This window comes from Gymnodraco acuticeps, unplaced genomic scaffold (assembly GCF_902827175.1).
Source record: "Gymnodraco acuticeps unplaced genomic scaffold, fGymAcu1.1, whole genome shotgun sequence".
Taxonomy (NCBI): Eukaryota; Metazoa; Chordata; class Actinopteri; order Perciformes; family Bathydraconidae; genus Gymnodraco; species Gymnodraco acuticeps.
In genome coordinates, this window is record NW_022990981.1 from 379,150 (window position 1) to 501,045 (window position 121,896).

The 121,896-nt window shown below is 41.1% G+C and overlaps 1 protein-coding gene across 6 annotated transcripts; it reads right to left on the reverse strand.

Moving 5' to 3' along the window:
- Nucleotides 1-10,515: 10,515 nt before the first annotated feature.
- ect2 (epithelial cell transforming 2) lies at nucleotides 10,516-115,158 on the reverse strand. Of its 6 annotated transcripts, none has more exons than XM_034235563.1 (27): nucleotides 114,816-115,158; nucleotides 113,911-114,077; nucleotides 112,547-112,626; nucleotides 110,094-110,186; nucleotides 108,364-108,546; nucleotides 97,402-97,491; nucleotides 95,924-96,031; nucleotides 93,462-93,535; nucleotides 90,647-90,777; nucleotides 90,398-90,513; nucleotides 90,089-90,151; nucleotides 88,725-88,950; nucleotides 88,386-88,556; nucleotides 85,956-86,080; nucleotides 83,643-83,762; nucleotides 83,470-83,538; nucleotides 79,150-79,260; nucleotides 77,609-77,705; nucleotides 77,233-77,314; nucleotides 76,461-76,539; nucleotides 72,933-73,052; nucleotides 66,032-66,170; nucleotides 64,781-64,935; nucleotides 61,634-61,741; nucleotides 46,167-46,295; nucleotides 24,404-24,929; nucleotides 10,516-12,142 (listed from the first exon to the last, which is right to left on the reverse strand). In XM_034235563.1, the coding sequence occupies exons 2-26, from the start codon at nucleotides 114,041-114,043 to the stop codon at nucleotides 24,435-24,437; spliced, it is 3,297 nt and encodes a 1,098-aa protein (XP_034091454.1). In that variant the 5' UTR covers nucleotides 114,044-114,077; nucleotides 114,816-115,158; the 3' UTR covers nucleotides 10,516-12,142; nucleotides 24,404-24,434. The 6 variants fall into 6 exon arrangements, with proteins under 6 accessions (XP_034091454.1, XP_034091453.1, XP_034091455.1 ...); XM_034235562.1 differs by having other exon boundaries at nucleotides 114,812-115,157; XM_034235564.1 differs by lacking the exon at nucleotides 110,094-110,186 and having other exon boundaries at nucleotides 114,812-115,157.
- Nucleotides 115,159-121,896: the final 6,738 nt, after the last annotated feature.

Sequence of the window (121,896 nt, forward strand, 5' to 3'; positions counted from 1 at the left end):
ACAGCCGCAGCGGCGACACACACACACACCAAACATTTTCTGCTCTCTTCCGTTCGTCAATAAATAAGGTTAAATCATCACTAAAACGTCCACCTTTTCCCCTTCCTTTCTGTAGCGCGACCACAAGTGCACGCTTGTGAGTCTACAATTATTTAAACATACATTTAACTATATTACACCATACTTACGTGGGGAGCGGCGGGCGGAGTTTCGCCGCCATTTCCCCAGCAAAGGGAAGGTTGAAAAGACGGAGGCGCATCACTTCCGTGATTTAAATAGGATGCTATTTATTATTTATTTTGCGTTTATTAATTATGGGGAATGACTGTGTTAAGAGGTAGTTAACCTGTGTATGTTTGGGTCAGATAGTTTCCTCATGTTTGAGGAAATTACATTTATGTTGACAATGTGGTTTGGAGATAATTGTGTAACCGGTTGACGGTAAGCCTGTGGGGAGGGGCTATGGGTACAAAAGGGATGGTGTTGGCCCTGGAAGAGTCATTCGGCAGGGTGTTGCAGTGAAGGCAACAGCTAGGATGTGGTTAGAGGGACAGACAACCTAATTTGGTAAACTGTGATTTTGTTTATTTACATTATACTGTTTACCTTTTTGTCGAACAGTATATATTTTTTTTGTGGCTGATGATAAATAAAGTTTTTTGGAGCTTAAACAACAGACTAAGCCTATGTATCGAATGGACCAATAGAACCCCGTCACAGAAGCACTCAATGAACTACAACTCTGGTCTTGCATACGTCACCAACACCAAGATGGCCGTCACGTTAGCACATTTCACCTCTTTCTTTCAGAAAGAAGTGAAAAGTATTAAAATAGGTGAAAATCACTACAAGTTACATTACATTGTATTTAGCTGACGCTTTTATCCAAAGCGATTTACAATAAGTGCGTTCGACCAACAAAATACAAACTTGAAGAAAATAGAATCATATAAGTACATCAGGTTTCATAGAGCTAAAACATTTCAAGTGCTACTCAACTGGCTTTAGATAAGCCAGTCCTTTATTAGTATATAAGTGCTTTGTTAATAGTTCTATCGCTCGAAGTGGAGTCGAAAGAGATGAGTTTTCAGTCTGCGCCGGAAGGTGTGTAAGCTTTCTGCTGTCCTGATGTCAATGGGGAGCTCATTCCACCATTTTGGAGCCAGGATAGCAAACCCACGTGTTTCTGCTGAGGGTCCCCCTCGCAGTGTGGGTGCAGCGAGCCATTTGGCTGATGCAGAGCAGAGTGCACGTGCTGGGGTGTAAAGTTTAACCATGTCCTGGATGTAGGAAGGGCCAGATCCATTCGCAGCATGGTACGCAAGTACCATTGTCTTGAAGTGGATTATAGCAGTTACCGGAAGCCAGTGAAGGGAGCGGAGGAGCGGCGTGGTGTGGGAGAATTTAGGAAGGTTGAAGACCAGACGAGCCGCTCCATTCTGGATGAGCTGCAGAGGTCGGATGGCACATGCAGGTAGACCAGCCAGGAGGGAGTTGCAGTATTCTAGGCGTGAGATGACAAGAGTCTTGACCAGAACCTGCGTCGCTTTCTGGGTCAGCTGGGGACGTATCCTCCTGATGTTGTAAAGCGTGTATCTGCAGCAGCGGGTTGTAGCAACTATGTTTGCAGTGAAGGACAGGTTGTTATCTAGGGTCACACCCAGATTCCTTGCAGTCTGAGTCGGGGAAACAATAGAGGTGCCGATGTTGATTGTTAGGTCAAGAGTGGGACAATCTTTTCCCGGAAGGAAAAGCCGTTCAGTCTTGTCAAGGTTGAGCTTGAGGTGGTGAGCAGACATCCACTGAGAGATGTCAGCTGGACAAGCAGAGATGCGTGCGACGACTTGGGTCTCTGAGCGGGGAAAGGACAGAATGAATTGGGTGTCGTCAGCGTAGCAGTAGTATGAAAAACCATGCGGGCTAATGACTGATCCGAGCGAGTTTGTGTACAAGGAGAAGAGGAGGGGACCAAGAACAGAGCCCTGAGGGACCCCTGTAGTTAATTGACAAGGGTTGGACTCGGACCCTCTCCAAGTTACCCTGTAGGTACGGTCTTTGAGGTATGAGGTGATGAGGGAAAGTGTAGAGCCTGAAACTCCAAGTTCTTGGAGAGTGCGAAGGAGGATCTGATGATTCACCGTGCCGAATGCAGCAGACAGGTCCAAAAGGATGATGACAGAGGAGAGGGATGTTGCTTTAGCCGTGTGCAGTTCCTCAGTGACAGCAAGGAGGGCAGTTTCTGTGGAGTGACCTGCCTTGAAACCAGACTGGTGCAGATCCAGAAGGTTGTTCTGATGGAGATAACAGGAGAGTTGTTTAAAGACAGCGCGTTCAAGTGTTTTAGACAGGAACGGGAGGAGAGAGACAGACCTGTAGTTTATAACATCAGACGGGCTGAGAGTGGGTTTCTTTAGGAGAGGGTTTACTCTTGCCTCCTTGAGACTGTTTGGAAAGTGACCAGAAGTTAGAGAAGTGTTGATGAAATGGGTGAGAAACGGTAGAATATCAGGAGCGATAGTCTGAAGGAGGTTTGAAGGGATAGGGTCCAGAGGACAGGTGGTAGGACGGGCAGAGGTAATGAGGGTAAGAACCTCACTTGGAGAGAGAGGGGAAAAGGAGGTTAGTGTGTTGGTGGAAGGAGGGTCTGGTGACCCAGCGGTGAGTAAAGGTGAGTCAGAAAAAGAAGAGCGAATATCATCAACCTTTTTTTCAAAGTGGTTAACAAAGTCGCTTGACAGAAGGGAGGAGGGGGAAGGGGCTTTGGGAGGGTCCAAGAGGGTGGAGAAGATGGAAAATAGTTTTTTGGGGATGGAGACAGTGAGAAAGCAAAGGCGGTTAACAGAGATGTTAGTTTGTCTATCTTCCCTGTCTGGAGGTTGAAGTCTCCGAGAAGTACAGCGGGAGGGCCAGTTTCAGGGATGTGTGAGAGGAGATTATCTAATTCCTCCAAGAAGTCCCCCAAGGCGCCTGGTGGACGGTAGAGAACAACAATGGTTAATTGTATACGATGGGTTACTGTGACGGCATGGAATTCAAAGGTGGAAGGAGTGAAGTTAGGTAGCTTGAAGAGGGAAAAGCTCCAGTTGGGAGAGAGCAGGAGACCAGTGCCACCTCCTCTGCCAGTGGGTCTGGGTGTATGGGATAAGGATTATGCTGTGGAGAGAGCTGCTGGGGTGGATGTGATGGTTAGAGTAATCCAGGTCTCAGTGAGAGCAAGGAAATCCAGGGACTGCAGGGAAGCGTAGCCAGAGATGAAGTCGGCCTTAGGAACAGCTGACTGGCAGTTCCACAGGCCCCCTGAAACTAGATGTTGGATCTCAGTGGAGCATGTGGGATAGACGAGAGCAGGCCGGTTATATCGATTACGAGATACACAGGGCCAGTGATAATTGCGAGAAGACACATAAACAGGAATGGAGAAAATACACATGATTATAACCTGAGGGGCTAAAAAATTATAATAATAATAATAATAAAACACCAGCGATACTTAGCTCAATCAAAGTAGGATTTGCCTCCTCTTTGCCTCCCTCGTAACTCCCGCAGGACTCTAATGTCTTTGTCAGTCTGACGCTGAAGCTGACGCTCCAGGAAAGTGCTACCTTAAATGGACACCTGATTGCTGAGTTCTCACAGCTGTGGGTCCACGTCCCTTTAATTAGTTATCTCTCTGCAGCTGGTGGCCCTCAAAAGGAAATCGAGACTGGCTCCCTCCTGAGTTGTTATTGTATATTTTCAGTGGCCCAATGGTTTTACAATTACATTAAACCCTAAGTTATAAAGTTATGAGTGTAACCCTTAATACAGTTACACCTACTCAATAAAGCTCTTAGTATTCTACAAATGTTTAAATCAAAGTTAACCCTAGCAGTCAGTTAGTTCAGTTTTAAGGTTTCAGTCAAATTACTTGTCCCAAGTTTCTGCCTGACAGATACTGTAGCGGTTTTGAGATTTAAAATCACAAATTCAGTCAGATCAACTACAGAGCATTTATACAGAGTACACACACTGAAACAGTGAAGTCTAAAAACAGAATGTTACTCACACAATTCTAGAAGTCACCAGTTGTTATCCTGTCAAAATCGAGTTGCAGACTACTAGTCTGGCCATGTTGAGAACTGTACATACAAAAAGAAAAGAAAAAGGGGAGTTAGTCGGTTCCGTAAGAGCCAGCATGTGGGACCGGCTTTACAAGGTTGTGGTGAGTAACACGAGTGTAATGTGTAACGTTAATGTACGCGACTCTGGGATTTGTAGTCTTTCTAGTTGCGTATTTTTCATAGTCTTTTATTTCAACAGTTTTAAGACAAACTGTGACTTTTTTGACATGGAAATTATTTTTTAAGATTGACAAACATCATATGTGTAATTCATGGCACAATTCAAACGGGATCGAAAGATAAGTTTTCTCTCTCCATTGACTTCAATACATAATTTTTCAGAAATAAGGTCCCATGGGGCGGAAGTAGATGGGCGTGACTTCGCCACTCTATTCAATAAACTCTTAATCCACCTGTCTGGAAAACCCCCATATTAGCGATTTAATAGGATAAACCTTCATCAAATGTTTTAGAATTTCTCTCAAAATAGAGAAACTGTCTTTTACATATGTCAAAATGTTCCACACCTTCTCTTTCTAGGGATGGATTTCAACGTCAAATTGCTCTCTTTCTAGTCGTTTTTTCCTCTGTGTAACCCGCTTGTAGAGGGGAAAAGTATTTCTTTCATTTTCATGCACAGAGCAGAATTTTTACCTGAAGAAATATTTCTCATTGCAGCATTTGCTGGGACTTGAAGTCAGCAGACCCCTACCACTGCAGCTCCAGCCCCCCTGCCTCTGCCTTTTAGCTCGACTCCCTTTTCGTTTCGCCCCTAAACAGCCAGTCAGAGGCACTTTGAAGTGAAGGCAAAGGCAAACATCAAAAGAGTGAGCGTCCTCCGTGAAGAGGTGCCTTTTTATTGTGGCTATTCCCCAGTCTCGACTTGCCTCGGGCCTGCATGGCACCAGCCGGGCACATCCCGCGCTTTATCCAGGAGACACAGATTATCTCCTAATGCTTTGAAGGGGTTGCATGTGAAGAGGACAAAACAGGAGCACCTCTGTTGCCTGCTGCCGTGACATAAATACTGATGTGGACCTCCTTTTAAAACACACCTTGACTGTGGGGTAGCTAATGTGATTATCACTAAGCTAAGGGCCAGAGGACACACAGCCAAGGTCTGACTGTGCAGAAGGTGTGTGAACTCAATGTTGCACTTCTTTAAAATATTTTAAGTTGTGTAGAGGTCAGAAAACGACTATGTGTAATTTGAATTCCCCATGTGACAGTTTCTTCAGTTGACGGAAGTAAAGACTCAAGGTCGGTACTCGGGTAAGATTTTTGAGTGTTTGAAAATATTTTCTACATTTATCTACATTTATCTGAACACTAGAGTCATTTATAGAAGAACATCTCTGACGTTAAAGGTTGAAAGTCCTTTTTTGAGTTATTATGTATGTTTGACATTGTGGGCGTCGCGATCTTGATATTTTTGAAAAACCAGAAGTCTCACAATAAGGCGGAGCTAAGTACAACCGATCAAACATATATGGTTGACCAAATTGTTACAATTAAATGTAATTACCTAAAACCACACTCTGAAATGGTTTGATGTCCAAAACCCCCCAGAGAAAATCCAAATTGGACAAAGCCGTAGTAGAACAGAGAACATAAACTTGTTAGGGAAATGTTAACTATAATAAATCAAGTGAGACATTTTCTCATAGACTTCTCTACAATCGGACTTCTTTTTAAAGCCAGTGGAGATAAAGTATGCTAGTTTAAAGGGATAGTCTGGGTCTTTTGAAGTGGGGTTGTATAAGACTATAGCCGGGTTTTACCGAGAGTACATGTTGGTAGGCAGAGCCGGCCCGACCCATTAAGCGACCGCTTAGGGCCCCGCAGCCACTAAGGGGCCCCCTAGAAGAAAAAAAAAAAGAGAAAAAAAAAAAGATCTTAGTACACCGTCGCCGTGATAAGTATGTTTAATTAATTGTGTTAATATGCCTAGATTGCCTACTCTCAAAGTCATGTATTATATTATTGAGTCAATAATATAATACATTAACCGTGCTTTACCTGAACCTCATCATGACACTAGAGAGGACGGCAGAATTGTAATTTCCCGTGTTCAGTGAATGCAACAGAGGCAAGACACCAGACCAACCAGAGAGTTGAATGGAAATAAACATCTGTCTTATTGGCTGACAGGTACCTATCCTGTGAGCTGTGACAATGTTTAAAATAAACTGTCAGTCGGACTCAGAGTTTTTGAAGATGGACATAAGAACATATTTTCTTAAAAATGATGACAATTCTCAAGTGGTGGCTCACACAACAACCCCAGAGCCACCACTTGAGCCAGGTAAACAAGGTATGTAAATGTCAGTAAACCTCCAAGTTATGCGAACATGTAAGCAAAGCATAAATTACAGCTACGTTGATGTTACTTCGCGGGGGTAAGCTAAACCGTTAGCAGCTATAGCTAGCCAGATATATTAAATAAACACTTTGTCATACAATCTAAATGTTATGTTTTTTTAGCGTTACCTGGTGATTTCAAAGAAAGCTCTCTGGGAAATGTTGACTTACTGTTCGACATGAAGCTAGAAGCTACCTTACAGTACACAGTTGATCCGGAGTCCTGCCAGTTAAAGTGTTTCATAGTTAGCTTAGCATCAACCTAGCACTGAAATATATGGATGTTATGTGACAGTATTTTTGAGAAAAAGTCAGCTGAAATGGTGGCATAGTTGCCACTGCTTTACGTATCAACAGCATGTTTGAACGTATTAGCGGCAGTAAATGTGGCTGTTTGGCCACTGACGTTGTCATAACAACACCTGAATTTAAATGTGCAACCTCTTTTTGTGACAGATTTGTGCATGAAATGATAATTCTTCTGGATGATATTCCTATTGACATCTAGTTTATATGTGAACATTATGAGATGGACAGCCAGAGAGAATAAATGAAAAACAGTTATGAAATACTATATGACAAAACAAGAATACAGTTTAAGTGATTTGTAAAAATATCCATAAAGAAAAATCTGTTTACAGTTCTGTTTCATATGGGTGTTGAGAGATGTATCCATAGATCTCTTAATTTTGCTCTCAAAGTGCACCATATTGATGCTTTTAACTTCAATATTTAAACAAAAATCTTCCCGGGGGAGCATGCCCCCGGACCCCCTTAGAGGAGGTGAGGACCCCCCTAGAGGATGTTAGGTCCACGGTGTTTACATGCTTATTTATACAATATGTGTGCTTATGCTAACATCATAAGACAAAAGTTGGTTCCGTGTTGTGTGGAGTGAGAACGCGCTAGAGTGAGGGGGGCCCCCAAGCCAAAGCTCGCTTAGGGCCACCAGAAGTCTAGGGCCGGCCCTGTTGGTAGGCATATGAAGAAGCACACAGGAGCACTGGAAACTATGTGATGTACTGATGTGGGCTAAACATAGTTTTTCTAGCCACCAAAAACAAATGCCCTTCTTAAAATAATATCAGTTAGCTTCTGTCTGATCTAAACAATAGGACAACCACACCCAAACAGCAGATCTGTGGCAAAAAAACAATGGATACGTGGAATAAAGAAGTTTCACAATTGAGAAAAGCTGGTACCAAAGTAAAGGTACTTTAAAGTAAATTTGAAGTGGTGATAATAGTCTGTTCTGCGCACATAAGCTGTTTTTGTAAGGTGGCTTTTCTTTTAAGTGAATAAAAACAAATTCTGCTAACAGCAGTAAAGTGCTTTGCTGTCTGTGTCTTCACACTGAGGGAAAAATACCTAATCTCAATACCTCATTCACACCAACGCAACTCTGGTTCAAGCTCCGTGCTAGAGCTTTTCAGGTTCAGAACCGGTTATTCGGTTTAGCTCTAGCTCTTTTCACACCGCCAGAGTCCGACTGGTGCTGCGTCATTGCGTCATCGTTTGCGTCATGACGTAACCGTTTGCGTGCCTGCTTCATAAAGCCAAATCGCGCGGATGAAATCAGTTGCATTCATTTCTTATGGCTCTATCTGCAGCTTTTCCGGAGTCATTTCTGTGGTTTAGTTATATTCTTATAAAAAAGTGTACTTGTGTCAATAAAGGGTTTTTTAAAACACAACTGCTTCCGAGGTCGGTCTTATTTCTTAAGGTGGACTGAACCATGAGTGTGGAGTAACGTTGTATCTTTCATTTAAATGAACTGTAACCTTCACCCAGGTATGTAACAGATGTTCTCAAATGAACAAGTGAAGTAAAGTTTAATATTTATAGTTTTAGATTTATAATGAGTTATAATCGGAGGTGATCAACGTGAATGCGGGTAAAAGTTATGTGAATATGGGGTGACGTATATGGCCACTTGAGCACCAGCAAGACCCCCACCTCCATAACCTTGTGCACCAGGCGAACCTGAAACACTGTTGGTGTGAATGAGGTGTCAAACTCACAGAAATGTCACCCAACCAGAGAGGGCATATGATTTTCATGGGAGGGCACACAAAACCGTCAAGGGTAGCTTGACGTTTCATAGAGGGTGCTCAAAAATGTAGGGTTTCCCATTAAGGTACCGGGCGCTACAGTGGAATTTTCTACTGCAACACTCCCCACACGCACACAGTACAGCCGCGACTGTTACGAAGGCTCGATAATCAGCTCACGGCAGGGGTAAAGTGCTATTTTTACAAGTGGGGGGTGGACCTAACCTCCTCTAGGGGGGTCCTGGGGCATGCTCCCCCGGGAAGATTTTTTTTGAATATTGAATTAAAAGCATCAATCTGGTGCATTAAGAGATCTATGGATATCTCTCAACACCCATATGAAACAGAACTGTAAACAGATTTACTTTTTCTTTATGGATATTTTACAAATCACTCCCCTTTTAAACTGTATTCTTGTTTTACTGTCATATAGTATTTCATACCTGTTTTTCATATATTACTCTTATATTACTATCTGACATTGCATACATCGTAGCCTTAAAGTTCACTGTTTATTTATAATTAAAAAAATTAAAATACTTTTTTTTCAATGTATAAATAAAATAAAACGTGTTTATTGGGGGAGGGCAGGAATGTCAAATGGGAGGTCCTGGCCCACGGCGCCGGGTCTGCACTCAACTATGCCTTCCCTTTAGCTCGACTTAGTATTTTAACATCTTTCACTTGTTGCTTTGCCTTTTGCCATTTCAAGTTTTAGCAATCTCAACTTATTTTCTAAATTCACCAGGCAGCTGTTGAGAGATTGTTTGATTAAAACATTGTACAACATACCTGCCCAGCACTAAACCTGGAGTAAGTCTAATAAGCTTCACAAAATTACCAGCTGGTAAACATCACAGCACATTTGGCAGTTTTGGAGACAGATATTCACCTCAGGAGGTGGTGGGGACCAAAAACAGACCTAAAAGCTGAGTGAATGTTGGACCTTTGTTTATTTGGTCATTAGTGCTACAGACTTTAAAGAACAACTATTGTGCTAATTTCACAGATCATTCAGGTTCATATTTGTATTCTGTGCCTCTGTGACATGTCTCCATGCTTAAATGTTCAAAAAGCTCTTTATTTTTCTCATATCTCATATACTACCTTGTGATTGGTCAACCGCATAGAAATGTCCTGCCCCTGGCACGTATAAGATGTTGGAGCGCTAGCCAATAGAGCAAGTGTTACAAAGTGAAAGGAAAAAGCCTACAAAGCATAATACAGCCCCTTTAAGCAATGATTGACACATTTTTAAGATAAGTTAAAAGGTTAGACAGGTACTTAAATACATCATCTTTCAACTGCTTGTCCATGTTACAGCATTTTCAGTGGACTGAAACATTTTTTGAACACCAAAAGGACACTGTTGGTTTAAAAGTTAATAAAAAGCAGTCGTTTTTTGAGTGGAAGGGAAACTGGGAAAATGTGCAGTTGGTCTAGGATCCAGAAAGTTCTGAACCAAACGCTACATGAAATGAGCAAGAAGAACAGAGGAGCAACCATTAGCTCGCTTCAAAGTTGTATGCCAATCCCAAACAAGCCTTTAAAGAACCCAAACTCAAGTGAAAGTTTCAAGACTATTTGACATATCAAAAATGTCAAGCTCCGCTGAAGCAGCTTTAGTGGTTTATTATCAATAGCATCAAATATTGTAATATGGGTCATTGTGGCAAGATCAGCTTTTACAAGATGGCTGTCAACAGAATCCCTTGGGTGGGTATTTGTCTAACTTTGCAAGCTAATATATAAACGTGCGTATTAACCTACCATGGGTTAATAATCTACACACAGAATAAATAGACGACTTGAGTTGAATACTCGATTCTGAATCTTCGATTTGGACATGGCAGAGTTTGTAAATTCTTGTTAGCAGACCGTTGCTAAGGAGGATCAAGGGACTATTTGTACTCATATCAATCCGCAGAAAGAAGTCCGGTAAGTTAAATGTAAGCTATGGACAAAAACATTAGTTTTCCCAATCAGAAAACACCATACAATACTTTTTGATACTAATTTTTTTTTTTTTTTTAATGTAGAGAACAAAACTTTGGATTAACGATTGCTAAAATGTCCCCAGAAAAGAAAAGATGTTAAAACCAATGACCATCAGAGAAATCAACAGAAAAAGTCAGACAGGAGGTAATGCTAAAGCGAACAGCAGAAGAAGACAGACAAGGAAACATTGATGGGAACACGATATGGACTCCGTTTAAAGACAGGTTAGCGTAAAAGAAAGCCGTTGGTACACAGTGGAGCGGACAATTCTTTCCTAGCTCACGCAATTTGATCATTCTTAAATCTATATTGTGAAGTCTTCAGATTATTTAGTATGTATCTGTGTAATAACCGTGTAATAAGCGATACATACCTACTTATATCATATTAATGTCTTGGACTTGGTATAATTAAACCGAATCACTTAAACATTTATAGAATTTATATTTCTATATTGGTTTGGTGATAAAAGACACACACACAGAAGTAAAACTAAAATAAGGGATACCTGAATTTACATTTTTAAGTGCATTTAATATAAAGATTACACAAACGGAGACAGCTGTAGCTTGAATACAGCATAAGAGAAAAAACAGACATACAATTATAAAATAAAATAAATAGAAAGTGATAAAATAAACCAAAAAAGAGTCTTCAAAAAATAAATATGTACAGTGACGCAGCACTCCTTAGACATACACACAGATACTTTGTTAAAAGATATTTAAAAAACGTGGATGGCTGTTAAGAGAACTAGCGCTTAAGAACTTGAATTCCTCTCAACTGAATCTCTTAAATGTTAAAATAGAAGCTTTATAAAATCTGGAAACTATCTCAAGATTACATTTTAAAAGGCAGGTTAATTACAATCACGGGTAATAATATAAATCAGGTGAAATCAAGTCTACCCCACTACGATAAAACAACATTAAATGTCAGTTATTATAAAGGACTCTTCCAGAGTAAGGTAATTAAAAAAACAACAACGTCTACGATTAAATGTGAACCAACTTTCCCCAAGCACATGAAACAAGTATAGAGCGACAGACGGGATGTTTACTTGCTCCATAGTTAGTGTTAACACTGCAAAAAAGGTAACTAAACTGGAAGCTGAACAGATGACGTATTAACCGAAGATGTGACAGTTGAAGTATGTAGACAAAAAAAGTAGATGTGTCAAGGTAATCCAATTACAAGCACAGATAAAAAGCAGAGCATCCTTCATATTTAAGAGTAGATTAAGCCTGTAGCATGGCGGCGTACCGTTCCAGTTAGCTGCTAGCGACAGCGTTGTGCATGTTTGGAAAGATGCACCAAACTGCCTTGTAAGGTGCACATTTCTACCAGTTGAATGGTACGTTCCAGGTTGATGAACAATTGGTCTATTGTTCTAACTCTTCTCCGTCCAAGCTATGAAGCACTTTAACAGTAGCTGGATAATTTTTGACCAAGTTAGACTCGCACAGGTCTATTAGTGGCAGTCAAAGGCAAAGGAAGTGAATAAAAAAAAGAGTATGTGGCCCCTTGTTGGTGCTCAGTGTCTCAGATGAGGTGGGTGGTTGATCGGCTGAAGGTGTGGTACTTCCTCTCAAACATGGAATGCAGGTTGACCATGGAGGGGGAATGGCGAGCCTGTAAATATGAAACAGAGGAACACATAAGAGAAATAACAGTGTGTGTGTGAGGCAGCTGAGAAGAACATGTTAATACCCACATGTGTTGTTAGAGGATCACTGATATTGACATGTATTCTGCCTTCCTACACATCAACAAAGTCCAATCAGGGAAAATACATCAGCAGTAAAGGAGCGAGAAACAGGTTAGTTTTTTTGTGTTAAAAACTAAGGTAAACAGTGCCATTAATACCCCATGCTGTACATTGTTAACATCCTACCCACTCCCCCTGATGTACTATGAGTGTGTGCAGTAGGGCTGCACGTTAAAATTGCACTTTGAAAACTAAATTCAGTTTGATGACCTTTACTTATAAAATGGGTTTGGCTGATATGAAGTTAATAAAATACTAGGGACGTAACGATATACCGAATATCGCGGTAAAAAAACGTCCCAATACCGTTGTGAGACTGACAAAATCTACCGCAATTTTGTTTTTAAATATTTTTTTTTTTTTAAACACCTTTTTTTTTTTTTAACCTTTATTTAACCAGGTGGTCCCATTGAGATCATCGATCTCTTTTTCAAGAGAGACCTGTCCAACATGGCAGCAAGTAGGTTACAACATGAAAATAAAACAACAGAACACAAAAGGACATCGTATTTACAGGGCTACATTTACACACCTAGAGACATTGACAAGTACCAACAGTATATTTATATCTCGCCCTGTCAATAAGCCTCACCTTCTTCACCCATGGCCAAAGCATATCTCTCCGCCCCACTGAGGTGGCGTTAGACTTTTTCACTGTCCGTCATTTTGACAGACAGGATCGTAAAATATCCGTCATAATCCCTTATTACCCGTCGGGTCTATATCATTTCGTTTTGGAGGGCATGCATAACACGGCATAACACCAGAGCCTCGCTGCGGGGAAACGTTGGCGCTGTTCTGAGTTTGTTCTAATCTGTCAAAATGACAGACTGCTTTCATATTTTTCCGTCATTGTTAAATAAAATATTCGGTTAACGCGACCACTGCTGTCCCAGCAACATCAGTACCAAGCGAGAGTTTTTTCTAGAGCAGGGGATATTGTACAGTTGCAAGAAAAAGTATGTGAACCCTTTGGATTCTCCACACATAAGAGGTTTCTCAATACTCAAATTTCCCCTCCTCGACTCCTCCGGTAGTGACCCGGAAATGAATTTCAGCGCGCCATGTTGAAGGACATCTAATTTCTCTTATTGCACTTCGAGGACCGAGCATCGAGGAGGCTCTCTGGAGGAGCTCTAACCGAGGAGACACTGATGCATCCTCCACGGCTCCTCCACGGATGCATTTCCGGGATCGGTGGAGGTGTGACGCACGGCCGGATTTATCTCAGCCAATGACAGCTCTGCATGCATCCCTTGGATATTATATTAGTAACTGCTTTCATCGCAACACGATGTTTACAGAGAGAACAGCTGTGTGGTCCGTGCAGAAAGCAGAGCAGTGTGTAAAATATATATCACTCAGTATAACAAGCCTACATTACTTTCTGTATGTGTATGCTGTAGTTTATTAGATATCTACAAACAAAGAGTCGATATTTTTCTAAGACCATTTAGTGCTTCACATAATAAAATACACAACGGTTGTAGCCTGATTATGCTTTAGGAGCAGTAGGTGTGTGTGGTACAGTGTGTAGGTGTGTGTTGTACAGTGCGTAGATACGGCGGACAGACGGGTCTCAGTTGGTTTGGTGTCCTATGCTTACTTTTAATACTTGTACAACTTTTGGCCCGTAATTTCAATTCCCCATTTCAGTGACCAGAGAGAGGGGTGGGGGGAGGGGGATATATCCAGTCTCTGATTGTGTTACGTTATTATGAGAGTGCTCTCATACTTGTTTGATTCTGAAATTGTATATATTTATATAAATATATGTGTGTGTGTATATGTCCGCATCTGTAGCCTGTTATTGTCGCATTATACCGCACTGTGAATGAATTAAAAGTAAATATATAAGTCATCATGAACACATCTGTCCATCAGACAGAGGGCTGCTGTGCCTCCTGTCATCATTAATGGACGTCTCTTTAAAATGACCGCTCAGAGGAGAGGAGTTCTCATTTCTCTAACCGCCTGCTGCTTCCACTCCTCTCTCCTCAGTCCTCCGCTCGCATCTCCTGTGGGCGGCACCAAGTCTCGAGGAGGGGAGTCGAGGATAGGAGTCGAGGAGGGGAAATTTGAGCATTGAGAAACCTCTATAGCGTTGTGTGTTCCTTCCAAACAACTCAACTTTGGTTTCATCTGTCCACAGAATATTTTGCCAGCACTACTGGCAAAATATTCTGTGGAACATCCAGGTGCTCTTTTGCAAACTTCAAACGTGCAGCAATGTTTTTTCTGGACAGCAGTGGCTTCCTACGTGGTGTCCTCCCATGAACTCCATTCTTGTTCAGTGTTTTACGTATCGTAGATTCGTCAACAGAGATGTTGGCATGTGCCAGAGATTTCTTTAAGTCTCTAGCTGACACTCTAGTGCCCCTTTCACACCAACGCGTTTTCAGCTCCGGCTCGGAGCTGGAGCCTGAAAAGTGCCGGTTTTTCCTGTTCACACCGCAGCGGCGCCGCCTCTTAGCTCCGGAATCCGGTTCACTTCCAGCTCCAAAAATTGTCTATCTAGAGCAGGGGTGCCCAACCTTTTTTGAACCGAGAGCTACTTTTAAAGTTGCCAGTCTGCCGCGATCTACCAGTCCAAATAGAGAGGCGTAGCCATTACTGAGCCTACTACTAGTTAAATACACACTTCTACTTGTATAAAACTGACCTTTGTACGATGAATACTTCCTAAAATACTGCAGATCCTTTATCTTACCTCTTTCTAATCTACACACATACAAGTATTTAACTGAAGTTACACAACAGTGTTGTTGATACAGAGTTGGAGTTTATTCACAAGTCACATACTACAGTGGGTAATGTTTTCAAGAAACATTGAACAGTGCTGCCACATATGACACAAAAATAAAAGACTCTGAACCCTTTCTTTGCCATTATATACAAATAGTGTTGCTACAAAAGTATAAATTAGGCTTACTAATAAGACAACTCAGATCTGAAGCTACACAGGAATCTGCTGCCAAAGTGCAATAAAAAAGACAAAATTAATAGAATCAAACCCTTTTTTGTAGCATTTTAGTAGAGTATAAAAAGAAATAGGATGCAAGCAACACTAGTTTCTTAACCTGAATTGATAATAGACTATAATCAATTTAAGTTTGCATTCTTATACCATTTTGTACAATAATTATAATGAATAAATTCAAACAAACTCAAACTTACAGCTGATTAATAACGGTATCTAACTTGAGTTTTTATTATATCAAAAACCTGTTGAAATGCTACTGTTATTTTTACTGTCCCCCAAAAGCGCATCGGCAGCCTCCAGGAATGCTTCTTACACAACTTCGCCGTCTTTGAAAGACTTGATAAGAACGTGACTGACACGATAAGATGCTATGGGAGCAGCCTTGCTCTTGTTGTTGGGCCTGGTGAAAATGGACTGCTGTGCATTTAGCGGTCCTTTCAGGCCCCTCCCCTTTTGGGAGCGTAGGGCAGAATTAGGAGGGAATTCCGTCTCGTAGCGTTTGTGCACTGTTTTGAAATGCCGCTCCTAAATTACCTTTCTTCGATAAAGCCACGCTCGCATTGCAGATGAGACAGATGGACTTTGAATTGGAATAGATACACAAATAATCATCCTCCCGCTCGGAGTGAAATTATATATTTTGGGCTTTTTTGCTTCTGCCATAATTGCGGTCTTGTGTGTGTGTCACTCCTGTTGACGGTTGACACGGTTGACACGGACAACGTCAGCGAAATAGTGCCCACTGCCCACCAGCCACGCCCCGACACATGGGGTCACGCCGGCCAATCACAAAGCTTTGATGCGTTCAAGTGCATTATTCTGGCACAGGAAGATTATGTTATAGGACATTAACGATAAAACAGAATATGGTTGTTCTATTTTTAGACACATCTCGCGATCGACTGGGAATCTCCCCGCGATCGACCGATGGGCACCCCTGGGCTAGAGCAGTGGTTCTCAAACTTTTTCTGTCAGGCCACCCCTTTGGAGAAAAAAAAAAATCAGGCCCCCCCCAACACAAATAGTCCGGCTCAGTGGCGGCGCCAGAGATTTATTTTGGGGGTGCTGTGGGGTAGCTTGACGTTTCATGGAGGGTGCTCAAACATTTAGGGTTCCCCATTAATGTACCGGGCGCTACAGTGGAATTTTCTACTGCAACACTCCCCACACGCATATACACAATGTACCCGCAACTGTTACAATGAAGGCTCGATAATCAGCTCACGGCATAAGCAGGGGTCAAGTGCTATTTTTATAGGTGGTGTGTGGACCTCACATAGGGGGATTTTTAAATATTGAAGTTAAAAGCATCAATCTGGTGCACTTTGAGAGCAAACTGAAGAGATCTATGGATACATTTCTCAACACCCATTTGAAACAGAACTGTTAACAGATTTACTATTTCTTTATGGATATTTAACAAATTACTCCCCTTTTAAACTTTATTCTTTTTTTTAATGTCTTATAGTATTTCATACCTGTTTTTAATGTATTCTCTTATTTTTTTATAACTATAATGATCATATAAATGTGTGCCTCGGAAATAATTGTTTACTTTAATGGTGACCAAAACGTTTGAGACCCACTGAGATAACACTGAGAGAGCCCTTTAGCTCACTGAGTCTCTCAGTCTGACAGGAGAGGACTCTCCTCCACTTTGTTGTTGAAAAAACTCCTTATATCCGTTAGCGTAGCTCGCTAGCACCAGAAGCTAACAACAATGATCTCCGGCACCGGTGCGCTCTCTCTCGCGCTCACGCACGCACACAAAATGGCTCGTTCCACACGCACACAGAGCCAAGCTTTAATGAAACACAGAGACCCAGACCTAATAGTACTGTATCATATTATTTTCGAATCAATAATTTTTCAAAATATGATTTTTTTCTTTTTTTTCTTTTAAAATAAATAAATAATACAAAACATTTTTCCTCCTGGTCTCTCGCGCCCCCCCCTGTCATGCCTCTGCGCCCCCCTGGGGGGGCGCGCCCCCCACTTTGAGAACCACTGGTCTAGAGGCAAGAGCTTCGGAGCAAAGAGGTGGCGTCGCTTACGTTTCTCTTACGTCGAGGCGTGCAGGAAACTAAACCCACCTCCCCTGAACATGGGTCGACTGTCATGCTTGCCTACAAGCAGTAGTGCTTAATAAACACACTTTATAAAGTCAGGCAACACTTACCAGGCTTCGTGTGATTCTGTTTATTTGTACCTTACTTTGACCATCCGTTCACTGTTATTGATCATTGTGGAGAGAGGCAGACATTTTGTTTTGTATTATAGCAGCTATCGGATGGAATCAATACATGGGCTGCACAGGTTGTTGTGTCCGACTATCACAAGTAAAATCATAATAAAAATACACCGGTAAAATGTGCCTGTAGAAAACGGTTTATGCCACAATAGGATAGCAATAGCAAGTAGTCAGTTTAGCTTTGGTTGCTATGCTAACGTCACCCATTTTATACCAGAGAAACTTTCATAACAGCGTTGTGATGCCAAACAGCGTCAATTCAGACTGACACACATTCACTTAGGCTAAGGGGAACTGGGGATATGTATCAGCTGCTTGTGTGAGTCGGACAGTGAATACTTTAGAGCGGCCGCTGCAGTGTGAGCTAACCGGGAGCTAACGGGAGAATAAACTCCCGTGGAAGAGCAGCCAACACTGCAGTGGTCGGTAAATGCCGCAGAAACACATTAATAAACAATGAACCACAGCACTCTGGAGAAAAGCATAAGGTTGGAGAAGTCGTTATTTAATTTAAACTGGCTTTGTGTGATTAAAAGCAACACGATCATCGACCCGACGCAGTTGTTGTTGTTGTGAGCACCGTAACGCCGTTGGGGAGCAAATCAGCGATGTAAACGGTGACGTCATGACGCAGCAGCGGCAGCACCAGTCGGGCTCTGGGCGGTGTGAACAAAACGGGAGCAGAAAAGGGAAACCGGAGCTGAACCAGAAAAGCTCTAGCTCGGAGCTAGAAAGGGAAAAGCGCTGGTGTGAAAGCCGCATAGGATTCTTCTTCACCTCATTGAGCATTCTGCGCTGTGCTCTTGCAGTCATCTTTACAGGACGGCCACTCCTAGGGAGAGTAGCAACAGCGCTGAACTTTCTCCATTCATAGACAATGTGTCTTACCGTGGACTGATGAACATCAAGGCTTTTAGAGATACTTTTGTAACCCTTTCCAGCTTTATGCAAGTCAACAATTCTTAATTGTAGGTCTTCTGAGAGCTCTTTTGTGCGAGGCATGGTTCACATCTGGCAATGCTTCTTAAGAATAGCAAATTCAAAACTGGTGTGTATTTTGTATAGGGCAGGGCAGCTTTAACCAACACCTCCAATCTCGTCTCATTGATTGGACTCCAGGTTGGCTGACTCCTGACTCCAATTAGCTCTTGAAGAAGTCTTTAGCCTAGGGGTTCCACCCTGCACTGTGAATGTTTACATGGTGTGTTCAATAAAAACATATAATTGTTTGTGTGGTATTAGTTTAAGCAGACTGTGTTTGTCTATTGTTGTGACTTAGATGAAGATCAGAACACATTTTACGACCAACTTATGCAGAAATCCAGGTAATTCCAAAGGGTTCACATACTTTTTCTTGCAACTGTAAATGCCCAAACATCCCAGCTTATAAATACCTGGAAATGTGGACATTCTCATATTCCTAAAAACCTGTTTGATGATGCTGAGTGAGTGACTAGTGAGTTTGAGTTGAGTTACTTGAAGAACTAAAGTGAAACTTGATTTTTTTGCAGGGTCTGATTATTAAATGTTTATTTGTGAGATGCAGTGGCACAAAGAAAATGCCTACTTTGTTTGGTAGTACTATAGGTACAAAAACACTGGTTTTCTTGTTTCAGTCTGTTACTGTCACTTTGTTTTTGACACTTTAAAATACTGCTATCCTACTAAAATGCTGTACAAATCAGATTTATTATTTAATAAAGAAACATTTTCCGAGTAAAATATATATATATCTCGATAAATACCGTACCGTGGACTTGTTATCGCGATATTATCGTAACGTGAGTTTTTGGTATCGTTACATCCCTATAAAATACCACAATATTTTTGATCCAATACAATATGGACATTACCCTGATATTGTAGCATCAACTATTGGAGCTTTCCAAAATATTTTTAAAATAAGATAATAATAATAATCATCGTCTTGTGGATGTAATGACTTAGCATGTTGAGACAAAAGACAAGTCGATTCTGACAATAACATCACTTTAAAGTAATGCAGGTATAAAAACCAGGAAAACATACTTGTGATATTAGGTCTCATATTACAATATTGATATATTGCTCATAGGGTTGGGGAGTAATGGATTATATGTCACAGGATTACATTATCATGATACCAAAAACTGTAACTGGAACAGTTGATCAGATGACTGACATTTCTATAAATTGGGGATTACTAGCAGGAATTTGAGAAAAAACTAAAAAGAGCATGTACTGTTCTGTAGGCTAATACTCAAAGAGTGAATCTATACGTCTACTGCCTGAATCTGCTTTATGGTTTTCACTTTCTTTGCTTCATTTGATCTGTTTTTAATTCAGTAGGTGAACCTATACGTTCATAAAATATTTTCTGTCAGTTCAGATTTTATTTCTGCTTTTTTAAACTGTAGTATGTAGTATGTGCTCATGTGTTTCAGTGTTGGTGTGCAGTGCTTCTCAAAGTGTGGTCCGCGGACCACTGGTGGTCCGTGAGCGCCCCCTAGTGGTCCGTGAGTATATTGGTAACATTTCACATTTGAAATAAATAAATACATTTAAGTTTTCCGCACTCTCGCGGGAATATCTCCGCAATGGAACGAGCTTACGTTTCACTTTCTAGTGTATGATAAAGCCCAGGGCAACACCTTCGTCACACACGTTGCCACTTGTTTGTACCATTTTCAGGCGATTTATAATCTGTTCTAGAAAAACGATGTGTTTTGGGATATTTGTGGAGTTAGGTGTTTTATTATTGGTTAAGTGGTCCTTGGTATGAAAAAGTTTGAGAAACACTGGTGTATAGGCTGCTGCCTGAATATGCTGAATGAAAGGCAGCTTTTCTATCAATAAAATCGTTTTTTATCCTAAAATATTTCCTACTCAGATAAGGATACTGATTACACTATTTTACAGGTAAAATTGTGTAGCAGCATACAGAAAATATACCAAAAAACATAGGAGGACCAGCTCTCCCATTTGAAACAGGAAATTACCACCATCCCAACTCCCTTGAAATGCACACAAAAATGCCTTCGCAACAAGATCGGTTGTAATGTGAGCCATCTAGTTCAGAGTGTGTGTGTGTGTGTGTGTGTGTGTGTATGTGATAAGGTTGGTTAATGTGTCAGTCTAATTTGAATTGCTGAGCACACAAAGAAACATGCTGTTACTTCATACTCTCCGCCTTCAAATACAAACTTTGGCTCTGAACTCATCAAGAAAGGCAACTTTTGCCAACACAATTATAGTTTAGTAGCCTCCTACTAGGTGACACACACGGTCCGCTACCAGCATGTAGGCAGAGGCTCTGTTTCTCTTTCCATCTGTGTCAGCAGATGAAAATATCTGGTGAATGGCGGTTCAGATTAAACGCGAGTAAGTGGTACTAGAGCGCTTCAGAAAAACATTGCGGAGTGAGAGAACAAATTACGGCGCTGCTCTCACTAGAGGGGAAGGCAAGGTTGAGGGCAGTCCTGGTCACAATGCAAACATATCTGACCCTCATTACCTGCCTGAACTACGCGTGCATTCTAATGAACTCTTGATTTATGCCAGTGTGCATGAATCATCTCAATTTTGGATTCAGTCAAGGCACACACTCGAACACAGACATCAACAGATTGCCATCGCTTCCAGTGATGTAAGGTCATGACCCGACGATACGTGGTGGTATCACTGGTATACGATATATGCTAGGAATATGGATTGATTGCAGGATGCTAAAGATAATACCTATATTTCACCATGAAAACCACAACCGCTGCACTCTGTGAGGAATAAATCAAATTTCTTACAAATACCTTTCAAGTGTTTGAAAAGATGACCTTTATTAATTCACTTGTTTATTACAGTTCATGCATATTTATTTATTTTTTGGACCTGTTTTTGGTTAGGTGCATGAAATAAGGTCTGTGATTTACAGAAGCTTAAGATACTTTCCTGTTTGCTTTACGACAGGGGTCTCAAACTCAAGGCCCGGGGGCCAAATCCGGCCCGTGACTTCATTTTCTGTGGCCCACAAGAGCTTGCAAAGAATATAATATGTTTATTATACGGTTAAATGCCGATTTACAGAAGCACGTTGCCCATAAACTACATGTCCCACAATGCATCTCAAATTAGAAAAAAAAAATCAGAATTTGACTGTTTTTCCTTCAAAATATGCCTTTTTTTCTCAGAATTTGACTTTTTCTCAAAATGTCACTTTGTTTTCCAGAATTTCGCTTTTCTTTTTAAATCATTTTGTGACATTCTCACCAAAAAGACTTCCAATTATTTGCCATAGACTTCTGCTTTCAGACGTAGTTAATTATGAAGTTATTACCCTATCCGATAATAATCCAATGCAGAGGCAATAATGTAATATCATTTTATATATATTAAATATTTATATACCGTAATTTTCGGACTATAAGCCGCGCCTTTTTTCCCATTTTTCGACCCTGCGGCTTATATAACGGTGCGGCTAATCTATGGATTTTTACAGCTAACGGCCACTAGGGGACCTCCTAAATCTATGGATTTTACAGGTTACAGTCCACCACCTTTAACTCTATGGCCGGTCCGCGCCCCCCACCTTTAAGCGGCGGGCTCCAGCAGGAAAAGCTGGAGGCCGGAAAAGAGTGAGACAGGTAGCGCGCAAAAGTAAAAGTGGAACCGAGAGTGGTACGAGAGACAGAACGAGAGCAAGACAGTTTGTGCAAAGGAAGTTTTCATGCACAAACCCTCATTATGGAAAACAAACGATCACTGCCGGTACGTGCGCTGGGAGCGCACCGTTTAAGTTTAAAAGTTTGTTTGTCTGAAACGCTATGTGATACAGTACAGTTTACACAGCACAGTACATGTTCTGTAGCTACTATTGCACTAAATGGTAACACTTGAATACGTTATGCAAATAAGCAACTTGTTTGTTGAAATGTTAATAAATGGGAGCTTCCTCAAACAGCCATCTCTTTCCCGACAATCCCCTCTGTGCACGAACCCTTACATATGGTAATTAAACATTAAAACACCTGCGGCTTATAGTCCAGTGCGGCTTATATATGTACACATCATTCAATTTAGCTGCTGCGGCTTATATTCAGGTGCGCCTTATAGTCCAAAAATGACGGTAGTCTTAAAGTTACAACCGGCCCTTTGAGTGCAACCATATTTCCAATGTGGCCCGCAATGAAATTGAGTTTGACATCCCTGCTTTACGAGATAAAATGTCAGTAAATACCCCACTGGTGAATGTCCGAAGCTTCAATGTTACATTACATTTCATTTTAATGTGTATAAATTAGATAACTAAACTTCACCACACCAAACATTAGCCACCTTTAGCTTAGCGATGTTGTGACTGTGTAGTTCGTTTATAGCCTAAAGTTGTCTATTTACTTCGGAAGATTGTCCTTTGTTTCAATCATTATTGAGGTAGTGTTAATGTGCGGAGGATAACCTTGCGACCAAAACATGTCATTATTCTAAACGGATGTTAACATCAGAGCTTGGTTCCTTTGATATTCGGAATGTATTGCTTTTTGTCGAGGGAGCCTATAGCCGCTTTCACAACAAGTACTTTGCGGTACTTAGTCCCCCCCGAAGTCTTTAGTCCCTGGAACTGTCCTGTAGATCGCGTTCACACCGGAATAAGTCCCTGGGGGAGGATTATGCAAATGAAGCCGCTGACGTCACTTCTTCTTCTTCTGCTTTGGGTTTACTGGCAGGCCGCAAACAACTTCACTGCGTATACTGCCACCCGAAGTCCCCGGCCGGAAGTCCCCGGAGTTGGGGACTGGCTTCAGTAGAAGCTGCTGGGTAGCGTCTTCCGAGTAAATCGCCAGAAGCGCCGACACCTCCTAATCACTCCACCGCTCCCAGTTAGTCTCTCTACGTTGGTGCGCTGGGCAAATGCTAAGGCGAGCAAATAAAATGGTGGCTTCACAAAACTTTTTGGAGTTTTACGGGGCGTGGTTTGGAATTTGCTCAGTCAATCAGAAATTGATAGTGTGGCCGACACACCCACGAACCATTTCCTCCCCAGGAAAGTACCACCTCTCTAGCAGGGGTGAAAAGGTTCGCACAAACTAGGTTCTAGTTCCAGATCTGCAAAAAGCAGTTAAAGGTGGTACAAATACTGCATGACCTGTCAGCACCAGCTCAGATGAGAGGTCAGCCTGTCTCCCATGAAGACTGACATTTCAATTCAAGCGAGCTGTCTTTGAGTAAACTAGCCAAAGCATCCAAAACCAAAGGCTTGACATTTGGATTCTCACCCTTGATATTTTCTTCAAATGGAAGTTACCGTCGTAGTCCTTGAAGTTCTTACTATAATAAAGACTTATAATTTAACAAAGACCTCTGAATTAAACATTCTTTCATAATGTTCATATCCGCACGTACTAGGACTAGAAACACCTCACAGGAAAATAAATGTTATATATATATATAATGGAATGCTTTCAAAAGGGACCTCCCTCCCCCTGAAGAAAACAGGACTCAACCCGTATGAAATCTCTTTTATGTCCCAGCTCTACACCAACTTGTTTACACCATTCTGAATACATCACAATATTAATAGCAACCACTTAGTGAACATTCCCAGCCACCACCGACCGTTAGTCACCCGTGTGCTTCCAAGGAGCAGCCATATTCCAAATCAACCCTTAAAATCTCTGCCCTGTGAACCTGATCTCAAATGGGGAGAAGCCTTACAACATGTTCTAACCCCCTCTTATCTAGACCATTATTAATCTAATCAATTTTATCATAGGGTCTAAGCTTCTAAGGAGTTGATTTGGGACAGGGTATGCACCCTATGGTGATTGGATGTTAAAAAGGCCAACATACAGAGCAGGTAGAAATGATTAATTTTAAAATGTTTTATTGGTGCACCCCTACACCAGAATTATGTTTGCTCACATCAGAGTCCAGAGTTGGGTTTAGCGCTGGTTTAGAGCAGAGTCTCCCTGCGAGGACTGGTCATGGTAGCCTTGCATGGGTCCAGGGGGGCTTGGGGTTCCCTGCCTTTGACATAAATGGGCTGCTGAGTTGGGAACCTAGGCTGGAACCCTACGGAGGGGAGGTGTCTGTACACAAGCTGGCTAGACTTTGGGCGGGAGTTTGGGACAGCTGGAATGGAAGCGGAGGTTGGGCGTACTGAAGAAGACTGTCGGGAAGGGGAGCGGCCTGACTGAGCTTGTGCTGGTTGGGATAATGGCGCATGGAGAATGGACCTGGATTCTCTGGTACTCGGGTCAAACTTGGGACTTTGGCTGCTATCAGGGGCAGCATTACGGACGGGGCTATGTGCTGGGCTGCAGGGGGTACAGATACAGACGGGGACCCTGGCTCTGACGGGAGGGTGGTCCAGGGAGTTAGAGCGCTGCACCACTGCACTGCTCTTGGCAGAATCGCTCAAACTGAACGTGGAGGTAGAGCGACACATCTAGAGCACATGACAGAAGGGAGAAACATGGAGCAGGCATTTACACATGAGACATGCAGAGAATATACATGCTACAATTAAAAGAGAAAGTATATCCTATAAATAAAAGACAGAAATGACTAAGAATAAGAGGCAAAGGAGAGAAAGATTAATTAAAGCTTTATGTTTGAGCAAAGTAGGGGGGGGGGAATGTAATTATGGAAATACATCTTGATGGGCCAATAATGTATTTCTAAAAGGAAAATGCAAAACCTGCCCTACCCTGTTAAATTGTTAAACACAGACTTTAAAGAAAGTTCTAAAACATAAACCCTTAGGGTTTTTGGTTGAATGCAGTATTTATAGCTGTCACTCAACTACTCAACTACTCTGTTTGTAATGAAGAAGTGCTAGAGGGGAAACATAATAAAGAATGCTTCCCGTTTTACTGAAGCTAAATTCAAAGACCAATTTTGACAAATATCAGTTAATTTAGCAACTTAGCTCAAATAGGCCAGAGATTTTGTTGCACGTTTATTGGACACCTCTGCCTTAATTACGATTATGGCTTGCAACGATTACGAAAACAACGTAATCGAAATATAACGGTCATTTTTTTTAAAATTAATTTTAATTGGTTTTTGAGTTGAGTTATACTTAAAGTTCAGGGTAATCAACTGTTAAAAACATACTGTTAAAAATAAATGATGTTTTCAAAGTAAATGGATAATCATTTTTAATAATCGTGATATCAATTATTGACTCAAATAATCGAGATTATGATTTTTGCTATAATCGAGCAGCCCTAGTTTCTAGCAAAACATTTTTAAGAGATGACATGAGCAGCCCTACCAGCATTTGCCATGGTGACTAAAACATTTTTATTTGGTCTTAAATTGTAGTTCAACATTTATTTCCTGTTACTTCTGGACCATGACGGTGGGCCAGCCTTTAATGTTTAACTGAGTGGAATATGTTGAATATGTTTTACCAAAATGTTGGCTATATGTTAAGGAGTTTTCAGGTTGTGACAGTGCACTGCAACATGTTTGTTGATCTTGTGTATTGGTATTTATTATTTTGATATTATTTATTTAAATGTAGATATCAATAATAAAGCACCACTCATTCAGGACATCATCACTGACAGGAAAACGGACTTTGTTTGCCTAACGGAGACCTGGCAAAATCAACAAGACTTTTTCACCTTAAACCAAGCCACACCCCCAGGCTATATTTACCTACAGAAGCCCCGCTCCCTGGGTCGGGGCGGTGGGCTGGCTGTTAAATCCCGATAAAACAACTAGCTGTGGTAAATACAACCCCTTTTCTCTGGCTGGTTCATCACAGCTACAGGTTGTCCTCATATACCACCCCCCCAAAGCTTCCGCCATCTTCATGTCTGAGTTCGCTGAGCTGCTCACCTGTGTCTGCTCCAGGTCTCCATCCACATTACTGCTTGGTGACTTCAACATCCATGTCGACTCTAGTACATGCACCTTTGCCTCTGAATTTCTCACACTACTCGACTGCTTCAACATCACACAGCACGTCCAAGGTCCCACCCACACCAAAGGTCACACGCTGGACCTAGTGTGCTCTATAGGCACCCCTCCCTCCCATCTCCAGTGCCTGGACCTAGCTGTTGCGGACCATCTTGCCATACTCTTTACTGTTCCTGTCCCCCTGCCCACTCAGCGTGCAAAACGCACCATCACATTCAGAAACACCAAATCACTGAGTGCACCAGCCCTGACCAGCAAGATAGCAGCCCACCTAGCCTCCATTCCCCTTACCACCACTGTGGATGGCCTGGTTGCTCGCTACAACTCAGCTCTATCCCTCAGCCTTGACTCTCTAGCCCCCCTCAAAACCCGGACTGTCTCCTTCACACGTTCGGCCCCTTGGTTCACCACTGAACTCCGCGCCCTGAAGGCTTCTGTTCGTCGGCTAGAGAGACTCAAAACAAGAACTGACCTCGCTGTCCACCGCGAAGCATACCAGGACCGTGTAAATGTCTACAAAGAAGCCCTCTCCCTGGCTAGGTCTTCCTACTACTCCACCCTCATTGGCATCTGTAGTGGACATTTTTATTATATCCTTATATGTTTTAAACCAAATGCTTCTCATTTCCTGAGATGTGCTGTTTTCTTCTATCTACTCTACTGTGGGTTTATTCCCAAGAGCTTCAAGGCCACAGAGCTGTTTTGGCTACTGGGTTGAGACTCACACAAAGTCACACGAGAACTTCTACAGCTCAAGGCCAGGTGTCTAATAACAATATGACCGTGTGAAGACAGATTTCTGCACTTCCCACCCTTTGCTGTATATAAGCTTTGCTTTCCTATTATATCTGCGCACACTCCTGCAGACTATCATATACTCTGTAGAACCTGTGTCTTTATTTTGTATTGTATCTATGTATTTGAAGCTTCAAATAAATAACCAGAAAGACAACTCTGTCTGATTCACCATTTATTTGTTTTTGATCACTCTGACTTGTACTCTCCAGTGTGTTGGGTCTTAGATTTCCATAACAATTGGCGTTGTCGGCAGGATCTCTGCAAGTTCGATTGGGGACACCTACGGACGCTGGTGGTGGCCGGCTCCAGGATCCTCGGATCCTCCTCTACCTCGACAGAAACCGTACGGGATGAGAGGACCAGCGCCGGGGGTGGAACCGATTGACTTCACGAGATCCAACAAACTCAAAAGGCTTTCAATACTTGGTGAGATGTACAGTGTCTAAATTGTTTAAAGTTAAACGTAATTAAACTCCATGACATTTATGAGAGGGACTGCTCGAAAGTAGGATATTTGGGATATCCAATATATCGTAGCCTGGGTTTACGATCAGTGTTTGTGTGATTTGTACTGAGAAACAAATATCACATCACCGATGGGTGAAAAATAGTGTTTTGGTAACACGGGGTGTTTTGGTAACACTTAAAGACCTTGTTTTGGGAACAAAGCAGGTAGGGGGCTTGTATACACCCTCCTGAGGGTCTGATTGTGGATGTCATGCGAGCAGAAATGGCGAAAACAGTCTGTCTAAATTAAATATCTGCACGGAAATGTTCGGATTTCCAAAGGGAGGTTTTTTTTGAGTAAATTAAAAATCAAGAACCTAAAGAATAAATTACAAGAACACGAAGACGGAATGAAGGGTACAAATAAAGTTAAAGTAAAAGACTTAAACTGGACACTCAAAGAAAGTGTTTATAATACTGGGGAGTAAAAAAAAAAGGCAGTTGGCCTTGGGGCATTAAAGAAAATATTAAGGTTGAAGATGAATGTGAAGAAAAGAAGGAAAATAAATTATTTCCAAAACCATGTAAACCCCAGAAATCTCTGTGTCCTTCCATTGCAGGCCTGAATGACCGCTCCTCGACTGGGTATCCTTTCCCTCCCCCGGGGTACAACCCTGGCAATCCGGCTGGCCCACCTCAACCACCTCCACAAGCCCCAGCCATGCAGTCCGTCAACTCCAAGCTCGCCACCCCCATCAGCCCCAAGTAGATGGGGACAACAGCGGGATAAACAAACCCAAGCCCAAGCAGGTGTTTGGGCAACACACCTCAGTAATGCCTTTCTCAACGGACTCACAGACACACAGCGCAAGCTATGCAGAATGCTGGTCGGTCACAATACCGAGGGAGAGGCAGAAGAGGTTTTCCGAGGCAGAAGACGAGAAGCAAGACCTTCATTTGACGAAAGATGTTTCAAGTATAGCAGTGTTGAACATTGGATTATGGGATTGCTCACAGAACACTGGCAGTGAAGGCAGAGGGGGACAGCAAGGACAGGGCCATTCACAATCAGACTGACCTACACCAGATGGGGAGGAAGGGGCCCGATCGAGCGAGACGGAAATTCAGCCAGCAGCATCGAACCAGGGAAGTGACACACACACACACATCATGCTATTGAGTAATTGGAAAATGTAGAAGACATGTCTGTGGTTAAAGAGGGTATATATATTTGAAATATGACAGTGAAACAGCATTTAAGAAATGTCCCACACTAACTTTAGTTATCATGGGTGTTGATGTTCCATTTTTTGGTTGATTCTGGGGCTACACATTCTGTGGTAAAAAGGGCAGATTTGCCTGATTGCAAATTTAGTGGTAGATTTATGCACTCAATAGGAGCGGCTGGGGTGACTGTAAAGGAGAAGTTTTTGTATCACTTCACAGTAGAGATAACGGTGATGATAGTCATCCATTTCCCACATCAGTAAAAAACAGTTTTCTTTTATCATCTGTCTGCCCAATACATTTTCTGGGCAGAGATCTGATTCTCCGGTTCGGCTTAGACCTCATTTTTCCACAAATGAGGGTCTTAAAGTCTGGCAGCCATCTCCTACGATTGTTCAAAAAACTGGCATTTGATGATAAAGAACTGGTGAATGTGTATCAAATGGCTGCTGACATATCCTGATTCTCAGGCGTTGTTGCGTTTGACTGATCAACGTTTTTTTCCACCTGCTGTGTTCATGGAGGCTTCTCATTTGCATTGTACTGCTAACGTTGTTGGTGATCCGTATGATGAGTTTTCTGTTAGAATGTGTGAATGATGAGCTCATGCTTAAAACTATGTATTGGAGTTTGCTGCGCAGCTGGTTCCTGTTGCACTCACACCCACACAACACAAACTGTGTCAAATCCCAGGGGCGGTCCACACATTTCACTAGCCAGGGGCCCCACTGATAGATAGAGGGATTTGGGTTTTGAGTCAGTCACTGATTGGGCACCTACACACACAGAATATGTCATGTATTATATGTCACGTGACGTATATTATGATGAAAATGTGCACGAAAGTAGCCGTTCTGCGCACATTGCTGTTGGTTGAGGATGATGGGGTAATTCTCATATCTCTGAGCTTCCTGCCGCGCTTTCAGGTGTGCCATACTCACTCTGGGCAGCTCACAGATATGACGTAGGGTTAATGTCCACGTTCCGTTCAAATCAACCCCGTACCCATTGAAACGTGAAGCTGTTGATGGCATTCGTCCAGTGTTTACCTCTCTGCTTAAACAAGGGGTCATTATTCCGTGTGAATCTCCTACTGTGTACAACCAGGCATTGTGTGAAAGGTTGGCCTCTCTCCAGAACAGTGTGGAGCTGATACCATTTCCTTGTTAAAATACCTCGCAGCCGAAGGCCAGTTTGTCAAAACTCCAATATGTACAAAGAACAGTTACATTTTTGAGACATGTCATTTCAGGAGAGGGGAAAAGCGCTTTCAGATAAGCGTATTGCATCATTGGCTGCTCTGCCAAAACCTGTCACTAAGCGACAGATGATGTCATTCTTGCGTATGTGTTCATAACACACAGCTGTTGTTATGCTTGCTGTGATGTTACATTAGTCCGTTCTCTGCTTGTAATTATGCCGTTACAAGATTTCAAAGTTGTATTTATCATCTGAATTTGCCGAAACAAGTTTAATATTCTGAAAGCCAATACTTTGTTTATTCGAAAACAGATGAAAACAAACTGTCTTTTATACAAAATTGAAGTATTATACAAGTAAAACTACATGTTGCTTTAATCCCATGTAATTGTAGAATGAACAGTCTTCCTTTGTATAAGTCAGGTGTCTTGAGTAGTCAAAATTACCTACAAATCATTGTGTAGGAGCCAAAACGTTGATTTATTATTTGTATTATTTAATCATTTAATGTATGTAATGGAGTATAATTGATTGGTGTCAAGTGATCATGATCCGCAGCCACGGCTGGGCGGAGCGGCTGATTGGTGCTGCGATTGCCTCAGCTGGTTAAAAGAGTCCTGCTGATGATACTCTGTGTTCTAGTTTGGTTGTGAAGCCACACGGTTTTTTGACCGCTGCATTGCACTGCAGAGAAGGATAACTTGGAAATAAATATACCAAAAGAAAGGTGACTGAGTGATGTGTGAGCGCGTCGGCCAGGCGCTAAAACCAAAGAACAAAAGGAGCTTAAGAAAGGTGGAAAGAAGGCTCTTTTATTCGTCAAAAAACCGTGTGGCTTCACAACCAAACTAGAACACAGAGTATCATCAGCAGGACTCTTTTAACCAGCTGAGGCAATCGCAGCACCAATCAGCCGCTCCGCCCAGCCGTGGCTGCGGATCATGATCACTTGACACCAATCAATTATACTCCATTACATACATTAAATGATTAAATAATACAAATAATAAATCAACGTTTTGGCTCCTACACTCCGGCCCCTAATTGTTATGGAATCACACATGACAATTACTAATAAACATAAAATGGAGAGCCAATACAAAACATTTGTTCAGGGCTTCTGACCCTTTGTAGGGCGAATGTGTATTAACACATGAGTCCGTGTGTGTAAATGTGTTTGTGTGGTGCAAGAGGGGAAGGGGGCTAGAGCTCATTTTGGGACTCGACCAGCAGTAACAGCTTTGTGATGGGTCGACGGAGTGTGCTGGTTTTTGTCTGTACTTCCACTTGTCGTACAAAACCTCTCCTGGTAAGTGGTTTATCCTGAGGAGTAAATTTGAAATGGAATGAGTCCGTTTCCGTGCACCACTGAACTCCGAGAGCTCTTTCAACAGGTAGGGTACTTTTATCCAGATCCAGATCCTTGATTTCCTTTGATCTACTTTCCTCTGGTATTGTTTGTAGTAGAGCTCTGCTGTTGCTTACCCATTTGTTTAACTTGAAACCACCCTTACTGCACAGGGTTTTAAGTTTGTGAGTGATTATCACTGCCTTCCTCTCGTCTTCCATTGATTTTAGGCAATCGTCCACATAAACATTTCTTAGCATCGAAGAGACAGCCTCTGGGCTAAAGTCATCCACATTGTCTCTTGCACACTGTTGTAGGGCAAAGTTGGCACAACTAGGCGAGGATGTTGCTCCAAAGATGTGTACAACCATTTGGTACTCTTCTAGCTCACTACTGAGATCTCCATCGGGCCACCACAAGAATGTGAGAAGATCTGAGTCTTCCTCTGGCACCTTGACCTGATGGAACATGGCTTCAATATCTGCCATGAATGCAATGTTCTTCTGCCGGAATCTTGTAAGGACACCAATAAGACTGTTGGTTAAATCTGGGCCTTGGAGAAGACGTGCATTTAGAGATGTGCCCTGGTAAGTTGCACCGCAATCAAAAACCACCCTCAGTTTACGCTTTTTTGGATGGTACACGCCGTGGTGTGGAATATACCAGCTCCTTTTGCTTTGATTTGCCTTGTCTTTTTGTTCAGGTTTCATTCTGATGGCAAAACCTTTATCAACAACATCCGCCATGAACTCTTTGTACTCCTTGTAGAATTTGTTGTTTTGTTGGAATTTTCTTTTTATTAGTAATTGTCATGTGTGATTCCATAACAATTAAAAAAACCCAGCTTGATGAGCGCTGGTCCGTGGAAACGTATGTTTTGAAAACAAGAACTCATAACAGCGTGTCAAATACTCGCCTTCGTTTTACTACGGATTCTACTTCCTAGAACGACGGTGTTGTGAAACGTGAATGACTGAAGGCAACAATCACTCCTCCCCCAACTACATCTGTAACGCGTCACTGCTGTGGAGCGTTCAAAGACTGTTGGAAACGTCTCAACTCAAGGCAAGACAATGAAAGTCCACAAACAATGAAGTAAAATTCAAAAGGAATAAACGTGTTGTCTTGAACAAAAATGGCAGACTTGGAAAGCTTGGAAAGTGACATTGACTGTGTGTATATGGAAAGGCTCAAACGACTGAAATCATCAAGGAGTGTAAAATTGGGTGCATTGACAAGGAAAATAAATGAAATCAGACAATTAATGGAAAATGTCTGCAATGTGGAACTGGTTAAGTCGAAAAGGGAAAGTGAGTTTACACAACTACACAAAGAAATGGAACAGTTAAATGATTCTGTTCAAGCTTTAATGTCCACTGAGGAGGAGAAAGAAATGGATCAGGATGAATGGTATAACCCCAAAGCAGCTGCCTTGGAAGAGTTTAATCAGGAGGTCTTAAACTGGATCGCTGATGCTCCTGTGTCCAATGTTGTCCAGACAAAAATAAAAGGACATACGAGTGTTGCACCTCGGGACAGTATTTCAAACGTAAAGAGTGTTCATTCACAAAGTTCAAGGAGATCCTCTCGGTCTTCTATCACATCTGCTAAAATAAAGTTGGAAAATAGAAATGCAGAATTGTTAGCACGAGCTGCTAGGCTGACTCAGAAGCAAGCACTGGAAAGGGAGGAAGCCGGTTTGAAGGAAAGAAAGGAACAGCTGGAACTTGAAACAGATATTGCAGCAAACACTGCAAAATTAAAGGTAATCAAAAGAATGGAGGATTGTCATGCAGGCACGTACCAAGCAGGAGACAGAATGAATGAATATTTGGATCACTCACTGTTTGTGAGTACAGCATTAGAGCAAGAAAATGCTCATTTGAATGCTAACAAGCATACACCAAACATCAATAAAACTGCAAATGCCGTTAATAGTGAAACACAATTCATACCACAACGTCCTGAAAGTTCAACTTCATCCAGCACGTCTTCTAGCAAGGGAGAGGGCAATAAGAATAACTTAATAAGCATCATGGAAAAACAGACCATAATAACAGAAACAATGGTAAAGCAGCAGAAACTTTCTTCATTACCCCCGCTCAGCATTCCCACCTTCAACGGAAACCCTTTGGACTATCGGTCCTTCATAAGAGCATTTGAGCATGGTATTGAAGAGAAAACAGAAATCAGTAAGGACAGGCTTTACTTCTTGGAGCAATGCACTATTAGCCAACCAAGAGAGCTTGTGCGCAGTTGCCAATATATGCAATCTGACAAAGGATACACGGAAGCAAAAAGGTTGTTGAAGCATCATTATGGAGATGAATATCTTATCGCGACAGCCTACATCGACAAGGCTCTCAATTGGCCATCTATTAAACCTGAGGATCCACAAGCTTTAAAAACCTTTGCTGTGTTTCTGAATGGATGTCTCAATACAATGGATAGTGTGGAATACATGGAGGAAATGGATCACCCAATCAACATGCGAGCTGTTCTTTCTAAACTCCCATATAAGCTTAGAGAAAACTGGAGAGCTAAAGCTTGTAACATACAAGATGGAAACAACAGAAGAGTTAAGTTTGAAGATCTAGTGAAGTTTGTCGACCATCATGCTAGAATCCTTTCTCATCCAGTGTTCGGAAACTTAAAGGAAATTCCAAATACATCAGCAAAGACAAGCTACACATTCGTTCCTGCTACTCCCAGCGCAAGGTTCAAACCGAGATCTCCAGAGTTATATAAAAGTGGTTTTGCCACTAGTGTATCCCCATTACCTCAGAAAGAAAACTGTAACCGACACAGTGACACATCCCAATCAAACCGATGCATCTACTGTAAAGGAGAACACCATCTTTCTGCTTGCAATCAGATTCTCAAAAACACCCACAAAGAGAAGTTGGAATTCCTCAGAAGCAAAGGACTTTGCTTTGGATGTTTAGAAAAGGGCCACATGAGTAAAGGATGCAAACAAAGACATACCTGCAAAGAGTGCAATCTCACACACCCCACTCTGTTGCATTTCAGTAATATCGAGTCGAGCAAAGGAAAGGTAAAGACTGTTGCAAATGCTTTAGTGGATATGGATAAAGACGATTCACGGGAGGAGGATATTGGGGCCGGTGAGCCTGAAGGCACCCTGGCTATCGTTCCTGTGAAGGTGAAAACAAAACAGGGTAATACCATCATAACAACATACGCCTTTCTGGACCCAGGTAGTACGGCTACCTTTTGCACAGAGTCCATTCTACAGCAGCTTCAAGTGACTGGACGCAACACGAAGATACTCTTACGAACAATGAATAAAGAGGAGTCAGTTAAAACATCTGTTGCATGTGACCTTGAAATATGTGGTCTAGAAAGTAACCAGTATGTAGCACTTCCACCTGTTTATTCACAAAACAAAATACCAGTACGAAAGGCAAATATTCCCTCTCAGGAGGATGTGGGACAATGGGAATACCTGAAAGAGGTCAATATACCACAAATTGATGCAGAGGTTGGCTTGCTAATTGGGTGCAACGTGCCAAAAGCTCTAGAGCCATGCAAAGTCATAAACAGCCAAGGGAATGGCCCGTACGCTGTTAAGACCATTTTAGGTTGGACAATAAATGGACCTCTAGGAAGGTCAGATACGACTCGTTGGATTAAGCCAGTCGTTACAGCAAACAGAATTTCTGTTGTGGAAAAACCGAGGAATTGTTGAAGCAGCAAGTGAAGCTGGACTTTCCAGAACATCAACACAAGGAGCGTCTGGAAATGTCAAGAGAGGATCACAAGTTCATGGAAAGTGTCTCTAATTCTGTCAAGTTAGTAGACGGACACTACAGTATTGGACTGCCATTAAAGGAAAAAGGACTTGATTTTCCCAATAATAGACGTGTTGCTGAACAAAGAGCTTTGAACCTAAAAAGAAAATTCCAACAAAACAACAAATTCTACAAGGAGTACAAAGAGTTCATGGCGGATGTTGTTGATAAAGGTTTTGCCATCAGAATGACACCTGAACAAAAAGACAAGGCAAATCAAAGCAAAAGGAGCTGGTATATTCCACACCACGGCGTGTACCATCCAAAAAAGCGTAAACTGAGGGTGGTTTTTGATTGCGGTGCAACTTACCAGGGCACATCTCTGAATGCACGTCTTCTCCAAGGCCCAGATTTAACCAACAGTCTTATTGGTGTTCTTACAAGATTCCGGCAGAAGAACATTGCATTCATGGCAGATATTGAAGCCATGTTCCATCAGGTCAAGGTGCCAGAGGAAGACTCAGATCTTCTCACATTCTTGTGGTGGCCCGATGGAGATCTCAGTAGTGAGCTAGAAGAGTACCAAATGGTTGTACACATCTTTGGAGCAACATCCTCGCCTAGTTGTGCCAACTTTGCCCTACAACAGTGTGCAAGAGACAATGTGGATGACTTTAGCCCAGAGGCTGTCTCTTCGATGCTAAGAAATTTTTATGTGGACGATTGCCTAAAATCAATGGAAGACGAGAGGAAGGCAGTGATAATCGCTCACGAACTTAAAACCCTGTGCAGTACGGGTGGTTTCAAGTTAAACAAATGGGTAAGCAACAGCAGAGCTCTACTACAAACAATACCAGAGGAAAGTAGATCAAAGGAAATCAAGGATCTGGATCTGGATAAAAGTACCCTACCTGTTGAAAGAGCTCTCGGAGTTCAGTGGTGCACGGAAACGGACTCATTCCATTTCAAATTTACTCCTCAGGATAAACCACTTACCAGGAGAGGTTTTGTACGACAAGTGGAAGTACAGACAAAAAACCAGCACACTCCGTCGACCCATCACAAAGCTGTTACTGCTGGTCGAGTCCCAAAATGAGCTCTAGCCCCCTTCCCCTCTTGCACCACACAAACACATTTACACACACGGACTCATGTGTTAATACACATTCGCCCTACAAAGGGTCAGAAGCCCTGAACAAATGTTTTGTATTGGCTCTCCATTTTATGTTTATTAGTAATTGTCATGTGTGATTCCATAACAATTAGGGGCCGGAGTGTAGGAGCCAAAACGTTGATTTATTATTTGTATTATTTAATCATTTAATGTATGTAATGGAGTATAATTGATTGGTGTCAAGTGATCATGATCCGCAGCCACGGCTGGGCGGAGCGGCTGATTGGTGCTGCGATTGCCTCAGCTGGTTAAAAGAGTCCTGCTGATGATACTCTGTGTTCTAGTTTGGTTGTGAAGCCACACGGTTTTTTGACCGCTGCATTGCACTGCATAGAAGGATAACTTGGAAATAAATATACCAAAAGAAAGGTGACTGAGTGATGTGTGAGCGCGTCGGCCAGGCGCTAAAACCAAAGAACAAAAGGAGCTTAAGAAAGGTGGAAAGAAGGCTCTTTTACATTGTACACATTGGTAAATATTATTTTCCACTTGTTACCATTGTGAGTCTATTTTTATGCAGCGCTGCGTGATTTTGTAGCTACAATTCAGACTAATACACTACCAGAGGTGGAATAAGTACTCAGATCTTTTAGTGAAATTATAGGTGCTCAGATATTGTACTTGAGTAAAAGTAGAAGTACTCAGATCTTGTACTTGAGTCAAAGTAGAAGTACTCAGGTCTTGTACTTGAGTAAAAGTAGAAGTACCAGAGTGTAGGAATACTCTGTTACAGTAAAAGTCCTGCATTCAAAATGTTCCTCAAGAAGAAGTAGAAAAGTATTATCAAAATATAATACAGTAAAAGTATTCGTTGTGCAGATTGGTCCATCTCACAATAATATATATGATATATTTTACAATGATTGATCATGAAAGTGTTCTCAAAACTGGTAAAGGTGCAGCTAGTTTGAATGACTCTGTATACTGCAGGGTAGCTTGTGGATTTACTCCAGGTGGAACTAAAGTCTGATTTAACACTTGATTAGATTTCCCATCATTCATCCACATCTGTGAAGTAACTAAAAGGTATTAAATACATGTAGTGAAGGAAAAGTACACCATGTACCTCTGACTTATGTTCACTGCCAACCTAAAAGTACCTAAAAGAATAGTAATCAATAATGTATTGAAAAGTTATTTGGCTGATTGTTTTTATATCGGCTCAGCCAGGTTATATGGGAGGCCCAGTCTACGTACACTCTAAAAACAAATGCTTGGCTTAACAAAGAAAATCAAGGCAATAGGTTGCATCGATGGTTATTGAGTTAAGACAACTTCTAATGAAATTTTGTTAAAGCAACAAAGTTATTTGAGTTGGGGGAGAAGGCTTTTCCTCTACAATCAGAGGTGTTTTCAATTACCACTTACTTAATAATTGGTAGCATAAACACAAGTTTTTAAGTTGATTACTCCAAAAGTTCCAACTTGTTTTACCGTATGATTTAAATGTAATCTTAAGTTGTGTATACTTAATTACCACATGTTGAACATGGACAGATGTTTTTAAGTTGACAGCCATTTGTAAATTAAGTTGCTCCAAATAATATTGTATTCAATAGGGGTTTTTTTTCTTAGCTTTTCCATGTTTTGCCTTTAAAGAAAGAAATTAATTGATTCCACAACAAAAATATTAGGCAATTCACTTTTTATTTTTGAACTGCAGTTGTTTATTTCAACACATGATGTTTCAATCAGGAGAGTTTGAATTTCAAGTTGTATTTGAATGACAAAAGATGACACTCACCTTAAAATGTCCTTTGTATATTTCTATTTGTCTTAACTGTGAGAACTTGTCCAGGCATCTTAAGTGGGAGTGGACTTGAAATCCTTAACTGAAGGTGTAGAACAATTAAGTTATCAAGCCAATTGCATTACTTACTTCAACTTGAATTTAGTTTGAAGTCAATTAATGCAGAAATCAGAGTTCAAATGACACACAATATTAAGTTGATGTAATTACCAACATTATTACGTCAACACAACTTATAAATTAATGTTGCAATTTAAACTGTTTATCTAAATCAATTAACTCACATTTTTATCTTGCAACCAGTGCATTTAATTAAGTGGAGGTGAAAGGTCGCCTGAATTCAGTTTTGAGATGTACAGATCACTCATTTTGAAATATTAAACTTAGTTTTCTTTTCTTTAATTGTTCATCCTCGTGTAGAATGCTATCACGAAACACACATTTGGTTGTTTATAGCATAAAGAACATCTGAGTTAATGTGAGGTAGGGAAATAATCATTTGAGTATGTGCATATAAATATGTAATTTACAACAGCTGTAAGATGCTTGAAAATGCTTGAAAAGTGCTTGAATTTGACTTTGGAAAAGGTGTAAGAACCCTCTTAAGCCTTTACCTGGAGACGGTGACGAACACGACTGTGTTGCCGAACTTCTCATGGTGTGCACACCTAGACCGGACTTAAAAGACGTTCCTCTGACCAACGCTGACCTCATTTTGTATGTTGATGGGTCTGCCTCTCGCGACCAAGGGGGCACTAATCGGGTGGGTTTTTCTGTTGTTTCAGATTCTGCTGTACTCCGTTCTGGACCGCTTCCATGTCACATCAGCACAAGCAGCAGAGCACTAACTGAAGCCTGAACGTGCACTGCACGTTTGCAGAAGGCAAAACCGTGACTATTTACACTGACTCACGCTATGCTTTTGGGGTAGTACACGATTTTGGGGCTATTTGGAAGTGGAGACACATTTCTGAAATCTGATGGCAAACCAGTACTTAACCATGTACTGGTTGCAGGCTTACTAGACGCCATTCTGCTCCCATCTGAAGTTGCAGTCTGTAAATGTGCCGCACACGCAGCACAGACCCAGTTTCCCTAAGAAATTGGGTCTGCTAATTTACCTGCTGACTCAGCCGCAAAGGCAGCTGCTCTGATTCCTCTCGCACCTCACGCACAATCATTTGTTAAAATCCCTGTCTCCTCCTTCACTGACAAATTGTCGTCACTGACTTCCATGCAGCAGCTAGCTACACCAGTTGAGAAGGCTCAGTGGAAGGCTGCTGGGGCTGCTTTTGACCCAACCTCCAGCATCTGGGTTGGTCCAAATTCCAATCCATGTCTCCCAAGACATTTCTTCCCTCATTTTGCTAAGTTGACACATGGGTTGGACCATGTGTCAAAAGGGGGGATGTTAGAGGCTATAAATCAGGAGTGGTTCACAAGGGGGTTCACAGTAACAGCTCAAAAGCACTGTGAAGCATGCCTAATTTGCATTATGCAAAAATTCTGGTAGACCAGTAAAGGTTACAGGACCCGGAGCACATCCACCTCCCACCAGGCCATTTGATCACCTAATGAGGGTAAGAAGCACTGCTGGTGGTGGTTGACATGTGGTCCAAATGGGTTGAAGCTTTCCCAGTAAAAGCACAGACAGCAAATGCTGTGGCAAAGGCACGACTGAGGGAAATCATTCCTAGAAGGGGACTACCAGACAACATTTCTAGCGACAACGGTTCACATTTTGCTAATGAGGCCATTACGCAGATAGGAGAATACATGGGCATGGACATCAGAAAGCATTGTGCTTATCATCCACAGAGTGGGGGTGGGGTGGAAAGAGAGAACGGCACAATAAAAAAACAAGCTAGCAAAATGCTGTGCAGACACAGGTCTGTCATGGACACAAGCTCTGCCCATTGTGTTGATGTACATGCGGATGCGGAAACGAACACGGAGGCAACTCAGCCCATTTGAAATCCTTTTTGGGGCTCCTCCACAGATTGGACTCAAGGCTCCAGGATGTCCTCTTCCCTCCACAACTTTGTGTGAGGATGCTATGTTGTCCTATTGTGTTAACCTGTCATCCACTTTACCCCTGCCACTGGTCCACTTCATCATCTCCAACCCGGCAACTTCGTGCTGGTCAAGGATTTCCGGAGAAAGAGCTGGAAATCCAATCGTTGGCAAGGTCCCTACCAGGTGCTTCTCGTCACCCAGACAGCGGTCAAGGTCGCCGAGAGAGCTACGTGGGTCCATGCCAGCCACTGCAAGGTCGTAGTCACAGGAAAGGAGAAACGGAAGACGACAACAAGTGACGTGTCCTAGTCACCAACGGAAGACGACAACAAGTGACGTGTCCTATTCACTAACAGAAGACGACAACAAGTGACGTGTCCTAGTCACCACCAGCACCACACTTGCACTACATACACCAAAACACACTACACACAAGGTGTCACGAGCGAGTGCCAGCTGAGCGGTTCCATATGCCCTCTGGTTCCTCGTTTGTGTTACCGGTGTGCGGAGTCTGACTGTCCGTGTCACAAAATTGACCGAGGGAATACACACACACACCCCATGGAGCATTTCCTCCTCGTGATGAGGGCTCGCCTGGAAAGGCGACAACGCAACCGTGAGCAATGTGGATACTACTGGAGAGCCTGGACAATCATAAAATGGTTCCACTCCATACTTGTCATGATAGTTGTGTTAGGACTAGTCCTATATTTTATGTATCCATGGTCAGCACACAGCATGTCAGCCAAAATCGACGGGTTGATACCAACTCGTCAGCCATGTGCACCCCAGCCATGTGCACCCCAGCCATTTGAGAGGGATGAAACACAGCCTCTGCATCCAGAGTGTACCACAAAACGTCTCTTACACCACCTTATTTTTTCCTAGGCACTACTACTGGTTGTACTCGTATCCTACGGAACACGTGCAGTTACGGTGCTTACAATATTTCGTATTGTCGCATAGTCGGTGCGCCTGGAAGAATCCTTTCTAACGTAGCATTCCCTGCTCTATCAAGTTCTGGCTCCCCTCTGGATAGGTACATGCACTCTAGTGGATTTGAATCCAGCAGTCACTGTCCTCACGTCCTTAATGTACACGACACATCATTACCCAGAGTTCCAACACCACGACCACCACAAGGTAAAAAGAGATCTGACGTCCGCTGGAGCTAAATTATTTGGCGGCCTGTTCCCATGGTGGGGTACAGTAAACAATGCCCATAACATAGATACCTTACACGTTCGGCTAGAGAACCTCACTTACGAGACGACGCAGGGCTTCCAGGCATTGCCCCCATTCATAATAGCCTCTAGGAACATGCTCATGCAGCACCAATTTGCTCTTGACCTGTGTCATATGATCGGTGACTCCTGTTGCACTTACATTCCCGACACCACCAAGACCATCACTGACACCGTGCTGCATCTTAACAACCTGTTAGCCGACATGAAAGCGGATGACATATCCAACGCAGGTGGCTGGGACTGGTGGTCCTGACTTACATCGGGCGGGTGGGAAGCATGGCTGGCTAGGATAGTTACAACCCTGACGATCATTTTCGGCCTATTAATCAGTTGTACCCGTTATGATTATCCCAATACTGAAGAAGTGCGTTTCCAGCATAGTATCCTCAGCTTTCGTTCAGTATACTGCTATTCCATTACACGACAATCCTTTGCGCCAATGTGAGATAGACCAGCTAGAATCAGAAGAGTCTGATTCCGACACTACAATATAGTCAATATAATCATGTGAATCGAGTATACTCTCCTCTTATACTTACATTATATTGGAGTCTGTCCTCCACAAAAACAGCCTGTTTTCTATGATATATTTGTGATGTGTTTACTTAAACCAGCGATGGAGTGTATTCATTGATGTGTTATATCAGTCTATCCTGTCATTTGGTTTTTTATTGATCAAGTATGATCAAAAGGGGAGAATGTCGTGGAAATTTTTATTATATCCTTATATGTTTTAAACCAAATGCTTCTCATTTCCTGAGATGTGCTGTTTTCTTCTATCTACTCTACTGTGGGTTTATTCCCAAGAGCTTCAAGGCCACAGAGCTGTTTTGGCTACTGGGTTGAGACTCACACAAAGTCACACGAGAACTTCTACAGCTCAAGGCCAGGTGTCTAATAACAATATGACCGTGTGAAGACAGATTTCTGCACTTCCCACCCTTTGCTGTATATAAGCTTTGCTTTCCTATTATATCTGCGCACACTCCTGCAGACTATCATATACTCTGTAGAACCTGTGTCTTTATTTTGTATTGTATCTATGTATTTGAAGCTTCAAATAAATAACCAGAAAGACAACTCCGTCTGATTCACCATTTATTTGTTTTTGATCACTCTGACTTGTACTCTCCAGTGTGTTGGGTCTTAGATTTCCATAACACATCCAACAATCCCAACCGAGAATGCTGTTCTCAACCATAAACCGGCTTCTCCACCCCCTTGATCCCCCCCATCCCCCAGGTGCTCTTGATCTCTGCTCGAAGTTTCTGGATTTCTTCCAGGCAAAAGTTGATTCCATCCACCAGCAGCTTCTGGTGCCTGGCCCCCCACCTACTTCAACCGCACCCCAGCCACAAGGTATTACTCGTCCACCTAGGTGTTGCCTCTCCACCTTCTCCCCAGTGGATGTCATCCAAATTACCAAGCTGGTTACTAAGGCCAAGACATCGACCTGCTCTCTTGACCCCATGCCCACAGCCTTGGTCAAGGCAGCTCTATCCACCATCTGCCCCATCATTGTTGACATTGTGAACTTGTCCCTGTCTTCTGGCACAGTCCCACCCTGCCTCAAAACTGCCTCAGTCTCTCCAATCCTGAAGAAGCCTGGCTTGGACCCGGAGGACCTCAACAACCACCGGCCGATCTCAAACCTCCCATTCGTGAGCAAGATCCTGGAAAAAGCAGTTGCCGCACAACTGCAACACCACATGTCACTGCATGAGCTCTACGAACCCCTCCAGTCTGGCTTCAGACCATATCACAGTACTGAGACTGCCCTCATCAAAATCACAAACGACCTCCTCATCGCATCTGATTCTGGCCTCATCAGCATTCTCATCCTCCTGGACCTCTCAGCAGCCTTCGATACCATATCCCATTCCATCCTCCTCAGCCACCTGTCTGACTACCTTGGCCTCAGTGACACAGCTCTTGCCTGGTTCGAGTCCTACCTGTCTAACAGGAAAAACTTTGTCACCATCAGTGACTGCAGCTTCCCTCCCGCCCAGTCAACCAAGGTGTACCTCAAGGCTCTGTGCTTGGACCCCTCCTATTCAATATCTACATGCTCCCACTTGGTCAAATCATCCGCGAACATGGTCTCAGCTTTCACTCTTATGCTGATGACACACAGCTCTATCTCTCCACCAAACCGTCCACTCAGCTCCCCCCTCAATCCTTTGTCAACTGCCTACAGGACATAAAAAACTGGATGTCATCAAACCTGCTCAAAATCAACAGCAATAAAACAGAGCTCATGATTGTGGCTCCCAAGACGCAGCTCCAGAAGGTTGGAGACCTGCTTCTCTCCATTGACGGCTGCTCTATCTCCCCGTCCACTGAAGTCCGCAACCTGGGAGTCATCCTGGACACCACCCTCTCTTTCCAGGCGCATGTCAAATCTGTCACCAAATCCGCCTTCTACCACCTAAAAAACATTGCCAGAATCCGGCCTTCTCTCTCTGACTCTGTGGCAGAAACCCTGGTACACGCCTTCATTACATCCCGTCTGGACTATTGCAATGGAGTCTTGTCCGGGGCTCCCAGCAAAACCCTGGATATCCTCCATTATGTCCAGAACTCTGCCGCCAGGCTTCTCACCCACACCAAGCCATGGCACCATATCACCCCCACCCTCATCCACCTACATTGGCTGCCGGTCAAGTCCCGGATTCAATACAAAACACTCATCCTCATGTACAAGTCCCTCCATACCCTCGCCCCCCAGTACTTATCGGACCTGCTTCATCCCTACACCCCTTCTCGGAGTCTGCGGTCCTCAGACACGGGCCTGCTCTCCATCCCCCGCTCTCGCCTCCGAACTGTTGGTGACAGGGCATTCAGTGTTGCGGCCCCCACCCTCTGGAATGCACTTCCTGCCGAGATCCGTAATGCTGCCTCCCTGGACATCTTCAAATTATCACTAAAAACACACCTGTTCACCCTGGCCTTCGGGCCCTAGCCCTTTTCTGGTCCCCTGGCTTCCTTTATTTATTTCTTTGGTTTGCCCGTTGATTGTCTGTTTGTTTTGTTTGTCCACCATGTACAGCGACCTTGGGTCCCTTGAAAGGCGCTATATAAATATCATTTATTATTATTATTATAATTTATTATATATTGGTTTTTCAGTTGATTATCTTGAACGTATTATTCAACAGTTAAAAAGTTCACATTATTATTTGTATTTGTTTTAAAGTACAATAAATGAATGTTTTCAAAGTCAATGAATAATTGCATTTAATAATCGCAATTACAATTATTGACCCAAATAATCGAGATTATGATTTTTGCCATAATCGAGCAGCCCTAGTCTCAGGGCTTCTTAATATTTAACAACCTATTAATGTGTCATACCCACTTAACGGGAAGAAACTCAGCTAACTGACGATATGAACAATTTTTAGTTAAACAAAACACAACTCTAACGCCGAGCCTCTTAATTAGCAATAAGCGAAAAAATGCTAACGCACTTAGCACAGAACTCACGGTAGAAATACTTTATTACAAACAATATACCAGCTAGCAAGCTGAGATTCCACAGATTCTAGGGGTATAAGTATCATCACTGAGCGATCAAAACTCACGGCAGGGGAAGCAAACCCAGACATCACACAACGTAGCTTTACGGGACTTTACGGGAAAATAAGTCTTATCGTTGCTGTTTTCTGATCAAAAGTTGTGTTCAATGGCATTAAAACGCATAGAATGCTGCTGAAGGTTAATCCAATGTCTCTGTGTCACTTTTAAATTATTACTGATATAACATCATTCCATTTTTGTCAAAAACTGAGATTTCATATTAGCTGTTATTAGCACTATTATAGCTACAACCCAGCTTCCGGTTTTGGGCATTCTGGCTACACATCACTCATTCACCAATGGGTAATGTTTAGATGGATTTTAGGAACTTCCCATCGATTCTATTGGCTCTAACGGTTCAAAATTGGTGTCATCAAAATCGACCGAGGGGGGCTAGAGATGTGGAAAATGCACCCAAATGACCCAAGAAGTGGTTTATTTCTTCTAAATCTCTCTAAAAAGGTCAAATGTCACTTGTTTTGCATCAATTTTGATACAGGGTACTTATATGTTATAGTTTGGATTCCTAAAGCTTTTAGTCTACTATCCCATCATTCAAGGGTGGTTTTCACTGAGTAATGTTTTTTTTTTTGGACGGACACTATAATTTAATTTTTTTTTTTTACTATGTTCAATCTGAACTTACTTTAAAATAAAAAAATGTTATATTGATTCTGACTTTTCTACATTCAACTCACAGGTTTATCATTGCTTTGAGAAAAAATATTATTCATTTACCCCTTTTATAAGTGAAGTTATAGTAATTTGTTCTGGGAATGTAATTTTCTAGCCTGAGGCCTGAAAAACAGGCTCAGGGCGTAACAGGTTAACCTACAGTATTTAGAAAAGTATGAAAAAAAGGATGTAAATTGCTAAAATAACAAATAAATAACAGTCCTGAAATGCTTAAGCGCACAAGCCTTTTTCCTTCTTTTTATTAAGCCGGATCAAAACAACCAAGACTCACTAAAAGCTGGTTCATCATCGATTGACCGAGTGATCAATCGCCTGGTTTCTCAGCAAAGATAGAAAGAGTAGAAATTAAGTTAGGAACAGATATACGGAAAGATACTTCGAATAGATTAAAACCTTCTAATAATTGTGTTATGATGTTGATCATAAAAGAAAAAGGAAATTAAAGAAGACTTTCAATCACTATGAACTTGGACATGAGAGAGCATCGTGTCTTATCGTTCATGTAACAGAAATACTTACAGCCAGAGTGGCGCTGCTGCCGATGCGGTTTTCACAACTCAGCCTTTTCTCATCAGGAGTGTTGTTGGCCATGAACGCCCTCTGGATCACACGCTTGGGGGTCTTAGTGAAGGAAAATGCCCTCGTCACCTAGAACACAGATACACACAGAATATTAGCAATGCGTATTGTATTTAAATATTCGACGGGTTAGTTGAATACTGGATTCTGATGGTCAATTTATCCATTTAGATCAATTAACCATCAGTTGTGGCCAAAACTGGGATACTTTTTGAATATTAATTTTTTTATATTTGTGAAGAACACAAAACGTATTTATGCTAGCTAAACCGTCCTAAGCAAGGTAAAGAAAAAGAGAAGAACAAGAATACAGTGAAAGAAAAGTCAACGGGTTACAAAACAAATAGAGCTGGACGCCAGAGAAATCAGCAGAAGACAAACCGGAAGCAAACACTAAATGAAACATCAGAAGACAGACAGGAAGTAAACACCGAAGGGAACAGCAGAGGAAGACAGACAGGAAGTGAAAGCTAAAGGGAACAGCAGAAGACAAACAGGAAGTATACACCAAAGGGAACATGGGCCGTTTCTCAATGTCGAGTATACCTGCTGCAGTGCCACTATTTCAAGTATACTACGTCATCGAGTGGCACCGAATGCTGGGCATTTAACATGCATTCCTTCGGCACCACTCGATGACGTAGTATACTTGAAATAGTGGCTCTGCAGCAGGTTTACTCGACATTGCGAAACGGCCACGGTTTGGGCTAGGGACTGGTAACTAAACCCGGTATTAAGTGGGCCCCGGGGCTACTTCTTTAAAGATCGTGGTGTCTATAAGCTCTCATGTTATCGGTACTGGAGCAATTACAAATAAATATATTTATTATTTCGACATAAACGTTATCTTGCACATTTTGTCCAACCAATTTGCAATGTCATTATTTTTGCCCTCTTCACTCCATAAGAGCGATCTCTCTCTGTGTGTGCGGGGGGGGGAGAAATGACCAGTTTGCGACTGCCATAACTTGAAGCTCTGTACGCCCAATAACGTGTAAGGTGGGAGCAGTACTCAGATCTTGTACTTGAGTGATATAGAAGTACCAGAGTGTAGGAATACTCTGTTAGAATTAAAAGTCCTGCATTCAAAATGTTACTGAAGTAAAAGTACAAAAGTATCAGCATCAAAGTAGTCATTGTGCAGATTGGTCCATTTCAGAATAATATATATGATATTTTTTATAATGATTGAGAAGTGTTATCAAAGCTGGTAAAGGTGCAGCTAGTTTGAATGACTTTGTATACTGCAGGGTAGCTTGTGAATTTACTCCAGGTGGAACTAAAGTCTGATTTAACACTTGATTATATTTCACATCAGTAATCCAAATCTGCAAAGGTATTAAATAAATATAGTACCATAAACGAATACACGTAGCATATTTACCTCTGAATTGTAGTGAAGTTGAAGTTCAAAGTAGCAAAACTTGAAATACTTCAGTAAAGTACAAGTATCCCAAAATGTACTTAAGCACAGTACTTTAGTAGGGATGTTATGTGTGCTAGGAGCCCAGAATCCACTCTATACATAAAATAAGATTGATAAGCAGTATCGGTAAGAGTAGTAGCACCGTTAAAATCGTAACGATACCCATCCATAGTATGGGCTCTGGTCATGTTTGAAGGCTTATTAATGGGAAAGAAAATGTGAACAGACCTGGACAATTAGGAGGCAGAAATGTGCTATGTCAATGTATTGATTTATTTAGTCAGAAGCTGTGTAATAGGCAGGACAATATGGCATGGTTCTTTTCGTTATAAGGACTGGCTCACTGCATATTATCTTTTCTTGGACGTGGAAAATTACTTGGACAGTGCTCTCTGCTTAACTACATTTTTAATAGTGATATTGTTTCTAAAATACCACAAACATATCTTGGCATTTTTTGTTACCAAAAATAAAACAAACTTGTCGATACCACAAAATCTTGATCACACTAAATTGACAATTTATGCAAGCCACTTTATCAGGTGTGCATTAAGACTTTACTGTTCGATTTTTTTGTCCGTTTTTTTAAATCTGGGGTGAAATTTAAATTCTTGTCATTTGAGTTTGAAAAACTGTTGTCATTTTTGTTTTATCACAGAAGTATTTGAAAAGTCAGGAATGCAATAAAAGACCTGACGCCATGTAATGACCGTCAGGGAGAACAAATGTAGCCTTGTAATGTTTCTGTGCCTTTTAAAAACACGTTTTACTGCTATCTTACCTTCTGCTATTAGCTTTTGTGAAATGTACTGAAAATGTTCAGTATCTGTCACGTTTTTCTTATAAGAGGCAAAATATCTTGCCATCTGTAGTGCTTTTATTATTATCTGGGTTGAGCAGTAGTCACGTAGATAATGAATAAATGCAGACCTAATTCTTGAAAAGCTGACAACTGTTGACCTCTACATATGTGGCCGTTAGTAAAACCAAGACTCTGCAAACCATAAATAAAATTACCTTTGTAAAAGTAAGACAAAAAAAATTGGTAGAAGGACTGACAGTCTAAAATGTATTAACATACTATGTTGTTGTTCTCTGTAATTTGTAGTGCTGTCAATTGAATTACAAATGTTATTGCATTAATCACAATAATAATCTGTGATTTGTAATGATCAATCTCAAGTTGAAATACTACTTTAAAACAATAACTCAAACATGTGTGGTGTTGTAATAAAGAAATGCATGACAAATTAGTAAGAGAAATCAGAAGGCTTTTTATTTAATTATAACATGATTCCGGAATTTTTGGCATGAAGTCGACCATTTTCTTACACTTAGCTAAAGCTACAACAAAGCCGTTGACACAGAAAGCCGCTGTGATTTCCCTCTGTCTAACACAGTGGTTCTCAACTGGTCAGGCCTCGGGACCCACTTTTTCCTTTGTCAATAAATCGTGACCCGAAATTTGAACCACTCAAATCCATTCAACAAAAAAATCATGCTGTAATACATACGCTTTTCAGCATACAATATTAATTAAAGTGAAGTACAGTGCATATATCCCTCATATCCCTTCACAGAACTAAAGTATGCTTTTAAAAAAGGTTTAATAAGATGATGGAATCAAAGCTGAACTGTATAACACATGCTGAAAACCCAACCGCAGCAGGGGGGTCTGGGGGGATTCTCAGACTCCCCCAGGAGATTCTTTGATCTCCGGTACTTCCAGTCCAACGCACATTGTTAGAAAATCGTGCCTTTAAAATAAAAGTAAAAAAATACTTTTTTTCTCTTCACTCACACATCTGCGACCCACTCGAAATGGGTCCACGACCCAAAAGTGGGTCGCGACCCACCAGTTGAGAACAACTGGTCTAACACAGACAAGGCATATTATCTCTGCTGCTATCCTATTGCAAGCACTATCTGTTCCTACAGCGACCCTGTCCGCTCTTGCCCACTCCTGTGCAACTTTAATTAAATTAATTTAAAAAAACGCATGGTTCAACAAAATGCCTTTTCTCTGTTTTCACCACACCTGAATAACAAGTGCTGTTTCGTCTTTATACCAAGAAAGTGATATTTTTTACTGATGTCCAATGGTCTGTGATACATGTCTCTTGTGCCGATTCCTCCGCTTTCTTTGCCTTTTAAAAGGTGGAATATGTAATTTATTTCAGAAATCCTTTGTTATATTCCATGGAATCTTAACATAGGGTGACCAGACGTCCCCGTTTTCCGGGGACAGTCCCCGTTTGTATTGCCCTGTCCCCGTTTTTTAATATACGTTAAAAACACATAGCAACGTGAAATAAAACGTTTCATGTCAGGAAACACTGGGTAAACACTACAGACTGTGGTCAAGCCAGCCCCCACTTCGGAAAAAACAGTCAAGCCAGCCCGCACGTTGTATTGCGGTGCGCGAATATCCTATGCATTACGGTAGAGGCCTGTAAAAACTGCCTTCAAAATAAAAGCGTTTACTCTGTCAATAACAAATATACCTAAAAAACACACCAAACATATTCATATATACTGGAGTTTAAATTAAGAAATATGTACTATATAATGTGATCAATAATAATTTAAAACAAACTACGTATAACTACCACATTATAACTGAGTGAATGTAAAATGTAAGGATACAGTTATGTATGAAGGTAGATATGGTGCAAAATGTGAGAGGGTGTAAAACCTGATGTGAGCACTTGCAGAAAAAAAATCTGAGCTTGTGTGCGCATACATTTACACTTGTATAAAATATCCACATAACTGTGAACCAAATGTACACTTGTAAAAAATATCCACGTAACTGTGAACCACATGTACACTTGTAAAAAATATCCACGTAACTGTGAACCAAATTTGAAGTCACAGAAGAAATAAAGTGTTGTAGCTTGTAGAAAAAAAAAGGAACTTAGTGATGAAATGTTCACTTGCAGAAAAATACATATTTAAAAATATATATATTTTCCATTACAACTGCAACTTGGTTATTACAACCTCTCAAATCAGTCATTACAACTTGACGAATCTGCTCTGTGACAGTATAAATCGACGAATCTGCGGCCTTGACTTTTGCTACACTTCTTGCGATAAATGTGTCACAAAAGTAATTTTCACCTGTAGATGTGGGGGGAGGGAGGGGGGTTGGAGGGAGGGGGGTTGGAGCGAAGGGTCGGCGCTATCAGAACGACGAGGGTCGGTCAGTCACACAGTCACAGCCACAGTCAGGTCGAACCGGATGACTGAGGGGCTAACGGTTCGTGTCGCTACCAGTCCGCTGACATGGCGCGTCAATCAACGGTAAGTTTGGCCCATTACTTGCCCAGTATTACTTTGAATATTATTATTGTGATTGAGGATTAAATCCGCTTTGAAGACCACCGTTTTATATCGTGCAGTTTAGCGGCAAAATAACATCAGTTAGCCAGCTAACGCTAGCTTTGTTGAGGTTATGCTAGCTAAACAAGTAGTGGTTGTAGTCTACAGCAGTAATTAATATATTATAGCCTACTGCTTTGGCACTAACGGTTGATAACCGTTTATGAAAATAAAACCAATTGAACTGTGCTGAAATAATGACAAGTTTTATAATTGTCTTGGGCTCCTGCTGTGTTTTTAAAGCCTTTGTAAATTATCCATGCTATTTTCTATTTAGCTAACGTCGAAGTAGTGTATGTGAAATCATCCTCACAATAAGATGTGTGTATATTACAATTATCAACCTGTTAAATCCCGAGCCTGTTTTTCAGGTTTCAGGCTCGAAAATTACATTCCCAGAACAAATTACCATATCTTCCCTTCTAAAAAGGGTTAAATTAATAATCTTTTTTCTCAAAGTAATAATAAACCTGTGAGTTGGATGTAGAAAAGTCAGATTCAATATAGATGTTTTTTTTATTTTAAAGAAAATTCAGATTGAACATGGTAAAAAACTGTAAATTATAGTGTCCGTCCAAAAAATATTTTGTACTTATAGTGAAAACTAACCTTGGATGATGGGTTAGTAGACTAAAAGCTTTAGGAATACAAAGTACAACATATAATAAGTACCCTGTATCAAGATTGATGCAAAACAAGTGATATTTGACCTTTTTAGACAGATTTAGCACAAAAAACCCTCTTCTGGGGCCATTTGGGTGGATTTTCCATATCTCTGGCCCCCCTTGCTGGATTTTGACATGTGACATCTCTTTCTGACCGTCAGAGCCAATGGAATCGAGGGGAACTCCCACATAGACTGAGATTTTTCTCAGAGACTGCCGCATTGCCTAGACCGGAAGCAGCAGCCACTCTGGTGGCTACCATTAGCAGCTAACATTTGCTCTCCGATTTTTACATAAAAATGGAATTATGGATTATAAATGAAATCATTTTTTTTATACAGAGACGTTAAATACCTATGGATTAACCGATTCAGCCGCGTTTTTTCTGGTTTTAATGCCATTGAACACGTCTTTTGATCAGATTGACAGCTACGGTGAGACGATCTCCCTAGAAGCTCCGTAAAGGTACGTGTTGTGATGTCTGTATTTGCTTCCCCTGTAGCGAGTCCGGATCACTCAGTGATGATACTATATACCTAAATAATCTGTTGAACCTCAGCTTTAATCGGATATCTTGTATGTGCAGCTACGATAAGTAATAAGGGTACTTTTATCTTGAGTTCTGTGCCAATGTCCGTTAGCATTTTTCACTAAGGGGTCATTTAGATGCTTCTTATGAGACTTGTGTTTTGTTTTGGTAAAAATGGTTTGTATCGTCAGTTAGCTGAGATTATTCCCGTTAATCTGGTATAACACATTAATAGGGGATCTTAATATTTAAGAACCTATTAATGTGTTATACCAGATTAACGGGACACTGTGTCTTAGGGGATCTTAATATTTAAGAACCTAAGACACAGTGTCGTGAAAAAAAAAAACAGGGTCCCCGCCGAGGGGGACCTTGGGGTTTAACAGGTTAATGTCATATTTCAAGATGATTACTGGGATATTACAATATGGTTGGTTGAGCTGGAGTTCATTATTGAGCTTACACGTTAACGTGAGTCATATCTGAAGAACGAACCCAAACCTTGTTGTTTTTATTAATTGCATTACCAAATTGATATCAAATAAACAGTAAGCATTGGTAACACAACTTCCAAAGTTAGAGTAAAATAAAAAAGGACCCTGACTCGGACAATACACAATCCAACATGTTAAACAGAAGAGAATAAGTTATATTGTTTGTACACATGGTACTTTACATATATATCTGTTTGTTTAAGGTGTCCAGGTGATGCAGACAGGCTGGACCAGAGAGTGAGAGACAGAACTGGACTCCTCACAGCAGTGAACTTCAGCACATACTATTTGTTCATACCAGAGATGGGGACTTGAGTCTGTGACTCAGACTCGAGTCGCACTTAAGTCGCACACACAGAGACTTCATACTTGACTTGGACTCCTGCTCAAAAGACTTCGGACTCGACTTGGACTCGTGTTTTGGGACTCGTGAACAATCATTGTGTTTTCTATTTTTGGCGTATTAAAGGTGGGGTAGGTAAGTTTGAGAAACCGGCTCGAGATCGCTAGAATTTGAAAATACACAACCGGAGAAAATCTGCCACTTCCTCACAGAGCCCCTCCTCCAACACACACGAACGCGCACATGACCAATGAGGGCACGAGATAATTTTGTGCCCCGATGGAAGGCTGAAAGGCAGGTAGGCCATCCAGTTACTTTAGCCGGGCCGGCTATCGGGATGTTAAGAGCATTCCATGGAATATAACAAAAAGTGTATCTCGACCCGGTTTCTCAAATGTACCTACCCCACCTTTAACATTAACATTAACATCATGGTAACACCATGGCGACCGGCGGCACACCTGCAGCTGTACCGCTTGTAATTAGGTTCAACTATAAAAACTTCGAACAAAACGCCGGCGGCACCAACAAAAGGAGCGCACACTGCAAAGTCTGCAATATTAAAATCAAGGATGCTGGTGCAACAACGTCAAATTTCATCAGGCACTTGAAAACTCACCCGGAGAGGTCAGTCACATTAACGCATATGGACGGTTAGCAAACATGTTTAGCTCAGCATCAGCTATGTAATGTTAACTTAGCTTGCTACTAGCTTTGTAACTGAATATTTGAAAAGATGAGTGAATGTTTGCTTGTCACACTTGTTTGCGTTGAGTGGCGTTGACATCCAACTCTTGACATGACATAAAAAAGGTCGGTAACATTAATCATTACGTTCCGCTGCCACCATCTACTGGCTAACGTTAAACGTAGAAAAATACATAGTTACATATATAAATACATCTGTCGGTTTATAGGCAGGTTACAGGTGTATTGTTGACCACGTAACGTTAATGTTACAGGTTTATCAGGTTACCATTACACTGGGTTTGAGTGAGAGGATAGAGGAATATGTTTATTTATAGTAGACTTAAAAGATGTAATTAGAGACCCAGTGTAATTAAACAATACGGTTGCAGAGGTCAAATTTGAACATTTTTGTCCACTGGCCAAATGGCTAGCCTAGTGAATGTTGAAATGTTACCAGCCACTCAATAGATTGCCAGTTATTTTTGGCTGGTACATGCAACATACAGTACCAGCCACTTGCATGATTTACCAGCATTTGGCCGGTAAATGGTGTTAATGGTAGATATCTATTTTGGAACAGGTCATGTTTTAATATCACCAGTTCAGTATATTTCAGATAATATTGCAGCAATAGTTTTTTAGTTGCAAATAGCACAGAACAAATGTTTACTTTTAAGTACTTTTAACACAGTTTCCCTGCGGGGGATTAATAAAGTATTTGTGATACTGATTTCTGATTCTGAAGTGTTTTGCTTATAAGTTGTTTGCATTTAGCTAAAGTGTGATGTTTTTCCTCATATTGCATTGCAATAGCCTGTTTAAAGTGATCATATAACAAACAACTAATCAGTACTGATACTGTATGCTAATAGATATAGGAGTGATAATAATACAGTAAATGCTTTGAATTTCTTAGATATAGCTGTGCAGTATTCTTAACAGACTGGATAGCAGCAGACAATAGAAGGCTTATTACAACCAGAAGAGACATGAGACTTTTATTTTTTAGAGACTTGAGACTTGACTTGGACTTGTGACCAAAGACTTGAGACTTGATCAAGTCTCACCCCACAAAGACTTGACTTGGACCAAAGACTTGAGACTTGACTTGGACTTGCAAAAAAACACTTGTGAACATCTCTGGTTCATACTGTACAAAGAATCAAGAAAGATATTGGTTTAAATAAATGAAGTATTGACTTGAATACACTGATATACATTCCATTAAACAATACTAAATACTAGATCACCTACACATCAGTGAAGTTGAGGGTTTTTTCCATGCAAAAGGTTACATTTAGATGTTAACAAGCAATATGATTTTGTTAGCTTTCTAATTTAATGTATTAAAGGCAAAGATATTTAACACATAGTGAGAACTGCTACTATTTATCTCTCAATATTGTCTGTAAAAATGTGGTAAAAGTTATTCTTTCAGTGAGACAACAGAGCAAGCTTCTACAGTTGCACTACGTTTTGTTAAATATTATTTTGATAATAAAATATATTTCAATGTTGATGAATTTCATACTGTTCATTCATAATCTGATTACAATTAAAAAATAGTTATATCAACAGCCCCTAAACACACCTCTTTCATAAATAACACAGTTGTTCTGCAATAATATGTTTTATGTTTCCTGTCATTTTTGTTAGGAAAGGACATGCCTGAAAGACACGACTCAGCATCTCCTCTTTCTCTGAGGGTAAAGAAGAACATCCAAGAGGAAAATTAAAAGCTGATGTTATGAGATTTTAAGACCAGTACAGGACATTCACTAAGAAACTACTTTTATTGTGAAAACAAAGATCTGCACACCGAATATTTTTGTAGTCTATCAGGACCATCATTTGTTTGTGATGTTGCCTGCAGCTCAGAGAAGGGGTGTTTATAGTCAGGCTTATAAAGTGTGGCGAAAAACATAGTCAGCTGATGAGATGCATCTATTTCCACATCTACACTCCATCAGCAGATTATTTATATTCGCCTCACTTTATGAGCTTCACATCACCTGTGCCTTGTACCGCAGAGTTTGCAACATCACAAATAAATGGGGCCAATCTTCAGTCAGATGTGAATGTGGAATCTAACATTTTCAGTAAGAATAATGGACAAAAGGAGTACAAATACAATTTATTGAAATGTGAACCAAAAGTTAATCAAACATGTTTTAAATAAAAAGCACATATGGACAGAATGTGTAAACCTATTAAATGTATAAGTAAACACATTTAGTCAACAGAGTGACAGACTAGGCCTGTGCAGTTGGTATCAGCTCCTCCATCAGGCCTGGTCCTCCTCCTCGCAGAGGAAAGACCCTCAGTCCTCTCCAAACCAACAGACAGGATGTCCATCACACGGAGGTTTCTCCCTGAAGTCTCTGCAGCTCTCTGGACACCACGCTATCTCAATCCGTCCACACTGAATATGAGAGGGGGAAAATGAAAATAATAAATGCTTTAGACAATAAGAAATATAAAGTTGACAGTTGAGTTGCTCCGTTTTTTTAGATTGTCAATACTATTACTGTATAACTAATATCCCAGATTAAGAGGCACATTCATATAAAGATTGGTCTTTAAATACATTTTGTCTCTTGAATTGTTTGTTTAGCACAATTGCATACAAACGTCAAGGGATTTTAAGATTCTGAAGTCTTCGTTCTAAATAAAAAATAGCATGGATAATTTACAAAGGCTTTAAAAACACAGCAGGAGCCAAAGACAATTATAAAACGTGTCATTATTTCAGTACAGTTCAATTGGTTTTATTTTCATAAACGGTTATCAACCGTTAGTGCCAAAGCAGTAGGCTATAATATATTAATTACTGCTGTAGACTACAACCACTACTTGTTTAGCTAGCATAAACTCAACAAAGCTAGCGTTAGCTGGCTAACTGACGTTATTTTGCCGCTAAACTGCACGATATAAAACGGTGGTCTTCAAAGCGGATTTAATCCTCAATCACAATAATAATATTCAAAGTAATACTGGGCAAGTAATGGGCCAAACTTACCGTTGATTGACACGCCATGTCAGCGGACTGGTAGCGACACGAACCGTTAGCCCCGCAGTAATCCGGTTCGACTTGACTGTGGCTGTGACTGACCCGAGCCTCGTCGTTCTGATAGCTCCGCCCCTTCGCTCCAACCCCCCTCCCTCCCCCCACATCTACAGATGAAAATTACTTTTGCAACACATTTATCGCAAGAAGTGTAGCAAAAGTCGATTTATACTGCCACAGAGCAGATTCGTCAAGTTGTAATGACTGATTTGAGAGGTTGTAATAACCAAGTTGCAGTTGTAATGGAAAATATATTTTAAAAAGATGTATTTTTCTGCAAGTGAATATTTCATCACTAAGTTCTTTTTTTCTTTCTACAAGCTACAAAACTTTTTTTTTTCATCTGTGACTTCAAATTTGGTTCACAGTGACGTGGATATTTTATACAAGTGTAAATTTGGTTCACAGTTATGTGGATATTTTATACAAGTGTAAATTTGGTTCACAGTTACGTGCAGGGATGCAAACTCATCAGATATGAAAAAGGTGACAAGGATGCGAGCCCCCCAACCCCACGGAATATCGGCTTTAAAATGAGGAATAACAGGATGTTAGCAGTCAGAACAACTAAAGCAGCAGTTAGTAATAACAGAAACGCCAAAGAGTCACATCTAATAGAAATATATAAAAGCATTTATTTTTAATTGTGGAGCAGTCAGTTTATATTTTTGGCAGCACTGTTGAGCATTTTGAAAATGTATTTTCATGCCTCTGTGCAAGGCTTAGTCTTTCTATCTGTATAGCCACTGGTGTAAAGTAACTCAATTAATAAACTCAACAAGTACTATACTTGGGTACAATTTTGAGATACTTGTACTTTATTTAAGTATTTCAATGTTTTGCTGCTGTGTTCTTCTTCTCCTCTACAGTTCAGAGGAAATTGTGTACTTTTCCTCCACTACATGTATTTAATACCTTTAGTTACTTCACAGATGTGGGTGAATGATGTGAAATCTAATCAAGTGTTAAATCAGACTTTAGTTCCACCTGGAGTAAATCCACAAGCTACCCTGCAGTAGGGATGCCAGCGATTATTTGATTAATCGTTACAGTGTCCATAATCGAATATTATTTTTAAAAATCGATTTTATTTATATGTTTTTTTATTATTATTTATGTTTTTTTTTTTCTGGCTTAGTTTCAACCAAAATATAGACTAATGCTAATAATAGTAATAGTATTAACAATTGTAAATGGCCATTGGTCACACCACCAGTTCGTTTTACTGTAAACTTGGAGGAAGCCTGCGTGCAGAGCAGACAGAGCACACGCTACACACCGCCCCCACCCTCCCTCACACGTGCGACTAAAGATGAACAAAGCGGCCAGTAAAAAGAGGGGGGGGGGGGGGGGGGGGGGGGGCTGCCGAATAATCGATTTTGATCATGGTCAGTTTCTGGCAACCCTACCCTGCAGTATACAAAGTCATTCAAACTAGCTGCACCTTTACCAGCTTTGAGAACACTTTCATGATCAATCATTATAAAACATATCATATATATTATTCTGAAATGGACCAATCTGCACAACGACTACTTTTACTGTCGCTACTTTCACTATATTTTGATGATAATACTTTTCTACTTTTACTTGAGGAACATTTTGAATGCAGGACTTTTACTGTAACAGAGTATTCATACACTCTGGAACTTCTACTTTTACTCAAGAACAAGATCTGAGTACTTCTACTTTTACTCAAGAACAAGATCTGAGTACTTCTACTTGTAATCAAGTACAAGATCTGAGTACTTCTACTTTTACTCTAGTACAATATCTAAGTGCTTCTACTTTTACTCAAGTACAAGATCTATACTTATACCAACTCTGTTTATAGCCTATGAAAAAAACTATTAGAAAACAAAGGCTAAAGCTAACGTTAGCAGATAGTGAAAATGTATGCTAGTTAGCCAGCTCAACGATAATATTGCGACAGAAACACTTTTCAGTGCACATCACGCTCTGCCGCTCCGACAGGGAGCCCTGCTCTGAACACCTGAACGGCCCGTTCTAACAGCAGTTCACCAGCGGTCCAGTATGTGCCACAGTGACTCCGGACCACAGTTAATATTAACGAACGCACCCGTAGGTAATGTAGCTGAGCACTGAAGCTAGACCATCATCGCGGCCGCAGATTACTCCGGGTCCCAGACCCCCCCATACCCCAAAAATATTTTTATTGCAGATCTACATGAATCACACACACACAACCTATTTTGGATTCAAAATGGCGAATTTCGCCGAAAGGTGACAAGTTTGCATCCCTGTAAGTGTAAATTTGGTTCACAGTTACGTGGATATTTTATACAAGTATGCACACAAGCTCAGATTTTTTTTCTGCAAGTGCTCACATCAGATTTTACACGCTCTCGCATTTTGCACCATATCTACCTTCATATTATGAAGACATATCTGACATTTCCACTGGGTGACTAATTTCAATTGATGTTGACACCATCTCAGTACTTATCGGACCTCCTCCATCCCTATACCCCTTCTCGGAGTATGCGGTCCTCAGACACGGGCCTGCTCTCCATCCCCCGCTCTCGCCTCCGAACTGTTGGTGACAGGGCATTCAGTGTTGCGGCCCCCACCCTCTGGAATGCACTTCCTGCCGAGATCCGTAATGCTGCCTCCCTGGACATCTTCAAATTATCACTAAAAACACACCTGTTCACCCTGGCCTTCGGGCCCTAGCCCTTTTCTGGTCCCCTGGCTTCCTTTATTTATTTCTTTAGTTTGCCCGTTGATTGTCTGTTTTGTTTGTCCACCATGTACAGCGACCTTGGGTCCCTTGAAAGGCGCTAAATAAATATCATTTATTATTATTATTATCTCACAACACTCCTAAAATAACATTACTTTCTGAAGCACAATTTAAAATGTTTGCTGTTTAAAATCTCAAATTAGATCTATTGTCCATCTATATTTTGATTATTATTTAATGGAAACTGTCCATAATCAAAGAGTCATTCGAAGTCAATCAAATACTTATTTCACTTCAGGGTGATAGCAGAACACCCCATCCAGTCAATCAGAGAAAATCAGGACAATCTGATGTAGAGTTTCAAAATAAAATACTTTTGAAATCTCATATCTGGGCTATCGTCCTTCTGTTTTTATACAAGAATAAATAAAAAAACGGTCAAATTATCAAATACTTATTTCACTTCAGGGTGATAGCAGGACACCCCATCTAGTCAATCAGAGAAAATCAGGACCTTTGTAGTCTCATATATGAGCTATCGTCCTTCTGTTTGTATCCAACAGTTAAAATGTTAGAATTACATTGAACCAGAATTGTCCCCCTTTTTTCTTTAACAGTGAAGAAAATTGGATATGTTAATGAGATTTTGACAGCAAAACTAAAAATTAGTCACCTTATCTTAACATCCCGATAGCAATGAATATATTAAATGCTTTGACAATAAATACATAAAAAAAAGACGGGAGCACGTTGATACGACCTTCCAAACCGGAGTTCTGGCCGCATTTTACAATAAACTTCCGTTGGGTCGCTTAAAAACAAATATCGCAATTCGAATCGCAATATTTGTCAGAAAAATCGCAATTAGATTTTTTCCCAAAATCGTGCAGCCCTAGACTACAGTCAAGATAGTCCTGTCAGTCTGAACCAGGGCTGTACCTGATTGGATACACTGGGGTCAGCTAAGAGTCGGCACTTGAGGTCAGTGATTTTCTCTTGTGTGGCTGCTGACAGATCTGTCAGCTGAGGAGTCAATCCCACAGCACGCAGTAGAAGGAGCTGTATGAGCGTCCGGTTATAAACTAGATTGTACCATAATGCATCCCTGTTCTCTGTTTAAAGAAAACACCCATGTCTTTTCACATGGAACGACAAACTGCTGAGGTAGACAAAATAAGGGAAATTATGTTAAAGAAACACTTCCGACCATCACTTAATCCTGTCACTGTACCATTCTGTATGATGAAATGTTGGGTCCTAGAGCGAATTCAGAGCATGAAAATCTCCAGGACCTTGCAAAGTAAATTTAGGGAGGAATCAACTTCAAATGTTATAGATCCAAGAGTAATCTCTGTCTCAAATTGGTAAGGGCTTCATCAGAATTAGTATTTCTGTTGTTGAACATTCTGCGGTCTGTTTTTTTCTACTAGCAAACCGCTGCTAAGGATATCAGACTGTTACTATCAGGACACTCTGATCAAGGGACTATGTGCAGTCATATCAATATGCAGAAAGAAGTCCGGTCAAGTTAACATTAGCTTTGGCCAAAAATAGAACAACCTCCGTAAATCACAGTGGAATACTTACATGCTACAGTGTTATCATTTGACTTTTGTTTTAATTTAACATTTTCACTCATTTAAAATGGGTGACAGCATCACAATTCTTATACTGTACATTAGAAGATACAGTAGGTCTGAAACAAACTACAGTAATGGCTGCACATTCGTTATTTCCTCTACATTGCATCGCCCAATAATAACACTGCATGAGCACTAGAGTTGAGCTGCTAACAGAATTAGATAGTACTTTTTGCGTTGTGCAGCTGTTTCTATCAAAGTTTGTTTTTTAGTTGGCAATTGTGAAACAAGACTTGTTTGTACAAGTAAATGGTCTTATGCGAAGGCATTCTACATAACTGTACAATGGAAAAAGTGCACTGATTCAACTGATAGAATGTGAACCAACCCATGATTCAATATCCATATTAAGGGGGCAGTACTGGTCTGCACAGAGTTGGCAGCTCAACATAAATACGTAATCATGATCTCCCCCTGGAAAAAGTGCAGCTGGGAAGGTTAATGATGAGAAAGTGATTTTTCTACCTTTTTAGAGGTCTTCTTGATGGCCCTGGAGGCTTTGCTCAGGGTGCTGTCCATATCCTTGGTGCTGACCTGGAGCTTGTCAGGGTCTGTGCTCTGAATCAGGTCCTCCTGGTAACCACACAAAACACAGCTTCAAACTCAATGCAATAAATCATGCCCAAAAGTGTAAAACTCATGCAATCAATGCAGATACATTATGATTTAGTTGCAGGAGGGGGTGTGTAGTAGGATTCAAGCAGACACATTGTCTTTCTCTCACACCCCCCACCCTGCAGTGGGCTTGTTAACAAGCAGGGCTCCATCTCGTTGGTATTCACAGTGTAGCGCTGACCCAGTGAAACAGCATTAGGAATGCAGCTGCAACATGGAGCAGACTGGAGGCCAACATCGCCCCCTGCTGCTTCTCTGCTAAATATAGCAGGCAGCCTCCCCTCTATGTCTTCCAGTGGACTCATTAGGCCTAATCAGGCCTTCCATCATTTCCCCAAACCAGGGTAAATCAAGAGATATTCTATGTTTCTCTTATTTAAATAAATAAATAATGTACATCATAAAAAATAACTAGGAATGGGTAAACCTTAAAAAATAAGCATGTATTCTACTTTGCTGCCTTTTGTTCAGTACCTTTTTTTTTTTTTCAAACACAGGGCTCTGTCTCAGGTCAGATCAGGTCCATTTAAATGTGGCAAGAAAAATAGCTTGACAGAAGAAGTTTAGAGTGTCCATAACATCCATACAAATTTGTTCACACCAGGAACAAATGGATAAATGTGATCCTGATCAAGACCGCATCTTTTCAGCCTACTAACGTTTCAACTGTGTGTCTGGACAATGGTTTGGGGATGTTTAAAAAAATGTCCACCAAAGAAGGATTGTGTGAAAGCCTAAGACTGTACCAATAGGCGCGTTCACACCGCAGTACTTTTCCAACTTTAGTTCTGATATAGTTCGGAAATGTTGCATTCACACCAAACTAAAATTAGTTCATGAGAACCTTTTTACCCCCTTTTCCGTCCCTGCTAGAGAGCAGGGACTTTTGTGGGAGAAAAAGGTTCCTATTTCTGATTGGCTGGGGGCCACGCCCCGTAAAACTCCCAAAAGGTTTTGTGATGCTGCCATTTTATTATCCTCGCATTAGCATTATTAGCATTAGCCCAGCGCACCAACGGAGAGAGACTAACTTATGGCAACACAAAAGAAAACATGGGAGTGGTGGAGATGAGGAGGTGTCGGAGTTCTGGCGATTTACTCGGAAGGCTTCAGTAGAAGCTGCTGGGAGTCCCAGCAGCTTCTACTGAAGCCAGTCCCCAACTTCGGGGACTTCCGGCCGGGGACTTTGGGTGGCAGTATACGCCGTGAAGTTGTTTGCGGCCTGCCAGTAAACCCAAAGCAGAAGAAGAAGAAATGACGTCAGCGGCTCCATTTGCCTAATCCACCCCCAGGCAGGGCTCTCGACTAACTTTTTTCACCATCCTCCCGGAACCGTCCCGAAATACAATCTAGCCGTCCCGAAATTAATGTGGACCGTCTCGAATTTAAAATGTTAGTTTTTCTACATTATCATTAGTTAAAATCATTCAAAGTGACCTTTAACATAAATAAAACATCATACAAATCATTAGATGATAATTCATCAACCTTTTTATTTGAGTAAATCATTCAATCACATAAACAAAGGCCAAATATATTTAAACAAACACACAAACAAGAAAATTACTCTAATATTGAATCCAATCAAGTCCCATCCAATTAACAAAAAAATCCAACACTGTGTCCTGAAGACAGAACCCAGAGTAACCACTAACCAGGATGACAGTCTGTAACACAGTCAGGAGACCTTTACAAACGGCCCCGCCCCCTCGCACACAGACGGGAGAGAGAGAGATCTCGTCTGGATTGGATGTTGTAGTCTTATTGCATATTAGAAACGGAGTTGGCGAAACTAAAACTGCGATATAATGTGTATGTAGCAATAATACATATGACAAATATTTTTTAAATGTCTCCAGTACCGATAAAAAGTTAGATAACGTCGGAGCTTAACGTTACCACTGTCTTTAATAATTCCCGTTTAATACCGGGGCTCGGTACCCATCCCTACATGGGGAGAGGCGCAGCATATTGCTAAGGACTAAATACGATGGAGAGTTCTCATCTCAGCCTTATTACCCATAGGGGATGAAGAGGAGTAAGTAAATAAAGAGGCCGGCGCTCCAGGGTCTGGTTCTGCTGTGCGTTTTTGTGATGTAACGATAAAACATTTCAGAATTCCTCCACGGGATGCCATTGTACATCACTCAACCCGCGAAATACACACACTCAGTACATAGCTAGACCCGCAAATTCGCGGGCACAGCTGTAGCTACGTGTGTGTATTTCACGGGTTGCTAAATGTTTTGTACGTGTGTGTTTATGTTGACAAGGAGGTTTAATAACTGTGTGCTATACAAAACGTGCAGTCGGTTTCATTTTCATCGCCGTTTGTAGTAGAGTTAGCAGGGTATTTTTATTTTAACTCTCGTCCCAAAATAATTTGTTATCCTCCCCGACACTATTTTTTTTGGACCCGGGACGACGGGACGTCCTTAAGCTCGAGCCCTGCCCCCAGGGACTTATTCCGGTGTGAACGCGATCTGTACTTAGTTTGTAAACTGTACCCTGTACATTATGTTGTAGGTCATCCTTATTGTTGTTCTGTTGTTTTTATGTTACATGTGTAACTAATGTCCTGCAGGTCACCCTTGAAAAAGAGATCTTTTGATCTCAAGGGGCTTCACCTGGTTAAATAAAGGCTACAAACAAATGAGAACTAAAGAGTTCTCATGAACTAAGTTCTGATGAACCTTTGTGGGAAAAGTACTGCGGTGTGAATGCGCCTAATGTTTTTTGGAGGAAAGAGCGTATTTACTGTAAACTGATGTTGCGAATAACACAGCTATCAGAGCTTCCTTTACTACAGCAGTATGTCAAACTACCTATGTCCTTTACTCTGTGTCTGTGTCTGTGTCTGTGTCTGTGTGTGTGTGTGTGTGTGTGTGTGTGTGTGTGTGTGTGTGTGTGTGTGTGTGTGTGTGTGTGTGTGTGTGTGTGTGTGTGTGTGTGTGTGTGTGTGTGTGTGTGTGTGTGTGTGTGTTTTAGGCTTCTCACCGCATCAGTCTTGCAGATGGTGTTGGCGACGTGGCGGCAAAGTGTTCGCAGCCAGGCAACTTTAACTGTTTCCTCTCCAGCCAGTTGGAAGCTGAACAACAGGTTCTCCTGTTCGGTCGGAGGGTGAACCACCAGGGCAAACGCATTCGCACACTCTGAAGGGAGGGGAAAGAGCGGGAAAAAAGACTGGCAGTTAGAGAGTGAATGAGACAACTTGGTAACCTTACCAGCGATAAAAAAGGGAGAAAACAAATTGTGTCAGTGAGGAGAAAGAAGTTAATAGAATGGAATTGAAAACGGATGAAGAGAATAGAGGCAGGGTATTTGACCGAGATAAAGAAATGAAAGACATAGTGAGGGATAAAATATATATATTTTCTATAATATTTGGGACAGCTGCATTATTCTTTATCCAGGCTTTTTACACGGCTTTGATTAAGACTTGCTGATTGATCAATTTCAAACATTCTTAAGTCTGCTCTTTTTTCCCAATAAAGTGACTAAGTGCAGTCAAATCAACCAGCAGGTTAACCAAGCTCAGATTGTTAGTCTTCATTGGGATTCACGGAGCCCATGTGTAGGCACACTAAAATATAGTTGAGCAGTGAAGATGTAACATGGGAATTAAAAAAGTATAAGCCACTTCCAATTTTGTGGCCATGGCGAATTGCAACACCAAACCAATAATCAGTCACATTTATTTTATTATAACATACATTTAAAATACCTTAAATAGTCATATTAGAATTTCAGACAAATCATTACTGGTTTGGTGTAAATAACATTATCGCTGACAAATTTCCTCACCATTCTGCCATTATATTTTGTTCTGTAATTGCCAATTGATTTAATTTAATTTTAATTAGGAAAAACACTTTTCAGTGACTCGAATATGGCAATGAGAGCTAAATTAACCATGTTAAAGAGTACATAATATGCTCCAATTCAAATTTGTATTTTGGGAGAATGTGTGAGAGAAACTCCCTCTGGAGGGAACACAGGGATTTTTGCCTTTGCAGACCATTTACATGCACTAAAACCTAAAGAACACATTACAGGAAAAATAAAACCTCAGAAAGCATATGAGACAATGGAAAATAAATTCAACTGTGTATTAGTTTGTCATTGTTTCAACCTGGTGCTGTACTATATGGACACTCTTGTGAACAATAGCGTCCAGATAGAGCTGACATGCAGATGAAGCGATAAGCAGTAACCATTAGTTTGACGTGTGTGTTGTTGCTGTGTTACCCTCTGTGTCCTGCAAGTCCAGCACTCTCCGAATCTGAGACAACGGCATCAGTGCGATGTGTTTGAGCGGGGGTGGAGGTCTGGTCTGTCCCAGAGGGCTCTTAAACGTATTGATCACCTTTTTTCGTTTCCTCGCAATCTGCAGAGAGGCACACACAGCCACAAAATGAGACGGCAACTTTGGAGGTAAAAGTGAAGAAGGGCAACTTGTGTGCGTGTGTGTTTGTCTGTGTGTGGGCCGCGGCGACTTAGAATTGAGTGTGGGTCCATTTTTGCTGTGTGTTGCTAAAGCTGCTATCGGCTACTTGGCCGATCAATGAGCCCTTCATAGAGGTAAACGATGCAACTCATTAATGCCAAGGTAATTAGAAGCTGAGAGAGACGAAATAATGGGGGGGAATTAAAATAGGACACTACATCATAGGTCATTGTTGTTTTAGCAGTGCAAGTGAAGAGGGTGAGAGTGGTTATATGAATACAATCAATGCGTAGTAATGATGGAGGGGAGTAGCGAGTCGACCCATTATAAGATCACTCAATAAACACACAAGACGACATGGAAGGTGGCAGAAATCCAACACACACACACAGATCACATTTTCAGTATTGCTGCTTGTGGTGGAAATTGTAATTCCCTAAGATAAATGTATAAATGATTCATAAACAAGTTTGTCTTTTGTTATATTTAGAAATAAAGTCAAAGTCCAAATACAATTGAATTTGATCTCAAAAACAGAAACAGAGCAACTTCATCCTCAGAGGATAAAGAGGTTCTGTACCACGATCACCTATCCCACCATATACAATATAATAAACAGAGTAAAAGGCAATCAGAGTATAAGACATATATATCAGTGATTCCCACAGCATGTTAATACTTTGGGGGGCCCCCAAAGTATAATGGCTCCCCCCAAAGTATAATTTGTGTGTTTTTTGTTTTTTTTTACTCAGTGAGCACTCATTTGCATTTGCATTGGTGGCAATGAGTGCTCAGTGAGTAAAAAAAAACTTAAAAAACCATAAATTATACTTTGGGGGGAGCCACCCATAAATTATACTTTGGGGGGAGCCATTATACTGGTAAACAGCCTCTATGGGCGCGAGTCCAGACCCACTTTTGTTATCAAATGATGACGTCAGTGGGATTATCTCCTTTATCAACTCCTAAGCATCCCCGGGACAACATCACTAGCCCCGCCCCTAAAAAGGTGTGAACTTGAGCCAATCAAGGACTACTACTACTAGGTCGTCCTTAGACGAGTTTGCCAACGGGTTCGCCAATCCTCACGGTCCTCCATACACCCGGCCAGCTCTGTGGAGCTTTCCACCCCCACATCCTTCCTCAGCACCTCCACGTATGTTGGCGTGGGGCGCCCTCTTGGTTGGTGCCCGTGTGTTGGCTCCCAGAGTACTAACTTGCCAGCTGGAAGTTCCTGGTGTCGATGGCAGTGACCTGCAAATTTCAGTTTCCTGGATGCCACCTTGTCACTCAGCCTGGGTAGCCCACCAGGACTAGCCCCGCTCCTAAATTTCACCAGTTTGTATATAGTTAAAATAAAGTTATCCGGTGATTAACGATCAGATACCAGTGTGGAGTTTTCTGTCTTAAATTTGATATAGATCATGTTCTTTGTTGGTTTGTGAGGATGTTCATACACACTTGGGTAAGATGTGTGTGTGAAAGAAGACCACAAAAAACAGCAGTGACTGCTCTCAGCTGTTTAACACTTAAAGACCTAGACACCATCACCAGTTGTAGGTTGTCTGAAGTACAGTGTTACTATGAAAATGCACTAGAATGCAGGAATTGAGAAAAAAAATTTCAACATTTTTCACGGGGGGGGCACGCTCCCCCGCAAATCAACCCCCCCCCCCCCCCCCCCGAGTCGTTCCCCCAAAGTATATTTCATTTATGCGGGAATCACTGTATATATATATATACACATACACATACATCAGTGTTTCCCCTATATACAAATAGCGGCTTATGTGGATTTGTAGTATTTGTGTTACTGTATGTTCAATAAAGGTGTATTTTGCAAAATCTTGAGACATTGCCACCGTATGTACTAGGCCTCAAGAGCCTTTCTTGTGCTGGCAGACATATAGAAACATATTGGTGGGGCGCAGTTCTCACGCATAGAGAACTGCGCACCGCCAATATATATGTATATATATATGTATATATATATATATATATTAGGGCTGTAAAACAATTACAATTTTTAATCAGATTAATCACAGCTTAAAAATTAATTAATCATGAATAATCACCATTCGAACTATGTCCAAATATGCCATTTCTTTATGTATATTGTTGTGGGAATGGAAAGATAAATGAAAGAAGGCGGATATATCCATTTAACATACAGTATCTATGTTTATTATAAAAAAAATGTCTGCATGTCAAAATGAAAGACAGCCCACACACCTATCAATCATCAAACCGTGGGGTCTTAATTCATTACGTGTTGATTTCTAACAACGGGGGAGTACTTCAGGAAAGTCGACAGGGGGGGGGGGGGGGGGGGGGGGCTAGTGGAGTACTTCCACAGAGTGTGAAACGTTGTGATCAGCTGTTTTAGCGCAGTTCTCCAGTGAAGGGGGGGGGAGTCTCCCTCCGCAGCCGGTTGGCCTAGTTTTGGCACAATTCCGTTGTACAGACCGACGTTAACAGCAGCCCTGTCTGTGCACACGGAGACCGACTCTGTCGTCCGGTGATCTAACCGCCTTCTGGAAAAGCTTCACAAGTACGTCGGTACGCAAATGCGCTTTGTGACACAAGTGACGGTACGCATTTCAGATTACGCACATAACCTGCGTGCCAGTTATGTGCAACCATGTACTACAGCAAAAGTATTCTCCGTCGGGACTTCCTGCAACAACACCACGCCGTTATCTTGATTCTGATTGGCCAGAAGACATTATCAAAGATGTTCTATTGAGAAGACGATCACTACGTGACAAAAGTTTTCAAAACCGTTTCTGGTCTTCGGTATTTCCAGACAAGTGGCTACTGAAATCAATCTTACTAACTGCTGTCTGTGCAATTCTCGGCGCGAGTTGGCGGACTTTATTTTGCTTATTTTAACATCATTTTTCATGGTGGTACTAAGCCATTTATTGGTATGGGTGTAGCCTACCCCAGCCATACCCTGTCGCTGCCACTGGTGGGATGTATCCATTCTGCACATGCGTTAAATGCGTTAAATATTTTTAACGCAATTAATTCAAAAAATTAAATACCGCCGTTAACGCGATAATTTTGACAGCATTAATATATATATATATATATACACACTGAACAAAAATATAAATGCAACACTTTTGTTTTTGCTCCCATTTTTCATGAGATGAACTCAAAGATCTAAAACATTTTCTATATGCACAAAATAACCATTTCTCTCAAATATTGTTCACAAATCTGAAAAAATCTGTGACCTATATATATATATATATATATATATATACATACATACATATACATATATATATACGTATATGGTGTAAGCTAAGGGGTTCGGCCCGAATGTTACATTTAAAAATATTGGATGTAGTTGATATCCATTGTATTCTAAATTCAACACTACACATCTAAACTGCATCCCGAAAGCCAAGAAACAGATATAAGTGCTATCTGATTCAATCTTTTGGTAGGTCTTAAGCTGCCTTCACATGACGAGCTGTAAAACGGCTCTGAACTGACATTACATTTTTTTTGAGCTTCACCGCTCAAAATGATTTATACATTATTTCAACTTTGACCTCGATTACCGCTGATCTTTCAACCCACAACCAATCAGACAACAGCTAAATGTAGCGCATAAAAACAAAACTGAACCCCCCATTTTCACTGCAAGGCTCTCTGTCCAACCTAGCAAAAGGTGAAAATCTGTTGACATGATTTAGCATATCTCTGCTTTCTACAATCCCGTCAGATTGCATGGTTTTTGACAGACAGCACTCACTGAATATTAGGGATGCTACTAGGGCTGTGCAATTAATCGTATTTTAATCGCGATTACGATTATGGCTTGCGACGATTAGGAAAACAGCATAATTGACAAAATACGATTATTTTGCTGGGTGCGCTTTCGCCCCTCCCTAAAAGCCCACTCGGCCACGTGGGAGTGACATGTGTTGTGAGTGTTCAGCGCAAGCGAAGATGTCAGAACAAGAGCAGCAACTAGTTAAAAAGAAGGGTCGCGGGGAGATTCCCAGTCGATCGCGAGATGTGTCTAAAAATAGAACAACAATATTCTGTTTTATCGTTAATGTCCTGTAACATAATGTTCCCGTGCCAGAATAATGCACTTGAACGCATCAAAGCTTTGTGATTGGCCGGCCTCACCCCATGTGTCCGGGCGTGGCTGGTGAGCAGTGCACTAGTTCGCTGACGTTGTCCGTGTCAACAGCATGGATGGTCAACAGGAGTGACAGTCCGCACACACACAAGACCGCAATTATGGCAGAAGCAAAAAAGCCCAAAATATATAATTTTCACTCCGAGTGGGAGGATCATTATTTTTGTATCTATTCCAATTCAAAGTCCATCTGTCTCATCTGCAATGCGAGCGTGGCTTTATCGAAGAAGGGTAATTTAGGAGCGGCATTTCAAAACAGTGCACAAACGCTACGAGACGGAATTCCCTCCTAATCTGCCCTACGCTCCAAAAGGGGAGGGGCCTGAAAGGACAGCTAAATGCACAGCAGTCCATTTTCACCAATCAATCAATCAATCAATCAATGTTTATTTATATAGCCCAATATCACAAATGTTACATTTGTCTCAGTGGACTTTACAGTTTGTACAAAATATCAGTATGACAATACGACACCCTCTGTCCTTAGACCCTCACATCGTACAAGGAAAAACTTCCGGAGAAAACCCACAGTTTAAAGGGAAAAATGGGAGAAACCTCAGGGAGAGCAACAGAGGAGGGATCCCTCTCCCAGGACAGACAGACGTGCAATAGATGCCGTGTGGCCAGGTCCAACAAGAGCAAGGCTGCTCCCATAGCATCTTATCGTGTCAGTCACATTCTTGCGAAACACATGAAGTCTTTCAAAGACGGCAAAGTTATGAAATAAGCTTTCCTGGAGGCTGCGACGCGCTTTTTGGGGACAGTAAAAAATAACAGCAGCATTTCAACAAGTTTTTGATATATTAAAAACTCAATTTAGATACCGTTATTAATCTGCTGTAAGTTTTAGTTTGTTTGAATTTATTCATGATAATTATTGTACAAAATGGTATAAGAATGCAAACATTAAGATCTGTTCTGTTTAAATTGATTATAGTCTATCAGTTCAGAAACTAGTGTTGCTTGCATCCTATTTTAAAGGCATTTCTTTTTATACTCTAATAAAATGCAACAAAAATGGGTTTGATTCTATTAATGTTGTCTTTTTTATTGCACTGTTGCTGCAGCAGATTACTGTGTAGCTTCAGATCTGAGTTGTCTTATTAGTAAGCCTAATTTATACTTTTGTAGCAACACTATTTTGATATAATGGCAAAGAAAGGGTTCTTCAGAGTCTTTTCTTTTTTTCCTGTGTCATATGTGGCAGCACTGCCACAAGTTCCTCTTCAGAGAGGGTCTTCAGTACAGGTGGCAATATCGTCACCTGCCTGCGCTCATCTCTGAAACCAGACCATATAAACAGGCTGGTGTTTCTTGCAAAACATCTTTAAGAGATGACATAAGCAGCCCTACCAGCATTTGCCATGGTGGCCTAAACATTTTTATTTGGTCTTAAATTGTAGTTCAACATTTATTTCCTGTTACTTCTGGACCATGACGGTTGGCCAGCCTTCAACGTTTAACTGAGTGGAATATGTTGAATATATTTTACCAAAATGTTGGCTATATGTTAAGGAGTTTTCAGTAGGTTGTGACAGTGCACTGCAACATGTTTGATTTCATTTATTTTGGTCTAATTTATTTTTATTTATCATATTAATAATATATGTTTAGTATGGTTTTGGAAGTGCACTCCAACACATTTATTGATCTTGTTTATTGGTAAAATATTATTTGTTTTAAAGTTCAATAAATGGTTAATGAATAATCGTCAAAATAATCGTGATCTCAATTATTGACCAAATAATCGTGATTATGATTTTTGCCATAATCGCACAGCCCTAGATGCTACGATCGCCAATTTTGGGGCCGATCGCCGGAACTCAGTTAATGGGGCTCATTCACTGGAGCTTTCACAAACAACAACCAACATAATTATTACATTCAAATGAAGTACATTATTCAAGTTTACATTAACTTTGGATAATAACACGGGAGAAATGAGCGGAAGCGCTCTCTTTTCCTCTCTCCCTCTCCTGACAGCCTGTCAGTATCTCGTGCAGCTCACTGATCCAGTAATGAGTGATCCGACAGTGAAGAATACATATATTTATAACTAGTTTAGCTTGTTCCAGAGGTAGATAAAATAGCTAAGTGTGTTAGGTCTAACTCTTGTGTGTGTGTTGCTCCGCTCACCGGTCCGTCACAGGATTTGTGCTTCACACAGGTTGCATACCGCTATTTTATTGTCTTTTTTGGACACCTTAAAATACTGCCAGACTCGTGAAGCCATTTTGGCGAGCTTGTGATCGGCTCTCCCGATAGGCATTTATAGAGCGCACCGATCGATCGGCAGAGAGTGAATATCGGCCGATATCGATCGGCGGCCGATCAATCGGAGCATCCCTACTGAATATATTTAGAAAATAATGCTCAAGTACAAATACAAGTAAGGAATATTAAAAGGAAACACTGGGCCTAATTCAGATACCTGTAATATGTTTGCTGTCTGTAAATTCATAGCATCACCAACCGGGTAAATGATGTGTTCTGTCTTAGATTGTCAAATGTTTATTGGCGTTTGTGTGCATTCTCACCTCGAGGCAGTCATTGAAGAGGAAGAGTGTGACATGTTCCCCGCGATCACAAGGCTGGTCTCCCAGGGCGATGGTTTCTACTCGATAAACCAGGCTGCGGTGGGAGGACAGCAGGTTGGCCTGCAGAGAGCACAAAGAAAGTTAGAGGGAAATGTGGAAAAAGGTGGCTGAAACCAAGAGAGATTAGGGTGGAAAAGGGAAAATAAAACAGGAGCAGTGAGGATGGTGACAGTTGCAGATGCGGCAAGAAGTATCAGCCAAGAAATTAGCCCGATGAAAGAAACACACTGCACAACATCAGAAAAGGATGCAAAATAATTACGATTGCAGCCCACAACGTCTACCTACTACCCAACCAGACCAAAAGTCCCTAATATGTAAGTTACAGCCCGAAGAACAGAGAGAGGAGAGTCAGGATAGTAGGGATGGGTACCGAGCCCCAGTATTAAAGGGGCCCCGGGGCTGAATTATTAAAGACTAGGGATGTAACGATATACCGAATATACATTTTTTTAAAACACTTTTTTTTGTTTTAAACCTTTATTTAACCAGGTGGTCTCATTGAGATCATCGATCTCGTTTTCAAGAGAGACCTGTCCAACATGGCAGCAAGTAGGTTACAACATGAACATAAAACAACCGAACACAAAAGGACATCGTATTTACAGGGCTACATTTACACACCTAGAGACATTGACAAGTACCAACAGTATATTTATATCTCGCCCTGTCAATAAGCCTCACCTTCTTGGCAAAAACTGTATTGTTTTTGAAGTGGTGGAGAGACAATGCACAGTTTAACCCACTGCTGTCACCCATGGCCAAAGTATATCTCTCCGTCCCACTGAGGTGGCATTAGACTTTTTCGATGTCCGTCATTTTGACAGACAGGATCGTAAAATGTCCGTCATAATCCCTTATTACCCGTCGGGTCTGAACAGAGAGAGAGAGCACGCTCGTGAACTGTCAACGGAGTGCATACACCTCGCGCGCACAGCGTAAAGCAAAACCTCCCAGACATGTATTGATCTGTACGGCAAAGTACGGTTTGGAAACTATATCATTTCCTTTTGGAGGGCATGCATAACACGGCATAACACCAGAGCCTCGCTGCGGGGAAACGTTGGCGCTGTTCCGAGTTTGTTCTAATCTGTCAAAATGACAGACTGCTTTCAGATTTTTCCGTCATTGTTAAATAAAATGTTCGGTTAACGCGGCCACTGCTGTCCCAGCAACATCAGTACCAAGCGAGAGAGTTTTTTCCAGAGCAGGGGATATTGTAAATGCCCAAACATCCCAGCTTCTACCTGGAAATGTGGACATTCTCATATTCCTAAAAACCTGTCTGATGATGCTGAGTGAGTGACTAGTGAGTTTGAGTTGAGTTACTTGAAAAACTAAAGTGAAACTTGATTTATTTTATTTTAGGGTCTGATTATTAAATGTCCTTGTTTATTTGTGAGATGCAGTGGCACAAAGAAAATGCCTACTTTGTTTGGTAGTACTAGTAGGTACAAACACACTGGTTTTCTTGTTCCAGTCTGTTAGACATCTAAAAAATATATGTCATATGTATTATATTGCAGATTTAGTGTCGTCAACACCGTTTCTAATACGCAAAAAGACTGCAAAATGCGTCTATGATTATTTTTAGTATTTGCGATCTTTCCAGTCCAGACGAGAGATCTCTCCCCTGCCTGAGGGGGCGGGGCAGTTTACACACAGTGCACCACATTCAGACGGAGAAATGCACCGGGTTCGACTGTCTTTCTAGTAGCTCTGTAGCCCCATCCACGAGTAACGTTTCCACGTCAGGTGTTATGTATGCCAGCAGCAACACACATGTTAACACATTTATATAAACATGGGTTAATGATTAGAGGTAACTGAGTTATTTATTTTGTTAAAGTTTCAGCTATTCTGTTTACAGTTCTGTCATCACATTATTTAATACGATTTGTTAAAACATTGTTGTTTCTTTTGATGTGAAATATTATGTATTTCATTTAAATAAAAAGCAATATTTGTTTAGTTAGTTTACCTTATTTTTTTCTCCAAAAGAACCGATAAGAGTACCGTTAAAAGACCGGACCGATAAGCGGTATCGATAAAAGTAGTAGTACTGTTAAAACCTTAACGATACCCATCCCTACAGGATACTGGATAGCTTAACCAAAACAAACATTGACCCAAGAACAGTGGAGCTACCAGCTGCTCCGGTCTGTCTGGTCAAAGGTCAATTAAATGTCTGAAATACGACTCAAGAGGGTCGGACACATTTAGAGTTGTTCCAGACCAACTAGCGGGGAGTGGGAGTTATTAAACCTCCAACAGAAACTCTGCATTGGTCTTGACTTAACCAGCCATTAAAGCTCAAATTGGAAAAAACCATTTACAAAAAAATAAATTAAACAATACTGAATATTTGTCCAAGAGATGCTGATTCTAAACTGTGGTTACGTAAAGTTACTGCTAGAGAGAGGATTGCCTCGAAGCTTGCTGCTGTATTATCACCCTCCACCTTAGAGAAGGAGCTCTTTTGGCTGAGAGTGTGACTACAGAAGGAGATCACTGTCACTGATGCCCCTTTCACACCAACGCGTTTTCAGGGCCGGCTCAGAGCTAGAGCCTGAAAAGTACCGTTTTTTTCTCTTCACACCGCAGCGGCGCCGCCTCTTAGCTCCGGAATCCGGTTTGTTCCCAGCTCCAAAATTGTCGGTCTAGCAAGCAAGATTCCGGAGCTAAGAGGCGGTGCCGCTTACGTCTCTTACATCGAGGCGGGGGCAGGGACATGGGCGGGATCAACCTCCTGAAGACCGCAAAGAAGTCTTGAATTTCGCATGTGATGTTTGTAAAGTTCCAAGTAAAGTCGTCCCTTGTAAAGTCGTTCCTTGTAAAGCCGTCCCGTGCCTTCCATTTAGTTTCGTAAGAGCATAACCAAAGCAAACAGCGCTTCAATACAATCGGCCATTGTTGTTGCTGTCGATGTGAGGGATTTCCGTGGTTTGGTTTTTATGAAGCAGGCACATAAACGGTGACGTCATGACGCAAACGATGAGGCAATGACGCAGTACCACCCCGGCTCTGTGTGGTGTGAACAAAGCGGGAGCAGAAAAGGAAAATTGGAGCTGAACCAGAAAAGCTCTAGCACGGAGCTAGAATGGGAAAAGCGCTGGTGTGAAAGCCGCATGAGTGAGAGTGCGTAAGGGTTGGTTTGAAATTGGGCCTGAAACTGCTCTGTGCCTCCATCCCTACAGAGTGGTTGTGTGACTTATGCCATCGGGTCCTGCTGATCGTCTCTGGCGTACACATCTTTAGACATCTCTACTATACGTCAAAAGAGTAAATTATGATCTATATCTTAAATTATCAATAAAACAGTCTAGTCAGACATGGGTTAAAAATAATCTTCAGTGTGTCTGAGCATGTAATACACGTACATATCCAACTATTGCGGGGCTGATCTATTTCGAGGCAGTTGGTCGACAACACCACAGATAAATGGAACAACATGGATCTTTAACTTACAGGACAGCCTTCGACTTCATAGACCACATCAAAGATCTGCTTCTGGCCTTCAGTCTTCCTCTTGTCCTCATTGATGTGACTAGTGGGGAGGAAAGGAGGGGGGTTGGAAACATTTAAATACATTTTGTAATTTTTAAAGTAGTACTGAAGCAGCAATTTGCATCATTTGTTTTAGTCGTTGACATCAGGTCAGGGACTAGATGAAAAATAGCCTGTTAGATAATTTTCTAATGATAATGACGCTTTATTTACAGCACTTTTCATAAAGTAGGTGCAGCTCAAAGTGCTTTTAAAAAATGGCACAAATTACAAATTAAAACAGAGAACAAGAAATTCACCTCAGATCAGATGGTAAGACCTTTTTGGAAACATGCCGCATAGCAACATAACATAACATTTTTAACAGTTTAAGAGAAACAAGGAGGTAAAAGCTAGGATACAAAAAATGTAATAAATATTGATCCCTCTCGGAAAAATAAAGGAACACAAAAGACAAAAATAAATCAATACAATAAAATATAAATATTTATAAAATACATATAATAAATAATAAAATAAAAACGTAATACTAATGCAAACTGTCCCTGTCAAATACATCTTCAATTAAAGTCACTTGTTTCTTGTTAAATCTTGGCTCGACAATGGTCAATTATTGAAGTAGAACCTATACAATGGTCAAGCTTTAGTATGATAGGAGAGTGTTCAGATGAGGGGTTCAGATATTTCTGTCTGTGATCATCAAAAAAGAAAGGGTAAGGTCACGGCAACTCACGTCATGACTTCTTTCAGAGACTCGATTGCTTTATCCAGCTTTTCCTTGTCTGGGTTGTCATCTGGCGTGTGCTTCTTTACGTCTGCAATGGAGGAAGAAAAAAGGGAAACGTTATGTAAGAAGGAGACGGACAGGAAGAGATGGAAATCACGTAGACCAAGGCGAGTCGAAAAGAACAGTGGGGAAGTAGAGACAAGAATCAACATTAGATAATGGAGGAGGAAGGCAGGTATGGATGGAAAACACGGACAAAGTGAGGGATGTGATTATAAGAAAGTATTTGTGTCTAAAGTTATTCGACAAAGAGGTGTGTGTGTGTGTGTGTGTGTGTGTGTGTGTGTGTGTGTGTGTGTGTGTGTGTGTGTGTGTGTGTTACCGTTAAGAAGGAGGGCCACACTTGGCAGTCTCTGTACAGGTCTGATGAGCAGCTCCACCAGGGTCTGCCTGCCACACTCTGGCTTGCACTGGTTGATCTGAAAAAAGGATATATTATTGTGATAAGAAGTGTCTGTGTAAACCTCAAATACAAATTTAATTGGGAAATAAAAATGTGCAATGCACGCTGACCATCAGCATGGGGTGGTGTTATGAGGACGTATTGTTGTAGGCAGAAGTATCACAAAAGCTCCCTCAACAAAATCTCCATTACATTTCAGAATATTGCATGTAAATAAGATATTTGGTAATTACATGTTTTTTATACTTCCATGTAGCATTCAGAAGGATAATCTTCACATATCAACACTACTTTAAAGAGTTCTGAAGTACTAATGCCTCTGCTAGAAGTTAAAAGCTAACTGAACTACATTGCTGTGCCTTACCCCAGCTAAGCTAAAGGCGGCTAATGTTTGGCATGATGACATTTTGTATTTTCATTAAATCCCTTGTTAGCAAATGCTATTTTGATGACACATAGAAGCTTCAGACCTTCACCAGTGTGGTATTTACTGACGTATTAGAGGTCGTACAACAAAATGTGAAGGACTCTTAAGCTTGTGTTTATCACCGACCCCATTACATGGATCTAACCAAAATAACTTTCGAAAACTTTGCGCAAGTGATCTGGAAGTGGAAAACTGCTTACTCATGACTGGGTTTTAAAACTCATTCCTGCACCACTCACAGATCAATTCACTGCTAAAAATATTGATATTGATGAATTATTATAAAGGAATCTTGCTCCCTTCAAGTCATCCAAGGTGATCCTATCATATCAAACAATCAACCAATCAAAATACTTTATTGATCCGAGGGGGAAATTGTGTTTTGTGACAGTTCGGCACAAAACAAGCTTACAGGAGCTATCCTCCATAACAACTTAAAGGACGCCTGTCATCTAGGATTGATTTTGCCTGAAAATAAGTGTTATATCAGTGACGCTGTGACAGCGTTACTGTACACCTCAAGTATTGTCAAATCTTGGTCTTGAACATGCTTACTTATAAACCTAGCACAGGAAATCAGTGTTTCCCGGGAGTAATTCCGCTGGGAAGAACGTTTTTTTTCCCAATATCCTACAAAGATTGTGAAGACTGGGTTGTCATTGACATGACTTTCCTAAAGAAACTTGATTGAAGACACCAACTGAAACATGTTAGGGCACTACACTTTCCTATAGAATGGTGTAGTACTTTATATAGAGATAGGGATCAAAAAGACTTTTACCCCAAGAACAACAGCCAAAATGTCTAAAGTAATGGCATAACCTGGGACAAATGACAACTAAACACTCAATCATTTTCAGACATGATGACAAGGCTAGAGTGTGTGCGTTGATGTGAAGAAGTGACATAAAGGTACAATCGTCCTATCTATTTTTCTCATTTCAACCCCTTGCAGGTCTCTTGTGCAAGATCTGTCTTTACGTGACACCAACCTGTCAGGCAAACAAGCACGGAGTAGCTGCAAAGGTCATACCTTGAGGAAAGCGTGGAAGCGTGGCTTTTGTTTTTCACAACGAACAATAGTCTCCTTGCTCATTTCAAAGAAGTTGACAAAGGGAGGGTAGGCCTTCACCATATCGTTAGACTGGAAAGACAGAAAAAGAGGACAGGTCAGAAGATTCACACACAGGGGGAGGGAAAACAATAAATCACAATTTGGATTGTTTCAAACCAGTGTCTAAGGAATCATTTGCAATACCACAATACTCCCTCCATGTGACAATCACTGTTAACTATGACTGCTTTTTTTTGAGTAGCTACAAATGGTGCATTACTGTAACAAGCATTTATGCTCAGTAAACTTTAATCGTCTGAATAACATTATATATATTTTGTAGCTGAGGCTTTTATCCAAAGCCACTCACAATAAGAGCAATCAACCGTGAAAAAAAAAATCAAAACAGAACAGCAGGAATCCTGCAAATTTGAATGCATATAAATAAGTAAATGATGAATAAAAGCAAGAAGCATTAAACCCATGATGATTTCCAACACAGGATCACAGGCAAAATGTCCCCGCCTCAACTGTTTTGGTCATTTATTAGAAGAATAGGCAAGGCAAGTTTATTTATATAGCACATTTCAACACAAGGCAATTCAAAGTGCTTTACAAAAATGAAAGACATTAATAGCATTAAGAAACATATTATGAAATGATATCTAAAAACACCCATTTAAAAGAAAAAGATACATGAATCACAGTTACAGTGCAGTGTGAGATACACACATCTGAACGAACACCCCTTTGGAAAATTATAATCTCACCCCATGGTACCTTTTGGTTTTTGCCGAAACTATTCCTCTTTTTTATTTTTAAATGCACATAGTTAAGTTTACCTTCTCTTTCTAGGACTTTTTTGCTGTCCTCTGCGAACCAAAACGGCACGTAGGGGACTTTAACCACCTACGAGGGGACTTTAACCACCTACGAGGGGACTTCAACCCCAATAATGACTTTAACTACCTTTGGGGGACAAGGCAATTCAAAGTGCTTTACAAAAAATGAAAGACATTAAGAAAATGGCATTTAAAAAGCAAAGATAATAAAAGTTACAGTGCAGTTTAAGATATGAATAGTTCAATTAAAAGCAGCGACAAAAAGAAAAGTCTTCAGCCTGGATTTAAAAGTAGTCAGAGTTGTAGCGGACCTGCAGGTTTCTGGGAGTTTGTTCCAGATATTTGGAGCATAATAACTGAACGCTGCTTTACCATGTTTAGTTCTGACTCTGGGGACAGAAAGCTGACCAGTCCCTGAAGACCTGAGAGATCTGGATGGTTCATAATTTAGCAGGAGGTCAGAAATATATTTTGGTTTGCCATGAATGTGTCTGTCCGTCCTGGGAGAGGGATCCCTCCTCTGTTGCTCTCCCTGAGGTTTCTCCCATTTTTTCCCCTCAAACTGTGGGTTTTTCTCTGGAAGTGTTTCCTTGTACGATGTGAGGGTCTAAGGATAGAGGGTGTCGTTTTTCTCATACTGATATTCTGAACAATCTGTGTTGTTGTATTTGCTGTAAAGTGTCTCTACTGTAGGCTAATTTTATTATATGTACAGCACTTTGGCTCGACCAAAAATCGTTTATAAATGTGCTATATAAATAAAACTTGATTTGATTTGATTTGATGAATTTAGTGATGGATTGTAAACATTTGAAATGTAGCATTTAAGTGTTTCTCAGTTACAAGGTTGTTGTTTTAATAAATCAGACACTGATGGTGCAGCGCTGTACTGTACCTCTTTATATAGGCATTTTTTCCCTAACAATTTTTTTTGTGCTGATCAGGGGGTACTTGGCTGAATTTTTTTTTCAAAGGGGGTACATGATTGAAAAAAGTTTGAGAACCACTGCTTTAGGTCAGTGTTTCTCAAACTTTTTCATACCAAGGACCACTTAACCAATAAAAAAACAGTCGCGGACCACATAACTCCACAAATATCCAAAATCACATCATTTTTCTAGAACAGATTACAAATCGCCTGAAAATGGTACAAACAAGTGGCAACATGTGTGATGAAGGTGTTGCGCTGGGCTATATCATGCAATCGAAAGTGAAACTTAAGCTCGCTCCATTGCGGAGATATTCCCGCGAGAGTGTGGAAAACTTAAATGTATTTATTTATTTCAAATGTGAAATGTTACCAATATACTCACGGACCACTAGGGGGCGCTCACGGACCACCAGTGGTCCGCGGACCACACTTTGAGAAGCACTGTTCTAGAGGCTCTGTATTGTGAGACAGACACCTCCAGCGTCTCGTTGTGTTGCCGCCATATTCTGTGCTTTGTTAGACTGCTTAGCAGCGTGTTAAGTAGGTTTTCTGTGCTAGTTACACTGATTAGCAGTGTGTCGTAGTGTTCTGTGTTTAGTATAGTGTGTGTACCGCTTAGACCCAGGTTAGCTTAGCGCCTGTAGATCAGCATTTGTGTGTGTATCGCTTAGACCCAGGATAGATTAGCGCCTGTAGATCGGCAACAGCTGTGTTCTCGCACAGCCTCCTTTTGTTTGTTATTTTGTTCCACTTTAGAAGTGAGGTATTTTCTTTCCTTTTGTGTATTACCCGTTGTGGGATAATACTGTGCAACTCTCTTTTGGAGTTCTCCTTTTGTTAAATAGCAACAGTTTGGCCCTTTGTTTGTGCCAGGCTGTTTGTGTATATCATTTTGTTCATTTATAGATACAAATAAACCACTTGTAACTTATACCAATTCTACTCTGGTTGTGTTTCTTCCCTTGGGATCCCCTTGACCCAAAAGGGAACGTAATAAATGTGTATGTAGCAATAATACATGACATATTTTTTAAATGTCTCCAGTATCGATAAAAAGTCCGATAACGTCGGAGCTTAACATTACCACTGTCTTTAATAATTCCGGCCCGGGGCCCGTTTAACACCGGGGTTCGGTACCCATCCCTACATGGGGAGAGGCGCAGCATATTGCTAAGGACTAAATACGATGGAGAGTTCTCATCTCAGCCTTATTACCCATAGGGGATGAAGAGGAGTAAGTAAATAAAGAGGCCGGCGCTCCAGGGTCTGGTTCTGCTGTGCGTTTTCGTGATGTAACGGTAAAACATTTCAGAATTCCTCCACGGGATGCCATTGTGCATCACTCAACCCGCGAAATACACACACTCAGTACATAGCTAGATCCGCGAATTTGCGGGCCAGGAATTTGCGGGCACAGCTGTAGCTACGTGTGTGTGTATTTTGCGGGTTTCTAAATGTTTTGTGCGTGTGTGTTTATGTTGACAAGGAGGTTTAATAACTGTGTGCTACACAAAACGTGGAGTCGGTTTCATTTTCATCGCTGTTTGTAGTAGAGTTAGCAGGGTATTTTTATTTTAACTCTCGTCCCAAAATTATTTGTTATCCTCCCCGACACTATTTTTTTTGGCCCCGGGACGACGGGACGTCCTTAAGCTCGAGCCCTGGCTGGGCTAATGCTAATAATGCTAATGCGAGGATAATAAAATGGCGGCTTCACAAAACTTTTGGGGAGTTTTATGGGGCGTGGTTTGCAATCCGCCCAGCCAATCAGACATAGGAACCTTTTTCTCCCACGAAAGTCCCTGCTCTCTAGCAGGGACGGAAAAGGGGGTAAAAAGGTTCTGATGAACTAATTTAGTTCCGGCTCTTTTTGGTGTGAACGTGACATTTCGGAACTATATCGGAACTAAAGTGGGAAAAGTACTGCGGTGTGAAAGCGCCTCATGGTAACTTATTTTGTTGTTTTTCATTTTCTGAGCCAGTGGTAGCATGTAGATGTTAAAGAGAAGAGGCCCCAGTGTTAATAGGTAACACTTTATGTATAAAAGCCATTCAAACCGAGTTACAAAGTGATTTCACATAAAAACATACCCTTAAATACATAAGAGAATAAAATGACCTAAAAAAAGCAACTAAACACACAATGAAACAGTCAAATAAATAGAACGTAATAAAACCCAAATAAAATCACAAAAAAGCAATACTATAAAAGTAGGATTTTACTAGTAACAGAATAAACAATGCAAGCCCAAAGCCACAGGTCAGAGTTAGCATGTCGCAGTCTCCTCAGGTAGACACTGACCAATCAATGGCTTCAAACTCCTTTTGATTTGTTTATGTGTGTTAATATTTTTGTTTGACTGATGATGTGACCTCACATTTAAACTGATTCTATTTCAACAAAGGAGCTTAATTTATTATAAAGATTCCTACAGATGAGTGTGAAACTTCGGAAATTACTATGTGTATGTACCTTGTTGTATAAAAATGCAAAGAACAATATTTGCAAACTGTGTTAGTACTCACATATTTGAGAATGATGTCTCCTACACTCTTGTCATCTGACCAGTCTGTCAGCAGATCCTCCAGGTCACCCTTATGAATAAACACAGAGAAATAATTAGGTCAACAGTGCCTCTTCAAGATTAAAACCATCACAATCTTTTGTTTGAAATGTGTATGAGTTGAGGTCACATTACCTTTATTCTAGTGTGAACATCGTGGATTTCTGGGATGCTGCCAAATATCGTCTTCATTTCCTCCTGAGCCAGGATGGGTCCGCCCACCTGCTCCTCTTTTTCCAATGGAATCTTGAAAAGCTGCAAATAAAAAACAGACATGAGAGAAGTGCAGACACATTAAAACTGCAGTAAAGCATAAATAACAACACATGTTCTGTTAGGAGAGTTAAGATGCACATCCATATTTTCCACTTGTTCTATCTTTACATGATGTAGCATGTCTTGATTCTGTCAGTCAACAACAGGATAACAACTGACTTCAGTTTCACTACTCTCATTCAGTAAGTGTGAAAAATAAGTGGAAAAGGGCACATTGCCTCTTTTTTAGTTGCCACAAAGAGCCCATGAACAAATAACTGACTGAAGTAAGACTAACAGGACCTCGAGATGTCACAATTATAGAAGAACAGATGCTGTTTTATCACTATGTTAAAACAGGATGGTTACTGTGTAGTGGCTTAGTATCATCCATTTGCTTAAATATAGGATGTACATTTGACATTGCATTCTTGACAGTTGAAAAATAAGCAGCTGGATTTAACTGTAATTGAGTTCCTAAAATTGTGGTCAAACCTGTGAGGGATTAATTTAGTCTTTACTTAAGATATTTGACCTTTCGGCCTGTTGACATTTACGACGAAGCCGAAGTCTGTTATCTGTCTTAAGGAATGGGAAGTTTCACCTATTGCTGACATCAGTTTTATGACCGGTCAACTCTCGGTCACAAGAGCCATAAAGTCAGATAAGTGATTCAGTGTCTCCAGGTGTTCACAGATACCTTCCCCCAATATGTGGATTTGGCTCTCTGTAAACTGGTTAAAAGGTCTACCAAGATGAGAGGGTGATGAGAATTGACATGACAACGCACCCGTGCAGTCAGAACCTTTGGCTGCTGTGACTTGTGATTTGAATTTGATTCTCCGGCCGATGCTTGTAATAAACTACCAGTGTTTGACATCAGAACTCCTGCTCGTCCTGTGTCTCCATCGTGAGTCGGTGACTCCCACTGCATTGCTACACAGAAGTTTCCCTTACAAAACCGACTCCTACAACAAAGTCACACTGAGACAGTGAAACTATAGGGCAGAGGTCTTTACAAGTCCGCCTGGTGCATAGCAACAGAGACCGAGCCAGGGGCATGACAAGATGTCGAACTATTTTGTGTAAGGATGTGTTGTATTTCTCTGGGGCTGGGATTTGTGTGTCAGTATGAGTAATACCAAAGCGGGTCCAAGTGGACACGCCATAAGCTCTGAACAAAAGGATGCGCCTTTACATTACAGAAGAGTGTGTATTTAAGAGAAGATGGGAAATTGCAGAACTGCAGTGTAAAATTGCAAATGAGATTTTATCTCAATGCTATTTATCTGGTTAAATAAAGGTTCAATAAAATAAAATAAAAAATGACATGTTCGTTTTAATGTTCTTTTATTGGTGCTACAGGCATGATGCGCCAGCTGGGAGACGATGACATTTGGTGGCTTGGTATAATCCTACTCTGGGTCATTTGGGGTCCCATACAGTATAACCTTTAATATTTTATGCACTTTTCATATTCTGTGAAAAACAATAAATGTCCCAGGATTAAATAAATACACTTTTATTTATGAAGGAAAGAACTAGTGGATAACAGGATTTGTCTCTCTCACTTTACAATGTTAAGACCATACACACATTGGCAGTCTACCTTTGTTTCTGTTGTGTTCAGATGAAAAATGCAATCTAAATTGGCAGGTTGCGGTCTTATTAACATGGGCCTATATTATCTGCTGCCTCACCATTTGGTGTGTTCCTTTTTTGTATTCATGCCAGATAATTCCATAAGACCGTAACCGTATATACCAAGATAAAGTTAAAATCAGACGGCCTTTTGTGAGTAAAGAACAGTTAAAGCTAGTAAAAAACAACAAAAACACAAGACAGTTGATAAGAGAGGGAGATGGAAAAACATGCACTATAGATGTGTGAGGCAGAAAGGGAGTGAGTGTAGGCTAAATGAAAGGGAAGTTCAAGAAAGATAAAGAAAAAACACTTTAATTTATAGTGTAGAGAAAGAAATGGTGAGGCAGGGTTTTGTACCCCTCACTCGGCAGCTGTCTGACTCTCTGCTGGGAATAACTGATAAAACAAGCCATGTGAGGGCATGCAAACACGCACACCTTTAATAATGGTAGCTTAGTCTCAAACTGTTGTCAGTCGCAACCGACTGGCCCACCTGTGAGTGAGTGTTAAAATTGCCCACATTGTGTGAACACATCCACACACAGTTACCTGTAGTATGGTGTTTAAAATCTCCACATAGTTGCTCTCAGTCTGATAGAGCTCCTTGGAGACCTGCCACCTGGCTGACTGCTTGGAAACAACCGGAGTGGAACTCTTGGAAGGCTTTAAGCTCTCTGGAGGAAAAAGACAGCGGGGGAGGAAGACTAGTTGTTAATACTGCACTGATGCAAGGACAGACAATGCATGTTCCAATGTTACTTTTTAAGCAATTGGAATGAAACGTGAGCTGAATTTAAATAACAAATTGTAATCAATTTTCATTTAGAATGTAAAAAGGTTATGTCAGTAGTTCACACAATGGGCCACACAGTATGAAGGCACAATCAACTGGGATGTGGTCATCTGGCTACTGAATAACATGCAATGCAGTAGGGTTGGGGTTCAACATCCTTTTTTTCTTTCAAATCCTTTCAGGGATTTATTGAGGTCAAGTGGACTTTAGATTTGATGAATCATGTACTTTTTTATGACAGGACTTTCATTGGACTTGCAATGAGTATGATCATAGGGTCACTTATAACATTAGGGGTGTATGAAAATATGAATATTGTTTTAATTCATTTATTATTTATACAAGTTTGGTTTGCTTAGGTTTTTTATACGATGACTTTTCTAAAATGTAGGTTCTGTTTGTTTTTTTTTATCATACATTGAATTGTAAAACCTTTTATACATATTGTGAGGCAGATTCTCGCTCATACAAAGCCATTTTAACAGTCCAACTGTAATACATAAGTAATAAGAAACGGACAACAGACAAAACTGTAGTTTAACATGTGTAAATAAGCAGACTAAGCTACATCCGACCCTAATAACGTGTGTCATTTTAACCACTGTTTGTGCAGGCTAAAAGCAGGGAGCCTGCTACAAACATGTGTTATACACTAGTTTGAGTAAATTAAAAGGAAGGGGAAATGTGTTAGAATCTGAGGTCAAATGGAACCAGCTATCAGAACCCAACCCTTACCCTAAATGTGTTTTTGTTGTAATCTTGATTGTATTGGTAAAAAAACATTTTATCACCTATTTTTTCATCAGATATTATAGGAACAAATGTAACGATACAAGGAATATGTAAATATGGAACTGAAGATTTTTTCCAGTCATCTGAACGAACATCCTAGGAAATGCTTCAGTTTATAACTGTTAAGGTGCTACGTGACATGTTGGATGAAGGAAACAGCCCAAAAGCTCCTCAGAGGTTGTTTTTTTTAAAAGCATGTAAGGTGCAACAACTAATCGACTTAATCGATTAAAATCGATGACCAAATTAGTTGCCAACTAATTCAGTCGTCGATTTGTTGGGTCTATGTTGTTACTCTCTGTTTGCGGAGCTCGCTACGTCACTCTAAAAAAAAACATTAGAAAAATGGCGGAGGCGAGGAGAAGCACGGTCCGACTAAAATATTCACTTTAAACAACAGTAAAAAGTGTGTTACCTGCAAACTGTGTAAAATCGAACTTGCATGGCACGGGAGCACCACAGTGCTGCGGGAACATCTCAAACGTAAACAAAAAACACCCGATAAAGATCCCTCCGCTTCGAGTCGGTCTCTGTGATCATACCGTCTGTGTTTTTTTTCTTCCAATAATGACCGGCTCGCTGCACATGATCCGGCTTATTACATGGTCAAATACTAAACAAAGTAAAGACTAACTTGACTTATTTTAACTTATTTTAACTATGCCAATTTATTGTTTCAGCAATTTCAGAGTGTTTGCACATTTGCAGAAAATAGGTTGGGTTGAGACACAGTGTGCTGTGTGTGTAAGAAAGTGTAACTGCAGAGACAATCTACCTATTTGTTGTAACAAAGCCTGTTAACACTTTTTGTTTGTGATTCACAATTTTATTTTTTATAATTTTATAATCTTATATAATGTATTATTATTTATAACGGCTCAGGTCCATTAAAGCATTTAAAAAACTGTTAGGTTAGTTATCATGGTTGATCATTTGAAAGAACATTGTTTTTGTTCGAGCAACCTAAAGAGACATATTTTGTTCAAAACAAGCTGTTATATAGCTTTTGCATATGTTTTATAGCCTACATTTGGGTTGTTTTTGTGTGTTGATGTTGTCAATTTGGAAATGCAGTTTTCTGAATCAAATTTTAAAACAATTTTTTTTTGGGTGCCTTTTTTATCCGATGAATCGTAGAAATAATCGACAGATTAATCGATTATCAAATTAGTCGTTTGTTGCAGCCCTAATGTAATGTCAGGTGACACTGCACACGTCCCTGTTCATGTTGGTACTCCATTACTCTCAGCTGGCCGGGGTATAATTCAATCCCAAATGTTTTCAGATCCACTGGTAAAACTATTATAGGATTCTTCTATCCTCCACTTCATATTAGCTTTGAGTTGGACTCTCCTCTGACGATCAATACATGTAACCTTGAAGCAAAGCCTGACCTGAGGATCCTGTCTGCTGCTCCTCTTCTTCTTGTTGTTGAAGAGTCTCCTGGTAGGACCTCCTCCTCTTCTCTTCCCTGTCTGTCCTACTCCTTCTTTCCCTGGTTCTCCTCCTTCTCATCTTATTCCTGGCAACAGCATTGCTCTCTGAACTGTTCCCTACTCTGTCTTCTGAAATAGAGATTAGTTGATCTTGTTACTGCTTTCCTTAAAACTATATTCTCAGTTATTTAGCTTTTAATACATACAAGAAATTGTATAACTGTCACTGCGAAAATAAAAGGGATTAAGGGACGGATGGAGAAGGTGTTTTATAGTCAACCGTCATTTCTCTGTTACCTGCCAAGGCCTTGCAGGTGTCGGGGGTGTTGGAGATGTCCAGCAGAGAGCCCATGGACAGGGAGTGCTCTGCCGAGGGTCTCTTGCGTGGGGGGGGGAAGGGAGAGATCTCCGTCTCCTTGGTGAGCTGAGCCAACGTGTCCCTGAGACGCCGGCGCTTGCGGTTGCTGTTGGGGGTGGTGAGGGACAGCAGGGACACGGCCTTCTTCATGGCCGGGCTGTCGTTCTGATCGCAGCGGGACAAAAGAAAAAAGGACAATATAGTAAGAGAGAGTGAAAAGGAGAGGCAACATGAATACACGGAGTATCTCTTGAAGATGTTGATGAAACCTGAATCAGAAACTCTTAAACAGCTATCTGTGAGGAAGGCAAATAGAGAATATATATAGTTTATTTATTTTATGTATAAATCTTGATTCATGGTTGTGTAATGCTGTAGTCCAATTATTATACATTGAGATAAAGAGAGATACTTATTTTGCCGTTCGTGAGTGTTTATACATTTGGCTTGAAATAATATTCATTTAGTAACAACACCCATAAATAGAGGTGGCCGGATTTTGCACTACTGTCGTTACGGTGATAAAACAAACAAACAGACACACACACACACACACACACACACACAATCTACTTGCCACAGCTCTCAATAAACTATGTTTCATATAAACAGGTACCATTGTCTCAGTTATGTACAGGCAGTATAAAACCTGTGATGTGTTGTTTCCACACAGACTGCGTTGCTACTGCCAGCTCTCCACAGATCATGTTTGCTGTCTGATTTAACAAGAACTCTATGACTTAAGGTCAGCACGCCAAATCTCTAGATATTCTATGATTGAGACGTAAAGCTTTCTGTTTATTTAACCTGTTAAAGATGTTAATATAGAATAATGTCCTGTTTGGCTTGTCGGATCACAAATGATGTGGCACCCTTTACTTTAGAGCTTTTAAACATTTGAAAAAAATAAAACGATTGTGGAAAAAAACATTTGCTCATATTGTGGTTGCTTAGCAGCAGAGTTCATTCGCAACCTCAAAATGAAAGCATGGCTGTTAAATCTGAAAATATGTGCTTACATATACTACATTATGGGGCAGGGTATTTCTCAAAAAAGGTATTTACATTATTTTATTGCTTTTAGGAGTCAATAACACAACGTTTTATTTATTTATATTTTTTATATTTTTCTCAAGATATTTTTCCATACATACCGCATAGAATGAAGTAAGGCAGAATCATGTAAATCATTTATTTTATTTTGTAATACCATGATAAAGTACTGCGCAAAAAACACAACAAAAAAAGAAATGTGAATCTAAATTTCAGTCATATACCCAACCCCTAGCGATAATGCAGTCACCTTCTCGTAGAGGTACATGGACTCTCCGGCCCGAGCGTCCATCTGTATGCTTCCCCAGAACCACTAACACAGAAGGGAGAAAACAAAACCAAAAAATACTGGTTTTATAAGGACCAAAACTTCCTTTGAAATCAATAAAACTAGCAACTTCACCCAATCCACCATGCTACCATGGCGCACATTATTTACTGAAATAGGGAAATACATTAAAAAGATAATTTAGAACTCAAGACAATACCCTGTTTTGTCAAAATGGTGCTAAAGTAGTATCAGTGGTGTTAAACTTCACTCTTAAACAAAAAACCCTACCTCCTGTTTGACCACAAAGAGTTTACTGGAAGGAGGAAATGGCAGCTCCTTTACTGAGTTTTCCTCCACCACCATGTGTGTACAGCGCTCGTCTCCAACCTCAAGATAAGTGCCACCTTGGAGAAAGAGAAAAGAGATATGATGATGAAAATACATGTTCATGTGCAAAACACAATTGTACAATACAAGTGTTTGAATTGTATGAAACAATGTGTATATTCACTGCTGCACAGGTTTAATGACACTGACCATGTTTGAGAGTCCTCTCCTCCATGTTGGCCTTATCTTCATCTAAGAAACCCAGGAAACTGAGGATGCAGTCCTGGAAGGGAGGCACTTTGAACTCTGTTCGAAACTCCTCTTCTCCTGCATGGAAGAGCCTGAACACATGAAGGGTGTTCACATGAAGGTTACAATTAATAACATGTCGTCATTTCTGAAAATGTGGTTTTAGATTAGGTACATTAAACATAATTGATTCTACATCGTTGAATACATCAGGATTTGTTCACCCCCTAAAGCTCCTGAAAGGCTTGCATACACATACATGATGAGATAGCACAATGACTGTTGAGGCCCCCATTCCCAAGAGCACTGCTTTTTCTGGATTTAAGATTCATTTTTAACGCCAATAATGAAGCTCTTTAAACTGTAAGGTTTAATTAATATAGCAGTTTATTTAATAGTACCACGATCAACTACTGCTTACAATCTTCTTCTTTTTTCCCTCCAACAGTCCAATTTTTGGGCATGAGCAAGAGTATATGCACGCAGCACAACACATGCCATTAAAGTGTTTAGGGGTTGTTAGTTAGAGTTTCCGTTAAACGGTAATTACCGGACTTTGACCGGTAAAATATGCTGAAGACCGGCAAATCTAAATCTCTTCGGTCAAAATCATTTCCCCTTAGCACAACACAGCATCAGTTGCGCCACTTATGTAACAGACAAGAATAGTATGTGACAGAGAAGAATAGTCAATTTTAATGTCTAACATTTAATGTGGAGAAAGAGTATGGGTTGATTGTACGTTGATCTGTTGGTAATGCCTCGGGGTTCCGGTGGGCATGTAAACAAATTCATAATGCTGCGCTATACTTTGCGGCCTCACCCGGTTGCATAGTGACGCTTATTGTTTAGGTGTCTTGATAAGCAGTTATGATATGGACATAAACGCGAGTGAAGTCTAATCTGACGGGAGAGCGAGAGATCAGGATCAGCTGCTGCTGACGGAGACACGCAGCTCTAGCGGATCACCTGCAGCGGTGAGCGCTGCAAAACACACACTTCAGGTTAGAAAATTACACTTAGCTATTTTAAAAACCTCTCAAACTACCTAAACTAGTTATAGATATGTTTATTTTTACTGTCGGGTCACTCATTACTGGATCCGCGAGCTGCATGATACTGACGGGCTGTCAGGAGAGAGAGCGCTCCGTTATTATAAGTTACTTTACACTTTTGAATAATGTAGTTAATGTACTATAATTAGTTTGTTAAATATCGAGTCGTTATCAATTTGTTTTAAAGCTCAATAAATAACAAAGAACACCTTTGACCGGCACTTTTCTCATTTTGTCCGGAAGATTTAAACTTTAACGGACATGTTGACCGGCAAAAAAAAATTCTAACGGAAACTCTGGTTAGCTGTGCTAATAAATATCAATTATCATTCATAATATTCAACCCCCTTTCCTCAAATGTATGTGAGACTTGGCTTCATCATTCAGCACTAGTGCTGTAGCGACGCGTCGACGACGTTGACGCGTCGACTTCAAAATATCGTCGACGACATATTTCCGAGTCGACGCGTCGCTACACACACGTGGGTCACCCAAAGCAACAAGCAGTTCGCAATCGCACTTCAAACACAATGGAGACTGAAACGGCTACCACCTCCTCCTCACAGGATTGCGCACGAAGCCCCCAAACGAAAACATCTCGCCCTAGGTCTTCAAAAGCATGGGAATATTTTAAAATTAGTCCAAAACACAAAGATATTTATATATTTATATCTCACTGAGACTGCTGCATAGCCTAGCAGAAGCAGCAGCTAGCTGTGGTGGCTACCATTAGCAGCTAGCATTTGCTCTCCGATTTTTTACATAAAATGGAATTATGGATTATAAATTCAATCATTTTTTTATACATAGACGTTAAAAACCTATGGATTAACCGATTCAGCCGCGTTTTTTCTCATTTTAATGCCATTGAACACGTCTTTTGATCAGATTGACAGCTACGGTGGTGAGACGAAGCTCTGTGAAGGTACGTGTTGTGATGACTGTATTTGCTTCCCCTGTCGCGAGTCCGGATCACTCAGTGATGATACTATATACCTACATAATCTGTGGAGTCTCAGCTTTAATCGGATATATTGTATGTGCAGCTACGATAAGTAATAAGGGTACTTTTATCTTGAGTTCTGTGCCAATGTCCGTTAGCATTTTTCGCTCAGGGGTCATTTAGATGCTTCTTATGAGACTTGTGTTTTGTTTTGGTAAACATGGTTTGTATCGTCAATTAGCTGAGATTATTTCCGTTAATCTGGTATAACACATTAATAGGTTCTTAAATATTAAGATCCCCTGAGACACAGTATCGTGAAAAAAAAATTGTTTACATTACGTTTTTTATGAATTGAACAACAGAAAAATAATCGTTAGATTAGTCGACTAATCGATCAAATAATCGCCCGATTAATCGTTTTCAAAATAATCGTTTCCCCCCAGCACTATTCAGCACACCTAATTTGTATGGTTTACAAAGTGTTGTGCATCAGCAGTTGACTTTTTCATATGTAAAACAAAAAAAGAAGAGAAAATAAACCACAAAAAGAAAACTGGAGATCTAATATTTCCCTGTGCTCAAATACTGGCTTGCAGAGAGAACATAAAGTAAACAATAGATGTTTCACTTTGGCATGCCTTTACCACAGGATACACAAATGAGAAGCTAACCAAATAACTTTTCTCATTCACACTTTCAATTTTCCTCTGCATTATGTAGATATTGTTGTAAAGGAGAGCAGCTCCAATAGCCTTCCTTCCTTTTCTTCACTTACACGTCTTCTCTTGTCTCCCAGGCTTTATGAATCCATGATGGAGTGAGAATCGGCGTCCCCATGCACACTGCCAGCTGAGAGAGGAGGGAACAAGACAGAGTGAAAACGCAGATGAGTAAATGTGCAACCAGAAGATGATAACAGAAATATATCAACGTACAATTGTATCAGTATAAGCTCTCCTAGTTCCCCTGTCACACTCTCAATACAACAATTTCCCTAGTCTGTTTGCATTACTTCTGATCGGTGTGTCTAAAACAAATCTGACAGGGACAAACCACTTTCAATTCAGGTGCAATACCAAACCAAGTTTGAGGCTCCATTGGATAAAACTGGGAACTTCTTACTACATTTTGTCTTCATTTGGTATGAAAAAGGTGACAAGGATCCGAGCCCCCCAACCCCACGGAATATCGGCTTTAAAATGAGGAATAACAGAGGATTTTAGCAGTCAGAGCAACTAAAGCAGCAGGTAATAATAACAGAAACGCCAAAGAGTCACATCTAATAGAAATATATAAAAGCATTTATTTTAATTGTGGAGCAGTCAGTTTATAATTTTGGCAGCACTGTTGAGCATTTTGAAAATGTATTTTCATGCCTCTGTGCAAGGCTTAGTCTTTCTGTCTTTATAGCCAGTGGTGTAAAGTAAGTAAGTTCATAAACTTACGAAACCTATCATGCAAAATGCACTTTTGTACGTCTTTTATACATGAATATGTGTCCCCGGTGTATCAGGGAACTCACCAAGTGTCAGAAAACACAACCCTCTCTCTTTTCCTCCATACCCAAATCTCTAAAAACGGGGCTGCAACGGATCTGATACAGACTGATCCAGATTTGAAAATCCTCTGACGTCAGAAACGAGGAGCTCCGCCTATATGGGCAACTCTCCACCTATCAGGAGGAGACAGCCACGGCCATTGCCGTTCGAAAGCGCTGGAGACGCTGTAGTACATATGCCAGGCCTGTAGGTGGCGCTGAAGTCTGACACAAAAGCAGCAAAGAAGACTTCTCACAGAATCAGCCCTTGCAAAAACAGGGCTAAAAAAAAGAGCAAAATGAGGCATGGCTCAAATGCATGATCTGTTTGGTATTTTGAAAAAAAAACTTTGCAGACATGTTTTATATAGGTATGGCCCAACAATATATTATTCAAATATAGCATGATAGGTCCACTTTAAATATTTCAATGTTTTCCTACTTTGTTCTTCTACTCCTCTGCTCCTCTACAATTCAGAGGTAAAAGGTGTACTTTTACTCCACTACATTTATTTAATACCTTTAGTTACTTTACAGATTTGGATTAATGATGTGAAATATAATAAACTAGTCTTAAATCAGACTTTAGTTACACCTTGAGTAAATTCACAAGCGTCATTCAAACTAGCTGCTAGTGATGTGTCGGTCACGAACGATCCTATTCTTTCGAACGGCTCTTTGGTACGAACGAAGGGAACCGAGTCGTACTTGGTGAGAGCCGTTCTTTTTATCAATGGTTCACTGCCTGCCATAAATCCACTCGCCTTTACGGGAACTTGCTTTCCTGAATGCACATTTTCCGTGGATGATGGCATAACGCATGCTGCTTGAGTAGTAGTTTGGCTGGCTGAGAGATGTAGCAAGTTATACATTTTTCTGTGAGAAAAAGTAGATTGCTGGCAATACAGTCAATCATTATCCTGGTGATTATTTCAGAGATAAACCTATCAACCCCGCCCCCTTAAAAATAACAGCTCTTTTCCTACACTCTGGTACTTCTACTTTTACTCAAGTACAAGAACTGAGTACTTCTACTTTTACTCAAGTACAAGATCTGAGTACTTCTACTTTTATTAAAGTACCAGATCTGAGTACTTCTACTTTTAATCTAGTACAAGATCTATACTTATGCCACCTCTGTTTATAGCCCATTAGAAAACTAAAGCTAACGTTAGCAGATAGTGACAATGTATGCTAGTTAGCTAGCTCCACGATTCCTTAAATAGTATTGCAACAGAAAAACGTTTCAGTTCACATCACGCTCTGCCGCTCCGACAGGGAGCTCTGCTCTGAACAGCTGAACGGCCCGTTCTAACAGCTAACTCCGGACCGCACAGTTACTATTAACGAACGCACCGTAGGTAATGTAGCTGCTGAAGTTAGACCCTCATGCCGGAGCAGCAGAGTTCAGCCGACAGACAGGAAGACTCGAGCACACAGCTCGCGCTTCATTATAATATATAAAAAAATAACACCATGTGCGTCATGATGGCAAATAACAGCTCACGGTCCCAGACCCCCCCCCCCCCCCCCATAAATATTTGTATTGCAGATCTACATGAATCACACAAACGACCTATTTTGGATTCAAAACGGCAAATTTGTCCGAAAGGTGACAAGTTTGCATCCCTGATTGAAGTGAGATACCCACTGATTTAAAAGAAAGTTAGACTACAGAAATTAAAGAAAAATGTACACACCCTGTATTTCTCTCCATGTGTGGAGTAGGCGATGAGATGAGTAACCTTGGTGCTGAAGTCTTTCCGGATGGTCCCCCCCATGTGATGAACCAGATTCACCAAGTTCTTCTGCAGGACAGAAAACGAACATGAGCTCAGCACTAGGAGGGAAACAATATTCACCAAACATTTGGCTTTGCTGGTGGCTTTTTCTATAACTTTTCATCTTTAGCAGGGCCAGAGTGACCAACACGACCACGCTGGCTGAATGCGTCAAATGCTGGTTGAAGAGTGGGATGTCATCCCACAGCCGTGTGTGACCAGCATTAGGAGGAGAGGCTGTTGTGGCTTCTATGGTTCTTCCCCACGCTACTGAGGCTGATGTTCGTTAAATTAATGAATTAATGAATTGGTAAATTGCCAATATGTCTTGTTTTATCAGACTTCAATCATCCAATTCACCAAACAAGAGTCAACAGCAAAAAAAAGCTGTTTGGCATTGGCAGATAAGATTTGGCAAATGTTTCATGGGCGCAACCCACATACAGCAGAGCGCTGCTCATCCCACAAATGCATGTTCCTCACAAATGTGGCACCATTTAAAAAAGGGAAATAAAAAGCCCCCCCCAATGGTATAAGATGTATTGCCAAGGAGCATTGTTAGAACAAAGAAATAATCTGCCAAACACACATTTCCGTACTTTTTGTGCTTAGTTTAGAATATTGAGTTGCATTGTATTTTAGGTCCAAATTAAACAAGAGCAACTAATTGTATACAAGGATTCCATTTGATCTGTAATAGCCTTATATCAATCTTAGCTCTCGTTGGTGTCCGACCCGGGATCCCCCACCTGACCTGAGTCATGTATCGCTGTGCTAATTAGCAGGTAGCTGTTGAAACTCTAAAAGGATATCTGTTTTGGAGTTTAGTTTCACTCCTGTTCCTGTCACTGTTCTTCCATATCTCAAACTGACAAACCAATCATTTCACACAGTAGTGACGAGAAGGACAGTGGAAACAGTAAAGCACATAAAAACACAGCAATTTAGGAAAACTGTTCCCCACTGTTTTGCATCATAGAGAAGCTAAAGGGTGAATTGTGCCTGTATACATTTATTTTCATTTCATCGTTTATTTGAACAGGGACAATGCACATTAATGAACACTTAAGACAAATAATGCTTCAAGTGTAAACATGCCGGATTTTAGCTTTGAGCTCATTTCCATCCGCAGACCCCAAAGGGCTGCTTTATTTGACGGCCTAGAAATGGGAAGAGGCTGCACACCCTGCTTAATGGCTGAGGGTCAAACAACCACATGTGGTTCAAAATGTCTTGTTGACACCCAGACACTCAGCTGCATGGCCTCAGTGGTTTCTTTGAGATTTTGCTGCATATGACACAATACTGATCTTTCCACGCAGAATGATCATTAAGAAAGTACCCCATTTTCATCCCTCAACAAAAATAGTTGCATCATTTGAAATTAGTATACTCACAATTTCCTCCTTGTTTTTGAAGCCAGTGAAACACAGCGAGAGGTTCAGCATGGTGGCGGAGTAGAGAGGACGACATGAAAACTGTAGAGGCTGCGGGGCAGAAAATAAAAAAGGGGTGAAAAAAATAAAACCCCCAAATAGCACTATAGGTTCTGTTTAAAACAGAACGGCTGCCAGAGAAAAGAAAAGGAATCACAAACTAATGCATCAACGTTTGTTTAAAGAGCAACTTGCAGGTTTTTTTTTTAATAGATTTATGCTTACCCTTGCCTGAAAATTACAATTAAAAAAGTTAATGCAGGATTTTATATGTTTTACGAGACATAAGGGCAGGAATTCAGAGGGAAAGGAGCCGTTTTGAGCTCTGCTACTAAAAACTGCTTTTTTTTTTTTAAAACGGCATACGTCACATGGGGGAGCAACTTTCTCTGACTCGTTCTCTGTCAATCCGCGGTAGTAGTTTGTAGTTGGTTTGAGCAGTTGTGATTTAGTGAGCTGGTATTTTTTCGGTAATTTTACATTGCATTTCACCATTTGTAATCATGGTGAGCCTGTCAGGACATCGAGTCCACAGTTTCCCTAACAGGAAAAGGACCGGAGCTAGCTTTCGTTCCTGGGTGCATTGTGCGAGGTGCATCCACCTCCCTGCAGCACATACTCTCCACAGATGAGGCCTATCAAACTAAACGTTTATCAGGAAACCATATTACACCTCTCTCCCCCCCTTCGCTCCTCTCGTTCTCTCTCCCCTCCGGTACAGCACCGTAAGACGTAGTGTGGAGTTGCATTAGGTAACACGAGATACGGCTGATACTTGCGCATTCGTTTCTGTTATGGATCAGTATCAACAGTCCTGCCAGTAACGTTACTATATTATCAATACTACTTCAGTTATAGCCTGATATATGATAGCTAACTTTACAATGTTGTGATCAGGGTTGGGTTGTAACGGAATATATGTAACGGCGTTACGTAATCAGAATACAAAAATCAAGTAACTGTATTCAGCTGGCGTTACATTTGAAAAACGAGTAATCTGATTACAGTTACTTTCGTAAACCTGAAGTGAATACATTTTGGAATACTTATTGGAATTATTGGTGGAAAGATTTCCTCACAACATTTAATATTCATTACTAAAGGAACAGCCGAATCATCACAGCCCACAAAACCTTTTACCGCCGCAGATGGAACAAAAAAGTGAGCGTTTGGAAAAAAAGGGGCGAGTCCGCTCGCTCAGTGAAACAATAACAACGAAACATGGACAGGGGTAGACATTAAGGGTAAAAAGCCACTGGTCTTCCGGGCCGGTGGAATTGTATTGTCACTGGCCCCACCATTGTAACCACTGGCCCGGAGCATTCGTCCAAAGAAAAAAAGACTAATAATGAAGAAAATTAACACATTTGTTGCAATAGTAATTTATGCACTAACTACATTACTACTTGTACTACAACATTTGAATCATTAGTTCTTCCTCATTTTCCTCAATTGTTCATATTTAGTTTATTAAAATAATGATATTGTAGTCATTGCTAAAAAATGTTTGCTATTGTTATGAGTATTATTATTTGTATAATGCGCTTTCTACCTTCCTGTCATTAGGAGTTAGACATATAATGGCTATGTAATAGATTAGATTAGAACCTTCATTATCCTAAACTGCTGGGACATTTCCATATAGCCAATACCTTTATATTGTCTACTCTTCACTTACTTGTCAGCATAGGTCGGCATTGATGTACAGAGCCGACAGAAGACCTTGTTTATATTGGCATCATATTCAGTGTGAGAAAAAGTTTTTAGAGAGTATTTGTCCATGGACAAGTGAGTTTGGCAATTTACTTGTCCGAATACATTTTTCACTTGTCCAGAATGGACAAAAATTGTGGCCACTGGAATCTTCTTCTTCGCCATCGTATTTTTCCACGTTTTTTACGACACCGCTAACGTAAGTGAGCGGTAAGCTTTTACTGCATCACACAAAGGGTTGGGTATCGTTTGGATTTTAACGATTCTGGTTATGCTTTTCGATTCCGGTTATTTTCGGTTCTCGATTCCGGTTCTTTGAGAGGGTAAAAATAAGTCCCATGACAAACTGGGAGAAAAATATATTTATGAAAACATTAAGTCAAATCTGTATTCCTATTTACAAATCACTTCATACTGTTGAATTTTGTTACGGTTATTGAATAAAATATATAAAAATAATCTCTGCATTGTTTAGTTAGTTCTAAGTGGTGCAGTTTGATTGCACACACACACACACACACACACACACGCACACACACACACACACAATATTGGCCCAGTCTCCTCTGAAGTTACACTGCAAACTGCCTGTGAGACAGAGTCCAACCACACATGTCCAACACATAGGCCTAATAATAATAATACATTAGATTTATAGGCCTAGCGCTTTTCTACAACTAGAAGACGCTTGCACGCTTACACATGTCCTGCAATACACATGCTGCAGCTGCCCAGCTGCTCACTGTTTGTAAAAGCAAATAAATAGTATTTGCATTTCAATAATGTACTTTCTATACCCTGCTTCATAAACAATACTGACATCCCTGTGCTCCTCCGAGTCTGGGGGTCCGGGGATGTGAGGACAGCGCGAGGACACAGACAGGGAGGCTGCTTCACTTCATAAAGGAAATGGTGGTCAATATTAACAACATAGGAGTTCAAACGCTTAATAACCTTCATTACGTGTTAGAGAAAGAACATAAGAAAGTTTGACAAAGATGAGGCTGTTAAACGGGCAGCGAATTTGCTGTGTGTAGATAGAGAGAAAGACGCTGAGCTGCACCGTGCAGCGATCAGCTGATACGGAGCATAGAGAGAGAGAGCTTTCTTTTATTTGAAGATTGTTTTTGGCCCGGCGCTTGGCCGGTTACCGCTGGTATTAAAAACATTTTGGCGAATGGTTAGGTGGTGCGATAGTCTGTAGCCCACAGGAGCCTGCTCGAGCTGTTTGGTTTTCACCCAACAACGACAACCGACTCACGAAACGCTATGTTGTAGCGTTAATAAACGAAACAATTTAACTAAATTGCTAGTCAAAATACTAATACCAGAGGACCATTTTTTTTTTTTAAAGCAATATTTTTAGTGGCCCGAGCGGGCAAGTGGAAAGTACGTTATGCTGGCCCGGGGTGTCTAAATAGTGCTTCCGGGCCAGCGGGCCATTTATAATGTCGAGCCCTGATGGAGGAACAAAAGTCTGCGTTTAAGTCGTGTGTGTGTGTGTGTGTGTGTGTGTGTGTGTGTGTGTGTGTGTGTGTGTGTGTGTGTGTGTGTGTGTGTGTGTGTGTGTGTGTGTGTGTGTGTGTGTGTGTGTGTGTGTGTAGAGGTGTGTGTGGTTAAAACACATCAGCCTGCGGTCGCTCTTTAGCCTTTCTAATGATTCTGAAGGTAAACACAGTGAAGGCGGTGCGTGAAAAGCACGGCGCGCTCGTCTTCTCAGAGGCTGAGTTAACCCTCCCGCTGCCTCCTGGTGCTGCAGAGATTTCATGAAGTGAAGGAGGTGTTCCTTCTATAAAACAGCTGTCGGCAGCAGATACTGTGAGTGTCACGGACATGCATTCATAGATCAAGGCAGACTGGTGCACACACTCTCCTGTTTTGCCAATCCGGTGCTTAAACAAATATAGCTCTACACCCCTGGCCGACATGTCCTTAAAATTAAGTCCGAGTTCGACATTTTAATTCATGTCCTGCTAACACTGGCAGGACAGAAGGCGACACGCCTGTTCTAAGCCGTGTCCCTCACTCCTCACATCCCAAGCTGCATCCCCAGAAAGTGTATTATGTTGTTACATCGTTTCAGATGTGATGTTTCAGTTGTGCTCTTGATGAGCCATTAAAACTAGGGATGCACGATATTGGTTTTTTGAAACCGATACCGATAACTTCCTGCTTCTCAAGACCGATACCGATAACCGATAATAATATAATATATATATATATTAAATGTACCTGTAGTTTTTGCACACCTGGTGGTAAAAAAAAGACTAGTAGTGAGCAAATGACATGAGCATTACTACTATGAACAAAACAAAGCCAAGAACAGTTTTGACTCTTCAAAGTGACCATATTTATTTTCCCAAATAAAGTTCTTGCCTTTTTCAAAAGCCTCGTCGATAGGTAAAAGCCCCGGTGCCTTTGCAGCTGGCTTTGGATTCGCCGCTAGTTTAGCAGCGCATGCGTCTTCGTACGCTTTTAACACACCATCGTAGCGATGGCGATGTTTCAGGTGACTAATCAGGTTGGAAGTATTATAGCTCGTTGCCTTTTTCCCTCCTCGTGGAACTTCTGCATTTGTTAATACAAATAGCAAGTGAACTATCTAACTCTGAAACTTTGAAATAGTGCCATACTACCGACGACATGTTTGTTTACTGTCCTGGCTTCACGGCCGCACACCATTTACGTCACAGCCAGGCATGAGTTAGGGAGCGCTGGATTTGTGAAGAACTCCCCTCTTCCTAAACCACTAATACCACAGTACTGGCAAAACGGAAGGAGCCGAGTGAAAAACAAGCGCCCCTCATCCCAATCCACCCACACCGCAGTATTTTTTTCTTTTTTTTACCCAAAAAATAAATTGTATATTATCGGGGCTATTAATACTTTTATCGGGTTTATCAGGATGACGTCATAATTCCTAATATCGGACCGATAATTATCGTGCACCACTAATTAAAACAGTAAAACACGTTCAGTTTCCTTTTGCTTTTTGTGTCTCCTGTTCACCAAAACATACCCATCTGTGATGGAAAAAGAAAGTAATCCAAAAGTAATCTAAAAGTAATATGATTGTGTTAAAACACGTAACTGTAACTGTATTCGGATTACTTTCAGAGCCATGTATTCAGTAATCAGTAACTGATTACATTTACAAAGTAACCCTACCAACCCTGGTTGTGATGTGACTGACGTTAGCTAACATTAACTGTAGCTAACGCCGGTGTTCCGGATTAACTGGTTTACAGAGGTGGGGGGCGTGGCCTTCGACTGAAATACACATTTTGATCGCTTCTTCTGTCGTTTACATACATCTTTTGGTATATTTGGCTCGGTAGGAAGACTTTGATGCACATTCAGTACCAGTGTGTGAGGTTGTGGTTACGATGGCGATATCTGGACGCGAACAGCGAGGACTACAAAAAGAAAAACGTGTTGACTGGGGATGTCTGTTCAAAACATTGCGAACTCCAATAAATCATTTAAACCAGCTATTGTTGCCAGACTAATTACTGAATATCGTTCTTAATGTGATACCAAGTCCATCTGAGACCTGTGTGTACACCTTCAGACAGCCTCCAAGTGAAGCGTACGTTGTTTACTCACAGTTTGAAAGCAGCGTGGAGAAGTCTTCAGCTGTGGTAAACTGCGATCCGCCCAGGTTAAACTGTGCCCCACCTCTGTAAACCAGTTGATCGGGAAACCAGTTGATCTGGAACACCGGTCACTCACCAAGACAGCTGCCCTGTTCTCCACTGGTTCTCCTCACACCACAGTTCCATTTCTCGCCGATGGCCATTATTTCTTCTAATCCTTGGCTGCTCCTGGTCTCTTGGACGCCTAGCAGGCTCATAATTATAATCATATGCATTCGAATATATATTTTCAACCTCTTCTGTGTCAAAACTAGCATTGTGATCCATGTGTATTCATACGTTAGACCGGCCGCTTTCCCCCATGTTACGTCACACACGGGAGGTCACGTGGGGAGGCTTTTTTTATGCGGAAGTAAAAATGTCTTACAAAAACGACGCCAGATGTCACTGTAGTGTATATTTATTGGAAAATCTAGTGTATACATCATTTTCCTACACATTTATTCACTGGTGTGTCTAACCTGCAAGTTGCTCTTTAAAGATCAAATGCAAAGCTTCCAAATATGCTACATTTTTATAGAAATGTTGTTTTTAAGACTGCCTGTATTTTTTATTTAATTTAAATCGAGATAATACACCCGAAAAAATACTTTTTATTGATACAAAACTCGAACCAAAGCCGTCTGAATTTCTGACATGTCATTCCCAGCAGCCTCCGCGCGCGTGACGTTATTTTGTACAAACAGTCTCTGGGCCAAATATCCCGACTCGGCAGTGTCGTGCGCTGTTCACATGTCAGCGGTGTTTTTCGCTCATGACTGGTGCAGAAAACTCTGAATTATAACCGCGAAATCACGCAAAACATGGGTTATTGTTGTGCTTTCGGATGTACCCTGTATCAAGATTGATGCAAAACAAGTGATATTTTACCTTTTTAGACAGATTTAGCAAAAAAAAACTCATCTGGGGCCATTTGGGTGGATTTTCCATATCTCTGGCCCCCCTTGCTGGATTTTGACATGTGACATATCTTTCTGACCGTCAGAGCCAATGGAATTGAGGGGAACTCCCACATAGTCCTTATTTGGTAACGAGCGTATTTAATGGCTGAGAAATAAATCGTCGGACTTGGTGTTGGGGCTTGAACAAAATAAATATTACGCATTGCCAGACGCATATTATCTCCGATTTTAATACTGCAATATCTTAGATAGTGTTGTAGCTATATGATTTCGATTTTACTGGCAATTATAAAAAAAATCTTTGCATTTGATCTTTAAGTACGGGGTTTCCACAGGGCAAAGGCATCTTTTGTGATTTTTACAAGATGTTTATTTAACTAAAGTTATACCTCAGTGTGCAGGTTGTGTTTAACACACGCAGGTGCAGTTAAAGAGGGAGATAAGTGTGTGTATGTGTGTGCTGGCGGTTTCATAAATATGCTTTTATTTAGCTGCTAATCTGACACCATGACTTGAAAACCAGTTCTGCCCACAGTACAGTAATGAGTGACAGTGAGGTAGGTGGAGGGAGAGAATAGTTAGTGAGTGTGTGTGTTAGGGGTCGACCGATATTCCGCATTTGACCGAGTATAGTTAGGTCTACTGTAATAGCCTCACTTTTAATATTTTGCAAAACATTAGCTAGCACTAGTGTTTTGCAGTTGCTAGCAGCTTATTGGGATTTTATGCTAGATAGACAGGCATTGTTTTGATATAATAAATTAAGCATTATTGTTAGTTAAGCATGTCAGCCTGCAGCCCCACTTCTTGTCTCTCTCTAACTCATTGCAGATGGCTGCACTAAAGAAAAGGGCACAGAGAAGAAACCAGTTGTAAGATGTTTACAAGTTCATTAAACATAATATATGCTTAAATGCATTTCAAAGAAGTTGTGTTGGAGTTTGTGTTATTCTACATTTTGACACCAAGATTTTCTGATTTTACTGCAAATGTATAATCAGTATCAGCCTTGAAAAAGCCATATCGGTCGATCCCTAGTGTGTGTGTGTGTGTGTGTGTTTATCATGATAAATAACATTGAATGGGTTCTGATTATCCTAGCAGTGCAAAAAATAGCTTAAGGTTGAGGTAGTCTGTCCTTCAGCTATGGAGTGGTGCAGGAATGATTCTTCAACCGTGTAATGAGTTAGCAATTTAGTAATGTGTATGTGTTTATGGTTAAATTAGCAAAATAAGGTATGTGGTAAATACAAACACCCTTTTGTTTTAAATATATATTTTATTCTATTACATAAAATATGCCACTGTGAATGTAAAGATGTTATGTGTCTTAAAATCAGAGGTTGCTTACAAGTGACTAAACCTAACCATGCACAGCTTTAGCCGCCTTTAGCTTAGTGGTGGTGACGTGAAGTCATGTCACCATGATGTAACCCCTTTATAGCATAGCTATTTACTTCTTATGATAGCCTTTATGCTTGTATGTAGAGATTATCCTGCTGAACAACAAGTTTAAGTATAAAAAACTTCTGCGTAGGGCTGTGCAATTAATCGTATTTTAATCGCGATTACGATTATGGCTTGCGACGATTAGGAAAACAGCATAATTGACAAAATACGATTATTTTGCTGGGTGCGCTTTCGCCCCTCCCTAAAAGCCCACTCGGCCACGTGGGAGTGACATGTGTTGTGAGTGTTCAGCGCAAGCGAAGATCTCAGAACAAGAGCAGCAACTAGTTAAAAAGAAGGGTCGCGGGGAGATTCCCAGTCGATCGCGAGATGTGTCTAAAAATAGAACAACAATATTCTGTTTTATCGTTAATGTCCTGTAACATAATGTTCCCGTGCCAGAATAATGCACTTGAACGCATCAAAGCTTTGTGATTGGCCGGCCTCACCCCATGTGTCCGGGCGTGGCTGGTGAGCAGTGCACTAGTTCGCTGACTTTGTCCGTGTCAACAGCATGGATGGTCAACAGGAGTGACAGTCCGCACACACACAAGACCGCAATTATGGCAGAAGCAAAAAAGCCCAAAATATATAATTTTCACTCCAAGTGGGAGGATCATTATTTTTGTATCTATTCCAATTCAAAGTCCATCTGTCTCATCTGCAATGCGAGCGTGGCTTTATCGAAGAAGGGTCATTTAGGAGCGGCATTTCAAAACAGTGCACAAACGAGACGATACGGAATTCCCTCCTAATTCTGCCTACGCTCCAAAAGGGGAGGGGCCTGAGAGCACAGCTAAATGCACAGCAGTCCATTTCCACCAGGCTCAACAACAAGAGCAAGGCTGCTACCAGAGCATCTTATCGTGTCAGTCACGTTCTTGCGAAACACATGAAGTCTTTCGAAGACGGCGAAGTTATGAAAGAAGCATTCCTGGAGGCTGCGACGCGCTTTTGTGGGACAGTAAAAATAACAGCAGCATTTCAACAGGTTTTTGATATAATAAAAACTCAATTTAGATACCGTTATTAATCAGCTGTAAGTTTTAGTTTGTTTGAATTTATTCATGATAATTATTGTACAAAATGGTATAAGAATGCAAACATTAAGATCTGTTCTGTTTAAATTGATTATAGTCTATCAGTTCAGAAACTAGTGTTGCTTGCATCCTATTTTAAAGGCATTTCTTTTTATACTCTAATAAAATGCAACAAAAATGGGTTTGATTCTATTAATGTTGTCTTTTTTATTGCACTGTTGCTGCAGCAGATTACTGTGTAGCTTCAGATCTGAGTTGTCTTATTAGTAAGCCTAATTTATACTTTTGTAGCAACACTATTTTTATATAATGGCAAAGAAAGGGTTCTTCAGAGTCTTTTCTTTTTTTCCTGTGTCATATGTGGCAGCACTGCCACAAGTTCCTCTTCAGAGAGGGTCTTCAGTACAAGTGGCAATATCGTCACCTGCCTGCGCTCATCTCTGAAACCAGACCATGTAAACAGCCTGGTGTTTCTTGCAACAAATCTTTAAGAGATGACATGAGCAGCCCTACCAGCATTTGCCATGGTGACTAAAACATTTTTATTTGGTCTTAAATTGTAGTTCAACATTTATTTCCTGTTACTTCTGGACCATGACGGTTGGCCAGCCTTCAACGTTTAACTGAGTGGAATATGTTGAATATGTTTTACCAAAATGTTGGCTATATGTTAAGGAGTTTTCAGTAGGTTGTGACAGTGCACTGCAACATATTTGATTTCATTTATTTTGGTCTAATTTATTTTTATTTATCATATTAATATATATTTAGTATGGTTTTGGAAGTGCGCTCCAACACATTTATTGATCTTGTTTATTGGTAAAATATTATTTGTTTTAAAGTTCAATAAATGGTCAATGAATAATCGTCAAAATAATCGTGATATCAATTATTGACCAAATAATCGTGATTATGATTTTTGCCATAATCGCACAGCCCTACTTCTGCGTGCAAAAGACATTATTTTCTTCAATATTCCAAAATCCAAAAGGAACAATCCAATTGTCTCAGCTCTTAGCTGAGGGAGCCTTTGTTATATTCACTGCCTGGTCCTTTAAACAAATGCATCATCACCTCACCACTCTATTCTCCTCGATGAGTTGGTACTCTTGAGTTTTTAACAAAAAAATGAACATAAATAGTGAATTCAACAGAATAGTTGCCATACGGAAAAAAACTGTTAAAGATACCGTTTTAAGATACCCTGTAACGCAGTCTAGACCTGCATGTATATCTGTCCTGTCTTCTGCTGACAAATGTGAGGTTGCGGTCATTTTAATAGGAGCTACAGTCAGGACCTATTGTTCATGTTCTGCATCAGAATCCAATGTAAAGTCTCTGTCAGACAGACAGCTGTTCATCACCCCGTTCCAAACCTTAGTTTACCTATTATCGGCGTCGGTGGGCGTCAGGCCGACGATGAGCGTCGACACGCCCTACTCAGATTGGTGTGTCCCACACCGTCGGGTCTTTTCAGCCGGGCCGTCGGCTAAAGAAATCCCTCTGATTGGCTGTTCAGCTAGCCAATCAGTGCATGAGAAGTGAAACGGAAGTGAGGGACCCAAACAAACTATTAAGAAGGCAAATCTGAGATTTCATTTAACTCCAGCTCTCGACACAGGTTCGGGAAAGCCCCACGAGCTTCTCGCTGTAGAGTGAAAATGGAACGCACATGCTATTTATTGTTTGTTTATATCACGCAGTCTGTTCTTCTTCTCTCGGTGTATCACACAGTCTGTCTCCCGGTTGTTGCCTGTTTTGAATCAAGAATACACACTACCGCCGCCTGCTGGTAAGGAGAGTTATTGCGACTCACGCATGCGCAGTTCGTACGTGCTACTTGGCCGTCGCCTGAAGTCTTTGTGTTCCAGTGCGACACATGGCCAAGACGCAGAGACGCAACAGTCGGGGTCCGTCTGTGTCAGTTCTTTGGTGTCAGATTGGTGTGTCCGGGCCTTAAGGCCTGCATCTGGTGGTTCCTCCACTCAAGTACATTTCAATATATTCTTAATTTCAGGTTGAAAAGGTTTAAGAGGAACAGCTTTTGGGGGGAAATTCCACTTTGAGATATTCTGCTGAGATTCATTTCTTCCAGAATACATGTCTGTGAAACATTTCATGCCCCAGAGATTCTAATAAATATGTGGTGAATCAGTTACTTACTTCCCCCTTTGCAGCGCAGCGCAGCACGACAGGAGGCCCGACGATGCGGTTGTCCCGTTTGTAGAGGTAGCTGTAGTCAGGAGAATCAAAGTCTGTGAGGACGAACACCGTCTCAAAATCAGTGTTCTCTCCATCTGCAAACTCCTGGATGCTGTCTGTCATAATGTAAGGGGTGTTGATGTCCTGAATAGGAAGAATCACAGGATTTAGTACCGGAACAGTTCACGATGGACAACTAAAGGTAATGCAACATACAGAAGAGTGCGATTATTCAGCAAATTAGCAGTGAATCAAGGGTTGGTTAGCCTTGTTAGTGAGGCTGGTTGTAATTGATTGGTTTATATTATAAGCATTTTTCCTGTTATTGGTAAACGTTAGAGAGAGGAAACTAATTGATTATGCTGGAATTAAACTATCATTAAACACTAAGACTTAAATTGCACAACCTTTTCGAGACTGTTGAATTCGACCTAGTTCTTTACTGAAGTGCAGGCCATTGCCATTATATATGTTGCATCACAAGAAGTAAAAAGTCAGTAAGCTGTTTTTTTAATTAAGATTGTCCTTGTTTTCTGTTAAATATGTGTCCTTCCTGACAATGTACTAAGGTCAGATAATCTGTCAATACCATTACAGACATCTTGAAACTATCAAGAAAAATATGTGTAGTAAATACTCTTCTTCTGGGTCATTCACTCCTACACATAAAGAAACACGCACATACTATTCTCTCTGTGCCGTACACAAAGCATTCTCAGTGCTGCAGAAAAACAATCAACGCTGCACTGTAAAAGGAGAGATTGTGCTCATTTGAAACAGAATAGAACTGTTTGAATCAAGTGCCGGAGTGAATACCTGTAAACCTGCATAAAAGACAAATTACATCCAGTAGATGACAAAGAAGAAAGTGAAGTGACACATACACACAGTTAGAATTACATTGGTTATTACAATGTTACGATCCACATACCTTTAGAGAACTGTGAGAATAGTTAAGCATTATGGTACAAACATCTTATGGCTTCATTTCTAAAAGTGATATGAGAAGATTGATACCAATGTTACCCTCGCTTAGCTTAAAATCTGAATCAAGTTCAAACAGATGGCTTTGTTCTGTCCAATGTTTAAAAAAAATACACCTACGAATGCTTCTATAGCTAGCTAGTGAACATGTCTTATTTTGTGTGTTTTATGTGTTCATACACAGAAATGTATCTGGCAAACCACACTGTAGCTGCAGACTTGATGAAGGCCAGAGGAACAAATTCTTACCACATCCTGACTTTAGGTATGTAAAGTTGAGATTGTTATCAATCTTCTTAACTCAGTCTCAGAGAGGAAGCTAATTCACACATAATTCACATTTTAACAGGAGAGGACACTCAAAAATCCAAAGCTTTAGTTACATTGTTAAGTACCTTTCTAATTAAATTAGCATCAAATGGGTCTTCTTGCAACTTTTAACAGATGGAAACTGCCCATTTTCAAATGCAATGAAGAAATGATCTTAAATGACTTCAATATTACTCTTTTTTTGAGTGCAAATCTCCGTTATCAAGTATTACATCACATATATTTGAATATCCACCCACCAATTAATTCCATATCAGTGATTTGGACATGCACGGTGATTGAGTGAGTACCCAGTGTGAATTAAGAGTCATGCAGCACATCCCAGTCCCCATCAAAGTGTCAGACAGTAACACGGAGAGGCAGACAGCGTACTGTACCATATTGACTAGAGATTTTATCATGGTTTTCTCCTCGGCTCCTGCCTCCCCTTCTCTTATCTTTACCACCGGTACCTCCATTACTCTGATGGCCTGTGAAAACCAACCAGCAGGAAGTGGATGTCAAACACTGGTATTTCAAAGGAGGGAAAGGACAGAAGGTTGAGAAAGAGAATGACAAAAAGAGAAAGCCACGGACAAATTCATATAAATTAACCAGGACTTGCGGACAAAAGCTAGGATGGCCAGGTTTTAGGATTCAGAAAGGAGGCGGAGTGGAAGAGATAGGCTGGGGTCCGTGTCCTTGCAAAGTCCTAAGACAGTGACTTCAAACGAGTATCAAGCCTCACAGGGGGTGGGCTGGGGAGGAGATGGAATTTCTCTTAAAAATGTATATAAAAGTTCAAACCCCCGAGGAGGAAGGGGAGGAAAAAACGAGGACAGGCGCAAAGGAATGGTAGGGGGGCTTCTCTTTTTCCGTGGCTTGCATGAGTGATGGCAGCGGGCGGTCAGGCAGGCAATCGAGAGAGCTCTGATGGAGCTGGCGGCGGATGTCTTTGGTTGTGGCCGTGTGGCTGATTAGCAGGGAGAAATAGATGATTTAAGCTGGGAGCCTTCAGAAGTGACAGCCTCGGGAGACCTGGGGAGAAGTCATTCTCGCAGCACTTAAGTCTCCGCCACGCCTTCAAATCACCTTCACATGGCGCTACTCAAAGACAGAAACCTGGGCGGCTTACTGGGGCAGACACAAACACGCAGTGATAGACATGTACCTTTCCCCATGGGAAGTGTCCCCATTCTGACAGGATGTTGTATGCTGTATGTTTCAACAGCCTGACCAGGTATACTTTTGGTTTGTTTCAAGGAAACATGTCAACACTGGGAGGTTGATCATCAATACAAATGTACTTTCTAGAATATAACGCAGCAGGTAAGAGGTTTGCTAATTTTGCCCTGGAAAGCAGCAAAATCCGGAAAGCGCAGCGAAATGTCAGACTGCCACAGAGGACATGCACCCGGGGAGGCCCAGTCATATGATTATATCAATGAATTGCCTTATTCGTCTGATTCTTTGCAAAGATTTTAAGCAAACTGGAAGAAATAACCTTCTCTGTTTTCAGACAGTTGATGTAAGGCTTGGTGGGGTTGTGTACTGAGCTGTGTAGCGAGCTTATAATCTTTGTTGGGCTGATATGGCAGTCAGGGAGCGGAGAATGACTGGGATGTAAACAAACCAGAAACAGCTAGCAGCTGTTAACGGAAATCACAAGTCACTCATTTGAATGCAAAAGCTACACTTTAATACTGTAGGGTGTAGAGGCTCTGCAGGCTGTCAAATATTACACCCAGACTCCTGTATTACCATGCCTTATCTCCACAGACAGACAGGCAGCTTGTGAGGCACAGCAACAGACTGTAAGAAGGTGTGTGCACTTCTCCCTTACATAAACTCAAAAATAAAGATGTTTCTTTTGTAGGCTAAACAAGTACAACATTGAGAATTAAAAAAAAAAGGGTAACTACTAACTGAGGCACTCAGATGCCTCTCAGCATGCAGCAGCAAGAAAAACATATATATGACCAGGTAAAAGTGTTAAACCAGATTTATCACTTGGGAAAAGATCCTTCCTTTCTCCGAGACATTAAACTTCATGTGGGTCTGGAAAAGTGCCATCCGTAATGTGCAACTACATATTTAGGGGCCTATTGTGGATTTCTTGTGGCAGCAAAAGGTGACTTTCAGAAACAAAAAGTCCATTAGTCACTAGCTATATTGTTCATAAGAATTATTAAAAGGGCAATAAGAATGATTACTTTCAACAAAATAAGGTAAATGTTCTAATCGAGTTGGTTTTGGGGCTGCAATTGATTGAATTTCACTATCAATTAAATCTACAAAAGATGTTTTACAATGAATAGTTTGGTCTACAAGATAGTAAAAAAAAGAGAAAAATCATCAACATTTAAAAAAGCCAGAAGTTATGCAATAAAGTATTGCATTGTGGCCGATCAAAAATCCATCCAAAACAAAGGTTTTCACATTTTAGATTTAAAAATAACAATGTTTCATATCTGTGGCTGAAAGCAGATGCTGAAAGATTCCTTTGTCAAAGAACACAGAGGAATAATCAACTAGCTGCACAAGGAATTATTTTTTAAACTCAAGTCTATACCAACTTCCATTGAGGATTTTTGTATAACTTTTTTTGCTGCTTAGGATGCATTTCTCCAACCCCGACACCCGCGGGTGGAAACACTGAAAAAATGTAACAAACAATGGAAAAAAGTTCTCCCTCTATGGAAGTTTAAAGCATCCAGATTGTCCTTTACAAAAAAAAGAGTGTCCATGTCCTAGTTATCGAACAAAGAACAGCAGTGATGTTGACAAGCTGAAATTGTGAAGGCCGCCAACCTAATAGCAGACCTTCAGGAATAATATAGGAATGATGTACCTGCAGTGCTTTGACCAGCGCTCCATTTCTGCCAGCTTCTCCCACAAGAATAACCCTCGTCTCCACTTTTGGCAGCATGTCTGAGAGAAATGAAGAGAGACATAGTGAACAAGGGCAAATAAGGGGGATGAAAAGTGGTAGACTGTCTCTTGGACTTTTTTCCTTATCAGCACAGCCAGTACACCTTTAACATTAATGAAGAAATTGTGAGGAGGATTAATATAAAGTCCTATATATGTCCTAATATTCTATAAGGTTTAATTGTACTTTGAACTGTTTATGATTGGTGTTGATTCTACATTTTGAATATAGTTTATGTTCAGCAGTGTTGTGTTTTACTGAAAGGTGGTTCTCTAACATTTCCTCCAAACCATGAAATATCAATAAGGGTTTTCCGCTGAAATTAGTCCTGTTTTAGTTCCCTGCTGGTGCTAGTTTGGTTTGCAGTTGGTGCCCAAGTTGAACAAACACCATGCTTTTTATCAGTAACGCCATCATGAACACCCCTCACGACCATAACAACAACGACGGACTGCGTCAAAGCTTTGTTCCTGTTGCTCAGTTGGAAGAAGTACCAAAAGTACAAGTCCTTGTTAAGGAGAATGGCATTATATATTTTCAATTGTTTTATTATAATTCTTGATGCAATAATGTGTTCATCATTTTTAAATGTTGCTCTTGGTCAAAGTGGGGTTTATTTAAATGACCTTTTATACTACTGTGTGGCTTAACATATAACAATGCATGATATATTAGTTCATATAGATTTTGTATTAATAATCAAAATCTGTGAAATAAATGTAGTGTACTTGAGTAAACATATTTAGTTATAGTCCACCACTGATTGTCTGCCACTATGGTTCAGCATTTGCCAACGCTGCTCGTGCTCCACTGGCGCACCCTAAATAAGGTTTATTTCGTATTACATGGATGACGTCAGCACAGCCAGTCTGACTAATGGGTAGCAAGAGTTAGAGCCAACAGACGTAATAATACTTGTGCCACGAATGCATTACATATGATATAAAACTCCACGTCCTGGAACATTAAGTAGACACAAATGATTGCATACGCTGTTTTCTACTGGCATATTTTACCTGCTTATTTTTTACTATGAATCTATAGTCTGATATGAGAAGTTGAATGCATTTTTTGAATCAATGAATGTATTAATTATGGTGTTTTCGGTTGAAAACAAACAGGCTTGAACAAATATAGGGAAAGGATGAGATTACACACTAAAGAGGATATATTCTACGCTGAAATTTGATTGCGCATGGGTATTTAGATATACTGTGTTAAGAGGGAGGAAATGATGGGAGAGGAGGGAGTGGAGGAAAAATGGGTAACCCCTGAAAACTGACCTTCCCCATCTTCATATGCCATGCCCAGGAACACATGTTCCTTGGTGGTTTCGCCGATCCTCGAATCACAGACTGAAGAATCCAGCAACAGACTTCGAGCTGTCCCTAAAGTTAGTATGCTGCTGTCAGCCATGGCAGGATCCTATGGAGGCAGGGAACCGTCCAAACTATCAAAAGTTACAGGGAAAGAACAGAGGGAGAAAACAGCAAGGCAGAGAAGAGAAGGTACAGGAACCAGGAGGAAAAGAAAAGGGTGACAACTGTCAAACTCAAGTCAAGAAACATAACGTTGCATGACTTCAAACACAAACCCTGCCTACGTTATAATTCGATTAGCAACAAAGCAACCAAGATAACTTTGGCATGGTGGAACAAATCTAATAATTAAACTTATGTGTTAAACTATAGTTTGTTTTACATACCAGCAGCCATGCAAGAGGTTATACTGGGCTTAATGAAAAGCACTTGTGAATGCAGATAAGTTGTGCAAGTCTCAGTGCTGACAAAAAAACACCCAAAATTATGATTTTGGCGAATAAATGACAAAGAGCATTGTGGAAAAACATGTCACATGTAATGAACACTTATATCCAAACTAAACACCCTTATTGCGTTATTATGTTAGTCGGTTTAGGAATGGCCAACATAGTTACCTTTCCCTCTTGGGTGTTTCAAGACATTCTTTGTGGAATATAGTAAACACAATCATTATTTAGCCAACAGGGGACTTAACTGTAAGGATATATCTAACTTAATATCAAGACTAGGCCAGTTAACGTTGACTGTTACACCTGGCATCAAATTCCCCTTGCTTAACGTTGTTAAAACAGACGTTAGCTAAAGTTAAGATAGATGCATTTCTAACAGCACAATATAAATAAACAAAGTAAACTATACTTACCAACCTGTGGCTGGTACCTTAGAGAAAAAGAATAAAATAAAAATGTAGTAAGCGGAGCTAAATTTAGCTACCGTCAAATTCAAAAAGCCCTTTAGCTAACTTAGCTAGCCACCTAGCTAGCGAGTCAACTCTACAATGAAGAAATAATGATAAGTCCTCTTCGGTCCAAAACAATCATAACATATGAAACATTTCTCCGTTGAATTTCAAGTGTGGTGTCAATGCATGATGATCTGTATGCGTTCAAAATTGTCAAAATGTTGCTGCGTTAGTTTGTTGACAGATAACTACTTCATATTAGTCCCGAGAAGGCGTCTGCCTGCTGTTAGAGCACAATTCAAAAAGGGAAGGCAAACAACGGTGCTGCGCTGTGATTGGGCAAGAGTGACGGAGAGCCAGCGTCGAGGCCGTTGATTGGTCTGTTCATTCAAATCACGATGCTCACTGCCCATACGTGTTGCATTTGGGTACTGTGGGAAATATGACTTCCGTAGCCAAAAAACTACGTGGATGATTAATTAATAGCCTATATTTAAACGTATTCAAACTTTTATTCCACACTGAAGCCATGTTAATTAAAATACACCACTTTACGATTCACAACTAAGGCTTTTATTTCTTTGTAAAAAAGGAATAGCACCTTTCCGTGCAAACATAAAAGCACCACATGTATGAGAGGTAGTCTATGGAGGTAGTTCAGTGATAAATTACGGTTACGACCATGGCCGTATCTACCATTGAGGTCACCGAGGTCCGGACCTCGGTAATATTTTCCGAGCTGTGTATAACAAAACTTGTGAAATAATTGCACTAAACGGGGTTCTTTGTAGTACTTCCATTTACTGACCATGGGGGCGCTGCATAACTACGTAGCCTCGATTAAAGCAAACAGAAGAAGACGACATGTATCAACAAATCACCGCAGCCCGGACTTGTACCGGAGCAGCGGAAGAGTGATGAGGTATCTAGAGATCTGAGTCCAGCGGGCTACTTGTGTTTCTGTTCATCAGGACATCATATGAGCAGCAGATCCTGTGTGAACGCTCTACGTTAGTCAGTGGACGTCCGACAACATGCACACTAACTTATATTGCAGCTTTAGGCTATACTTTGGTTTAAATTGCGTGAATAAACTAGCTAGAGAGCTAAAGTTAATTACATTCATCCAATGTCAGAAGGATTACCTTTTAACAAACGTTGTAATGCTTTTCTTTTATTTCAATTTGAGTAAAACATTGAAGATATAACATTGTATTGTTTTCTTTTTACACTGACTCAGATATAATGAAAAGACTACGTCAGTCAAAGCTCAGCTTTGGTAAGGAAGAGACAGGACAGGCAGAGAGAAATAGAGAGAGTGAAAGTGATGGAAGTCAGGGAGGAACTGCAGGTATAGTCACACAAAAATAATGTAGGCTTAACAACCCCATATCTATCTATTTATCTATAACAATAGTCTTCATTTACAATAGGCATAATTTTAAAACATACATCTATTGCAGTTATGATGTCATAATAACATAGAATTGTATAAACACAATTTGCTTACATCTTTGTTCTCTTTTGAGAATCAAACAAAACAGATTTAAATTTAAAAAAAGAATGCAAACAAACGAGTGAAATGAACTGAATTGCTTTTGATTCACTGGCAGGAGCGACAAGTGAAGAGGATCAAAAAGTGAACAAGGAGGGAGAGATTGAACAAAGAGAAAGCGTAGAGGACAGAGAGAGTAATGAACAGGAAGAAGACAGAGAGAGACTCAAGAAGATGGAAGAGAGGCTGTAGGTTATGGAAAGGAGAGAGACATGGAAAATGAATGTTGACCAGTGGCGAGCCGTCAGGGCCCTCTGTGAGGGCCTAAGATATTCTACAAAATAATATTTAAAAACATTAAAACAAATTATATATTTTTTAATATATTTTTTTTAGTTATATTTTTCATTAGTTTTACCAAAATAACTTGATTTAATTGTAATTACAATAACATTTCCAAAGAAATAAATCCTTAGAATCTGCCTATTCAGTTTATGTTGGAATGTGAAGAGTTAAATGAAAGAAGCTCGTCTCTGCAAGTTACTGTGAAGAGAGGAGCTGTTGGACGTCCAGGCGGTCCAGCTATGAATTCACAGAGGGCCCCCGCTATAGTACTGAACGAGAGAGTAATGTCAAATGACAGTACAATTGACCAATCATATCTTCCCGCTAAATGGGTGGGTGTTATTATCACGGACTTTATGACAAGTTCCGCCCGCTGTGAAACGTTTCTTGTTTCCATAGCAACAACAACTTCCTGTCAACAGCGTTAACTCGCCTTCAAAATAAAAGCATGCCAAATACACTTAAGACATACAACTGCAACGAAAGTAACAAACACAATGCAATATCCTTTTCAATTTCAAAGAACACAAATAGGGTTATTTACAGGTGTTGTTTTGTGTGGTAGAGGGTCGCTTTCATTGATGCGTTTTGCACCCCGGGCCGTTGTTTTGATATTCCGCTGAAGTATACGCTGTGACGTAATAACTCGAGGGAAGGGGTGGGGGTCAGAGGGCCTAGGTATAAAAGTCACGGCTCGCCACTGATGTTGACAATGTTTTGTGATCATTTTAGCCTCTTCTGCATGTCCAGATCATTAATAGTAACAATCAACTGATTCTTATTATGTATTACACTTTCAAAATAATTGATGCTGACATTGTCAGCCCACTGACATGGTTTGAAATCGATATATTATCCAATTTGTGACCCCCCCATAGGACTTAAAAAGCACCATAACTAGATCATGAAAATCCCAAAAATCTCGGGGGGTATCCCCCAAACCCCCCTAGCATGTTTGGACCTCGGTATTTAGGAAATCCTGGATACGGCCCTGGTTACGACACTCTTTGATGCCGCCGCCAGCCGGTCACGTGGTTTATGCATGCCGGGATGGCCGGGATGCGTCTATCGTTTTTCCCAGAGCCCTAGGGCCCATTCCAATAGTCCATTTAGCTTAGGAACCTTCCTAACCAAGTGAAATGACCCGGAAGTACGTCAGTGGCAGCCATGATAAGTGCCGTTCCAATTCTCCAAATGAAAGGAAAGGAAGTTTCAAACTTCCTTTATAACCTCCTTTAGCTTAGGAACCACTGGACCTCCCTTGCCGAAAGGAGAGGAGAAAATGCTGCCCCACAATGCATTGCAGCCGCAGCATTTGCCGTTATTCCCACAACTGTAAAGGAAAGTAAAACTATACTTACCTTCAAAACCTTCTCTTAAAGAGCACCTTCGGGGAGAGAGCATTGCAAAAACTGGCCCCGGGTTAATGGTACAAATCTCAACCTGTCGTTCAATGGACAGCTTCCCCCCCCCCCCCCCCCCATCTATGTATATACTCGCATTTTAGACTCTGTTACTAACTGTATATCTGTAGACTTGGTATGTCTTAAATGTCCGGTTAGGATGTATTAGAACAAAATCTAAAATGAAAATTGTAAATAAGCAATCTGTATGTAAAAAACCAGCTGTATGTAAATTGTAAATAAGCCATCTGTATGTCAAATATGTCTTATATGTCTTATATGTAAATGATATGATGAATTGGAAATGGGGGACCCTGATGTAAACAAGACGAAAGTCTTTCTCTGGTCTGCATCCCCTTAACAATTGTATGTTTTGAGCTTAACTGTACTGTACCCAATATACAAGCTGTTAATACACTTTTCAATCAATCAATCAATCAATCTCTCTCTCGCTCGCTCTCGCTCACTCTCGCGCACGCACGCACGCACACACGCACGCATGCACACACACACACACACACACACACACACACACACACACACACCCTCCATCTCTCTGTAGTACGTCCTTAAGAAGATCACTATGTTCAGCAAAGCTTTGTCAAGACTTTAACTTCCTTCTACCCAGCTTTGTCCTCAACATACATAAATATAAATACACAAAGGTCAATTATTTTTTAGATGTAACCAGGCAGGCTTGGTTGCGTATTATTGTGTTGCATTGTTGGAGAAGCCTGTGACCTAAGATTTTCAACGACATAATTACTCTGTTGCTATGTTAGTTTGACAATAAAGAACCTTGAAGCTTTATTTTTTTTGCATGTAAACTCTTTTTCAGTTGTCCATGTGGTGTGAACTCAGAGTCGCCCATACACCATAGTGTAAAGGTAGTTGTTTATAATAGTACATTCAGGCTTGGAGATTAATCAATACCTCAGGATACAAAAAAAGGTTTTCAATTACAATTACAAAAACAAGTAATCAGATTACTGTTGCAATTTAAAACAAATTGAATTACTAGCAGGATTACAGTGTTACAGTACATTTTTAACTAAATATCTATTTATTATAGATAGATGTCACGATTCGGGAAAAGGTAGGACCCAAATGCAGTTAATAAGGGAAGCGGGTTTCAAAACAAAAGCAAGCTTTATTTAAACAAAGCTGTTGGCATGAAAAAACAAGACAAAACGGTGAATCGAAACAAGGTAGCATGAGGGTAAGTGGACTAACATGGAGAGTGAGAAAATACAACGAACCAACATGGAGCACAGGGGAAGGCAAGACTAAATACACAGAAGGTTAATCACAGGACAAGACACAGCTGGGCAGGGGAGGCAGAAACACAAGGGCAACAGGTGAACACAATGAGGCACAATCAGACACAGGAGGGCAAAACACAGGAAGGAAGACCAGACACAGGGAGAACAGAATTTCAAATAAACCCAAAACACACAAAAACTCAAATCATGACACAACCCCCCCCCCCCCCCCCCCCCCCCCCCCAAGGGATGGATTCAAGACGTCCCACAGCAGGCGAACTCAGGGGGCCGGGCTCGAGGGCGAAAGCCGCTGGGGAACTCAGGAGGCCGGGCACAAGGTGGGCAAGAAGGCGGTGACGGGACAGCTCCGGAGGGCAGGGCAGGAAGGCGGCGACGGGATAGCTCTGGAGGACTGGCAGGACGGAGGATGGGACAGCTCCGGAGGACGACGTACACCGCAATGGGGACCCATCCAGTGTCAGCTGGATCGCGGAGCACTGGGATCGAGAGCAGGAGCTGGTGGAACCCCTGGTGGGACAGGCGTAGACGGGACCCTGGACGGAACATGGGCTGGTGTCAGTTGGGACCCCCGACGGAGAGCAAGGGCTGGTGTAGACGGATCCCAAACAGGACAGGACAAGGTATTGGCGGGACCCCCGACTGGAACAGGTATCGGCTGGTCCAACAAAAGGAGGAGGACAGGGTACGTTGGCAGGACCCCCCGGCGGAACAGGTGTCTGCGGGATAATCACCGGTGTTGCGGGACAGGTGTTCCCGACGAAACAAGGGCTGGTGTCGGCTGGACCCTCGGCGTAGCACGTGTCGGCGGGGGACCCCCAAACAGGACAGGATCTGGTGTTGGCAGGGAAATGCGACGGAACGCAGGTGTAGGCGGGACCCCAACAGGACAGGATTGGTGTTGGCAGGAAATCCGGCGGCGCAGCAGGTGTCGGCGGGACCCCCAACAGGACAGGATCTGGTGTTGGCAGGAAATCCGGCTGGAGCAGGTGCGGCGGGACCCCCAACAGGGACAGGATCTGACTGTTGGCAGGAAATCTGGCGGAGCAGGTGTCGGCTGGACCCCCAAACAGAACAGGACGTGGAGTTGGCAGGACCCCCGACAAAACAGGTGTCGGCTGGACCCCCAACGGCACAGGACATGGTGTTGGCCAGGACCCCTGACTAAACAGGTATCGGTTGGCACATGAGTGGGAATTTGAGAAGGAACCTAGAGAAGGGAAATGAGAAGGGATTGAGAGGGGAACTCGAGAGGGGACTCGAGAGGGGACTCGAGACGAGACTCAAGAGGGAACTTGAGAAGGGACTCGAGAGGGGACTCGAGAGGGGGACTCGAGAAGAGGACTCGGAGAGGGGACTGAGGATGGGACTTGGAAAGGAACTCGAGAGGGGACTAGAGAAGAGACTCGAGACGGGACTCGAGAGGGGGACTTGAGATGGGACTCGAGAAGGGACTCGAGAAGGGACTCGAGAGGGGACTCGTGAAGGGATCGAGAGGGGACTCGAGAGGGGACTCGAGAAGAGGACTCGAGAGGGGACTCGAGAAGGGAACTCGAGAGGGGACTCGAGAGGGGACTCGAGAAGAGACTCGAGAGGGGATCTTGAGAGGGGACTCGAGAAGAGACTTGAGAGGGGACTTGAAAAGGGACTGAGTCGTGTCGGTACGCCGACAGAACACGGGGGGTTGGCGTCGGCCGGAGATGCCAACCAGAGACGGGGAGCTGGTGTCAGCCGGTACGCCGACAGGACATGGGGGGAAGGCGTCGCCGGTACGCCGACAGGACACGGGGAGCTGGCGTCGGCCGGAGAGCCAACAGGAGACGAGGTGCTGGAAGTCGGCCGGTACGCCGAGAGGACAGGGGAGCTGGCGTCGGCCGGAGAGCCAGTACTGGAGGCGAAACTGGAGTCAGGACCATGGCTGCTGGGGCCGGTACTGGAGCCGGAACTATGGCTGCTGGGACCAGAACAGAAGCCGGGACCATGGCTGCTTGGGGCGGAACTGGAGCTGGGACCATGGCTGCTGGGACCGGAACTGACAGCCGTGGACCATGGCTGTGTGGGCCGGTCCTGGAACCGGAACCATGGCTGTGTGGGCGGTACTGGAGCACGGGCTGGCCTCCTGGCCTTGCATCTATTAGAGGTCTTTTGGAGGCTCCGTGGACCTCCAAACGCCAGATGGGATCCCAAGAAAGGGTCAGAGAATGGAGACTGGCACTCAGGGCTACGCGAAAAAACTCTGAGCAATTCAGGCAACAAGCTCCTCAACCATCGCACGTTGGTCCACCTCCATTTGCGCCTTTTTGAGGAAAGCCTCTTTGTCCCTTTCTAGCCAGGTGCTACTCTCCACTCAGCATAATAACACTGAAGAGTGTACTCTAGGGAGATCAATCCAAGTCCAAATGAAAAACCGCTGGGTCCATAGTTTGGTCGGTTCGTTCTGTTGCGATTCGGGGAAAAGGTAGGACCCAAATGCAGTTAAAAGGGAAGCGGGTTTCAAAACAAAAGCGAGCTTTATTTAAAGTG

What these genes read in the sequence shown, in the direction of transcription:
- ect2 (XM_034235563.1), bottom strand. Translation starts at nt 114,043, where the DNA reads ATGGCTGACAGCAGCATACTAACTTTAGGGACAGCTCGAAGTCTGTTG. An exon ending in TGGGAGACAAGAGAAGACGT is followed by an intron (nt 90,778 to 93,461) that starts GTAAGTGAAGAA and finishes TCATGTGTTCAG; the next exon opens with GCTCTTCCATGCAGGAGAAG. An exon ending in TGTGGCCCTCCTTCTTAACG is followed by an intron (nt 77,315 to 77,608) that starts GTAACACACACA and finishes CCTCCATTGCAG; the next exon opens with ACGTAAAGAAGCACACGCCA.